Source organism: Ochlerotatus camptorhynchus, unplaced genomic scaffold (genome assembly GCF_037179485.1).
Source record: "Ochlerotatus camptorhynchus isolate MF236.1 unplaced genomic scaffold, CSIRO-AGI_Acam_v1.1 ptg000294l, whole genome shotgun sequence".
NCBI lineage: Eukaryota > Metazoa > Arthropoda > Insecta > Diptera > Culicidae > Ochlerotatus > Ochlerotatus camptorhynchus.
The window spans coordinates 171592-310867 of NW_027040783.1; the positions used below are offsets into that span (position 1 = coordinate 171592).

The 139276-nt window shown below is 39.3% G+C and overlaps 5 protein-coding genes and 2 pseudogenes across 5 annotated transcripts; 5 read left to right on the forward strand and 2 right to left on the reverse strand.

Moving 5' to 3' along the window:
• The first annotated feature begins 3794 nt into the window (after positions 1 to 3794).
• On the forward strand, positions 3795 to 13228 carry LOC135706910 (uncharacterized). The gene is made up of 2 exons (XM_065228595.1): positions 3795 to 4378; positions 12897 to 13228. Exons 1-2 carry the CDS (start codon positions 3829 to 3831, stop codon positions 13103 to 13105), a joined length of 759 nt encoding a protein of 252 aa, XP_065084667.1. The 5' UTR covers positions 3795 to 3828; the 3' UTR covers positions 13106 to 13228.
• LOC135706908 (uncharacterized) lies at positions 11379 to 12392 on the forward strand (annotated as a pseudogene).
• A 230-nt stretch (positions 13229 to 13458) lies between the features above and the next one.
• Positions 13459 to 90349, reverse strand: LOC135706895 (TATA-binding protein-associated factor 172-like). The gene is made up of 6 exons (XM_065228577.1): positions 89873 to 90349; positions 21222 to 21297; positions 16329 to 21140; positions 16128 to 16268; positions 15823 to 16066; positions 13459 to 14200 (listed from the first exon to the last, which is right to left on the reverse strand). The coding sequence occupies exons 2-6, from the start codon at positions 21230 to 21232 to the stop codon at positions 13718 to 13720; spliced, it is 5691 nt and encodes a 1896-aa protein (XP_065084649.1). The 5' UTR covers positions 21233 to 21297; positions 89873 to 90349; the 3' UTR covers positions 13459 to 13717.
• On the forward strand, positions 36396 to 39375 carry LOC135706915 (uncharacterized). Its single transcript, XM_065228600.1, has 2 exons — positions 36396 to 37448; positions 37507 to 39375. Exons 1-2 carry the CDS (start codon positions 37116 to 37118, stop codon positions 37690 to 37692), a joined length of 519 nt encoding a protein of 172 aa, XP_065084672.1. The 5' UTR covers positions 36396 to 37115; the 3' UTR covers positions 37693 to 39375.
• Positions 51767 to 53847, forward strand: LOC135706892 (uncharacterized; annotated as a pseudogene).
• Positions 90350 to 103969: 13620 nt separating the features above from the next.
• Positions 103970 to 105262, reverse strand: LOC135706917 (arrestin domain-containing protein 3-like). The gene is made up of 2 exons (XM_065228601.1): positions 105049 to 105262; positions 103970 to 104987 (listed from the first exon to the last, which is right to left on the reverse strand). Exons 1-2 carry the CDS (start codon positions 105182 to 105184, stop codon positions 103978 to 103980), a joined length of 1146 nt encoding a protein of 381 aa, XP_065084673.1. The 5' UTR covers positions 105185 to 105262; the 3' UTR covers positions 103970 to 103977.
• A 460-nt stretch (positions 105263 to 105722) lies between these two features.
• Positions 105723 to 122373, forward strand: LOC135706903 (arrestin domain-containing protein 17-like). Its single transcript, XM_065228588.1, has 2 exons — positions 105723 to 105890; positions 121319 to 122373. The coding sequence occupies exons 1-2, from the start codon at positions 105752 to 105754 to the stop codon at positions 122371 to 122373; spliced, it is 1194 nt and encodes a 397-aa protein (XP_065084660.1). The 5' UTR covers positions 105723 to 105751.
• The last annotated feature ends 16903 nt before the right edge of the window (positions 122374 to 139276 follow it).

A 139276-nucleotide genomic window follows, 5' to 3' on the forward strand; every position in this document is an offset into this window, starting at 1 on the left:
CCTGCTGGGGTGAGAGGTAATCACGCTTACCACTACACCACCGGCGCCGTTGGCTTATTGAGCTGCTCCCTGAAAGTTTGAACTTATTCAAGTGATGCCAGATTTATTTTTCAAATTAATGACATTTATCAGGGGCTACCAGATTGCATGATTTTACATTGTCCGGTCTATATACAGTATCTATAAAATGAAGTTGCCCCAATATTGCTGAATTTATCTTACGTTCGTTTAATGTTAACAAAGTTCTTTGAACTTCTACATAATGTGCTGAATTTTGCAAAAATCCCTGCTTTCCAATGAAGTTACCTGAAACTCTATGAAGTTCTTTGAAGTTCGTTGAACTTCTATAAGGTTGGGTGCGCTGTTCTTCTACGCAGCTCCCTGAAGTTCTACGAAGTTTTATAATATTCTACGAGCTTTCCTGAAGATCTTACTAATTCTTTCTACAACGATACCATTACTTTTACGAAGTTCTCACAACTTCACGGAACTTCCCTAAACTTCTGAAGATATTCAGCGTTATAAATTTGAAATAATGACCACCCTCTCTACTGCTTGCAAATTTGAAAAGTAGTGGTGAGACATGTGAAGACAATTCGTTGATCTCGTTGAAGATTTTTTTTCTAAATACATCTAGCATGGTGTGTCATTATTATCGAATACACCCTTTGTACATATATTCGTTTGTTTCTTATATCAACAGACAAATTCATACTCACCTCAAATAACAGGAGCTGATTTGCCTAACAGAATTTAATGATATTGATGTTGCTTCTCCCGGCCGTTAGGTAACCGCATCCTGTCATAATTTATTCATTAGTTGAATCCAGAAACGTCTCGTAAAATCCTTTATTTTACGCAGCAGTTCTCAGAAGAACAATTGACACTGCTCAACAAGGGATTAGGATATGCAATCCCCTCAAAACCTGACGTGGAAGAGGCCATCGTTAACATGGAGACTGTAATCACTCACACACTTCCTATTAAATTACACGAGGCTGCCAGGAATATTATTTCAGAAACAATACAAAACGGAAAGGGACATTCACTTAGTAAATCCGAAAAAGAGGAAATTCGAATTCTCAAAGAACTAAAAACAAAGCCGGTATTCTATACAAAAGCGGACAAAGGTAATGCAGTAGTGATTGTGGAGAGGATGACAGAAAAAAATACTAATGGCCCATACAGACAGTTGAGGATTGACCCCCTCCCATCTATGGTTAAACATGTGGATAAAACGTTGAAAGAGTGCAAGGCGTTTATTGGCAACACTACGAATCAATTAAAAGTTTCAAACCCTATTCAACCTAGGATCAAAGGTTAACCAAAGATTCACAAACCAGGAAACGAAATGAGGGAGATTATCTCGGCTGAAGGATTCCCCACTCATAAGCTTGCCAAATGAGTAAAGGAATTTCAAAATATGCCTAAACCCTTTACCACTCGCTCAGTTAACAGCACACAGGAATTCGCAGATCTACTTCAGGCATCAGGATAGATTCGGGCAGATGAAGTCATGGTTTCATTTGATGTCACAGCACTTTTTCCGGGTGTACCAGCTAAGGAAGCCATTAGCCTTTTAGAGGACTGGCTTCTGAAGCAACGTGAGGATTCTACTTGGAAAAACAAACTTCGGTCATATCTCAAGCTTACTCGTCTTTGTATTTTCAGAGGAAATTTTTATAAACAATGTAAAGGTGCTCCTATGGGCAATCCGCTTTTTTTCATTTTTATGTGAATTGTTCATGGCTAACCTAGAAAATACTCTGGAGGATAGGAATTTGTTGCCCAAGTGTTGGTATAGGTACGTGGGTGACATTTTTAGTTGACAATGGGGGAAGATTTATCAAAAACTTTGGAGGCCATAAGCAACGTTCACAAGGACATCAAATTTACTCACGAAGAAGAGAGAGAGAGGCAAACAAAAGAAGGGATTCTTAGATCTTCTCATCGTCAGGAAAACGTCTTCGCTCAATTTTGAAATCTATAGGAAACCAACAAATACAAAGAGAGTAATACCATAGAGGTAACTCTAAGACTAGAAGGTCCCGCAGAAACGTGCTCAACTTTTTGGCACAGCTCTGGTACTTTCTTCGGTCCCAAGCTAATCGATTCACCCCTCGAAACATAGGAAAAACCAATAACCCCTCATTTTATCTGTAAACTTTCATAGCGAATCAAAACAAACATTGCGTAGTACTAGAATTTCGACTAGAATAGGGTACGTTAATCGTTTGCTTGGGACCAATAGGCTACTAAAGTGGTGAGCCAATTTAAAATCGTTAGTTTCGTATTGATTGTTGGTAATACCAAGCACTTCAAACCATTCTCATCAACACAAAATGGCCGCTTTTCATCACATGGTTCACAGGATGCAAACTCTTCCTCTTAGCGATACAGGAAAATTAAAGGAAATAGCTCACATTTTTGAAATCTCTAGACTGAATAGGTATCAAGAAAAAACAATTCAAGCAGTAACCGATTAAAGAACAAGGGATCATTTTAGGCGTATTTCGACAACTCTTACACCAGTAACTGAGGGTTTAAAACGGGTAGTGGTGAATTTCGACAAAAACATCACCAAACCATTTTTTTTCGATGTTTAGAAGTTTTGGCCTAGATTTAGTATTCAACAGCAGGACAAATCAGCTGAAGTCACTGTTAGCATCAACAAAAGATTCAATAAATGTCTTAGGGAAAGCCAAAATCTCTTGTCCAGTTTGCAATAAAATCTACATTGGCTTCCACACCTGGACCCTACCTATCGGTCCATCAAACTCATGGACCGGGGACCAACGGCTTTACTTCCCTTCCGAAGGAAGGCGTGATCAGAGATTTTATGCATCAGAAAATCCCGGCGTCGCCGACTAGGATTGAACCCATGCCGTCTGGGGTGAGAAACAATCATGCTTACCACCACACCACCGGCACCGCTAAAAATGGTTTATAGCGGCAGCATAGGAACAGGAAGCAGCTTAGTCGCGAAAGTATAATCCATACCGTGCCTGTGAGCAATCATCAACTAGCCTGTCACAATAAAGAGCAATAAAGTTTTGTTTATAGTTCTACTTTCAAGTACTTATACAGTCGCGAATCACAGCCATCAATCCGTTAAACCATAACAACTACTTTCGATTGCAAATGCTTACTATCCCGAAGAACAACGCATTCCCCGTGGATACCAACCATAATAATGTAAATGTTGCACTCCATGGCCGCCTTGATTTTATGATTCGATAAACCCTAACCTTGTCTCCATTTCCATCTGAAAAATAAAAACGTACTTCCTCAATAAAACAAACCAAAATGTTCCTATCAAATTGTTTTCTTCATTGTCATAACGACGAAAATATTCCGCACTGTAGCGTAACTGTCCCACAATTGCATATTTTCCTATCCATATGAGACAATTAAGCTTTTATGGACACTGTGTGGCACAGTGATAACAGCACTTTCTCATCTGATTTTGGTAAATCTCTGCGCATAAAGTAAAAAAAAAACCCTGCACGTTTAATCATTTGTTTGCTCAGAAATAAAAATTCGCAAACCGCACGGTACTTCGACGGGCTTAGAAACTCTGTGCAAACAAACCAACCACACACCCCCGAACAAGAACCAACCAACCCGTCGACGACACCCACTTGAGGAGTTGGCGCGCGAAAAGGAAAACAGATGATCCGACCAGCCAAAGCGTGACTCGCCAACTGATAGTGATTCCGACGCGTTCGAGTGTGTCCGTATATAAAACTGTCCTGGCATTATCACTGGCAGTTCCACTCTGGCACCGATTGCCTCTCATACCAGTTAATTTCCCATACCGAGTTCAAGATGTGTCAAATCGTAACCTTATTAGTGCTAAGCATCGCAGCTGCTCTAGTGCCATCAATCCGCGGTCACGGTATGCTACTGGATCCGATAGCACGTGGTTCTCGGTGGCGATGCAATTCGGGCGCACCGGCCAACTACGACGATAATGGTCTTTACTGCGGTGGGTACTTTGTTCAGTGGGAGCAAAATGGAGGAAAGTGTGGCTTCTGTGGGGACAACTATGCCGATGCGCGGCCAAGGATGCACGAAATCGGAGGTCCCTTCGGGCAAGGTGAAATAGTTCGAAACTACTCGAAGGGCGCTGTCATTGAGGTGAAGGCAATGATCACCGCGAACCATATGGGGCACTTGGAGTTCAATGTATGTGACTTGAGCCGGTCTAGTGCTGGCGAAACGGAAGAGTGCTACCAACAGTACAAGTTGTCAGACGTGAAAGGACGAAGAGAGTGGTATCTGAATTCGACGGCAGCCACACAGTACACCGTTATGCTGCAGTTGCCTGCCGATCTCGTGTGCGAACATTGTGTTCTGCAGTGGACGTACGTTGCCGGTGAGTAATGGGCATTTGGTTGGCGTTGGGAAAGTGAACGCAAAATAGGTGGGATGTTGTTCGTGTGAATCAGTTTCCGGTAGGCTTCGATTATCATAATTCAATCAAATGACACAAGCTGTGACAAATAATGAAACACGATGCGATGGACTAGCAAACTATTAGCTCGACAACATGGTGAAGTCAACCACATCTTTCAGAATCTTATTTGGAAACTCTTTATTCAATAGCGTTCTATGGGGCTTGAAACGTTAAAACTATCAAATGACACCAAGTTTGTTTAACCCAGTGCCCTTAAAAACAATCCAATAAAATACAAGGATTTTAATTGTCATTGTAACCATTACATTTACTTTCTGACTTTATACATTTTTGTCGATTGCCATACAACGAGATTCATGGTTCACAACAAATAAAATCATGATATTTGAGAATTGTACAGTAAAAAGAGGGGGTTGTTAAGCATCTTAACACAATCACAATCGAAATATATTTTTTCTCTGGTACAACAATCTAACAATAAATACAATGTACTCGAAATTCAACACTAAAGTTGAATTTTGCGTATTTCCCAATCGTTCTGGCCATACATTCGTAATGCAAAAAAGAATTTCAAGCTGACGTTGTTGCATCATAGAGATACAAGCACCACAGACCGAACTTTGGTCATCACTGGTTTAACCATTTACCGACCGCACAACGGTTTTAGTCATTCCGAACATTGTGTACCTTCTTTGGGCAGGCGAATTTGTGCAAATAAGAGGCAAGGCAGTTAGTGACTCTCAAAAATAGTTTATCCCACCTCTGGTGTCATCGTACAGTCATATCTTTATTTTGATTTGCGCAACCCAACAAACATATTTGCTGCCTAAGAGCACTAAGGCTCTGAACCATTTGGTGGATTATTTTAACTTTTGGTTAAAATTTGACAGACGGAAAGTTATCGATTAACCCTGCTATCCGAGCGTCGTTACTTCTGACAGACAAGAAGTTAAATTTTAACAACCGTGGCTGAGTTCTTCTCGAAAACCGGTCGATCGACAGCACGGGGATTTTCGAACATAGAAAATAACTTTCGGAATGTCACTTTTAACTACGAGATAAATTTAACTCGGCAATTTTTTCACTTAAATTTGATTTTTTCACTTAAATTTGACAGATGGAAAATTTTCAAATAAACCTGCTATTCCAGCAGACTGACAGACAATGAATCAATTTTGACAGACGCTTTCTCGAAAATCGGCCGATCAACAACAGAGGGATTTTCGAACATCTTAATTTATTTTCGAAGTGTCAAATCTAAGTGAAAATTTTCCAAATGCTGTGTTCCATTTGGTGAATTTTCACTTAAATTTGACACTTCGAAAATAAATTATAATGTTCGAAGATCCCTCTATTGTTCACTAATAGAATTCCACACATTTTTATTGACGAATTTTCATGTAAAATTCCACATGATCTTCATGTGACCACACATAAACAGAATCCACCCAGAAGCACACATGAAATTTATGAGTCAAATGAATAGTATGTGTGGTTACAGATGGCTTTTATGTGTACACATATTAAGTATATGTCCGACACATAGATATCATTTGTTGATCACATTGCAAAAATTCATGTGTGGGACACATAAAAACAATCTTTGAAATTTTATCAGTGTTGATCTTCCGATTTTCGAAAAGGTGTTTGTCAAATTTGATTCCTTGTCCTTATCGTCCTTTATCTAAGGCTCGACGCTTGGCTGTTTGGTATTCATTGCTGCTTTAGGATCTGCCGTCGATGGTCGAAGCCGTCTTCGAATACCGAAGCCGGTTAAATTTGAACCAATGCATTCCAGGATGATTATGCTATCCAGGAGACATAAAACTCTACACACTAATCCAGTCAGTAAGGTTTTACTGGGTTTTTGAATTGCGGAACTGTTCGGTAAAAGTTTAAAAATCTGTGTAAAATTCAAGAATTAGAAAATTTATTCCAATCTTGTACAGGCTTAGCTCTGTTAATCTCATTTAATGATAGAAAATAAAATTTGTAGATTTCATTGATTCCTTACGGATAACGGCCTAATGCAATGTTCACCTTTAATTGTATGGCTAGTAAAATGCACTCAAAATAATCTACACGTTGAAGCTAGGTGAAAAATCACGTAAGCTCTCACTTTTTCCTCTCCTCTCAGTTTTACGGCGTTCACGTAGAATGTATGTGATGTTCCTTGAATTTCACAGGGAGTTCCTTTTTAACACACCTACATAATTAATGAAATGTACGTGATTTTCCCATAACACTGAGTGTATGTGCGTTTCACGTAAAGCTTATGTGATTTCCACATCTAAAAAAAGAGTGGTACGTAGGTACACTCAGAGTGTTGTAAATCATGGCGGCATAACGATATAATTTGTTCGATATTTTTGAAAGATAGTGGCAAGATGTAAGTATAAAATTATGGATTATTTTTTTCTCTTTGAAAAAAAACAAACTGACTGTTTCATCGTGCTCAACAGAATGTTATCAAACTGTCCAACAGTTTCTTCCTCTAAGGAAAAAAGAACCTCGGCCCATCCCAATGATTATCCAGATTGTTTGTGCTGCGTATCAAAAATAAAAAATAAAAAATCTGATGTGGTGTATTTTGTATATATGAATAAATTAAAGGAATATTATTACATTTCACTACTATGAATACAGTAAAGATTTTATCTACATAGGGGAAATGACGGCTTCGGCATGACAGACTATTGTCGGCAACCCAAATTGAAACACTATTTTCACTGGATTTTCTTACGAAAACACTTCGCAGAATGCATGCAAACGATTCTTTATGCTTTCAGCTTCAATTTGACTATATTTTTACCACTGAGAAAAAGCAATCTAGCAGGGTTTTCTTGAAATGAAACACACGCACTACAAATTGTAGCTGATTTCGAGTTGCCGATAATAGAACAGCAGATTTACATGCAGTTCAAATGGAACGGTTGCCGAAGAAAAACTGGTTGCCGACAATACTCGCTCTCACTAGAGAAGATTGGAGCTTTGTAAAAGCGTTTCAAAACAGTTTTTGACAATTCTTTCGACTGAAATTGTTAGAGCAGCTGGCAGCAAAAGATTGTAAACAAACCAATACTGCATATGTGTGCGTTCTATAGAGAAAAAGGCTATAGAAAGAAGGTCGCTGCTTAGGTTGCCGAGAATACGTAAATTCCCCTATTAAGGAAATATTTATATATTATTTATTCTATGTATAAAGGAAATATTTGTGTATTATAACAGTGCAAAATATTGATACTAGAATCCTCAAATGAATGTTACCGGCCAAATCACGTAACTTCTATGTGATAATCCTGTGACAGTTAAGTTTCATGAAATTAGTGCCCCTACATGAGAATCACGTAGCTCTTATGTGAAAAGTACTATGGAAAAAATCTACGTATGTTTTCACGTAGCATTGACGTGAAAATTATTCTGAGTGTGATGCTGTATGCCTAGAGAAGTCGAGAATTTTTTCAGGAATCGAACTCAGCCACCTCCAACATGGTCTTGCTTTGTAGCTGCACCTTTACTAACTGAGCTAAGATAGGTTCCATAGCATACGGAGAAGCTTAAATTAGTGCTGACTAATTAATGGTAGATCGACAAACATGAGATCTGCCCATCATAGACGTTAGATGGGCGCAGGCTGTGCGACTGCCTGCCCTTAACTCAGCAACATTCAAGCGTTCGACCTAATGACATTCGTCCAAATCCTCCATAATAAAAAAAAAACGCACTAGTTTGAAACCCGGCTACGCCCTTGCCGCACATAAAAGCACAACTGTCCCATATGAATAGGAAATCAAGCAGGCAAATATGCTTTCATGGGCAGAGAAGTATCGAAAACTTGTGGATCACCTGTACTATTATGTACTGATGGTTTCCTGCTCATATGACTCTTTATTAGATACTAGTTCCATCCAGTGAAAATTGGCTGTCTCCAACCGGCGTGATCCTTTCTGACTGCTTACTCCTGCCGATGCATGTCTTAATTAATTCTTCTTTTCTTGCTTGATCTCAGGTAGTGAATATTAGTACATGAGAGGAAGAAAGAAATAGAACAAGTTAAGTGTGAGCCGCATGCGTTGGTTAGTCGTTTCGGTCATGGTATTGTGTGCCTCTATTTCGCTCTCAGATAGGAACGTTTGACTCGCCCCTACCCCCAAACTATTATGGATGAAAAAGAGAACTCATATTTGGTAACCTCTCGCGAGCCTTAATGTAAAAGATATTAATAACAAACTGAAGCGTGTCCGGAAATAAATTTCGTATCACCACTCGAACGTTATAGGTTTAACAAATCTTTTTCTCAACATTTATTTTCCTCAAGTATGTTCCATTCCATTACACTTTTGCAATAATAAATTTAAGTTTCACCCTCACGCCCAAACTTTCAAACCTTTGACTTGACTCCTACCATCAAGGTTTGGGTCAGCTTCTATCAACCGGTGGAAACTTACGATTTTAAATTGGCTCACTACTTGACTAGCCTATTGCTCCCAAGCAAACGATTAACCTACCCCATTCTATTCAAAATTCTAGTACTACAGTATGTTTGTTTTGATTTACTATGAGAGTTTGACAGATAAAATGAGGGGTTCGTAGATTTTCCTATGTTTCGATAGGGGCATAGATTAGCTGGGGACCGAAGAGAGTACCAGAGCTGAGCCAAAAAGTTGAGCACGTTATTTCGGGACCTTCTAGTCTTAGAGTTACCTCTATGGTAATACCACCAATTTGAAAGTTCATCTCCAGAAGCATCCGCAGAAGGACAAAACGTTACGGTCGCAAAATGTATCCAAGTGTCAGGATCAGGAACAATATTTGGCTCAACCTCCTACTCCCAGTACAAGCAACCGGTGGAAACTAACGATTTCAAATTGGCTCACTACTTGACTAGCCTATTGGTCCCAAGCAAATCGATTAACGTAGCCCATTCTAGTCAATATTCTAGTACTACGCAATGTTTGTTTTGATTTGCTATGAAAATTTGACAGATAAAATGAGGGGTTAGTGGATTTTCCTATGTTTCGAGGGGTGAATCGATTAGCTTGGGACCGAAGATAGTACTAGAGCTGAGCCAAAAAGTTGAGCACGTTTCTTCGGGACCTACTAGTCTTAGAGTTACCTCGGCACATCGGCATCCACAATAGATCTAATGTTTAAAGAAACGCAACTTTGAACGGGTATTTTATGTTATTTTTTTGTTTTAAATTCAGTTTGAGGTTAGAAATTCACTCGTTTTTAAATATTGACTATGGGTAAAGCGAATTTGGAATTATATTATGGAGGTTTCCAGTCAAACTCCGTTCAAAAGCTTCCGCAAAAACTAGATAACTGGTTCCGAAAAGTCCGTTAAACTTCCAAGAAGTTTGTCAAACTATTATTATTATTATTAATAGTCAGTAAAATATTTGAAAGGACCGTAGATCTTCCAACTCCGTAGAATATCCAAGAAGTCGTGTTGTGTATTGTATGGTTTGTTGTAGTAGTTTGACAGATTATTTTCTGATACCAAACATTTTTCCCACTATGCCAGGTTTTTCGGTATGCATGATAATATAAGATGATATGGATGAAACTGGTCTCCAAGAGATATTATACGCCGTTGTTCAGGGGGATAAAAGGGGTGATCGTGTATATGGATAATTTGCTTGTTCATGGTACTACAGGGGAAGAACACGACTCTACGTTGAAGCCCGTCTTACAAATATTCTTGTCTAATAAGTCTTGGATCGCTTTTTCCAGCTCTTAATGGTAATATGCTCCTTCTATATATATGACGCAGAACCAGTTATCAAATAATATATATTATAGCACGATTATTAAGCTCGTGTTATTTTATTAATAATGGGAAATTAATTGTAACATTCTAGATGATGGACTAGAATGGATTCATGATTGTGAAAAATTATCAACCGTTCTCGATTGTGGAAGACGAAGGTTCTGTTAATTTATTGAAAATTCTGGCACCTAAATACAAAATTCCCAACCGTACAACTCATGGCAAAGCTAGTTGACGACAAGTATTCGAAAGTGGTCGAGTGTGTCAAAACAAAAATTCAAGATAAAGACTTGACCATTACCCAGACAACCAGAAGTCGTATAAAAATGTACAGACAGTATCGTAAATTGCTACAGTTTAAGTCAAAATCGCATTTAAGAATGGCATACATCGCATTATGTTTAAGTTAAATCGAATAGAATGCATATTTCCGACTTATATGCGATGACTCATTTTTCCGTCGTACTGTATCACAAATTAAATCAGACTACATCGTAAGACTTTTCAAAATGAATTTGTTATTACATATTAAATCGTATATGATGTTAAATCAATTCGTTTAAAATTAAATTAAAATATGCACGTATATGGCCTCCACTTTTGTACGTATAAGCCATTTCTTTGCATTCTATACGAATTGTTTGTTTGTTTATATGTTTGTATATCCCGAAAACAACTTTGAATATACGTGCATTCTGGTTGTCTGGGTACTGCTAAACACCTGGACCGATAGCCATACTACTAGGAGCTATTTGGGAGTAACTTGTCACTTTTTGAGCCCTCAAATTTCTACAAGTCTCCAAACGATTGACTTGGTCGTTTATATCATGAATGAACGGAACAATAGTGCATACATTTCAACTTGCTTTGAGGAAGTTCTGTTTAATTGGGCAATTCCCAAAGATATGTGGGCATGATATGTTAAAATCTGTTGCGGATACATTCTCTGAAGATGAACATATTGGCTGTGTAGCCCATGCTATCAATCTCGTTGCGAAAAAATCCTTTGTAACTACAAACGCTCTATCAGAACTGATAGATAAAGTAAAGAAAATAGTTGCCTTTTTCCGGAGATCAACAATCGCAACAGATAAACTGCACAAGCTACAGATTGAAGATGATGCCAAAAGAACACCTCTGAAAATTACTTCATTTGTGCCTAGCAGATGGAACTCGGAGTTTATCATGGTTAAACGGTTTCTAGAGCTGTACAACTTCATACAGATCATTATGTCGGACCAAGATCGCTCCTCAGAAATGGTTAATTTGGAGGGAAAAAGAAATCTGGAGGAAGTCGTCAAGCTACTAAACTGCCCTTTTCAGCATAGTTTTGTTATTTTTCGCGACATTTTCTGAACAAAGTATGAATTTTTTCGTGTACATTGTAAAGTGATGGTACTTGACAATCGATTCCAATGTATAACTCATAATCGCCAAAAATGCTAATGGGACTGTTATGCCGCACAGGGCAGTAAAGCCCCTTAACGAAGTAACTGAAGATTTGAGCGGTCAAGATTATGCGACAGTAAGTCGGGTGCTGCCTATCATAAACTGCCTGGCCAATTGCATCACTGCTATGAAGTCAGTATCATCGGTTAGAAGAAACCTCCAAGCATCCTTGTTAAGAGAAATCCAATCCCGATTTGAAAACTACCGAGCCTCGCCTGTTTATGGACCAAGTATGTTTCTGGATCCTCGATTTAAAGATGTTCATTTCAAGAGTGAACGCAACGCTGCTACGGAAATAATCATCCACATGGTCCTACCGCAAGATGAAGGATCTGATGAAGAAGATTTTGTTGACGAGGAGCCGCCGAGGAAGATCCCTACCGATAATGGGATTTGGAGTTACCACGAAGGCATGGTTAAACGTTACAACAAGCGAAGGGTAACAATGCGAACGCCAGACTCCATTCGCAAGGAAATTGACATGTATATGAGGAGTGGAATCGAATCAATGACGTATGACATTTTTCGGTACTGAGAGCAGCAACAGAGCAGATTTCCATTTTTATACCAGGCAGCACTGAAGCTTTTCCCAAGGATTGTAACCTCGGTGCCATCAGAGCGTTTGTTTTCAAAAACAGGGCGAATTTTGATTGAGTCTCGAAGCAGTCTCGATCCTGAAAGAGTTAATCAAATAATTTTTCTCCTTTCTCTCTTTCTTTTGATGCTTCTGGTTTTAAAAATGCAAAATAAACGCCGGAAAGCAACAGAGTACTTTTAAAGTGTATTTTTAATTATTATCGGATATTGGACCCTACACTACACTCTACACTCCAAGTTCCCGTTGTTTCAAATTGATCTGAAATTTCAGACTTTACCCATTATTGATTAATCACAATACAAATTGTGACCGAATGCGGACTTGAGATTACTAGACTACCACCTGTCTAGAAGCGTCTTTTAGAAGCTTCAGAAGATTCTTTCAGATAAGGCCTGAATCGCGTGTTTGAAAGTATTTTGAATATTTATTTTGATTACTGAAAACATTAATTGCCTGTCGAAATCGTCATTTCCCCTAGTTTCAATGGCATTTCTTTCAAATATTAAATAAAAATTTAAAATAATACGAAGTCTCAAATCTCCACACTCATCTCTAACAGATCCCAGTCTCATTTCGAACCATTTAATTATTTGAGCAATTACTCGTAACACAGTAAAATGACCATTTTCTCTTTCCACCTTCTCACCCACCGGCAGGCAACAACTGGGGCTGGTGCGGTGACGGTACAGGCAAAATGGGCTGTGGCCCGCAGGAACACTTCCGCACCTGTTCCGACATCGGAATCTACGAAGTCAACGACGTACGGTTGGCCAGGTCGTACGAATATTGCAACGCCAGTCCACGGTCGCTGGATTGGATCTTCGACAACATCCCGGAAGAAGAGAACCTCATCGATACGGATTGATGATGATAAGCTTGGCGAAACATTATTTTGCAGTTAGTTTTGTTTTCTTTTACTCGTATGTCAAGTGGTAAGGCGAAATGCAGAGTTTGTGTACGTACTAGGTAGTTATCTTTAAATAAACATTGTTGAATGGTATTAATGACGGCTTACTAAAGAAAAGAAAATACTTCGAACACGTGACGATGCGGTCGGTTGATAAAGTCCAAGGGCACTTATCCATATCAATCACATTGCTTCTAATAGAAAGGAGTGGTCATCGCATAAATTTTACCCGAAATGATTTCATTCAAAAGCTGTATTCTAAGATTGTTAACCGTAGTGGATAATTAATTTCAATTATATTTTCGGTAATAATTTATCATGGGAAAGAGCAATACTTGAAAACTACCAAGTTTAAGGGAATAACAGAGAATTGTACGCATCTGGAAGAATTTGAACAGAGATGAAAGGATAGACAATGGATTGAAAGGGGAAAGCTTACATCAATCTTAGTTCAGCGCTACTTAAACGAAAAATCTAAAAACTAAAGTAGAGCTTCAACGCTCCAATTCCAATCGTTCTTACCGACTAAGCAAAAAGCATATCATTTCTCACAACACACTCACTCGGGGACTAGTTTTTCTTCAGTCCTTCCAAGAATTGGGACAGATCGTACTCCTCATGGTACTGGTTGTCGTCCCACAATTCCGGTAAATTTTCCAGTACGTTCTTCATCGTGGACCCGTTGGCACCATTAGCGTCGCTTCCGGCAGCCGCCGTGGAACCAGCGCTCGTGGAACCCTTGTCAACCTTGTCCGCCCTCCGGCCGCCATCGCTCAGCGCAAATAAATCCAGCAGCTGATCCGTGCCCATCGTTTCCATCGAGGCATTTTCGTCGCTCACCACCGTATTGGCCGTTAGAATTTTAAACTTTTGCAGTCCCATGATCTTCTCCTCGAGAGACTTTCGGGTGATGAGACGATAGACATTTACCACCTTCTTCTGACCGATTCGGTGAGCTCGGTCCATGGCCTGGAGATCCTTCATCGGGTTCCAATCGTGCTCGACAAAGATGACCGTATCCGCTCCGGTTAGATTCAACCCCAAACCGCCGACCTGAATGAAGAGAGTACGGCAATTTTAGTTTTGTACTAACTAACTCCATCGTATGATGAGATATCATGGAGGCGCATGGTAGATTTCAAAGAACGAACGAAGCTCAAATTTAAAAAAAAAATCACGTGGTTACGCATGGTGACTGTGACCAGCCAATCTCGACTTGCAATTTCCCGTTTTTTTTTTCGATATACCTACGCGCCACAAAAAAAAAATCTGCTGTGTATATTATAATCCACTTAACCGAGTGATTCTATTTGGCTCAATATATGGCTTCTATGTTTTAACTACCTTGAAAAAGTTCGCTCAGAACTCTTTACATGATTTTTATAAAATGTTCTCAACGTTCCTTTAAAAAAATTTCTTAACAAAACTCTTTTCAGAGTTTCTCTAAAATTAAGTTGAGGTTCTCTCTGCAAGTCCTTTCAAAATGTCTTTATAGCATTTCAGAAAACTAAAAAAAATCGAGTATTTCATCCTAAGATTCGCTTCAAAAGAATTCACTGAAGTTTCTTTCCATACCTCTATTTATAATATATCTGAATTCTCCATAGAATGTCCATGCAATTAACCTCAGAATTGTCTTACAATTCTGCTCATAATTATCTTGGAGCTCTCCTCTAAATTCTTCTGACAATTTTCATGGCATTCTCCTTAGGATTCTCTAGAATTATTATCGGAATTCTCATAAAATTCTTTTCAGAATTACTTTGGAATTGTCCCCTCAAAACTCGATCCCCTTGGTATTTATCGCGAGATTTCCTTGTAATTCACTTGAAATTATCTTTAAATTTTCTAGGAACTCAATACCCTCAGCATTTCATTGGAATTTTCATCACAACCCTCATAAAATTCTTCTCAGAACTTATTTTTAATATTCAATAGAAATGAACCTGGGATCCTCTTCACAACCATCATGAACTTTCCAAAAGAACTACCTATAGATTCTACTCTGATCTCACACAAATCAGTTCTAGTGAAATCTCTCTTAGTCTCTTGGTATTTTTCTCTGAAATACATTGTTGCTATCTTCAGAATTGATTCTAAAATCTCTTCAAAATTCTCTAAACATCAAGTTCATCAAAGCGAATGTATCCTGAAAATCTTGTCCAGTTCAAGAGTCCTAATCCAGTGTTCACTCGGCTGTCGACAAAAGCAGACCACTCTTGATGTGTGCTACGCGATCGGCTATTTTCTCGGCAGCAACCATTGTGTGGTCCTCCTCATTGTTCTTCATCAGCAGTTCTTTCGGTCGATGCGTCGTCGACTTTGGAAAGCAACCGTTTCGTGATGAGTGTGTGAGTGCTGACCACGTTTTGCGTCCATTGCTGCAATGGACGCGCTCTGACCCTCGTTGGCGTACAACAATTTGCCATACAATGAAACTACTGGAAGCGCCTCCAGTTCTGATAGCGGAAGATAAAGTGTTTATTGTGTTGTACCTTTTGACTATATTTTTAAGATGTATTGTATAGTATACCATGAATCCTCGGCTCTGTAAAGTTAATTCGGTTGAGCCTTACCAAATAAATTAATAAACAAAACAAAGAGTCCTAATCCCTGAGTTACGTGATAGCATACACACTTCAATTATATTTTCCTGAAGTCACGAAACAACCTACCTGAGTTGTCAGCAGCAGCACATCGATGCTGGGATCACCGTTGAACTTGGTCACGATTTGGTGACGCGAACTAGGTGGGACACCTCCGTCCAACCGCAGATAGGACACTGCCGGCAGGTGCTTCTTCAGCAGATCGTTCTCGATGATATCCAGCATGGCCTTCAGTTGACAGAAAATCAAAGCCCGGTGCTGATTGACCGACATGTCCTCGTTGGTTCCGATGCCACAGTCGAGCAGCAGTTGCCTGAAAAAAAAAATCATCCGTTGAGCATGTTTGAAATCGATATAAAAATGAGCCCCCTTACTTCAAAGCCGGCAGCTTGGCAGAGTGCTCGATGTCATCCAGCGAGCTTCCGCTACGACTAATTTCCGATGTAATAGTTTGGTACTCGGGATGCGATGCCTGCAGGACTAGTTTTGGATGGTTGCAAACATTTTGCAGATACCTGTAAGAATTGAATATTAGAACCACTCATCTCGTAACCGCACAACACCAAATAACTCACCTCAATGCCTGGAACACGTGCGTCTTCTTGCTCACGATCTGCCCGTCGATATTTTCCAGACACTCCCGTATGTCCGAATTGAGGTGCGTCCGGCTAAAGTCCTCGTACAGCCGTTCCTGCAGTGGACTCAGCTCGCACAGCAAATCCTGTGTAATCTTCGGAGGCAGATCCGTTAGCACATCTTCCTTCACACGCCTCAACAAAAACGGAAGCACCTGCCGATGAAGGGCTTCCATGGCCAGTGCTCCAGCTTCCTGCTCCTTTGGAGAGCTCTTTGGATCGCGACTCGCCAGAATCGGACGGGAAAACCGGGTACTGAATTGCTTCTCCGTTCCCAAGAAACCCGGCATCAGGAAGTCAAACAACGACCACAGTTCCAGCACGTTGTTCTGGATGGGCGTTCCCGACAGGATCAACCGATGGTTCGCAACCAATTGTTTGATAGCTTTGGAACTCTTCGTTCGACCGTTCTTGATTATGTGACCTTCGTCAAGTACGCAATAATTCCAGTGAACGGAACTGAAGAACTCAATGTCCTTGCGAACGATCTCGTAGGACGCAATGATCAGATTGTACGTTCCCAGTTTGTGACGAAGTCGTTCACGATCCACCGGTAAGCCAACATAGTGCAGCGGTCGCAGGAAGCGAGTTGGCAAGAACTTTTCCACCTCGTACACCCAATGACCAGTTAAGGTCGGTGGACAAATCACCAAACTCGGCAGCTTAGCACACTTCGGATCGACACTGCGCTGGTAGTGATCCCCAGCAAGAATGCAGATCGCCTGCAAGGTTTTTCCGAGACCCATATCATCACACAGAATCCCATGTAATTTGTACTTGTTCAAGAACCATAACCAGTTGACTCCCGACTGCTGATAGCTGCGCAGATCGGCATTGATCTTGACCGGTATCTTAAAGTCCGGAATCGTCTTGGGCGTGAAGAGATACTCGAGGAATTCCTTGTCTTTGAGTTTGCGATTCTTGAGATCTTCGGAAAGTCCCCGCACATCGGGAGTGATCCCATCCAGGGGCATCAGCTGAATTAGTGTGGCAAAGCAATGGGTCGATACGAGTCGAACCGATTGATCGGGATCGCTCATACGGCCCAGTAGAGGGACAACCAGTAGCACCACGTACGGAACAATTTCCATCTGTAGCTTGCTGACGATACAGGCTATGGCTTCTGCAGCCCCTTGTCGCTTGATCACGTTCTCGATTGACGAAAGCATGGGCACGATATCGTTGATGACCATGGTCATGACGACCTGGGAATCAACTACGGCAAGCGTACCCAAACACCGACCGACCATATGACGAATCGCCTTCAACGGATGCCGTAGCAGCAGGCAGAGCTTCGGTAGCAACTGGAACAGTTGATCGTGTAGGGCCTGATCAATATGCCGCGAGGCAACTTCGATCAGCTGCAGCGACGTCATGAAGTCATTGGTATCTTCTTGGTTCACGATCTCCCTACTGAGTCGATCGACGTAAACTTCATCTACTTTGGTTATGATCTTCTCCGTCATCAGCTGCCACAGGACGGGAAGTTTTTGTGGCAGGGTTTCCTTGAAGTACGAGCAGATTGTGGTTATGGCATGCGTGGCACCAAGCCGCTGAGTACGGGCGTGCTTGCGACTAGTTTCTTCGTTTTCGTTGAGGATATCTTCGGCCGTTGGAGTATCCGAGGTAACCGAAGCTGGCCTGCCGGGGCCTCGAGAAGCAGTACCGTTGTTACCTTCCTTGGACTTCTGTTGATTCATGAGTGTTATTATTCCATGGTACAAATTGGTGTCAGCCGTATTGGCCGGATCAAAGTGGCGCATTTCCCGCTCCGGAATAACCAACTTCGGTGTGAATTCCAGGTCGCTTTTCAGCAAGGTACAGAGGTTGGAAACAATCTTGCTGTTCGGACAGGGATTGCGAACCGTAATTTGTCCAAGCAGATCGGCCAAATATTTGGCAGACAGTTTCTGCAGGAGTTCACATTCTTCACGTTTGATGGATTCCATCAGTGGTTTAACAACCGGATTCAACTTCTCCGGCAGGCAGTGCAAACTGACTACAGCTCCCGAAAGCGATGCTTGGGTACTGATGTGAAGGGTGTTCTGCTCCAAAGACGTGCTGGCATGTGAGTTGAGCAGTCCCCGTCGCCGTTCCTCCATCATCTCGGCAATCTTCGTCTTCAAGCCGTACTTGTTTTTTGTGTTATCCGACATCACCGTGCAAAGCTGGAAGATCTGATCCAAGCTCAACACCTTTAAATTCTCAAACTCCACGAACTGGATCTTGTGCTGCTTCAGCGTGGCCAGGTAGTCTCGACTTTCCTGCAGCAGTCTGGTGAAAAGAATACCCACTTCATCGTAGTAAACGTACTCATTTAGGCAGACCTTCAATCGGTCCTGGAGCGATACGGGTCCCGGTTTGATGGTGTCATCGCACGAACACCAAAATGCAATCACAAGGCTGGCGATCAAGCGTTGCAGTGCCGAACGGGACTGCAGATAACCGAGCAATACTTTGGTATAACAATCGATGGGACTTTCAATTTCCGAGGTGTACACGACGCCCGGAGCCGGCAGGACCAAATACCGGGACAACAATCCAATCATTTTCGACGCCTTAATACGGGCTCGAATGACGTTCCTCTCTCGATGGTCGATCGGAATGGTTTCCGATCCACCGAGGAACAGTTTCTGACGCGACGGGATACCACTGTCGAAGGAGTCGAACTGACGGCGACGTTCCCGTATCTGGGAGGGTTGAGTCGGTTTAGCGTAAATCAAAGAGGACGGATCGAATGCCAATCGGACCGGTTGCATAGCCAGACAGAGCCAGCTGGCTACGTACGGACAGGAAGCGTGGAGGAGGGCCGACAATTCCGCATTCGTAACGAGGTTGTTCCAGACGTCTTCGGCTGATGATTGAATATCTTCGACGTGCTCCACCAGCACCCGCTGGAAGATATGGCGTAGAGCTTCCTGCAGCAAAGCGGGCGGCCACTCCTGTACTCCGAAGTTCAGAACCAGGTTTTCCGAAGGATCTACCTGAAGAATTGTGTTTGTTTCAGTAGCCGCCTTGGCCAAGGCCTCCGCTGTACTGACAATAACGGACGTGGCTTTGCCGTTCATTCCGTTGCTTCCGGTTGGCGTGGATGGCTCGCTTTGGGCCGCTAGTTTACTATTGGTGAGGGTTTTCAGCGTTTGTAGAGTAGATCTTCGAACGGAAGAAGTGCAGTGGCTGAGAAATGGCCATAAACGTGGCACTAGAATGGACATTGGCTCCATTTGGATCCAGTTGGAGGCATTCGGAAGACAGAGAATAGATGCCAGGAGTCCCATGAAGCTGTTGCACGCGGAAGCCAGTTCGTCTTGATCCAGCAGAAGATCCCACAGAAGTTTGACAATGTGAGAGACTTGTGTTTTAGTAAGCAACTTTGGTAGCCAGGAAGCAATGGGAATGAGAGTAGCTGCCGCTACAGCTCCTACGTCGTCTACGGAGTCGAACAGCCCCGTCAGAACATCGTTGATGATCACCGGTAGGAAGGTTTGAACTAGGTCTTCCCGAACGACTAGCATATACTTGATGCCCAGCAGGCCACCGTGACGAACTTCCCAGTCCTTCTGTTTGATGAATGTTAGGAGAATGTTAACTGTTTTGTGGACATTTATCAAGGGCAGTTGCTTCAAAACCGTACCGAGAACTTGGGCGCATGTTTCCCGCACGGGGGCGACAACCTGATCGGACACAAAGTCTCCAAAACGATCCAAGGCCAACACGCAAAGTAATCGCAGTGTAGCATCCTCCAACCAGAGCTGGTGTTGCTCGTCCATCTGTTTCTTTGTCATGAAAATACTTTTCCCAGCTCCTTGCGAATGGCTTTTGAGTAACTCCCGCAGAGCCGTCGCTGAACCGTGGCGTGTTTCCCATCGCGGGCTAAACAAGTCCATGTAAAGCTTGGAGCAGAATGACTCCAAAGGCCATTCCGTTGCATCCACCCACGCACCAGTTAAATCCGGAACGGGCTCCGAAAATGCAACAAGATCCGGTTTACCATCGGTTTTTACCCGTTTCCGATCCGGTTCGCCATCGCCTCCGGAACCATTGACAACGGTGCCGGAGTTTCCTCCCGTGACGGCATTGATGGGATTGGGAAATGCCTTCTGCTGCTCGCGTGCCTTCCTTCGGGCACGATTCTTCTCCCGACAGCTCAGCTCCTGACTAGACCTATCAGTCTCCAGCTTTAAAATCTCCTGAACTGGCATCAGTCTTTCACCTTCCTGTCTGGCCTGTTGCACCTGTACGCTTCGATTCTGCATATCGTCGATCGATACAATATCATCCAAATTTACACCCGTACTCAAACCCAACTTTTCATTCAAAAGAGCCCTTTGACGGGCCCACTTCTCCCGTGGGTCACCCCCGTCATTATCGTCGATCGCATCGAACTCCGTACCCTCGGAGCCCATCAGCCGGGCTCCCCGGTGCAACACCGCATTCAAGTCGAACTTATCGAACGACAGCCGGGAGCTGCCAGCTCCGGCCTGAGTATTGAATTCACTTCCATCGTCACCTTCCTCTCCTTCCACTCCTTTCGGGCTCCACTGGGGAACATTTTCCAGGATCGCCTGGACGGCCTGGGATGCCGCAATTCGCGTCTCCCAGTTGTTACTGTGCAGGTAGGTCAAAAGCCGACCGAGCAGATTGTGCAGCTCGTGCGGATGCAGCTTCTGCACCTCTCCGATCTGTTTGGCCGCCGCTTTCCGGGTCACGGCTGCCGAACCGGACTCCAGCAGGATGAACAGTCGGTCCAAACTGAAAAAAGGTGGGGACGGCGATTATTGGGATGCCACTATGGGAGCGCTGTAAATGGGGAGATACGATGCGGGTACGTACCGTGAAGTCATTCTTTGGTCTGCGGATGATACTTCTGAGTTGGTCCTACGCGATGACCACGATCACATCCAACGATCTGCAACAATGGGATAGGAGAAATTTGATTAGTGAACTTCTATGTGTTGCTGGGCAATTTGCCAGCTCGATAATTTGACGAATATTGCTTATTACTTAAGTAGGGTAAATGTCGACCTCGTTAATACCTTTACCGTTCATCATCAAATTTATATGGGAGGATATTTTCTATTTTTTCAACGAGGTATCAAACTATCAGCTCATTTGGTTGTATCACGAGCTGGTGCTTTTGGTTCGAAGTTATTATGGGGTTTTAAGTCAAAATGCATGAGAAAATGACAACCGGATGTCTACTCATTAAGCTAAATAAATTTTCAGCTTATGTTTTCCAGGTTTTTTCAGGACTTCAGCGGAATATTGACATGTTATCCATGAAACCTTTATTTAATATGCTATTTGAATATTTCTGTTTGTATTAAATCTTGTTTTTGTCCAGAATAGTGGCGTCTCCCTAACCTCAATGTATCTGTTCAACAAGTCTCGAAACGTTAAAAATAAAAATATATTGCTTTTGGGATCGATTTGAGTAAAGATACGGCTTTATCTTTACATTTTATCTCTTGAAATTCTACTGTCAAGCACCTTGGAGTTCTCCTTACAAATCCCTTAGTTAGAACTCTCTTGGAATTCTCTTTGGAATTACCTTGGAATCCTCTTCAGAATTCTGTTGGAAATTTCCTTTTTCATGGGTTGAAATCATTTCGATTTGCGGGTCAAAGTAGGCAGATACTTGTTCACCCACTTCTTCCAGAAGTTATCGGCGTACAGCTGGGCCATTGTCCACGATCGCTTCAGTACAGTAGGTCTATCGTCGAAGGTGATCGGGGGCCCTTTCCCATTCGAAGACCCTAGCAAGAAGTGGTTTTAGTGGGGTTTAACCATAGAGGTAACTCTAAGACTAGTAGGTCCCGAAGAAACATGCTCAAATTTTTGGCTCAGCTCTGGTACTATCTTCGGTCCCAAGCTAATCGATGCACCCCTCGAAACATAGGAAAATCCACGAACCCCTCATTTGATCTGTCGTTTGACGTTCATAGCAAATCAAAACAAACATTGTGTAGTACTAAAATTTCAACTAGAATGGGGTACGTTAATCGATTTGCTTGGGACCAATAGGCTAGTCAAGTAGTGAGCCAATTTAAAATCGTTAGTTTCCATCGGTTGGTTTAACCAACAATCAATACGAAACTAACGATTTTAAATTGGCTCACTACTTGACCAGCCTATTGGTCCCAAGCAAACGGTTAACGTATCCCATTCTAGTCGAAATTCTAGTACTACGCAATGTTTGTTTTGATTCGCTATGAAAGTTTGACAGATAAAATGAGGGGTTATTGGTTTTTCCTATGTTTCGAGGGGTGAATCGATTAGCTTGGGACCGAAGAGAGTACCAGAGCTGAGCCAAAAAGTTGAGCACGTTATTTCGGGACCTTCTAGTCTTAGAGTTACCTCTATGGTTTAACTTCGTTATCCAGCGGTATGTCAGTGAGCGGTCTTGAGTTCATGATCATTTCGATCTCCATCAGCATGGAGCACAGTATTTCAACAGAGGCCAAGCGTGGGGGGGTCGAAGTCATTCATGTTCTTCTTGACAGATTGGATCAGACGCTCGCAGCATCCACCAAAATGTGTTGGTGTTTGGACTAACGAATTCGAACATTAGTTTGTCTTGGTCGATGTGGTTCAGGGCTTCTCGCTGCTCTCGTGATGCTCCGAGGAAGTTCGTTCATCGGTCGCTAATGATCTCCAACGGCGATCCTTCTTGCAATGAAATTGCGTAAGGCTAGGATGCACGAATCTGTCGTCAGTCAGTCAATTAGTACTGGCATCGGTCCAAAATAGTCGAACCCGGTGTATGAGAACGGTCGCTGAAACACTGCCAACCGGTCAGGTTACATAAAATCCGGCCCACGGAACCAACGACTGTCCGGCTGAAAGTCTGGCAACCTTGTCCACTTCGTCCCGTCGTCGGCCTCGTTCTTTCTGGTCGGTAGCCATCTCCACTCGCCGACTTGTGTTGTATCTAGCAGCTCGCTAATCCTGAATGCCACGAATGGGCTGTAGCGCCGGTGATCAGATCGGAGCCAGCATACAACGTCACGAGAGTCAGCCCAGAAGACGCGACGTGAGATTTGCATTCGGTGTGAGCTAGCGATGCACTTAGCTAGACGTGCTCCTATTACGGCGGCCTGCAATTCAAGGCGCGGAATCGAAAGGAATTTCAAAGGGCCAACTTTTATTTTCCAACCAACCAGTGCGCACTCCGTGTTTCCTCCTCCTTCGAACCTGAAGTAAGCAACGGCAGCCATATCGTTCTCGCTCGCATTTGAAAATATGTAGTTCCACAGTATTCGTTAACTTGGCGGACGTTACGTGGCGGTAAAAACGAGGAACGCTCACTTGTCGGACGTTCGACAATGCCTCTATCCAGGTCATCCACCTTTCAGATGGCTTCCGGTTGATTTCTTGAAGCAGATTTTTCAGGCAAACCAGGCAGTTGAAGATGAGACGGTTGAAGAATTCGACAGTCCGTTACGTATTTCGAACCCTCCCTGTGAGTGAATGGATCGAACTTCGCTTGCCAACTTCACTGCTTCTTCTTCAGTCTCAACGCTAATCAGCATGTCATCTACGTAGTGTTCATGTTTGATCCACTCGACTGCCCTTGGATAACTCTCTATGAATCGGTCTGCATTCTGGTTCGTGACCTAGTGGGCGCAACTCGGAGTTACGGACCAATGCTCCCCTGTTATACAATTCGTAACCCCAGAACCAGTTACTATGAAAACCACAATCACAGCACCTCCCATAGGACAGCATAAACATCTTCAGAATCATACCATCCCAGCATCAGTCATCGTTTGTCCATCTTTATCACCCACAAAACCAAACATTGTTCCCACGGAAGTGCAATGCTAAGCAACAGAATCATAAAACACTCAACCATCATTACTACAACCAATCATCTATGCTACAATGTAACTATCCGCTTAAATCCAAACATTTCATCATGCTGAAGTTGCATTCCTGGTAACCGTTTCTAGAACACATCATCCAACGTCAGTGATCGCCGTTCCCAGGAGATCGCACTGCAGCTTAGAGTAGGAACGTGACATTTAGGTAAATAGATAATTATGAATAATAGGACAGACACCCTGCCACCCCTGTACTTTTTCATTCATGGAATGATTCATTATACTCGATTTAGTTCAGAATTTAAGGGCTTGTAGCTTAAACAATAAGGCTAAGCCAAAATTGAGCGGTGGTAACATTCACACGGCTCAGGGCACAGGACACAGCGAATGGACTACAACAAGCAGCTAATGTCTTCTTTGAAGTGCATAACCAAGCAGTTTATTGCCTTTCTGCTGGATTTCCTTTGCAATCCTACACTTGGTGCGCTCTTTGTGCCGGTGCGGTGGCTACACTTTGCATTTTCGTTATTTCTGGGTGTGTGTGGCTTTCTTCTCTTCTCGACTGCTTTACTCTTACGCAGGAAACTAAAGGCCTCTAAGAGCAACCGTAACGGTACGCTGCTAAACTTATTTTAGCAGCCCTCATCATAGCGCAGCTACCGTATCGGGGGTTGCCATACGAGTAACTAAAATAGCAGTCGGCTTCTCGGTGAGAAGCGCGTTACCAAATTTAGCAGCGCGATAGCAGCGCGGGAGAAAGGTTGCAATTCGTAGAAATGTCGAAATGCTCACTACCGGTACGGACTACAGCGAGTAAATTGATAACCGCGATAGCAGCGACCGATGTGGAGAAGAGTGACTAATAGCGAATTCGTTTATTATCGGGGTTAACACCAGTTCCAACCCAGTGCGAAACCGAACTTTTTGTCAGTGTGAACCTCAACCTGAGCTAGGTTTTAAAAACAAACGAGCAAACTGACGTTTGTCAGAAAACAAGCAGACCCAATCTTGATACAACGACCGTTACGGTTGCTCTAAGGCTGTGAACTATTTGCCGAGTTAAATTTAACTCGTGGTTAAAAGTGACATTTCGAAAGTTATTTCTTATGTTCGAAAATCCCTGTTACCGATCGATCGGTTTTCGAGCAGAACTCAGCCACGGTTGTCAAAATTTAACTTCTTGTCTGTCAGAAGTAACCACGCTCGGATCAATGACGTTTTTATAAGGTCTGGGCCAAAGGGCTCATTGGTGTCAGTGAAATGTGCAAATGTTTAGTGGTGTTCGTATTTCATTGCAATGTTTATCTTTTTACACGAAACAGCTGTTGGCAGTGACGTATTTCTATCTGTTCTCAGTATGTTGGCAGTGACGTATTTCTATCTGTTCGCAGATGTTCAGCAATGTTTACAACATTTTTGCTTCTAACACCAGCAAGCTGCCTGTTGGCCCAGACCTTATATAAATGTCATTGCGCTCGGATAGCAGGGTTTATCGATAACTTTCCATCTGTCAAATTTTAACCAAAAGTTAAAATAATCCACCAAATGGTTCAGAGCCTAAGCAAAAGTATGAACGTCTGTCAAAAGTTGTTAAGGCCCACCCCCATTAGATCCGTTTGCATTGCGTTGACGTAAATTTGACAGTTAGACAATAGATTTAGCTGTCACTTTGCCGTAATGCGTCCGATCCGGATCTAATGTGCGTGGGCCTTTACAATCGAACTGTCAAAATGCGCTGCTTTACTCGATCGGAACCCGGGGCGGATGTTGACAATCGAGCTTCTCACTCTTCTTAATGTTTTTGAAGAATGCCCTTGGGAAAGTTGTGCGTGGTATTTGACGGAGTTGACCAATGATGTCAGGAAGGTAAAATATTTTTTCTATTTTAATTTGGATTTTATTCGGAGTTTCTACCGCAGTTTCGCATCTTGTACATCTTTTTTGCTCAACACAATAAAAACAACCATAAACACACAATATCCATCGCTTAAAACACGCAGATCAATCAATTTTTCAACTTTCCTGTCACAAATATAAACAATTCACAACGCCACTGACGTCAACATTGATTCCGGCATCACTGCTAGCCAGATTGATGCGATCCCTCTGTCCTTTTTGTTCCACGATTGCTACTGTCAAATCGACCAATCAGTAACTGACTCGGATTTGACAGCAAATTGGTTCGAAATCGCTACCCGATTGTCAAGTGCCGTCCCAGATCGGAACATCTTTTTTCAGTTTTGTGGTGACAGTCGTCCATACTTTTACTACAGTGCTTCAACGCGAACCCCACACGAATCAATATATTGACGCGAAGGGGAATTATTGACAATAATATTGATTATGTGAATACAGAATTATTGTCAATACCGATGTATTGACGTCAATATAGAATGTATTGACAATACGATTATTGTCAATAAAAGCAAACGTATAGGGTCCACTTAAGAAAGGCTGACAAGCTTTGTGTTTGACTGTTTTTCGTATTATGGATTCCAGAAAACTCAGCCCTCATTCTGTGATCAAATGACAGCCCTGCTCTCCACTTTCAGTTTGATCCGTTTTATTCTATATAATAGAGTGAAATGTTCTAAAAAAAAGGCACACCGTTAATTTGGGATGCAACTATAAGGGGCTGTTCATAAACTACGTAGACAGTTTAGGGGGGGGGGGGGGGTTGACAATTATCCACGGCCCATACAAATTAAAAAAAATTTGTATGGACAATTGTCTACGCAGGTGGGGGGGGTCAAGAATCCCAAAAAAAAACTGTCTACGTAGTTTATGAACAGGCCCTAAATCAAATTCTGTACGATTTTTTTTTCATGTAGAATACACAAGTTTGAATAACACCGTATTTTAGTTAGATTTTACCAGATTTTTCAAACGCGTTGGTCCAAATTTGTTTGCAATTCGGGGTGACACGATCAAAACTACGTGCGGAATAAACGCATGAAAATTAATGGACTGAAATTTACTTAATTCATCAAGTGAAACTAAGTTCAAGCTACATGAAAATACAATTTCATCAAACGCAGCGTTTCTAACAGCAACCACCTAATATGTTAGTTCAAATATTTACCCAAATGCATCACAAACCATACGTGATAAATTACCGACAATCATCACCAATTTAATATGAAACGGAGATCCCAGAGAATGAAGCGCAATCACGTTCGACCAGAAATTTCCCAAAAAAAAAAAACATTCCCATCACACTTGATACGAACAAGTACCTACCTGATATAATGATTCGTATACAATGTAGGAACAGCGCTCGACAACACTCACATAAATGCTATGCAAACAAATGATACATCCATAATAGACCTGTCCCTGCTGATAAATTATTTATTTATGATATCTCAATGTTCATACCTCTTTGATGCTATTACAGTTTTATCACCAAGTCCGGCATCAATTTTGAACGATTTTTATTGTTTCCATTGTTACATTTATGCGGATTGTACAGCCTGTTGTATATCGAAAGCTAAATGCCGTTAGTTTTATAATTATTTACACTGAATGAAAACAACTAGTGAAATTCGATGCAACAGGTCTATTTAGCACCACTACGCACAAATGATAAAATGTAAATTTTAATCTGTTTTAAAATGTAAATAAGTAGAATACAAACAACGGAAGAATCATTCACAAGTGGACCTTGTGGCATTTTGTAGGCATGATGTATCACATCATTTGTACGCAGCGGTTTGTCTGTTGCCCGTATGTTGGTTATAAAACAAAACATGCGTTCTGAATGACAGATGGTTGAGATATTACAGACGCAAAATGTGTGTGATAGGGTAGAGAACTACTTCGGCATAAGCGCCCATTTTGGGCCTATCAAGCAGAAAATATCAAATAAATCCATGATTTTTGCGTTAACAGGTAAATTATGCTTTTGGTACGATACTTTAGTTCAAATGCTACCGAACGAAGTCGATAAGAACGCATGATATGAATGTTTGCACCGTTGCGTGCGATTGCGTCAACTTTAGTCAAAAGAATGACCGACAAGCTCTAGCAAGCGTTGCCAACCTTCCAGATTTATCTGGATTCTTCCAGTTTTTTAGGCATCATCCAGATATACAGATAAATTTTTGACTGGTCCAGATTTTAGAGAATTTGTCCAGATTTGTCCAGACAATTTGAAAAATTAAACTATTGTAATATTGAATGAACTAAAATACTTCTTAACCGCTTCATATATTATATATAACTGACAACACTGATCCAGTATGTTAAGCTAATAGCGAATTTGTTTTGATCGTTTTGATTCAGTGCCAACCTGGATCGGGTATCAAGATTGGGTCTGCTTGTTATCTGTCAAACGTCAGTGTGAACGTTTGTTTTTGTAACCTGGCTCGGGTTGAGGTTCGCATTGACAATAAGCTCGGGTTCGCACGGGTTGGAACTGGTTCCAACCTGGATAATAAACAAATTCGCTATAAGTATGAAGCATCAAGCATGGGAAAAATCGTTCCATTTTGCATTTACTACTCACACGCACACTACATCAGAAACGAACAGCAGCTTGTACGAGCCGCACTGATTTCGTTCGTATAGACGAGTGCACGGATGGATTTGAGTTCACTCACTCGACAAAAAGTGACACAACAGCGGGGCCGTTTACTAAAAATGAACACATATATGTTCATTTCTAGTAAACAGGACCCCGCTGTTGTGTCACTTTTTGTCGAGTGAGTGAACTCAAATCCATCCGTGCACTCGTCTATTCGCATAGCTTCTATTTTCTTCGATGAACGCAGAATTGATTATTTTAGTGGTCAAGTTTTGAACCCACCACAGCATGCTTTTGGCGCTACTGTATATGGACGATCAAATGTAAAATACTGTGGTAGCCACAGCACAGTTCTGTCAAAACCTCAGCATTTGCATTGATCCATTGAGCAAAACAGACAGCTGAGCGTAACATGAATGATTCTGAGTTTAGTAGTGTGGATGATTCCTCTCAACCTCAAGATTATTATTTTTTCCATGCTGAGCCTTTTTCGATTGCATTTTCTGCTGAGTGAGCTGAATGAGAATTTTGTAGAATCACTTTTTATTTTCTAGCTTTAAACATACATTGACACATTTAAATCGCTATTAATATCGAGAAAACTGTTATACTGTAACACATAAACATAAGCGTCACGCAAATAACATAACACTGCCGTGGCCAATTCAACTGATTTAAATCAGTGAGCCAAAAAGTATCTGACTCGGCTATTTAAATCGTTAGAATTCGGATTTTACGCATTCAATCTGGTTCTCCCTCGCTAGAGAAAATTATTCGGCTGCCTTTCAGTTTATCCTTCTTTCTTCCTACTGCTGTCAGTTCTGAGCCGAGCTGCAGAGCAGAGCTGCCAGGTGGTTTTATAAAAAATCTGTATCCACTCTATTAAAAAATCTGTATTTTCTGTATTGACGATTTTTTTTTAATTAATCATGTTTTGTTGTTTTACAAATACAGTGCATACAAAATAACCATAAAAAGTGCTTAACCACCTATTCGGGCTATCGTACTAACCATACTGGATATAATTGCGCCATTTGTGATATCGTCCGTACATATTTATAAGAGTGATATGAAGCCGTTTGAAAATGTATGGAGATTTTAGTTTCTATTCATTATCTTCCTAATAAGCAGTTTTAAATGCAAAAAAGTGCACGAGTTTATTACTATTTGATATTTTTAATATAGATGAATACAATTAATTACATCATTTGTGTGGTAGTTACACCGAAAAGTCGAGAGATGTCGCCCCGCCAGTGCTGGTAAAATCATTTTTGCAGTATGGAGAATATCAGAAAATCCGCAATTTCTTACGAAATACATTTTCAATGCAAGTAAAATGTTTACGAGTACTTGTATTTGTACCATTTTAATGTGCTCGGGCACTTTTCTTGTATTTAACATACATGCTTATATTGGAAATATTCAATTAATACTGTAAATCCCCATACAATCTCAAATCGTTTACTACCAGCTCCATATGCATCCGAAAGCGGTTGGTCCTCTGGTTGTGAATGCTGTCAAAAACACCATAACATGATTAATTGTCGATGGAAATTTGATAGGTTCCCGAGCAGAGGGTGAGAACAAAATGAAAACAAAAATTATGTTGTTTTCATTATTCCTGATAACTCAAATTGATTTCATTTTGATGGAGTTGATGGCTAACAGAACAAAAATGAGAGCTAAAAGATATCCGAAGAATACCAAAATTATAACATATATTGATATTAGTGAGAGCTGCTTGATAACTTATTTTGATATGGATATTTTATTTAGATTACAAATTTAGTTATCAACATGTTATTGCATGCATGCTGAAAAAACAAAATAAAAATACCTCAAATTTTGATGTCATCATGAGTTATTAAAAGGCAGCTATATAAACGCACAGTGGAATCGATTAAATGTTCCATAAACTTTTTAATTTTTGTTTTATGTTAGAGGAGCATAGCGACGAGTAAGCTTCTTCTAGTCTTTTGAGCCAAATTGGATTTCGTTTTCTTTCATGTTCGCCTTTTTCCTTCTGTGAAGTTATATTTAGTAGAGAGTCGCGAATTTTGTGATATTCTCCATACTGCAAAAACAGTTTTCCAACCACTGGAGGGGCAAAAACTCTCGGATATTTGATAAAACTACCACTCAACCAAATATGGTTTTTAGCACAACAATTAATTTAGGAGAGAAGGGGGTACGCTGATAAAATCGAGCAAGTTATTTTGTTTTTATAAATTTTGAATTTTTTTTTCTCAAGCATTTTATAAAAATCTGTATAAATCTGTATTGTAATTTAAAAATCTGTGATAAATCTGTATTCTGTATCGGGTCTGTATTAAGATTAAAAATCTGTATAATACAGATAAATCTGTATAAATGGCAGCGCTGCTGCAGAGTCACTTGGTTGGAAGAATTTACACTCGTTCGGCAATCTGTTTGTAGGTGAGGATGGCTATTTTGATTCTGTGGTGCTCGCGCGAGTGAATGAATTTTCCCATGCTTGTGAAGCAGTCGAGTCGAAACCAAAACATAGACCTTTTTGTCTTTTAATCGTCTTTCGTAGAGAAAGACATGGCATGAATCCGATCGACTTTGTTCATTTGTCAACTTGTCACTCCCAACATAGTTTACCCATTTTTGGGTAGGTTCAGTTTTGACCGATCTGGGGGGATTCTATCTAATTTTTTGTAGTTTTGAAATAGCGTGTATCAAACATTAGGTTTTGCACCGTCGGGGTTAACCTCAATCTGATGACAGTTCAGTGCTACTGTTTACTTGGACTTAGTCGATTTTTACTCTGGTGGGTGAGAGGTGACTGTTAAATACGAACAATTGTCGCCTACCTCGCATCACTGGTTCCAATCGACAACAAAGCCATAAGCTACGATGGTTTGTTGATATTTGGAACCAAATTCACATATGGCAAATCAATGAGCGTAAACAGGTGGGGCCCAGTAAATTTATCGTCTCTTTCGTAATCCGGCTAATTATATGGATTGGAGTTTGTCGTCACACTCCTTCAACCGTTTAAACAGCGGGAAAACGAAAGAGATGGCAAACTCAATGAGCCTTACACATTTACATCTCATTGATGGATTTTCAGTAGGCCGATTTGACAGCACATCCCGCCCCTGTTTTTTCATGGGTAGATTTTCTCGATAATTTTTCAGACTGCAGTGAGATGTAAACCGCACTTCTGCATTGTCCACGAGCAACATCCTTTCACCATAGAGGTAACTCTAAGACCAGAAGGTCCCGAAGAAACGAGCTCTACTTTTTGGCTCAGCTCTGGTACTATCTTCGGTCCCAAGCTAATCGATTCACCCCTCGAAACATAGGAAAATCCACTAACCCCTCATTTTATCTGTCAAACTTTCATAGCTAAACAAACATAGAGTAGTGCTGGAATTTATACTAGAAGGGGGTACGTTAATCGATTTGCTTGGGACCAATAGGCTAGTCAAGTAGTGAGCCAGTTTGAAATCGTTAGTTTCGTATTGATTGTTGCTTTCAACAACAATTTTCAAGTTAAATTCGGAAATTTTAGAATATTTTTTTTCGAAAAAACGACTAAGTGCTTGTAAACAGTACCACTGAACTGTCGAAAAGGTTCAGCCGATTAACACTGAGTTCATTTGTGACGTCACGCTGCAGTACCTAATTAACCAATGCACGGAATGAATTCACGAAAAAAATTGACGTTTGAGCGGTGCCGTGTTTACTAAAAAAGGACACATGACGTAATGCTCGCATAACTTTATAAAAGGGCCCTCCATCTTTGACATTTTAGCCATACAGACTGTTGAAAGTGACTTAATCCTATTCTTAAAAACTGGTCTACTTATATTAAAATCAAAAACATCACACACATCATTAAACAGTCTGCAACATCTATCGAGAGATTGTTATAACCGTAAGCAGTACGATGTCCGGGAGTCCACAGAAAGTAATAGTTGCGGAGACGGCGAGCTGGAGTGTGGAAATTGATGTTCCCGAGCAAACAACTGCAGTCAATATGATTACTAATCATGTCAAATATGAACATCCTCTGGAGAAAGACTCGGCGATTTGTTAGTGTTTGCAGTCCAATAAGCGCACATCTATGCTCGTACGGAGGTAAGCGATCTGGATTTGTCCATGGCAGACGTCGTAATGCAAACTTTATAAACTGTTTCTGGATTCTCTCAATGCGCAGTACATGAACAGCATGATATGGAGCCCAAATTTGTACTCCATATTCAAGAACACTGCGGACCATAGAGTAGTACAACGCTTTCAGGGCGTACACGTCGTCGAATTGTGCAGTATTGCGGCGCAAAAATCCTAGCATGGAGTTGGCCTTTGCAACTGTCATGGATATGTGCTCGTTAAACCGTAGTTTGCTGTCCAAGATGAGCCCATGATCCTTAATGGCATTAACCCTTTCCAGCGGCGATTGATTCATAGAGTAATCAAAAATGATCGGAGAGTGAGAGCGGGTAAGGGTAATCACTTTGCATTTGGCAGCATTGGCTTGCATTCCATTCATCTGACACCAGGATGACAATCGCTCTATATCAGCTTGTAGTGCGCAACAATCCACGATCGATTTGATCACACATCACACACGCATATAGCAACTTACAGGAACTTAGCTTATCACACACGTCGTTAATAAACAGAACGAAAATGAGAGGTCCTAGGCGACTCCCTTGTGGAACCATCGATGGTATATGGAATACTTCGGATCTGGAACCAAGCAGCCTTCCTGGACGATAAGTATGATTTCAACCAACAAACGATCCACGGTGGAAGATCAAGGTGGTTTAGCTTCATAATGGCTAGGTCGTGAGGGACTTTGTCAAAAGCCTTAGATAAGTCGATATAAACGGAGTCCACTTGCTGACGCTTCTCGATGCTACCTATAAGAGTGTTCGTGTAAGTCATCAAGTTAGAGACTGTCGAGCGCTTTTTCATGACTCCATGCTGAAACTCTGAGATTATGGGTTGAACAGCTGGATACAACTTCTCATGCAGAAGACTTTCGAGAACTTTGGCCAAGCAGTTCGGGATCGAGATAGGTCGGTAATTTTCCACTTTGTGCATGTTACCGGACTTGAAGATTGGTGTAATTGAGGCGAGCTTCCAGGCATCCGGAAAAACGCCATCCTTAAGCGATCGATTGAAAATAGACATAACGGGAGTGGCCAACGATGCTGCACAGTTCTTGACGAAAGACGGTGGAATACGGTCCGGGCCTGGACCTTTTTGATGGATCGACTGAGCAAAGGGCTTTGAGAATAGCGTCTTGACTGAAGATGAGCTGCTGCAGGTGAATGTCGTATCTTGGTAGCTAATCAATGTATTGCTGCGGTGGAGAAGTTTGATCGGGTTCGAAAACACTTCGGAAAAAGTCAGCGAAAAGGTCAGCAGAAGCGGTGTCGGTGGTGGAGCTTCTACTACCGTAGGTGACGTCCACGGGAATACCAGCTGATCTTTTCCGAGAGTTGATAAAAGACCAGAACGACGATGGATTTTCCTTGAAACCCCTCTGGAGGTTGTCGACGTACTCACGAAAGCGAGCTTCCTGCAAACTATTATACTCTGCTTCTACTAGCTGCACCGTATACTTGTTTGCTGCGGTCCGGGAATGAAAGTAACGTTTTCGAGCTTTACGCAGACGGTTACGCAGATTACGCAATTGCGGATTCCACCAAGGTTGTTGGAATTGCAAACAAGATTTTCGTGTCTTCACCGGAACAGTATCTTGGATTACTTTATAGATGTTGCCGTAGAATACGGAGAGGGCGGCATCAATAAAGTAGATAGAAAGAAGATTAATGAAGATTCTTAAGACTTCCTGCAAAAAGATGATGTGCAATGTGAGAAATGAAAGCTAGTGTGTGATTTGTTGAGCATCGAGAATCATAGTTTACCCGGTTTTATATAAATAGCTACTCATAGCAAATAGGAATACTCCAGAAGGCTCCGAGATTGCATCAAATTGACAAATTTTGAATCATATTTTAAATAAATTAGCATACATAAGACAGAAATTTTAAAAGTTTTTAAGTGTATCGGTATTTTGAAATTTATTTTGATTACTTGAAATTTTTTCGAAGGCTGAGTGGGTCATTTGAATTTGGAAATTTATTTAGAAAAAAAAAGATACGTGTCATAGCATTAGAATGTCGGACTGTAAAATTTGTCGAAATCACATAAGAAAATTTAGAGATTTCGAGACTAGGTCAATTTTTCAACTTTTCGATATATTAAAATTTAAAATTTATAACACACCGTAATTGTAAAGATCTCAGATTTCAAATAAATCATCGCTTGGGTAAAATTTTAAGACATTCTAGAGATAATTCTAAAGAAATTCTGAGGAGAAGTTCGAGGTATTTTTCAAATGTATTTCAAGAAATTTGTAAGGAGGAATAAAGGTAAACTCCAAGGTACTTCTGAAGAGGCAGGGATTGTGAGGAGAATTCCAGGGAAATCTAGAACAATTCAAAGAGATTTTTGAGCAAATTTCCAATGAATTCCGAGTAGAATTCCAGGAAGATTCAGACGTATGTTCCAAGAGAATTTTGAGCATAATTCCAAGGGAATCGAATTCTCAGAATAGTTTTAAGGATATTCTAAAAGATTCTATCAAGGGATTTTAAGAAGAGTTTCAAGAGAATTCTGATGTGAATTCCAAGATAATTTAGGGACAATACTTTTGGAAACCTCGGGTGAATTGCATGAGCAGGAGAATCCTGAGAATAGTTCCAAGATAATTATGATAAGAATTTCAAGAAAACTTTTATGGAGTTCTGAGGAGAATTCCGAGGTAAGGAATGGAGAAGTATTCTAGAAGTATTCTGTGGCATTAAAAGATCTCAGGGTTCTAGAAGTTATAAATTTATTTAAACTGTTAAGTTAACCAAAACTTTGGTCTGACATTTGGTATTTTTTTTCAGGATCTGCAATCATTTAGAAAAAAAAAATGACAAGGTTTTTTTCTTGACAAATTTATGAAACTCTGGGACATTTGTTTTGTTTGGGTCTCAGACTTAATGTTTGGTATCTACTAAGAAAAAGTTAAGAATTTCGAGATTGAACGAATATTATATTGGATGAGTGTACCAGTTACGGCCACACGTTACTATTAACTATGGTGTGTTCCAATTATGACCTATGGAATTCCCATTGAACATAATTGGAACACACCAAAAGTCCCAAATTGTGCATAAAAGGTGTATCTACCTCAATATTTAGGAATTCATTGATGAAAAAATCACCTGTCTCTTTAGTGTCTCTTTAGATTAACTTCGTCAAAAGGTGGACATGGGCAGTAAAAGCTAATTTTATAGATCAACAGCGAGATTGATGAAATTTTAGTAAATGAGTTAATTAATGATTAAATCGATGAAGACAACTGACAGAGACAAACAGACGTAACTGTTTGAACCACATTAACTTAACAACACATCGTCACGGAACTTAATAACGACATTGGTTGAGTTCGTCTCATTAATATTAAAGTAGAAAAACTTATCAAGTTCACCCATATTTGTAAAACTTAGATTTACGATGGCGATGATTCAGCATGAAGAGTTACGTGCATCTGTCTGCGGAATAGCACAACACGATAAATCATCTATGGCTTTTATTAAGCACTCTCTGAATTATTAAACAAAACTCAAGCACCAAATTCGTCGAAGAACCTCACATCCCGAACAGTCCATCACGATGCGCTGGTTCAACGCATCCAACTACCTAGACTCGTTCCGTCCGGTTTATCTAGCGACCAAAATTTGTCACATTCACTTCGAGACAATCAACTTTCAACAGCAAACGACCAGCCGTAAACTGCAGGACCAATTCCGATTCGTTTTAACCATATTGCTAGATATTTACCTACTGTACTCCAGTTTTAAAAGCAGTGATGTCTTCTTAGAAGCAACTGATTCCACTCTAATCAATGTTGGCTGGTACTGCACCGTACTTGCGTTACACTTGTTTTCCTTTCAGTTGCCTTTGTGGAATCGCTACAAGTATCGGGAAATGTTTCAAATTTTCGAAAACGTTGTCCACTGTGATCGAGAGCTGCTGAAGTTGGGAGTGTACGTGAATCATCGTAAGCATCACTTCATCAGTACAGTTTACATTTGTACTATACTGTTCTTCGTGTCATGGTTTACAATCGGGTTTGGACTAATACGAATCACCGGTTGCTGTCAATACTATCACGATATAATATCTTATGATCTAATGATCGTAGCTTTGGGACGGACAATGGCCAATATACAAATATTTATCTGCTACAGCAATTTGATGCTACTTTCGATAAGGGAACGATTCGTCAAGCTTCAGGAAGCTATCAGGTAATAATTGAATTCCTTGAATGTTCTGAATATTATGATTAATACGGTTTATCCTGACAGAAGACACCATCGCATGTTTATGCAACCTGCATCGATCAATTCCGAACAAACTTGTGTTATTCGAAAATTTGCCGAAATGCATGATCAACTAAGCGATACAGTTCAGCTGTTCAACTGTTGCTACTCCGATCACATAGCATACATCCTTACCGTGTTATTGGCATTCATAATTGTCGCCATCTTTGGACTGATTCATTCGTTTGCATCCAGCGCAAACCAGGTTACAGTTTTCATGTCGTGGAATAACTTGTTCTACGCCTCGTTGTACTCTCAATTGATTGTGCAAATGATTTTGTTTTCCAGTCGTGTATACAGAGAAGTAAGAGCATATTTAGAATTTAGACTAAACATTCCTTGAGATGAAGTATCCTCGATTAAACTTTCAGAGCAAGCGGACTGCAGTCGAGATTCACAAGGTCAGCTGCTATAAGACGTACGACAGGCGGGTTCTCGAAGAACTACGCTGTTTATCGCAACAGATGTGGCATCGTGATCCCAAAATTTCCTGCAGCTTCTTCGACTTGGATTGGACCCTTCTCTATGCGGTTTGATTTGGAAATTCTGTCATAAACGCATTTGTCAATTGTTTCTTTTTTCCCATAGATGGCTGGATCGTTTACTACATATATCGTTATCCTGCTGCAGTTTGATTTGGTCAACTTCACTTAGCTATATGAATACAAGTAATAAATTATAAGCATTCCCGAGCCTAATAAGTAATTCAAACCACGTAGAAACGGCTCCAGGAAATTATTACTGCAATCAATGAAAATAATGTATGTACATAAACGCACCCCTTCCGTGCCGTAGCTACTCTTTACTCGCCATGCGTTGGTTCAAGGTGCACAGTTATTTCGACTCCATCCGGCCGCTCTATCTAGCGACAAAGCTCCTCCACTTTGACTTTGAATCTATCGATTTCGAGAACCGAATACACCACCGGACCCTTCCCGATCAGTTCCGGTTCATCCTGACGCTTTTAGCAGATGTCTACCTCACTGTCCAAGGTGTCCAAAGCAGTTTGGCTTATCTCCGTCTCACGGATTCAGTGCTCGTTAACGTAGGATGCTACTCGGCAATTGTGTCAACCTACTTCTTCGCTCTGGCCCTGGCTCCGAAGATGCGACTCGCAGCGAAAGCTAAATTCCAGATATTCACGAACATTGAAGAGCTCGATGTCGAACTGCAAACACTGGGTGTGAATGTCAACCATCAAAAGCATCACTTCATATGTACCGTGAACTCGTGTTTATGGATGAACATGGGACTGTTCGTTCTGATTGTAGCATGTACTTGCCGCTCCAGCGATGACTGGCTCGATTTATCCGAGATGTTTCCGGATTGGACGGCGATACTGGTCATGTTCAGGTCATCTACTAGTCTTGGAATGTTTACATGTCTCTACTGTTTGACGTTGCTGTCGGTCAAAAATGTTTTCGATAAGCTGCATGAAGCTACCGAGTGAGTATCATCCGATTAACTTAAATGCCAGAGTTACGATTTCACTACTTCCCAGAAAATGCCTTACAACAACAACTCCAGCTAAACCAGAACACACTTGTCATCTAATTCGGAAGCTCGCCGGTATGCACGATCTTCTGAGCGATACGGTTGACCTGTTCAATCACTGCTACGGCATTCAAGCACTTCACGCTCTGACATCTGCCTTCAGTTTCACAGTGTTCACCTGGTTCAGTTTGATACATGCTTATGCCGGCAATGTGGACGACACTAACCTTCGAATCGCGTGGGCCAACGTAATGTACGATGGGTTCTTCCTCGTCCTCGCTTTGCAGATGATCGTAATGGCCGGCATCGTCAACGATAAGGTATGTAAGGCGTTATTGTCAATCTTTGTGTAAGCATTTAGCTTGAATCTTGGTCAATACAGTGCAAACGGACGTCGACCCTAGTCCACAAGGCAATCTCCTATGGATCTTACCATCGAAGAATAGCGAAGGAATTGAGGATCTTCTCGCTTCAGCTGCGGCATCACACACCGAAGGTCTCGTGTGTTTTGTTCGATCTGGATTGGATTATGCTGTATACGGTTCGAAACTAGAACTGTAGTTCGAGAAACTCTCTAGATAATTTCTGTTTTCCTGTTTCCGCAGATGACCGGGTCGTTTGCTACGTATTTGGTAATGCTGCTCCAGTTTGACCTGGAAAATCTCAGCTACGGGTAGAGCGGTTGTGCAATTGTGGACCTTTATGTTTTTTCCCTTGATTTTGTTTTCCGTGTTGAGCACCAATGCTACCGACGCCACGGCGGCAGCTCCAACACCTAGACCCTACCTATCGACCCATCAATTCATGAACCGGGGACCAACGGCTTTACTTCCCTTCCGAAGGAAGGCGTGATTAGAGATGTTATGTATGTTTTGAAGTTGTTGAGATTGACTATGAAACCGTGCCATACTTATGAAGTATTTCTCACAGTACAAAATAAAGTTTACTAAATATTCGCTTTACCATCTGTAAATTTGTTCATATGACTTATTTCAGCTAAGGCAACCTTAAATAATATGACAACCAAAAATTATTGACCATGAGTATGAGCATTGATGACCAGTGCTGTCATGCAGTCCACGTTTCCCTAATAAAAAATAACCATAAACGAACGATAACCCAAATCATTGAACTATTCCACAAATTGTTTGGATGATACCCAGAACACGTCGTTAAGCAAATTAACCATACAATTTTTATTAGGGTTGGCTTTCAACGTTAGCAGTTCAGCTAGTGCCATGCTCTGTGTGTGTGTGTGTGTGTGTGTGTGTGTGTGTGTGTGTGTGTGTGTGTGTGAGTGTGTGTGAGTGTGTGTGTGTGTGTGTGTGTGTGTGTGTGTGTGTGTGTGTGTGTGTGTGTGTGTGTGTGTGTGTGTGTGTGTGTGTGTGTGTGTGTGTGTGTGTGTGTGTGTGTGTGTGTGTGTGTGTGTGTGTGTGTGTGTGTGTGTGTGTGTGTGTGTGTGTGTGTGTGTGTGTGTGTGTGTGTGTGTGTGTGTGTGTGTGTGTGGTGTGTGGTGTGTGGTGTGTGGTGTGTGGTGTGTGGTGTGTGTGTGTGTGTGTGTGTGTGTGTGTGTGTGTGTGTGTGTGTGTGTGTGTGTGTGTGTGTGTGTGTGTGTGTGTGTGTATTTTTTTTGCCTCTCTTTGCTTGCTGCTTGTTGGCGTTCCGCCTCCCGGCCGAAAGTAGCTTGTCGAATGTTTTCGTCGTCGTGTTTGAGCGTAGATTGTGTTTCAGACATGCAATCGAAGTGTGCCGTGGCCACTATAGAGATTAGTGACGTTAAACGGCCGCACATTAGCGGCTGCATCGCCGTGTAGAGTTGTTTATTATTTTCCTCAGACTAACCTAAAAATATATGAAATTAGATTTGCCAAAATGAGTTTGACAGCGATTTCCTTTTCCTCGGATTTTCACTAACATGCTCTTACATATCGCACCAATACAACCGGACGTGAAAATCTCTATAAGACGCGTTTGTTTTCGGTCGCTGGAGTTGTCGGTTCTGATTTAGGCGTTGGTCGCGGGATGATTCGGCCGGTGAGGGGCTAGCGCTGCGTCTTCCAGACTGTGTACTGGTGAACTGAAGCCGTTGCGTCACGAGTGATTGTTGACGCAAAGTGGTCGCAGTCCTTTTTTCTTTGCTGAGATCCCTCTAGTCGGAGCAGCTAGAGTGTGTTTCGTGGTTGTTGGAGGTTACTGTGTGAGGAAAGCAAGGCGAGAGTGCTGTTTTCAACATTGGTTGAAAAAGTAGCGGCAGCATATCTATGGAAGCTTTTCGAAATCACCGGATCTTTCCTTTATTTTTCTCTTAACTTTCATTGGATTATTATATGAAACATTATATGCTGGGTACGGGAGGGTCCACCAGGGCATCCGATTGAAGCGAAATGGATGGGGAGAGTGGAAATGCCAATTCCATGTCTTTAACATTTCGTGAATTGAGGGTGGGTTCTTCTCCCCACAACTTGTTTTTTGAACGATTGTATGATCCTGATGTTGGAAGAAGATTCTCATTTATCCCGTGGATGAACGTGGGCGATGTTGCCCACGGATTCACCCAAACCGTTTTTGGCCCTTCATACAATGACAGGTTAAGTATAATTAGAGTTTATTAAACTTGATCAAATCGAGGACACTCCATAGTCACTGACAGTTGTCTTGCAACAGTGAGTGGTAGTTGCATATCATCATCAACATCATGATGACCAGTGCTGTCATGGTAAATTTAGAGTTGGTTAGTCACTGATTATGCATATGTGCGCCGCCTTTAAGGAGCGTCCATAATCGTTATTAAGAGAAGAACACACAAAACTAGAGCACGGGTAAAATTTGTCTGGAATCAGTGCGATCAACAAAACTTAAAAAAAAAACTAATATTTTGGGTATTGGATCTTCAGTTTTAACGGTGGATCAAAACGACATGTTTTATACCCGACGTTTCAGTCTTTGGACTTGATCTTCATGGGATATAATACAGTACCATCTTCCGTTCATACCAATCCCTGGATCGAAACCCAAACATAATTAATAATTCTTTTAGAACTTTAAAAGTCTAGACTTTTCAGCAGTTTTCGATGCATCTCTGAAGTTATTGGTACTGCCCTAAAGATCTCTAAACTCCAACGAATTTTTCAAAACTTCCCTGAAGTTTTCGAAACTTAAGGTCAAGCTCAAAATCTCAAAACTTTCCTGACATATCTGGACTAACCTGAAGTGATTCGTTTCTCCATGACAATGCACAATGGTCCCAAAGCCGTATTTAGGAAGATAACAATGTTTGCTCTCAAACCATCACTTTAAGGTATATGGTGTCTTCGGGAAAGTTTCATCATATTTTTTGGCCGATCTGTGAAATCGAAATGCTAGTGAAATTAGGGTGGTCCATAAAATTGATGAATGAATTGAAAATACCAACTTCTTTATTATGAGAGATAGACCAATGCAGTATTCTAAAAAGAGAACAATGGAGAACAATCAATTCGAAGCAACTTTGCTGAAGACACCAAATTTCCATCTCTTATGGTTCATGAGTTATGATTTTTTACACAAGCAGTTTAGGGTGGCCCCTAAAAAACAGTTTTCTTTCAATATTTTTGCATACGTTCATTTATCATAAACACATTATTCTAGACACTTTTAGAACTTTTGATTACGCATATTTTTGCTAAAGCAACCAGCTATCTTTTTTGATTAGAAAGTTAAAGGAAATTATCTTCGAAAAAATTGTCAAATGGAATTAAAAGTAAGAAAATCGGTTTCCTCCATTTAGGGATGGAGGAAACCGATTTTCTTACTTTTAGTTCCATTGGCGCATTTTTGCTGAAGGCATCAAATTTGTACTTCATATGGTTCATGAGTTATGATTATTTTAAACAAGCAGGTTAGGGTGGTCCCTAAGAAATCCGCTTTCTTTAAATATCTTTTTATACGATAATTTGCTCAAGCAACTAAATTGTTATCTCTTTTATTTGAAAATTTCTGGCTAGTTTTTGCTGAGATTTTTGGAATTTTCGGAAATTATTGAAAGTTCTAGTAATTAATTAAAGGAGATGCTTTGAAGATCTCTGAACTTTAAAAAAATAATGAAAGTGCCTAAAAATATAAAAGCTTTTCTGAAGTTCTCAGAACTTCTCTGAAGATCTAACAACGTTGCTTAAAGTTTTTAGAAATTCCCTGAGTTTTTAGTTACGTTAATTCAACTGCATTGAGGATCTCTAATCATCTCAATCCAGAAGTACGTGCAGTTGTCACAAAATTCTACACCTGAAGATTTCCCCTGAAATTTTTTGGACTTGCTTCCAAAATATATATGAAGTTTTCTAAATTGATCAGGAGTTCTCTGGACTTAAGTTTATCGAAATTTTCCTAGAATGCATGGAGCTATACTGTATTTATAGAAATTATACTCTGCGGATCTTTAAAGTTCCCCAAAAGTCTGGAATGCCCCTACGATCTCTGAGCTGTTCTAAAGATCTCAAGAACTAGGTTTTCTTAGGTTCTTGGAATTTCAATTAAGTATCTACAAGTTCTTTGGACCTCTCTGTTTTCTTGACTTTCTTGAAAATATTAGGACTTCTTAAAAGTTTCTGCAGTTTCCATGAAGCTGATGGAACCTCCTGAAAGTTCTCAAAGCTTTCCTGAAGTGCCCAAAATGTTATAGAAGTTTTACCCTATTATCCCGCAGTCTGTACATGAAATTTTCTAAAAATCCCAATTACTTCCTTTCATTCCTCGGATCTCCTTTAAAGTTCCTAAAAAATATGTGGATCACTCTGAAGTTTCAAAAACTGCTATTAAGTTGTTTTAACTTCCCTGAAAATGTTTAATTTTTTGAAATTCTTGTAATTTCTCACAATTTTTCTAACTGCCTTAAAGTTCTCGAAACAGGGGAAATGTCTCTAATGTTGGCCTATGGCTCTAATATTGGGCCCATCGCTAAAAATCTGCTATTTATCAATTTTATCTAGATGAACGCGTTATTAGGACGTTACTAATGGATATATTTGGTTGCTATTGAAAAATTAGTCGATTACTGAATGTATGTATGGGCCCAAATTAGGGACACTTAGGCCGACAATACCTGCATTTCCCCTACATTCGAAGCTCTCAGAACTGAAGTTCCCGCAATTTTCCTGTTATTCAAGTAACTATTTTGAAGTTCTCAGAACAGTCACAAAGTTCACGTTGCTTCCCTTAAAATCTTTAAACTCAATTGAAGTCGTTTAAAATCGTTAAACTTCTGAGCAGCTCCTGCAATTTTCCTGAATGTAATGGAACAGTTATTGAAATTTTCCTGAAATTTTGTGGAACTGCCCTGAGACCATTAGAACCTAATATTAAGGGTCTTAAAACACTTCCCGTAGTTCTGAACGTTTTAGAAGTTCTCTGAGCTATCCTGAAGTTATCAGATGTTCCTTGAAATTCTCGGAATTGTAATGATATTCTCAAAACTATGATTTCCGCACATTTTCTGATGTTAAGAAAAAGCGTAACCACCCAAAAAATTTGATTTTTTCTTAAATTTCCAAAATATATATATATAAGGGAGATTTTTTTGTAGTTTACTCAGTCTAGGGTAATCCAAACAGTCAGTTATGCATTGCACGACGTTTCGGCCGTTTATCGGTGGCCTTTTTCAAGTGTAAGTAGTCAGACATAGTCCTTGAAATTGCGTACAGTATTTGTTTCAAGAAACTACCGCGAAGATCAGCTATCAGGACAATGCATAACTGACCGTTTGGATTACCCTAGACTGAGAAAGCTATGAAAAAGAAATCTTCCTTCCAGTCGAACAACCTAATTTATCACTAAGATGGCTGATCTACACGGTAGCTTCTTAAAAGAAATATTGAACGTAATTTCAAGAACTATGCCAGACTGTTTTACCCGAGGTTTTACCCTTGAACTTTTCAAACATTTTCTAAAGTTTTAGGAATTTCCCAAATTTCTCAAAAATTTATCGAAGCTCGATAAACTTTTTATTTACAGAATCTTCCAGTAAGCTAGATTTCTCAAAGTTCTTGTAAAGTTCTTGAAGTTGATGTTGAAGCAACTGTCATGAAGCTCTCTTCTTAATTAGGCTCATGATTTATTTTTCAAAGTTCATGGAACTGTCCTGAATTTCTCATAACTTACCCTCAAAGGACTTTAAACTTCCCAAAGTGCAAGACTTGCATGTAGTCCTCGGAACTTCCCTGAACATTTCGAAACTTATCTGAATATTTCGGATATCCCCTAAAGCTCTTGGTACATCATGGATCGATATGTTTGCGCCCAGCTAGTTAAAAAGTAACCACCACACAAAAAAACCACCATGACAGACCTGTTGATGACCGCTACTAGAGACCGAGAATACCCCTGCATCTTCACATCTCAGTAGACAAAAACGGCCGCTACTAGGCATTCTTGACGACGTCGAACTGACCGCTCTGGAAGGGTTAAATACGTACCAGACAATGTTAAAAAATGAAAACGATCCGACGAACATCCCGGGATTGCACTCATGATCTTCTGCTCAGTAAGCAAAAACAGCCGCTCTAAGGCCACCGAGCCCCTCGAATATCACATGAAATTACTACAAACGACACATTCTATGATGGTCACCCCAGTACCTAGTCAAGTAGCTTCAAATTACTATTACAAAATAAGAGGAAAGATCTCCCCGTTGCTTTTCTCTCACAGACAAAACCGTCAATCATTACAGATCAAGGATTTATTTCGAATATGAATACATTACCTATTGACGCATATAATGCCAGTTTCCGAAATCGAACTGCAACAGGATAACCAGATACATGGTGAAAGATCCGGCAATCTGCAAAGTAAGACCCATACATTTTACAACCTCTGTCAGCGGAACACCGTACCGTACCATACCGAGTAGAAAAGCGGCCAATCCAAATCAAACAAACCGCAGCTTATCTTCGGCGCATGGTGGTCCAACTGTTGCGAGAACGAACGTAGTTCATTGACGATTCGCCGCTCCAGAGATCCATAGCAAATGGCCTTGTGAATCATGATCGCTACTTGCTTGCACTGCAAATCAAAATGGAATCATTTTTCAGCTAAAACTTGAAAACCCACCGACATACGTCACTGCTGACAAGGCTGGCATACATCACCAGCTGTAAAATCACAGTCAAAAAGAATACATTATACATGATGTTGTTCCACACCACCTGCATAGTGACTTCATCCGCATTCGACGCATAAGCATGGATCAATCCGAAAAAAGCGAAAATCGTAAACAGAGCTAACGGTGTCAGAGATTGTATCAAATGTGCAGAATAGCAGTCGTTGAATAGCTCGACAGTGTCGCTTAGCAGATCGTGTACGCTGGCAATTCGACGAACCGTATCGCAAACGTGACCAGGTCCAGTGTTCCTTCGTGGAACTGCTGCGGTTCCCGTCTCAAGGTGTGTCCTGTAAATGCAACAGAACAGTACCTTAAATGCATTCCAACTACAACAACGGGCCACCGGATACCTACCGCATAGCGTCACGTATCCTGGTGAATCTTTCGTTGATCGCCATAAGCGTTAAACTAGTGTAGCAAGCAAACAAGCTAAAACTGGAGGATGTTCTGAATATGATCAAAATCGTTAGAATATTGGGCAGTACAGTTAAAACTTGCATCCAAGATCCGTTGAAGCGGGTCGAAGTAGTTTTGAGCAAAATCAACATGAAAATGAAAATCCATCCGGACACAAATATCGTACTGAAGATATAATGTTTCCGATGGTCGATGGTGATTCCCAGCGTTTCCAGCTGCCGATCGCAATTGGCAAAATTTTCACAGATTTCGAAGGTACCGTTGGTTTTGTACCGATTCCACAGCGGTAAGGTTGCCGTGAACAAAGTCAACAATACAAGGCTCACGTACCATCCCACGTTGAGTAGAACGGAATCAGTGAGCAGCAGGTAGACACGGTTGACTCGCGTGGCCCGGATAAACAGATATAAATCCAGCAGTACGGTTACGACAAACCGGAACTGGTCCACCAGTGTCCGTCGGATAGTTCGTTGCTTAAAATCGACCGTTTCGAAGTGAATGTGAAAGATCCTGGTAGCCAGGTACACGGGCCGCAACGAGTCGAAAAAGCTGTGCGATTGGAACCAGCGCATCATGACGAATGACATTGAATGTTGACCGGGAAAAGGAAAATGTGGTGGTTTGATGGGGTGAGTTCCATCAGTTGATTGGGTTAATCTATCCAGCCAGATTATTCAGCGATTAGAAGAAGTCTGCTCAGTGGAATTTTTGGTAGGCACTAATATACTGCGGCAATTACCGGTGGAAACTTTCGGCTGCAATCTAATAGTTAAGTGAATATAGAATACTCCATCTGTTCAACTCTACCAAATGATGAATATGTTTGATTGTCTCTTTCGACACAACCCTTCAGGATCTTAGATTCAGGATCTTAGATTCAGGATCTTAGATTTTATATTATGAGACATTCAAGGATATACCATTTAAACAACTGTGCCGAAGATAATAATCATCTTGTGGACGTAGTAGTAGTTCTAAAAATCTGCACACCCGATGGAATAAGTATGGTTGTACTGATTAAGTACGGCTTCCTAATATGTTTACGCCTATTTTGATGAGTTTCAGTAACCAGTTTAGAAAGGATCTACTGTTCATGAGCATAAATCGAGCAGCTCAAGATCAACCGAACTTCCATGTTAAAACAAACAGTACATAACAGCCATTTTACTATGTATTATATGTTTGTGCATCAAATGTGGACTGAAGTGGACGCCATTTTGATGGCTGGGCATTTTCTGGTGGTGTACAACCGAACAGCTGCATTAGTGTTAGTGTGGAGAGGAAGAATGCATACCGTACGAAGTTAAGGTTACCATGCCGACGTGACAAGGATTTTTGCTGAAGGTGGACGCCAGTGTTGCCAGTATTCCAGATTTATCTGGATTTTCCGGATTTTCAGTCGTCTAGCCAGATACACAGACAGATCACGTTTATATTCAGATTTTTTAAATATGTTCCAGATTTTCCCAGATTTTTAAAATGTGTTGCTTTATAAATATCACTACAATTAATCTAAAAATAAAAAAGCCAAACTTTTTACTTTAATTACTGAAGGCCATCAACGTTGGACATTATTGCAGCATCATTCGTGGAATTGTTACAACATGTTTGAAAATTGAGACATTTTCTAAACATTATTGGCCGTAAAAAATCCTCATTTTTTTAAAAATATCGAGCCAGGATTTTTTTGTGTTTTTGTATAGATTTTGATAATTAATTTTTTATTTTTTTTTTTTGTATCGTGGATTTATAAAATTCAATATTTTAATATGGAGCGATTTTTCTAATTTTGGAATTTAGAGAAATCGAAAACTGTTCAGGATTGAAAACAATAAATTGAGCTTTGGAAAATTAGCAAGGCTTTTGAATCTAGACAACCACCAGTACCTTGAAGTATGTTCGTGATATTTTTGAGGATAATTAATTAGATTTTTAAATAGAATTTTAAAGTACCTGTGAATATTGAGGTAGTCTCAAATACTTTAGAATTCTGAATTGCCCTAGATTTCAGAATTTTAAGGTAATTCTGAAAATAGTTTACAGTAAACAACTCTGATGACAATTGCGTGGAGATTTTGTGAAGAAAGGAAATAGTTAGAATTCGGAAGAGAAATCGTAGAAAATTCTTGAGATGAAACTTAAGGAGAATGCTGATATGAATCGTGAGAATAATTTCAATGGGATTCTGTTCAATGTTTCTATGGAGATTAGGTTTTATCAAGTTTTAATAAATATGGCAATTTCTGGGAGACTTTCAAGGCTATTTTTTTTTAAAGTACTTGAGTACTTCGAGTATACTGAAGAGATAAGTCTGAGAAGAATGTGACGGTCATTCTGAAGAGCGTACCAAGGAAATTATTAAGAATATTCTAAGGGGATTTCATAGAGAAAAATTGAGACCAAATTATGCCAATTCGTGAAAATTATTACCAGTTTGAGGGAATTGTGGAATCAGAGAGCGATTTATAAGAGATTACAAGAATAGAATGTTACTGAAAAAGTTTGGATATTATCAAGATTAGTTTAGAGGAATCCAGAATGAAAGTATGATGAAATTCTAGGATGATTAAAATTGAACTCTGTAAATGAAGTACATTCAGACTAACACAAAATTACATGATCTCAGGGCTGGTAGTGCTGATGCGATATAATAGTAGTGACTTTAGTGACTAAAATTACGGCAATAGTGACCAAATAGTGACTTTTAAATAATAAATAAGTACCAATAATGACATTTATATGATGACTCAGAAACTCAAATAAGGTTTAATATTGAAATAAACTGTCATGGAACTTAAAATCACATTCCATGAATTCCTCTAATTATATCGGAACTTCCAACGGAATCTCTCCTATTAAGAGCATTTAAAGTGCAATTTCCGGATTTTCCCAAAGATTTTTGTACTGTTACCAAGGAATCAAAAATATCTCCAAATGACAAGCGATCAACGAACCGAATAATAACGCTATGTCAGAAGTGGAAAACAATAATGATATAATCTTCACCGTTCTTTTTCATGACAAGCAGCTCGTGCGACCCAACTCATTCGGGGCGGTAGAAGGAAACGAGCAAATTGTTGGCAAGCTGCTTCACGAAGTAAAGCCGAAGATGATACACGTGTGTTAATGGGATTTTTTTTTGTTATGTCTTTTCTCGATTCATATCAAGCTTTGTCCTCATCCGTGTATATTGCAACAAAGTAGGCAAGCAATATATTATTATCCTTCTACCACTCGGATCGAGCTATGTTAAAGAACGAGTTTGTCATGGTAGTCGTAGCAACCGTTTTGTCTGTATCGTTGGTTGCTTTATGTGTTTGGATTCGCTGACTGTTACAGGTAGAACGAAATACGTTAAAATTAATGTATTAACCAACAAACCATAATAAACTAGCTTAAATAGGGTTCAATATATCATTACAACGGCAGCATTTTTTTTTTCGAATATCTTGAATTTGATTCTGCCTTTGAAATCTTTAAAATTTTGATATCACTTTGATAATTCTCTAAGCATATTTCATATATTTTTTCGGAATGATCCCAAGAACTTTTTTAGAATTATTCCACTCCTCTTAAACTTGCATCTAAAACAAGCTTAACAAAAATAATATTGCATTATTGAAATTTTTTGCAGAACAATGGACAACATTCTTGGAAATAGATTATTTTCGTAGTTGGAGATGCTGAACGTCAAATATCAGACATTTTAATAAAGTATAGAGTTGATAGTTCCGTTGTACTACAACAGTGTGAAAATTGTATACAGAAAGTAAAAAGCTAGCTTAAAACACTTTTGAGAAATGTACGAATCGGGTATAGCATCCCTTTTACCAAATTCATCCGTTGATGACGGATAGTGAGGGGTGTTTCACATTGGCAAAAGGGATAATTGCCAATTTGCTCATGTGCCTCCGATGTGCGGAAACAGATATATCAATTGTTTCACACTCAAATCGCAATCTGACGTAAGCATCTACCTGATTCGTACCTTCCTAAAAAATGTCCTTTGCTCGCTTTCTACTTCTACTTTCTATATACAATTGTCACACTACCGTACTACAACGGAACTATCAACTCTATACTTTCATCTCCTCATCTATCGTATAAATGTTCAAGTCTGATATTTGACGTTAAGTATCTCCAACTATGTAAATCGATAACTTCACGCATGAATTAATAAATTATAATTAGTTAAAGTAGACTATATTTGATTTTTTAATTATTCTTTCAGGATTTCCATGAAGGTTCTTCCCATAAATTTACTTGAATTCTCCTTAGAATTTCCATGAAATTAACATTAGAAATATCATAAATTTAAGCTTAGAATAATCTTGGACTTCTCCCCTGAATAAAATTGGAAATTCAATTCGTATTCTTCTCAGAATTTCCATGGTATCATCTCGGAATTCTCAAAACAAAAATCCATCTCAGAATACCTTTGAAATTCTTCGAAGAATTCCTTTGAGATTGAACCGTCAAAAGCCGATTCCATTGGAATTCTTCTCGGAATTTATTACGAACTCTTTAGAGTTTTCTTGGAAGTATCCTCAGAAATCATCCCAGAATTCCTTATATAACTTCCTTAGTGCCAAGTACTTAATTTAAAAATGTTGTTGATATTTTTCCATTTCACTCTATTTTAATTGTGAAAAAGTGACTTTAGTGACTATTTTTTGTGAAATACTGACTTTAGTGACTTTTTGGTGAGAAAAGTGACTTTTTTAGAGACTGACTTCAAAATAGAGACAAAGTCACTAAAAAGTGACCTGCTACCAGCCCTGTGATCTTTATTATTCTTTGGCAGAAAATTATTTGTAATGGTCATGTGGAGTAGCCCCTAGTTTAGGTAAACTGTGCGTGAGTACCACGATGTTAGGCTTTGATTCTCACTTCAGCCAGGAGAATTTTAGTTTGAAATAAAATTGCCTTCTGGTCTACCGAGTTGTGAGTTGAATGATGTCAGGATGAAATTGGAAGTCTGATCAATCTCAGAGTGATATTAGAACTAATAAAATCTTTAAGACATATTCTAACAAGTTTGCTTTATAGATTTTTTTTAAACATGGGTTTCATGAACATTCTGGTAGACTTTGAATAAATTTTGAGATGATAATACTGACCGATTTTTACAGGAGATTGACACATCACTTTGATTTCAATAGCATTATGTTAAAAACAGGATTCTTTGGAGCATTCCAGATTTTTCCAGATTTTATATTTTGACTGGCCCAGATTTTTCTCAAAATGACCTGGCAACGCTGGACTGGACGCAGCAGTGCCAGCGAGAAAGAAAAGAAGAACAAGTTTTTCTGGGTGGGTGGCTATACGAGCGTAGCAAGCATACCATGTGACTATCGTTGTATTGTGTGCAGCGAATCCAAACACATAAAGCAACAAACGATACAGACAAAACGGTTGCTACGACTACCATGACAAACTCGCTCTGTAACATAGCTCGATCCGAGCTTTGTTGCAATATACACGGATGAGAACATAGCTTGATATGAATCGAGAAAAGACATAACAAAAAAAATTCCCATCAGCACACGTGTATCATCTTCGGCTTTATTTCGTGAAGCAGCTTGCCAACAATTTGCTCGTTTACTTCTACCGCCCCGAGTGAGTTGTGTCGCACGGGCTGCTTTTCATGAAAAAGAACGAAAAAGATTATATCATTATTGCTTTCCACTTCGGACATAGCGTTATTATTCGGTTCGTTGATCGCTTATCATTTTGTCATTTGGCGATATTTTTGATTCCTTGATTGTGTAAGAGTAGGTGGGGGGGTTGAGTAAGCCTACAGCTGACCAAACTTAAAAAAATACTTTTATTTCAAAATCATTCTACTTTCAAACGTTATTTGAATCTTTATCAAAGCTGTGCAAAACCAATCTTAAAAGTGTTGTTTAAGATTATTCACTTAAAATAAAGTTTAGGAATAAACATAAGTTCAAACATGTTCCGAGCCAATTTTCTCAAAAACAAAATTTTTACATACGGCCTGTTGAAAAATCTCCCCAGAAATGTGTTTCACCTTACATTATTTACATAGTGAACTCATTTTGAATCTGAGTTAGTCGCCAGGAACGGCTTCTGTTATTCTCGCACATACTCATTAGTAACTGATTCTCAATTTTCTTAGAAATCCTTCTACTTACCCGGTCCAACTCTACATTCATCGTGATGTGCTAGATCCACCTAGCTACAATGATCAAGTCGAACCGCTCGACATCAACCAACAAATCATTCACCCTCTTTTCAATTATTCAACTCCACGACCGTGATCAACAAGATTGATGGACCTAATCAGCTAATGGAATTCCTTGCACCTAGCGCTGTCCTTTGCCGGTCCCTCCCTACCATTCATCGTAATGCGCTGGTTCCAGGCGTACAACTTTTTCGACTCGATTCGCCCGGTTTACCTGGCTACCAAGATCTTTCATATTCACTTCGAAACGCTCGATTTCAACCAACGATCCATTCACCGAACGCTACTGGATCAGTTTCGGTTCGTGCTGACCGTACTGGTGGATTTCTATCTGTTCTACAGGGCGCTCATAACTAGCCTTCCGTACCTGCAGCTCACCGATTCCGTTCTGCTCAACGTAGGGAGCTACGCGAGTCTCGTTTTGATTGTTCTATTCTCGTCAACCTTAGTACTGTGGAATCGATGCAAAACCGACGGAGTCATCGAAATCTACAGAAATGTTGCCAACTGCGACCAGCAACTGCAATCGCTGGGAATCATCATCGACCACCGCAAGTATTATCTCGTCAATACACTTTATATGGCCGCTGCGATGTCGATTTCAGTGATTATTTTGATCGGAGCTATCGTGGTCCGATACGACGAGACTTGGATCCAAATTTTTTCTACACTACCCGATTGTATAACCATTTTGAACATATACAGAACAGCCATCAGCTTTAGTATGTCTATTTGCTACAGCAATCTAATGCTACTGGTACTCAAGGAACGGTTCAATAGAGTACAGGAAGCTATGATGTAGGTGATATTTGGCCAACATTTTGGTTGTCATGCATTTCAGCTATTTCTGTTGAATTTACAGAAGACACATTAAAACCGAAACGGAAGCAGTTCCAAGAAGAAGCGATGAAGTTTGCGATTCGATTCGTCGTATAGCCAGCGTGCATGATCAGCTAAGCGACACGATACAGCTATTCAATAACTGCTACTCCACTAGCGCAATGCTTGTTCTGGGAACGTCAGCCTTCTTCGCGGTCTTTGTTGTCTTCGGATTGATCCATGCTTATGCATCCAATGCAGATGAAGGTACTATAAAGGTAGCGTGGACCAACGTCCTGTTTGATGTATTCTATGTGTTGCCGGTCATTTCGCTGGTGGTGTACGCCAGCCATGTCAGCAGTGCTGTAGGTTATAGAGGATCCAGGTTATGTTTGTAAATAAATCATTACTAAATTCCAGTGCAAGCAAGCATCGATCCTAGTTCACAAGGCAATTTGCTATGGATCTCTTGAGCGGCGAATCGTCAAAGAACTCGGCTCCTTCTCGCAACAGTTATACCATCATGCGCCGGAGATCAGTTGCGGTTTGTTTGATTTCAATTGGACTCTGTTCTACTCGGTATGATACGAAAAGCACAGAGAAGCAGACATAACTCGTTGAATAATTTTCACTGTAAAACATTACCGCCATCTGTTGAGTACACTGAAGTGGGCAATACGCTGAACAGATGGCAGTAGTGTGTAGCCGTCAAACGCAAGGAAATTATTATAAGCGCCACAGGTGGCGGCACTACCAACTACGATACTTTTAAATTGTCCGTTAAATGCTTGTTCGATGAACAACTTGCGAGCGAGATATGTCTGTTTGTCTGTGAGATTATGTTTCAATAGAGAGGTTAAAACAGAATTTTTCTTTTTTACAGATTGTCGGAACATTTGTCACCTATTTGGTAATCCTATTGCAGTTCGATTTCGAAAACATGAACTAAGATCGTAAATCATGATTGTGAGAAGCATGCGGAGCTCTTCCAGAACTTGAATAAAATTTAAAACAAGACGTAATTAGCTTTCAATCTGGTCTTGCTATTCGGACTAACTGTAATGACTAAGCGTTGTTGTGATTACTTGGCACCAACATACGAATAATTTGATTCCAACGACATATGGGACGCCGAATTCCCACGGCTTGATAAAATCCCCACCCTGTTAATATCGAATGATGATAAGCCCCATACGCCGGAGTCTATATCGGTCGTCCGCGCCACTGCCACTGAAGCAGTATTTCATCATCACGTAATAACAGCGATGTACTCTGTGGGATGTGCAATAATGCTGTGCGATTAGGCCAAAGTTCACGTGGAGTATCCGCTGCCAGTGCGTGTATAATTATAATGCTTTCGATGGATAACTCGAGTTCAGATATTAAATGGAAAATCAATAATTCAAACAAATGTGACGCATGGAAGTTTATTTATGGCAGCAGGGTAATTAGTAGCTAGTATGTGTCCGTTTCATAACGTTTTCGTTTTGCATCTCTAGTTGTCGACCGTTTAATCTGGTATTTGGAACACTTTCGGTTTTCTTTCCAAAATCAAATGTACGCCCATTTTAATTTGAGTCACAGTTTCGTCGGAAAAGAATCTAAATAGGGTAGAGAACTACTTCAGCCTAATCGCCCATTTTGGGCCTATCGAACAAAAAACTTCAAATAAATCCATGATTTCAGAGTTAACAAGTCAATTATGCGTTTGGTACGATACTTTAGTTAATAAGCTACCGAACGAAGTCAATGAGAACGCGTGATATGAAAGTTTGCACCCATTATTCCCAAAAACAAAAGAAGCGCTCCGAACGAATCAATTTTATCTTTATCCGATAGGCTGAAGTGAATCCATTGGCCTTTCAATGGCGTTTCAATGCGTTAGGCCGAGTTTAGAATCCGTAGGCCGAGTTTGGCGTCAAGAAGCAGTGTTCGATTTTTGACAATATCTCAACGATTGGATTCTCTTTAGCAAATCTTACGGTACTTACGGAAAGGTAAATAAATTTGGAAGCCATCAGTAATAATAACATTTCGTTTGGTGCTAAACTGCGCTAGATTAAGAAAGACTAAGCTAATACGCCGGAAATGGGGTAGTTAACCCTAAGGTACACCGGGGCAAGTTGGATAACATAATATAAACATAAACATGAAAGTGTCTTACCCCAAGGGGCAAGTTGAAACGCATATATTACAGCAACTTTTCGATAACACATTTATTTTCTCCTAAAACATGTACACTGAAGTCTTATTTTACACCGTTTTTTTTACGCGGTTTTTTACACGGTTTTTTTGCGATTTACACAGTACGTTTTTAACGATTTCTCGACAACGATACTTGATTCCAATCACATAATCCGATTCAAGCTATAGGTAATCGAATCGAATGGCATACTTTAAAAAAAATCACAATTTTTGGTGTAAATACAGAACTTTTTTAAATATGTCTATATGGACCATAGCATGCTATAATTACGTATGGCATAAAAATCCGATTTTTTTAAAACATTTAAGCATGTGAAAAATCAAAATCTCGGTAGGTTTTTTTTTACACGGTACATATTAAAAAATACCTGAGTGTAAATTTATGTATAAAATAGCCTTTCGTGGACTTCAACCCATTGCAGATACACAGGTATCCCTCGAATAATGCGGTAGATAGTGCAGTCCATTCAGAAAAAAACAACAACCATGAAATCACAATGAAGTGACTATAAAATACAATAAATTCTATTGTTGAAAATTGACCCTGTTATATTTTTTGATTGTTCAAATGATCATCATCCCCTCTCAAAACCTCTCAAAATCGGCAAGCATAGGAAAAATCGTTTCATTTTCCATTTACTACTCACTCACACGCATGCAACATCAGAAACGAGCAGTAGCTTGTGCATTCTCATTGCTTCTATTTTCTTCGATGAACGCAGAACTGAGCAAAACAGACCGCTGAGCATTTGTTCTTCAACAGCAGTTCTTTTGGTCGATGCCTCGTCGACTTTGGAAAGCAACCGTTTCGTGATGAGTGTATGAGTGAAGACCACGTTTTGCATTCATTACTGCAATGGATGCGCTTTGCCCCTCGTTGGCAATACTGCCATACAAAGGAACTACTGGAAGGGGCTCCTATTCTGATGAAGGAGGCTTTTTGGATAGCGGAAGATAAAGTGTTTATTGTGTTGTACCTTTTGACGATAGTTTTAAGATGTTTTGTAAATTGAACAAGAATCCTCGGCTCTGTAAAGTTAATTCGATTGAGCAAAAAAAAAAGACCGCTGAGCGTAGCGTGAATGATTTTGAGTGTAGTAGTGCGAATGATTCCTCACTTATTATTTTTTGAATGCTGAACCATTTTACGATTGCATTCTGCTGAGTGAGCTGAGTGAGAATTTTGAAGAAAGAATCACTTTTTATTTTCTAGCTTTAAATATACATTGGCACATTTAAAGTGGTATTAAAATGGGGAAAATTATTATATTGTAACACATAAACGTAAGCGTCACGGAAATACTTTGATCACTGAGCCAAAAAATATATCTCGCTCGGCTATTTACATCGTTAGCGTTCAGTTTTTACCTCGGTAGAGAAAATTGTTCGGCTGCCTTTCAGTTTATCCTTCATTCCTTCTACAGCTGTCAGTTCCGAGTCTACCTGCAGAGTCACTTGATTGGAAGAATTTACAATCGTTCGGCAATCTGTGTGTAGATGAGGATGGATATTTTGTTTCTGTGGTGCTCGCGCGAGTGAATGAATTTCCCCATGCTTTAAAATCGATCTACGTAGTTTATGGAGTTCTAATCAGATACATTCCAAGGAATTTCAGGGGGAGAATAAAGGAAGTTCTGAATTGAATTCCTAGGTAATTCTTAGTAAGATTGAACTTAGAAATTGTTTTAGAAAACAATAAGATCAACGGAATGACATTTCAGATCTTGGATTAAGAATTTTTTGAAGATAATGTATTATGGCTGTGCCTGTTTTTTGCATTATTGAACTTTTCAAGATTTAAGACTGATTTCAAAAAAATTAATCTTGGATTTAGATAACATTTGAGGATTTTAACACTATTATCTAGCATTGGCCAGAAGATTTTTGTGAGAGAGTCAAATTCCGTTTGAAGAGAATTTCAGGAGATTAATTGGTTAGTTGGTTGGTTGTCTTTATTATGAAGATTTTCAGCCAGACCGGTTCATCTCCCAGGAGAATAATTCTAAGGGGATTTTACGGAGAATTCCAAAGGCATTTTGAGAAGAAGTTATTTCAAGAAAATTTCAAGGAGAATGTTTACGTTTTTTGCTCTTTACTGCACATCAAGATTTGTATAACAGTTTGTTACTCTGTCATAGTATTGCTACCAAACTACTTGGATCTGTATGAGATAGTGAGGACATTGCAGAATGCATAAGATTGAAAATACAAGTATACACACTTAGAAAAATTTATGTAAATTTAGGTGCTCTGAGACTGACATATACGAGCGTTAATTTTGACATAAAGTTGAATCATAATAAACGCAAAATTCAGCTCAATCAAACGTAATTTCGAACTTTCCAGTCTGGGAGCACTTAATTTTACACATTTAGATTATGTCAGTGGAGTCACGTAACCTCACTTTTTACCTGTGCACCAACTTGCAAAACCAGATTTATTGCCATATTCATACTCGAATCGGTTGAAAAATACTCTTAATCTTCTAGTTTACTCGAAATCTATCCATTGGAAGCAATATTTTGTTAATTGTGTATGTTTTGAGAGTAGGTGCACAGGTATATTAAGGTTAAGGCGATGCCACTGGATTATGTCGTACGTGGAGTCACTGAACAGTTGATACTAAGGATATTGAAGTATTTCTTGCATTGAGATAATCGTCATTCCATATCCAACCACCTAACTATCAGACATTCAATTACCTCTCAGTTCGATTTTAATCTGTAGTATTGTAGAATACATGTATAGTCTGTAGAGTGAATAATTGTGTTAATGTAGAGTGTTATAAATGTATTGTCAGCGAAATAAACTGTTTTAAAGTACAAGTCATTGAATTCATACGAAGTGCCTGGAAAATACATATTTACATTCCGGAACATTAACATACCTACTGGGTATCCTATAGACCACTGAAACTTCTCAACCTACCAGAAACAGCAATACGATCACCGTAATCTCTGGTGGTATACTTGGTAAAGGTCACACCAGAGGACTTATGGCGAAATCCAGAATTCCAAGAGCAAACAAGAAGGAATTTGTGGGGCGACCCTGGCGTAGTGGTTAGCATCCATACCTCTCACGCCAAAGTCACGAGTTCAAATCTCATCCCGAACAAGTCACGAATAACCCAAGAGTGTTAAAGGGACTATAATAAAAAAAAAGGAATTTCAGCGATCGAAGGGAATACGGAGAAGTGAACCTACGACAAATTTAACGATGGCATGCCTACAATCTTGACACCAAGCCTAAAGGGTAGGCCCAAATAAGTGACGCATGAATTAAGGATCGGATCTCCCAAGGAAAGACAAATGGTTTTAATGGTTCTCTTCTATTTTCATTATTACATTTTATAGTTTAAATTTACATATTTACTTTTCGATTCTATCGCCTATTGCTTTAACTATTGCCCTTAGTCGCTTCGGAAAGGCATTACAAGCGCCACGCACCTGATTTTCGGTAATTTCATCCCATATCTTCTGTATAGTAGCCTTGAATTTTTCTATACCCATTGGCTTAAGATCCCGAAAATGTGCTTCCATGATTCCCCATATAGAGAAATCCAGAGGGTTTGCATCTGGCGAGAAGCAGGCCATAACTCCTTAGGAATGAAATCTTGCAAATTTGCGGTGCACCATGCTTGGGTAATCTTTGCTCCATGGGACGGGGCAGAATCCTGCTGGAATACCCATTTGTGGTTACCGAACATCGTTGAAACATGCTTCTTCAAATGGTATTCCAGAACCTCTCTTACATACTAAGCCGCGTTGATTTTCACTCCTTTGTCAATAAAAAGCAGTGGTAGACTACCTTCTGCATTAATCGCTCCCCACACCATGACAGAAGTATGATTTTGGAATCGTTGAACTCCGCGAATTGCAGAAGGGATATCCTGAATCGTCGTTTTGAGCGTTGAAAGTTTGCTGCAATACGAAGTTTTTGTCGTCCGAAAACACGATCAAGGCGAAGCAGTTCACGACAGCGAAAATTCGGTTCTTCTTGTTAGCTTCTGAAAGTCCATGAATTCTTCTTTTCTTGTACAGCACCAATCCCAAATCGTCTTTGAGAACTGATCTGATAATTTTCCTGGAAACCGACAGATCCTGAGCGAGTTTATATGAAGATCGACAAGGATTTCGTCGAATTCGTTCTCGTACTACCCGTACAAGCTGTTTAGTGTGTACGCTGCACGGACGACCAGGTTTTAACTTCGGAACGATGGTCTCCTCCGTCCTCCATCTTCTCAACGTCCGGTCGATTAATGTGCGACATATTCCTTCTTTCCTGGTCTCAGCTAATATCTGGTTAGGGTGCTTACCCTCCAAATGCAACTACAAAATCCTTTTTCTTTTGAAATCCATCTCTAACTGTGGCACTTCCTGTTAATGTAATATAGCGCACAGTAGTTTGTTTACTTTTTTATCAGTCACTCTTTCATGTGTTAGTGTTAGATAGCTCTCGCATAATCCAGAAGAACTTTACACTGAAGCAAAAAAGTGCGTCAGTTATTTGGGCCTACCCTGTAAAATGACCTGCGGCTGACAGTATTTTAAATGCTAATAAATCAATCGATCAGTCAAATATTTCAAAGAGAAAAAATCTGAGGAGAGCTTCCGCATCGATAAAAACTACAAAGGAATCTTATTCTGAATATTGCTATATAGGGGGAATGGATGTAATGTCGGCCTAAATGCCCCTAATTTGGGCCCATACATAAATTCAGACTAAATTTTCAATAGCGACCAAAAATATCCATAAGTACCGTCCCACCCAAGTAACATTTTAAGTTTTATGAAATACTACAAAGCAACTATAAAACAACATTCATAAAACCCTGGTCAAGGCTAAACAACAATAAAAACCCTTTCCGAGCCATTTCCCCTAGCCGCATGCTGAATCCACTAGGAAAGCATCAATCAAGATAGAAAAGGATTTATGAATCCGATCTTATCAAAATAATTAAAATAGAAACTGATGATATAACAATCTTGTTGAATATCCAAATTTATTACAATAATTCTCATTAAGTGGCCTAGTTTTAAGTGCCATATTAAATTTTATGTGAACTGTACGTGAAAACATCGAAAAAATTAAGTCCACCCTCGTTAAACGTCGATTTGACTAATTATTCAACATTAAAAAAAATATATATATTCTTCAGATCGAGCTTGGCCGAGATTTTTTTTTTATTATTTTCGCATTTAAATGTTTGCTCATTGCTAAATTTACCAAAATATAGTTATATCTAGGGAAATATTGATTGAAAATCGAAGATTTTAAAAAACAAGCAAACTAATTGTAACATGGCGGTGGCATAAAAGTTGATTTTCATGGGCCATTTGTGAAAAAGTTGTTTTGCTTTCAAGAATTCCTTAACAAATTAATACGGGTTTAAAATGGCTTTTATGAAGAAAACTTGCAGGCTGAATTGTATTTATCTAAAGCCATTTTGCTTGATCCTAGCCCGTTCAGATTTATGACAGCATTTATGGAAGCAAAGCTGCCTGCAAAAAGTTAAACGTCAAAGTTTGTTTATCTTTCGATAGTTGCGCTGTGAGATCCAGTATTCTTCCAGGCGATTTTCTCCCGATGGATTGGGAGCAGTTACTCAGATAGTTTGCGAAACTGTTTTACAACATTTCGCATTTCGAACAGCTGGAAGCGCAATCGTTCCCGAAAAAGATCCCCTTCTTCCGGATGCAGGGCTGTACGCTTGAATTATATTTTCGAAGAGTCTTTCGCCGAATAAAATCGCTGCTATGGATCGGAAACCAGTTTCAGTGGTTTGCTGTCGGTTGTTATTTCGGGGGTTTATAAGATCTGGAAAAGGCTGGTATGTTTTTTAACTTTAGACAATGTTTTATGAGTTCGAGGGCCCCGCTCACTTTACTCTTCTCCGACAGATGGTCAGTCGTTGGTGGTGTGCTGGTTCTTCTAAAGAAGTAAATTTATCTGAAATTGACTTGATTTTTTCATCCTACTTCGTCTATCCTTCGAGATTTCTTTGTCATAAATTTGGCATTTATTAACTATGAGGAACCATCTTTTAAGCTCAATTTGTAAACAGAGTAATTGGGGAGTTAATGATCCACTTTAAAAAGGCTACAATAAATGCTTTTTTCTCTAATGCAAAACCTTATTGTTTTATGGTTGCTTTTATAATGATAGAACACGTTTATAAAGTATTTCATCATGACATTAATAAACAATTGCTAATGACGTTTATGTTTGAATTACAGAACAGTTTTAAGGAGGAATTGAGAACTGTTTTAAATTTATTTTTAAAACAAACAGTTTTTGACTTTCTTGCCAGACTATAAAAGGTTTTTAAAACAGCAAAAAGCTTAATTACTAAGCAGGAATGTTTTACACCTTAAAATGCTGTATTTAAACTAAATGGATTGTTCGTTGCCGTTATAAAACCATCATAAATCAGAGTGGATGCTAAATGGTTACTGAATTGTTACTTGGGCAATGACGCGTTCATCTAGATAAAATTGATAAATAGCATATTTTTAGCGATGGGCCCAATCTTAGATCCATAGGCCAACATTAGAGCCATTTTCCCTAGTTGCAAAGTTTCAAGCTAGTTTAAACCTAATCCCAAAGAGCTTTCATAGAATTTTAAAGAGAGTTTCCGAAAGCGCTTCAAATAGTTGAATACACAGGGAATTTTGAGCATACCATAAGTGGGGGTGACAATGTGCCAAAAAATCAAAAAAATTTGTTCACTATCTTACAACATTCACATTTTAGCAACGAAAACACTTTTAAGCATGCCAATATATTCATCAATGTTATATTTACGACTGTCATGGAAACGGTTGATTGAAAATCATTTTACTAAAATAAAATAAAAAAAATAGATCAATGTAAAATTGTATGTGGGGTGACAATGCAATGTCAAACACTACATAAGCCCAATGCATTGGGCCAAAACATTAATTTTATTGAAATATCTTACCTTAGACATTTTTAAAAACGTATTTTTGCTACAATTTATGACACTTACCTTTACAGCACTATTTAAAAAAAATACTGGTTAATGTTATCTACACTTTACTCCAGAAGTTCAAGGAACATATCATCATTTTCTGTATATTCAAGATATTTGCATCAGTATAAAAAAAAATCAATTTTGGCCCAATGTCACCCTGTCTTACGGTATTTTCAACAATATTCGCAGTATCGAACCAGGATATTTTGAAAAAGTTTCCAAGGGTATTCAAAGGCTTTAGTTTCAAGTGTATTCCAAGAAAATTTCAAGAGATTCTCTTAAAGAAATTTTGAGATGATTTTCAAAGAAATCCTCTTGGCTAAACTTCTACTAGACATAGAGATAAATGAATTTTGTAACAAACAATGAACAATGAATTATCAGCTCCGTAAAGCTCATCCGATTGAGCCTTCCAAATAAACGAACTAGATAAAAAAAAAGGAATCCTCAGAAAAGTTCCCTTGCAATTCTGAAGTTAATTCTGGGTGAATGCTTTCTAAATTCAAAAGGGCATGGGCAAACCAAGAGATTTCTGAAGAATATTTCAAATTAATTTCAAACATAATTATGGAGAGATATTGAAGCAGATTCCCACTAAAGTCAATTGTAGAGTGAATTTCACGCGTTTGCTGGAGGAAATCAGGGAAATCCTGAAAGTTACTCTGAAGACATTTTGGAATGATACCCTGGAGAAAATTTCAAAAATTTTCAGAGAAAAATTCCGAAGAAATAGTGACGTTAATCCAAAAATTATAAATTTTCCAAGGAAACTGTGGGACTAGACATTTCTGAAAAGTGTAACAGTGAGATAGAGCAAAGTATAACAATGAGATGTGTGAGTTCTCAATTTCTGAAAAATCTTCTAAAAAAAACATCCATGGAGGAATTTGGAAGATTCTGTGACAGACATGAAAAGTATTCAAGGTTCTAAAATTAACAAACATATTCAAAATGCCGGACAGTGGACATTTTAAAACTTTCAAGATTGCAAATTTAAAAAGTTGTCTGAGGCTTAGAAATTGTTTATGATTCTCACTGGTATCATTTTGCACAATTGTCATGTTCTTAAATTTGAATTTTATCGTAAATTCTGGGACATTGCTGATATTTTGAGACCTCACACTTACTTTTTAGTATCCCATAGTATGAAAAAGTAAAGAATTTGGAGCTGGAAGATATATTCAAAATTCTAAATGAAATATTTGAGCAACATTCGGACATCTCCTGGAACTCTTCAGGTTCGTTTGAAATTTTCTTCAAACTTTCTCCTTAGAAGTTTCCTCTTTTGACTCTGCTGGGATATTTTTGTAACTTTCACCCAAAAATCCTTCTAAATTTGAAATTGGAACAGATACCTGGGAATCGGGAAAAGTGAATTTCAGTACCCGGGATGTCACTAATAACATAGGAAACACTAATCGGACTTATAATTTATATTCATAGAATTCGATTTTTTAGGTATACAAAAAAAGAATGATTCCAATCAAATTGCTGGATTTTCCCGGATGCTTACAATTCCCAGTTAATTCCCGGAACTCCCGATTTTTGCGGTTCAGTTGCCACCCTGATTTAGGAAATACTGAAGAGAATTGATTTATATAATGGATAATTCTGGCTTAAAAAACAAAACAGTTTTGGGATGATTTCTAAGGCATCTCTGAGAAGAATGCTAAGGTGATTCTGGAGAGTGAACCAAGCAAATTCTTTAAAGAATACCAAAAGCATTACGTGAATTGTTGGTAACAGTTTGAGGGAATGATAATATTTTAAAGTGATTTCTTAGAGTTTTATAAAGGGAATGTTTTGATTCGTGTGCAATGTTACTGTTACAATTAAGATATACATAATTTTACAAGATTTCGAACACAAATAAGAATTTCAAATCCTGGGACTCAAATAAACTTGACAATTAATTTGTAAATTTTACAAAAAAAAAGCATTTTTCAAAAGATTTTCAATGAAAAGGAACATTACGTGTTGTTTAAAAAACTTATTACTATTTTTACCATGCATTAGATAAACTCCATTGTTTCCGTACAACTTTGTCTTTAACGATATTTGGAAAGTTTATTAGATGATTTATTGATACACATTGAACAGTAAGTTTGAAATGTTTAGCAAAATTATTAATGGCAGAATGTTTGCACAAATGTGAGAGATTGTCCAAAACAAACAATTATGCAAACTTCTTGTTAATCGGAGAAGGTCTAATCGCATTCAGCTGCTCAGCAGTCAAAAATTTAAATATTTGCGAAAAGTAATGGAATTGCTTTTGGTAACGTGACCTAAAGCCAGTGAGAAACGTCGCTAGAACTATTCCACAGCCGCAGACACTATATGAGCAAGTCAAACGGGCGCTCTTTAGCGTGTGGATTTGAGGAAATACATTGGACCTATCATGTGAGCTAGATAAAGGAGTCTGCATTTGATTAGTATTGTCGCATTAATGGCCCTTCGCTCAATTTCAACTTCTGTTCAATTTTCACACTGTCGTTCTCTAGCGGAGCTATTAATCTATCATCTGCAGGAAATTATCTAGCTAATGAATTATCGCACATGAAGCTTCACAAGTTAAAGCAAGTAATTATAAGTCAAATCGTATACTCGCCGGGCCTGGTGTGAGAATCTATAACTGTACTATAACTATACAATAGGTCGTGTTGACAGCAACCTTCTATATAGTCGAGATATCGACTTAAGGGGAAGTTCACCGCTTCGAAAAAAATAATTACGTTTTGATTTTTCTAAAAATATTGAAAAAAAGTATCAAAAATCTAAAAAAATCACATTTTTTCTAATTTTTTAAAGAAAGTTCACGTGCAAAAACATGTTTTATAAGTCATTATGGCATAAAGTTGGACTCAAAAAACCACAAAACATCAACTTTTCGGTTTTTCTGAGAGTCCAATTTTTTTTCATGATGGGATAGAAATTTTTTTTTGCATGTAATTTTTGACAAAAATCTAAGGAAGAAACTGATTTTCTTCTTCTGAAAAATCTCCCAGATATCGCTAAAAGACGCTTGCTAGATTTATTCAATTCCTTGCTAGAAAACAACATTGTACCGCCTGAATGGAGACAGGTCAAAGTAATAGCCATTAAAAAACCTGGCAAATCAGCGTCTGACCATAACTCATACCGTCCGATTGCTATGCTTTCGTGCATTAGGAAATTGTTGGAGAAAATGATCCTTCGGAGACTCGATCACTGGGTCGAATCAAATAACTTGCTATCAAATACACAGTTTGGGTTCCGCAAGAGCAAAGGAACAAACGATTGTCTAGCGCTGCTTTCCACAGATATTCAACTGGCCTTTGCGCACAAGGAGCAATTGGCTTCAGTATTCTTGGACATTAAGGGGGCTTTTGATTCAGTTTCCATTGAAATTCTGTCAGACAATCTGCACAGATGTGGACTTTCTGGAATTTTAAATAATTTCTTGTACAATTTGTTGTCAGAAAAGCAAATGAACTTTTCTCTTGGAAAACTGACAACTTCCAGAATTAGTTACATGGGCCTGCCCCAAGGCTCATGTCTCAGCCCTCTTCTTTATAACTTTTATGTCAAAGATATCGACAACTGTTTGGCAGAACAATGCACGCTAAGACAACTTGCCGATGACGGTGTGGTTTCCGTAAGAGGTCCACATGCCGTGGACTTGCAAGGACCATTGCAAAATTCCTTAGATAACTTGTCTTCTTGGGCTATGAATCTAGGGATCGAATTCTCGCCGCAGAAAACTGAACTGGTAGTGTTTACTCGAAAGCGGTACCCAGCCCAAATGCATCTTAATCTTTTGGGCAGAAACATTACTCAATCATTGTCTTTCAAGTACCTTGGGGTCTGGTTTGATTCAAAGTGCACTTGGAATGCCCATATTACGTATTTGAAGCAAAAATGTCAGCAGAGGATCAACTTTCTCCGTTCAATTTGCGGCACATGGTGGGGTGCCCATCCGGGAGACCTCATAACGCTTTATAAAACAACTATTCTCTCTGTTCTAGAGTACGGCTCTTTCTGCTTTCTCTCGGCAAGAAAAAGTCACCTAATAAAATTGGAACGAATTCAATATCGTTGTCTGCGTATTGCTCTAGGCTGTATGCACTCAACGCATAACACGAGTCTCGAGGTTCTGGCAGGAGTAACACCCCTCCAGAACCGTTTCTGGGAGCTCTCTCTCAGAATACTAATCAAATGCGGAGTGACGAACACACTTATAATTGCTAATTTTGAAGAAATTCTTGGGTTGAACACACAATCTCGATTTATGAGAATCTACCACCACTACATATCATCAGATATGTGTCTTCCTTGTTATACTCCAGACCGTGTTCACTTCACCAATCGCAGTTCCTCAATTGAATATGATCTGACCATGAAACAAGCAACTCATGGGATTCCCGATCAACTTCGACCTATTATTATCCCACGTATTTTTACTGAAAAGTACCAACAAGTCAATTGCATGAAAAGATATTTTACAGACGGGTCCCGTCTCAATGGATCCACTGGCTTCGGTGTCTTCAATGAAAACTCTAGCGCCTTCCGCAAACTTCAGGAACCTTGTTCCGTTTTTGTTGCTGAGCTGGCAGCAATCAACTTCGCATTGGGGATGATTTCCAATATGTCCACAGACCATTACTTCATCTTCTCGGATAGTCTCAGTTCGATTGAGGCTATTCGGTCGATGAAACAAGGTAGGCACTCATCTTATTTCCTTTCAAAGGTAAGGGAGCAGATGTGTGTGCTGGTCGAAAGATCATATATGATTACCTTTGTATGGGTCCCCTCACATTGCTCAATCCCAGGCAATGAGAAGGCGGACTCTCTCGCAAAGGTGGGCGCGCAGGAAGGCGAATTGTATGACAGGCAAATTTCACACGATGAATTTTACCATTTAGTGCGTCAGAGTACCTTTTCGAGTTGGCAAACCGATTGGGACACTGGAAATCTTGGACGGTGGTTACATTCAATTATTCCTAATGTTTCTTCGAGAGCGTGGTTTAAAGGCTTGGGCTTAAGTCGTGACTTCATTCGCGTGATGAGTAGACTTATGTCCAACCACTACTCGCTAGATGCTCATCTCAATAGAATAAACCTCGTGGACAGCAACATCTGTCGGTGTGGAAACGGTTACGATGACATCGAACACGCAGTTTGGCAATGTACGGATAATGACGCCGCCAGAGAGCGACTTTTGAATACCCTCGAGGCCCAAGGAAGACAACCCTATGTTCCTATCAGAGACGTGTTGGCAACCCGTGATCTCTGCTATATGCAGTCCGTTTATGTTTTTCTTCAAATGTCTAGTATAAGAATTTAATTCCTTTTGTCTTTTGTCTCTCTTTATTAGTTTTTGTTTGTCTTGTCCCCCCGTCTCGATGAGTCTCATCGTCGCCCACTGGTCACCCACCATAGCCGGTCGAACTCCGGACGAAGCTAGAACAGCACTACCGTTCATACTGGCGACAACGCTCTGATGAGACAACGAAACCCTACCCCAAGCTCCTCCCCTGATCCTATCCTTCGAAAATGTACCCTTCTAACCTCGAGTAAGCCGCGAGTAATCGGCCCAACTCCTACTAGACATAGAATTAAGTGAATTTTGTTACACACAGTGAACAATGAATTATCGGCTCCGTAAAGCTAACGCGATTGAGCCTTCCAAATAAACGAACTAGATAAAAAAAAACTGATTTTCTTGGATTTTTGATAATTTTTCCCAATATTTTTAGAAAAATAAAAACGTACCGAAAATATTTTTTTTTTTTTTTGGGCCGGTGAGCTTCCCCTTAAGCAAGCCCTTAGTATTAAATGGCATTAGTGGTTAGTTATTTTTTAGAGTGAGATACGATAGGTCTTGTTATTCAGAACCAGTGATGGTATAATCCTCATTCAAATGATTTTTTTTTGCTCTCAAGGGCTCCCAATATCACGCGTGATATTGAAATAAAATAACAAGCACGATATTGATTTTACAGGCTTCTTTGATATTGCGAGACTATCCACAACATGTAAAATTGTAGCTACGAGTTGACTCGACACAAAAATGATTCCGTCGTACGTCGTTTTCTTAGAAAGAGATAGCATAGTTTGCTATCTCTCTTTACTCTTCACAGTTGGCAGACACGAAGTTATTGCTGCCAGCAGTGATGGAAGTTTCATGTTCAGCAAAAATTTTGAAGCTCAAACTCACCACAGTTTGGTGAGAATCGCAGCTGGTGAGTTTTGTTAGCATGATACCAGAGCTACGGTATCACCAAAGATGAATGCTAAGATGAAACTGTCGGAAGAAAAACTTTCTATTTTAGTGTCTTCTTTCACGGTCCCTTTCATCCAATGAGAACCCCCCGTATTCAAGGTAATTTTGTGATTTTTCTGCCCCCTCGGAAGAGATGAAATTTTGCGCTTATTTTTATCAAAACAATCACACCAAAATCAGAGGTGTCCCATTTTTTAATTATTCGATTAACAACTAATCGATTATTTTTTGTTCGCTGTGCTGCCATTTTTCCACCAATGAGAGTGCAGGACATGTTTGAAACGATCGGTGATGATCCTGTGGAGATGTTAATGCTTATATCGGCATGATCTAACCGATTATAAATAGTTTACTTTTCGGTTCGTTAATCGATTAAACGATTATTCGAATGAAAATCGGACATCACTAGATGAATGTGAAACGTCATTTCAAATATAAGGCCATTCATAAATAATGATACAATTTGAAAGGGACCGGGGCTAATCACAAATTATGTCTCCATGGTAACTGAAATAAACACGAGTGTTCACCGGTTGGTATCACAGTCTGGAATATCATCTGCTGTTGTTTGCTGGTTGATTTTTGTTTACGATAATCAAATGAGATTATGCTCATAGGCGAGATTTGATCTTTTGATATTTTCCAAACGCTGATCATAGCGGAAGACAGCAAATTTCTATCTAGTCGTAATGTCCAGTTAAGCAAGCAATAAGATGTAAAATTGCATACTAGCGCACATCATCCAATAGGTATTATTCGTCAGAACAACTTTCTCCAAGATCGCTACCTTCTATCTTGTCGAAGTCGCAAGTTAAAGCAAAAAGAAATTAAATGGTCTACTAGCAATAAGATGCTAAAAAGTATACTATTGTGAAGTATACCATCCAATAAGTCTCTTTCACTTGAAAAACTTTCCAAAGACATAAACCTTCTATCTAGCCAAGATGTCAACTTAAGCAAATAAGTTATAAATGCCACCTGGAAGACGCAATCTGAACTCCACTGTTCACCTTCCAATAGACCTTATGCATCTCAACAGCTTTAATAAAGACCGCAATCCAGTGATGTCATGGTAAATTTGGAACTGGTTACGCATTTAGAATTACCAACCGGTGGAAACTAAGGATTTTAAATTGACTTACTACTTGACTAGCCTATTGGTCCCAATTAACGCAGTGGCGTCGCCCTAACCTCAATCTACCTGTTCAACAACTCCTAAAACGTAAACAAACAAAACAATATTGGTTCCAATGGATAAAAATCAGTGAAACTACAAGACCCCATGCCTTTTGAAACTGAATTGAATGTAAACATGACCCTGAATAACGCTTTCAAAGTTGTTGAACAGGTAAAAAGTGAGGTTACGCGATGCCACTGAATTAACGTACCCCATTCTAGTCGAAATTCTAGTACTACAAAATGTTTGTTTTGATTCGCTATGAAAGTTTGACAGAAGAAATGAGGGGTTCGTTGATTTTCCTTTGTTTCGAGTTGTGCATCGATTAGCTTGGAACAGAAGATAGTACCAGAGCTGAGCCAAAAAGTTGAGCACGTTTCTTCGGGACCTTCTGGTCTTAGAGTTACCTCTATGGAATTACCCTTTGCGCCCTTGTAGGAAAATAGGTAAATATATTATTTTTTTTTCAATAACTGGTCGTCTCTCTCTGTTCTCTCGATAGCCATAGCAAGTGAGCACGTGATTGGATGATTGCGGCCTAAAAGTTTGATCGATTTACAATAGTTTACTAATGATAAATTACTATACTCTTGATACGAAACAAATCTTACATCAATCCTAAATCAAGGGGTGTGAAAAGAATGTAAAACCATCAATAAATGGCCATGTTATAAGCGTTTAAAACCTAACACTATTTTGTTATACAATTGCTTGATTTGCACCTAGTATGGTCCACAAAGACGTAGTGCTACGTCGAAAAAGATAGATGGCTACACTGGACCTTTTTTCGAGAGATTGGAAGACCAATCTAATTGCAATAGTATTATTTTAAAACAAGATTTCCACGTGAAAATAATATTGAAAAAAATCGTTTGTATTCTTTATAATTGAAATTGGTGTTTGTTTGGTTATTTCAGAGTATTCGAAATTTTCCCAGATTTTTTTATTTCAACTAAACCAAATTTCCCGGAAACTGGCCTGGCAGCGCTGCTTTACCAAGAGAGTCTGTTCATAACTTGGAACAGATCAATCGTTCCCGAAAAGTTTCCCTTTCTCTCAGATGATGCGATGAAGTTTATGTGCGCTTGCTTGGAATGTTTGGAAGAGTTAACCGTTTAACTAAATTTGCGTAGTAGATGATAAATTATTGTAAATGGTTTGATTTTGGAAACAATACTGTTGATTTTTGACGCTCTATAACATTCCAGCACCAGAAATTAGCCACCAGTCTATAGTTAGAGCCAACTGTTGGGAATGTTGAGTCTACGGGGAGCAATATGCATGATTTAGGGAAGGAAGACTATATGACACAACGATGGTAGGCATTTTTCCCAAGAATATACCACTGCGGGTACAATTTCAGAAAATTATGTCTGTCCACTCCGTTTTCTAATGACTCATATGAACCTGAAGAATATCATCAAATCCCTTGAATTTTGAAATTATGCAAGCCATTCATCGCTTCGTTTATTAAATCAATCCCTCTTCATATTCTACATTTCTACTGCCTGTTAGCAAAAATAACGAACAAGCTAAACAACCAAACATATACAACTGCTATTGCTGCTGCTGCTGCTGCTACTACACTGCAAGTTCACATACATATAGCAGCTGCCATGTTCTTTCTTCTTTGCCCTCAACACGATGCGATGTTAGTCTTTTTTAGTTTTCAATTTTATTAATATAGAAGCTTCCCATTCGTTCGTTCTATTTCGTTCTTTTGCTTGCTTTATGAGAGACCCCCATTCAAGAGAAACAAAAACCTCTGCAAGTGAATGTATTGTAACATTCAGTGGATTTGATATACCAAGGACCGGGAGCGAAGGCGGTGCGCGGCGCGTAGTTTGGCTAGAGCAAAGACCGCGTGAATTTTTTGGGAAATACCCCAATATATGTAATATAAATGGGGCCAGCAGTGCACTGTGTTGCAATTTAGAACAAAAGCTGACCAACATCTTAGGATATCTCTTACGTAAAATCACAGTACGTTTATTTCCATCAAATCTTTGCTTAAGCAAATTTTGATTTAAGTAACGAGAATCATGATGAAACTAAAAAATCCAAATGAATAAATCAACAGCACTGTTTTCGAGGTTTTGGCCACCCATGACCCGCTGTGCAGTGCAGTGTATTATGTCTTATCGGACGTCTAATTTATATGTATTCGTGTTATTTGATCGAATCATTCCAAGCAAAGCAGATCCAGGTGGTGCTCTTTTCAACAACCTAATTTCAACGTTAATCCGGAAGCTTTGCCCAACCATCACCACCGGAACATAATTTCAGATGTTTCTAACAGTACGTACTCGCTGCGATCAGCAGTCATTGAAGCAATCTAAAAACAATACGGCTTCATGTCAACTAACAACAAGGTTACCCGTCCGTGTATTGCCACTGAGGTACACATTACCGGCATGTAAAGAGATGCTATCATGTACCTTTCAACGATTGCAGCATAGGTATACATACGTACTAGGGTGGTTCAAATTATTTAAATCAGATCCTGATCATCAATTTCGTTGTCTAAGGACCCTCACCAAAGTTGTAGCTGTGAAAATTGCCTTAACGTCCAACGTTCTAATAAACGGGCTGAAAACGTTGAAGAAACAGAAGAAGCCGAAACGGAGTCAGAAACAATCCGCATCCGTCAAACCGAGGGCTCGGAAGCCTGCTGTGTGGAAAATTGGCATGTGTTATAATGGACGATCAAACATACGTCAAATTTGACTACAAGACAGTCCGTGATGGTCAGACGATGCCGATAAGTCAAATTTTATTGAAAAATATGGTAAGAAGGCCATGGTTTGGCAAGCGATATGTGAGTGTGGCAAGTTGTCAAAGCCATTTGTGACGAAGGAGACAATGAACACTGAAATTTACGTTCGGGAGTGTTTGAATCGGCGTCTGCGCCCCATGATCCGTCAACATGATGGCCCAGTACTATTTTGGTCCGATTTGGTGTCAATGCACGACTCGAAAGACACGGTAGCAAAGAATGTGCAATACGTGCCAAAAGAGATGAATCCTCCGAATTGTCCAGAGGCCCGGCCAATCGTAGCTTGTTGGACCCGTTCCAAGGGATATCTACGAAAACACTTTAAGGCAGCGAATCCAATCAAAGAATTTGAAAAAGACTGGACAAAAGTGGCCAACATTATCGCCAAGGAATCTGTGCTGAAGCTCATGAGCAGCGTTCAAAAGTTCGTTCCTTGGTATACGATTAAAGGAACTGCGGATTATTTTCATCCAATTGAAAGAGAATACTATAGAGAACGTACATATGAAATAAAAATTTAAGTTCATTAACATGACTTTCTGGGACACTTTATAGCAATCTATCTTTTCTTAGAGATATATGGCGAAAGGCTTCCAGGTGAACAATAAGTTCACTTTCTCATAGTAATTCCCATATAAACCTCAAAGGACCCGTGTATTTTGAGATCGCAACCAAATTATGGAAGAATTATCAGGACTTGATTTGGAATCGATTGAGCTGTTTGGACCACCCTAACGCGTACTGTCACACGCAATCACCAACAAATGTACGACATGGTACTACTGATAACAATTGAGAAAGAGTATTTATGCACACTCCATTTGGTTGTCACGACTCCAGCGGCGATGATTGCGACGACTGCGAGTTCATGTTTTGCATACTTTTAATTATCATCGATTCGTTTGCTGTGGCTTCCGTGTGGTATATCGATCGGTTATTTAATTGAATGGCATTTTCAAATCACATGATGAGCAGTTTTTGCTATTTTGACAACGTTATATGTGGAATATAAAAGGTGAAATTGAGTGTAAAACAAAGCTGTTACAAAACAGTTTAGTTGATTCCCAGAACTTATAGAAAAGTTCTTCTTCATCAAGTTATTCATTGAGAGCTTTTGATGCCTGTTCCATTTTTGCATTACTATAATTGTGTGGCAAAGAAATTTTCCATCATCCTCAAAATTTTCATTGAATTCTTTTATAATTCCTTTTGGGTTGCCCTTCTTTTCATTGAATTCACATTTAATTCTCTTTACAAATCCCTTAAAAAGACTTATCATAATTACTTTGCAGTTTTAGTCAGAACTCTCTTTGAATTCTCGTCGGAATTGCTTTGGAATGCTCCTCAGCGTTCTCTTGTAAATTTACTTTGAATCCTACTCAGGATCAGGATCCTTTGGAAATCTCCTTACGTTTCACCTGGAGTCCAGAGTTGCTCAGAACTAATTTGACAGGAATCCTCAGATTTCACTTTTCTAAAAAAAACATGCTCTGATATTTTCCTCTGAATTCCCTTTATTATGTAGTAAGCAGCTAACAGGAGATTTGAATATACTAAACTAATAAGACAATCTTAACGATTCTGGAACAGAAGATATTTTCAACTTTCAAATTGTCGACAAAACGTAGGAATGAAAATATTAAAACTTTGAAACGTAGGATTTCTAAAAGTAACAGAAATCTTCGAAATGCCAGAGATAAAACAAATCAAATGTCTGAAATCTCGATTCTGATACTTTGAAAATTTACCAGATTTTGAACTCAAATAAATTTTTGAAAATTTTAGAGATGTGAGATTTAAAATGATTAACGATGAAACAATGAAATTGGGTTGAGTGGAATTTTGACATCCATGTCAGATACGTATTTCGACTGCAAGGTGCAGCTTTCATCAGAGTAATTCCCAATCAAGACTTATCAAAATCTAACCCTCTTAAGTACTCCTCCCCCATGTCAAAATCACAGGTATAAAAATTAAACTACAACATGCAGAATCGGAACCTACCTTGACCTGTTCCGTCTAATACGGACAAAGTTGATCAAGAGTTCAAGGGCTGCTGTGAGGTGAACAGATCAATTCGGAATTCTCCCAGTAGGCGGCGCCAGGCATGGAAAATCATTTGCATTCATTTCGTGCATTCATTTACATTCATTTGCCCCTAACTTTTTTCATCAATATAATTCCGCAAAATGATGTATGGAGCTTTTGTAGGTTTTGTTATTAACTATAAGTTTTGTAAATTTAGCTACAACTTTTATTCATAACTCAAATCCGTATCTCTTATGCATGACGAACCAGAGTGAACAGAAGCCACTACTGTTTTTCAGTGAATGTATTTTACATTCACTGAAAAACAGTAACAAGTTCTGCGCGCTCTAATTCGTGATGCATAAGAGATACGGATTTGAGTTATGAATAAAAGTTGTAGCTAATAACAAAACCTACTAAAGCTCTATACATCATTTTGCGGAATGCTGTTGATGAAAAAAGTTAGGGGCAAATGAATGTAAATGAATGCATGAAATGAATGTAAATGATTGTCCATGCCTGGGCGGCGCTATTCAGTATGCAAGTCAATGGTATATGAGTGAATTGAATCTTCTTATTTATTTACCGGTTGTAAAGTCATTCCGACCCTACCGCATGCCATGATCATCAGATCAACCGGGAGCTTGACAAAAAGAAGAAAATACAAATTATATCATGAACAAAATTCCACTTACTCATTTTCAATTTCTGTTCAAACTTCACAATGCCCAACGGAACTATTAATTCTTAACTTTAATCCCTTTCACTATCACCAGTTAGTTGTTACTCTACGTTCGATTTTGACCATAAAGCATATCAGCTTAAAAAATGATGAACATTGACCTTGATGATCGAAGATGGACAAAAATTATGGTCACTGTATGTATTCCATATCAATCAAGGTTTTGTTTCTAGTGATCAACTGTAGTGTGGTCCATAGACAATTACTGACTACAAAACTATATGTTTCAATATTTATCAACTCCTGAACATCTAGCAGAAATAGGCTAATTATGTTTGCGTGCTCAATAGTGCCACCTGGCAGTAGAATTCTAAAACGATCTGTTCACCGGTCTGGGTGGTGGATCAACTTTGTCGAAAGCATCACCCTTCTAAATAATCAAGATATTGAGATACAGCAGCACATAATATTTGCATGTGGGATGCTCACAAGCACAACCTTGTGAGAGATCTGTCAACTACCACGCAGCCCTGATCAACTTTGTTTATTTGTTTATTTGTTTATTTGGTTCTACATCAACAGGCTGGGTTTAGTCCTAATGATGGATTAAGTAATACTAGGAAATACAATATAGTCAAGAAGTAACAAGTTGCAAAGGCCGTGAAGTCCAAATAAGGAAGCAAGACGATTGAAAACCCTTTGTAGACCATTGATAGCACCATACGAATTATAGTTTGTACGACGAAAAGGTATCCTCAGCATTGCGTTGTTACGGAGTGCTCGTGGTTGAACGTTAACGTCGATTTGTTGTAGAATAGAAGGACAATCGATTCTGCCCTGTAGAATGTCTGCCACAAACAGGGCCCTTGTCGTATCTCTTCGACTCCACAAAGGATCCAGGTGAATTAACTGGCACCGACTTTCGTAGCTTGGAAGGCGATGAGGATCCCTCCAAGGCAATCGTCGAAGGGCAAACCAGATGAATCGTCGTTGAATAGACTCTATTCTTTGTACACTGTTTTAGTAATTGGGATTCCATACAGGGCAGCAGTATTCTAACGCTGACCGGACGAAGGAGCAGTAAAGCGACTTCAAACAGTAGATGTCCGTGAAACTTTTAGCTATCCTGAAAATGAAGCCGAGCGATCTGGATACCTTGCCAATCACGTACGAGATATGCTGGCTGTATGTGAGTTGACAATCTAAAATGACTCCCAGATCCTTAATGTGATTCACACGATGTACGTAAACGCCTTCTAGGATATAACTGAATGAAATTGGATGTTTCTTCCGTGAGAACGTGATTACTGAACATTTTGTTGGATTTACAACCATGCGGTTCAGTTGGCACCAATTGGCAAAAGCGTTGAGTTGGAGTTGGAGAAGGTGGCAGTCAGCGATGGCTCGGATTTCGAGATAGATTTTCATGTCGTCTGCGAACGACAGTCGTGGACCGTCGATTACGAAATTCACGTCTTTGAAATACACAAGAAATATCAACGGACCGAGGTGGCTACCTTGCGGAATATCCGAAGTGGCAGGGAACGAAGGATATCGGCAGTCGTCGATTGCAACTTCCAACTGACGATCAGATAGATAGGATGCGAACCATCGTAGGAGACTGCCGTTTATACCGAGCCTATTTGCCGAAGACATCACCCTTCTATATGATCAGAATCTGGACATACAGAACAGTTAATTTGTATGCTCACTAGCGCCACCTACCAGGAGAATATTTTTACCACTCAACAGCCCTTGACTTCCTGATGATCATTGCCGAAGACATCACCGGTCTAAATAATCAGGATCTTGAGATATAGTAGAATAGGGGCATCTGAGATTCTCACTACCGCCGCCTAGTGGCAGAATTCAGAACTGACAAGTCCACCTCGCATCAGCCCTTGACTACTCTTTGCCTGAAAAATCACCCTTCTATATAAACATTTGCATGCTCACTAGCACCGCCTAGTGGCATAATTTTGGATTGTCCACCTCTCAGCAGTCTTTGGGCTTCGAATCATCTTTGCCGAATACATCACACGTCTAAATAATCAGGGTCTTCAGATACAGCAGTACACAATATTTGCATGTGAGATGCTCACTAGCGCCACCATGTGGCATAATTTCGAATTGATCTGTCCACTTTCCAGCAGCCCTTGACGTCCTGATAAACTTTGCCGAAGACATTATATATAATCTGGATCTGAAGATACAGCAGAATACAATATTTGTATGCTCAGAAGCACCACCTAGCGGCAGAATTCCTAGTTGATCTGTTCATCTACCAGCAGTCTTTGGCCTCCTGATCAACTTTGCCCAAGACGTCATCCGTCGAAATAATCACGATTTTGAGATACAGTAGTTCAGAATATATGGCTCAGTAGCGCTGCCTAGCGACATAATTCCGAATTTATCTGTCGACCACCCAACAGCCCTTGATCCTCTGATCATGGATTCATGGGTTTCGCAAATGGAACATGATTTAAGGTTATCATTCCAGGGTTAAACCAAATATATTATATTAACATATGATCCACTCTTTCGCTTAGCTGGCGAACTGAATTTTTAGCGATGAAAGCGTCTCTGTGGCCAAAAAGGCTACCAATATATTTGTTTATCTTTACGAGGAATAAACCAAATGAAATTTTTTATAATATTTTAAATGTATGGATTTTAACATATATAATTTGATGACAACATTGACACGTTAGACAAATTTTGATGTAATATGCTAAATGTAATTATTGAAAATAATTTGACTTTTATGTTTGTAATAAGTAGGGTAGGTGTTCCAGTAATAGTGGTGTACCTATGGAGGTTGTGCCGGAATAGCTAATTTTCCTTAAGATTTTCAGTCCTTTGCACCTATAGTTGTGGTAGTGTTCCTATAATAGTGGAACCCATAAGAAACAAACGCATTCCACTATTATAGGAACCAAAGTTAGCAACTAGCACAACTACTGGAACAGTGTTCCTATAAATGGAGAACGATCTTTCTAAAATGTTATGCAATTTTATTACAATGTAATATTTTTCTATCAAAATAGAGGTTGAAAGCTATAGATTGACGTATAACAATTGTGTGTACATCGTATATTTATTTTTTAATTGATAAATTGGCTTAGTACCTCCACTACTGGCTCACCCACCCTACTATATTCGCGCCCCTCCATTGTAATTGGATGATTGCCGCTGACCTTTTTCAACGGTAGATGGTGCGTGAAGCAGTATGTTTCGGGTCACCATTGCAATGTGTGGAAAAGGCATGAATGTATCATATTTTTAATATGAAATATTTGGTTAAACTCATCATCTAAAATTATATGAGAATTCAAAAAGATCACCATAGGTGATTACATTAAGTGCCCAGGACGACATTGGGCACATCCAGATATGTTCCGGATACCCCAAAGGAAGTGACCAGCACCTAACTTGAACCAAAACCCATCATGCTACACCTCAAACTGCATAAGAATTCAAAAACAAGAGCAATGGTGGTTATAACAAGTGCCCAGGACCACACTGGACACATTTGGACATGTTCCGGTACCACAGGAAAAATGATCTGTTTCTGATTTGGATATGATAATTTAAAAACAAGTGCAACGGTGATTATGTCAAACACCCAAGATCCCATTTGTACATGTACCGGGTGCACCTTCGGTAGTTTCCAGTTTCATATAAGGGCCAAAATCGATCATACGATACATGAAATCATTACGTAAGAAGGGTCAGATCTCACCATAAGTGGATTAATTTTGATTTTTTTTAATGATTCTGAAACCATGAAATGATTTTCAAAGCTGATTTATCTTCCTTTGAATTATCATCACTTCATTCGAGGTTTCACCCCACTATCTATTTTGAAACGTGGTTACACCCTTGATAATTGCCATAATTCATAATTTCAAGAAACTTTGCTACATGTCAAGACAAAGCATCACAAGCCGAAAGTACACTCAAATCTATTTCAATTTTCAAATGTTTTCATCTCTTCCAAGATCTTACCAAAACATGGGTAATGTTTTGGTCAAATCTTCAAATGTCTGCTGAAAACATGTCTTCAAAATGGAGGCATGTATTCAAATCTGAAATCACTCGTTGCCAGAATCTTGTAAATATTCTAATCTATCTAAATATCTGTACTATATTGCAAAGCTTTCAAGTCCAAAACAAAATATTCGGCGTTCGGTCTAGTGTCATTCGACCTAGTCTTTGACATAATAAACCTACACCACTCAATGCCGGGTGGTGTCGGTTCCAATTTTCGATCTGGTCGACGAAACTTATGGATCGGAAAATTTCTCGCCTTCCCTGCGCATAGATTATCATTGTGCTTGCCTCACAATCCACAAATGCAATAGTGGGACATGCTTTGCAAGCATGGGCAAATCTATTTACTCTCGCATACATCACAGAAACAAAACAGCTATCCTCAGTTGCTAAAAGGAATGTAATTTTTTCAAGCAAGCGAAGACTAAGAACTGACAGCATCAGCAGAACGAAACTAGCAAGAAACTGAGAGAAAGTGAAAATCGTTTTCTGTGCAGTGCAAACCCGAATGAATGGGTAAACTAAACGGTAATGCTGGATTTAAACTAGGTAAGTCAAATGATCAACTCAGTTGAATTCAATTGGCTTGAAAAGTTGAGCCTGGTTCAACTTTTTTTCAATTCCAGTGAGTTGATCAAGTCAGTTGAATGGCATGGTTTACACGTTCAATTAGCTTTCAAGTCAGTTGAACTCATCTGAATTGATCAATTGACTTGCCCTGTCTAAACCCAGCTTAAAGCTTCAGAAACAATGAGCGAGTCGTTTTTGGCAAAAGGCTGGCAACCCCATATCAATCCTATACATTTGACAGTAGGCACAAGCACGGGCTTTATTTCAATACGATCCGCCTGACGTATCCATGGTGGAAACCCTAATAAAAATAACCATAAAAGAGAGCTTAACGACGTGTTCGGGGTATCATCCAAACCATGTGTGGGATAGTTTACCCATCCGGGATGCAGTTCGTTTAAGGTATTTGTTTATTAGGGAAAGGACGGAAAATCGTGTCAGGCCCCTGGTTTTTGGCTCGTTGATAGACTTTGTGGGATTAATAGATGACGATTCTATGTATTATTTCCTGTAAACTTTATGCAGATAAATATTATACAATTTGTAATTCAATCAGTATAAAAAAAACTCTATCGGCTCAGATCTCTTCCCGCAGTTTAGAGGGCCACTACAGTCGAGAACAAAAATATGGCCCACAAAAGCAGTGTTTACAAGACACATAGTACACCGCCTATACTGGCATGGCACTCCTCTATCATCATTGCTCTATCATCACTACTACCAAGCAAGTTAATAGAAACACACAATTTGTCTCTGTGTCAGCAAACCTTCTGATGTACCCTACAGCCAAGAACGAGCTCGCTCGTTCACTCACTTACTCCGTGGTTGGTCTCTATGCGGGTCGGAGTGCCGATGCTTCCACAATGCCTCCCACTGTCTACCGACAGCATTGTGCTGCCCGTTGACCGAGCTATAGGCGCTTAAAAGTGGGCCCCTCGCGGCCATCTTGAAAAAAACGCTTGACGATGCAGTTTTCTAAATTTTGAACGGTGAGGTATGAGATTGAAATTTTAAAATTCAATTTCTCTAATTAGGCTTTTATTCAATTTTTCGATGATTCTACAGGGGAGCTTGGATTAATGGGGCTGTTAATGAATCACGTTGACAAATTAGAGGGGGGTTGGCGAGTATCCACGGTCCATTCAAATTAAAAGAAAATGGTATGGACGATTGTCTGTGTTGGAGAGGGAGGAGGATCTAAAACCGCCCAAAATCTGTCTACGTAGATTATGAGTAGCCCCCCCCCCCCCTTATATCTAATATTTAATTTAACTAATAAGTAATTCGATAATTTTAAGCGTTTTTAAACTTCTATCCCATACCTCGCCGTGCTAAATTTATAAATCTGCATCAGCAAGCCTTTTTTTTAAGATGGCCGCGAGAGGCCCAGTCTTAAGCGCCTATATAGATATAACACGGCGTAGTTATGACGAAAACTCTTATTTAATAAACTCAGTTATAAAAAGAAAACAGGATTCATACCGCTCGATACTACGCTGCTGAATGTCTGACAGTCTGGGTCAGTTGGTTTGGTTGGCACAGTGGTTCAGAAATGAAAATTAGGAGACAAAAGTATGTCAAAAAATAGTGTCGTCTGTGAAGTTGTTGCTAACAATAAGGCCTCTAATAAAAATGTTATGGTTAAATTTGCTTAACGACGTGTTCGAGGTATCATCCAAACCATTTGTGGAATAGTTCACTCATTTGGGTTATCGTTAGATTATGGTAATTTTTCAATAGGATTTATTTTAATGAAAGTTGCAAATAGGGTGTTCCAAAAATTTATAAAATTTAAAATAAAACTTTTTCAATTCTGATTATTTAAATGATGAAACCATCTACAAAGATGTAGATAACGTAATTTAAAGAAACTTTACTGAATAAACTATAATAGTGGTTAATCTTGTGATTATTTTTTCTATGATTTAGGATAGGGTTGCAATGTTTGGGTCTAAATACTTTTCCCCCTAATTTTCGTTTCTGGACCACTGTGCAATGTGAGTGAGCACCACATGTTACACGATTCTATGCTCTCTCTCTCTCTTTCTCTGGTAGATACGAATGTACTCCGAGCTCATACACCAGTGTTTATCGAGGGGATATTTTAAATAGCGCAGCTAACAGAGCTAGATTATTATTGTCGAGGGGAGAATTGCGTGGACATGCTTAATTCAGATATGGCCCTACTCGGACATACAGGCAGCGCAGCACAGAGCAAAGAGCATTGTTGGAAAAATTCTTTCTACTTTGTTAGCTGGCTGGCTGGTCATTCGCGCTACTGGTGGGGCCGGGGGGGGTAGCTTAAACATTTCAGTCAACTGCCGGGGAAAACACGTCAAACTAGTGAAATGACTTCAGTCGAACAAATCGATTTCTCTGTGTCCGTAATGTCAATAGCCTCCGATAGAGGACTCTTGTTTTCAGTTTCGATGACGACGGTCACATTAATAAACGGTTTATTGGTCTATCGACGAATGCGTTGAAACGAAATTATGATCCCCACCGCAGACCCCGCCTCACGTCCCGTCGTCGCTGGCTATTTGCGGACGATTCTTATCATGCAGTCTAATCGCAGTGAAACGTGTTCCAGCGAAAAACAACGATAAGAATGATTGTCATTCGGAGTGGGATGAGTGTCAAAACACATTGAGCTGCATACGTAGCATTAGCGATTGTACAGATGGGTTCTATATTGTGGTGTGAAAACTTTACTGTAAATTCACAATCTTTGTGATAGACTTATCTTACCAGATTTTCCACTACGAAATATTCCCCCTTCGGATAGATCCGATTCTACTTGTATATGCAAATTCCTTCAACGCTTATGAAACTGGTTTTATTTGGGAAATAAAGGGTGTGCTTGAAAACAAAATATTATGTCTATTTGGAAAGTACATTCAAGTTGTTTTATGTTCGTATAAAACAACTTGAATGTACTAAATTTCCAAAATAGACATCCTAAAAATCATATTGGCGGGGTAAATTAGAAGGGCTAAGACAAACAAAATCGAGCAAACAATCAGACGTAATTCAGAAACGAGTTTTCAGCTTTAAAAGTTCCGGGAAATCCAACGGCGCCAACCCTTTCCCGAAAAAATGGAGGAAATATCCAAAATTGTTAATTGCCTATTTCACCGTTTCCAATTCCCGGGATTTTCACCACATTTTCCGGGAAATTTAAGTTATCGCTCTAATAATCGAGCACCATACATGAACGATAACACAAATCGTTCTAGAATACCATATATTGTTGGGATGATAACCCGAATAGGTTATGATTAATTTCTATAATCGGATTAAACAGACTCTTCTTCAAATATTGATTCAAACTAGACAGGTTCTACTGTCTGCCCTGTCATTATCGTTTGTTGGTGTATTCATTGTCACTGGGAATATTTAATTTCAAAACCTAATGAATACTCGAAGTTATTTGAGGATCGTAAGTTTTGCAGATTTCTTCTACAGTCACCTACAATTATAAGCCACTTCTATTTGATTAATTCGCAGAACTGACTGATCCATAATAGTGACTAGCTGGCCCATAAACTGGGGTGACTGTAGTAAGAGAAAAAAATCATTCGTTGTTTATTTTAGGCTAAAATGTCAGTAGTTTAGAAGCATTTTACCAAACATTCGGCAGACACGGCATTGTGTTCTCGTTGTTCGAAGGTGCTGGATTGCAAGGGATGCAGTACATCCGGACTGATTCGACATCTCGAATCAGCTCATAACATAAGCTTGAAACGACCAGCCGAGCTCTTCGAAAGGCTTGAAAACAGCAAAACAATCAAGTTTGTCAGGCTACATAAAACGCAAAGAACAATCTGAGATAGTTGCGAGGCTCGCTGCGCTTGATGGATTCTCGATCGAGAAAAGTACTTTCATCCGCCGAAGCGATTGGCGGAGGATTTTCTTTGCCCATTGGTGAATCTGATTCCGAACTTCCATGAAGATGTCAAAAAGCATGTTTTGATCTGAAAACAGTTATCGAGCAGATTCAAACTCGCCATGTTCAGTTATCGAGCAGATTCAAACTCGCCATGTTCAGTTCAGTCTCACTCTAGACGAGTGTACTAATCTCAAAAACAGGAGATATCTGAATGTTAACTTACACTGTGCAGATGGAACGACTTTCAATCTTGGATTGATTTGAATAGAAGGGACTTGTACTTCTGAACATATGGTTGATTTTATTCAGGAGAAATCGCCAGAATTCGATTTGACCAGCGCAGATGTCATTGGTTCAACCACAGATGGTACGAAGGTGATGCTCAAGTTTGGTTCTCTAACAGATGACCTGCATCAAACTTGCTACAACCATGACCCCTACTTTTGGCTGTTCCCGACGTCCATTATAAGGACTCAGCTGAAGTCGATCGTGTTGTACAATATACTGATTATAGTTCTGATTGAAGTTCTAATGAATCAGACTCTAAATCCTATAGTGTATGTATCTATACCTGCCATGTAGCCCAAGTCAAATCGATCTTGTTGCGTATCAGACGTATAGTGAAGCTTTCTAAACGTTCTCCTTTGAAAATTGGACTTCTTCAAGCAAATATTTCGAAAGCTCTTGGAAAGAAATTGGAATTTTTATTGGATGCAAAGACCAGATGGAACAGTGTGGAAACTATGATTGAAAGGTTTTTGCTAGTACACTCATGTGTCAAAGAAACTCTCGGTGAACTAAATCTCAAACACCTCTCGGTCTAAGAGGATGACATAGAAGCAGTACAATCACTGCTAGATTGCTCGCAACCTGTTCGTCTCGTTTCTGAAGCTAAATCAAGCCTCAACGCAGATCTCCTCCAAACAGAAGGAACCCTATATTTCCTCATCAGTACTCTCAAGAACCAAACAAACCACAACGAAAAACGGCTTTTCCAAGCGGTGGTCACGCGAATCTGACTTTCAACTGCCAACTTATTTAAGTTAACTCAAATTCATTTTATCTGCTGCCTGTGCTCAATTAAAAATCTATAAAATAGCAAACGTTGTAATTGAATAAATGGAAGAAAGCACATCAATTTTCAACATCGACAAAGCTCATCCCACACCTGCCCAATATCATCCGGTCGCAGTGCCTGCCAGAATGTTCAGCACAACGGCAGAGAGAGATGGATAAAATGCACCTTTGCTCCTGCTCAGGGGTTGAAACAGTTGACGTTTTTTACTACACTCGCTTCGTTGTCGTGCGCGACAGTCTGTTTGTATTTGAACACTCATGCTCTACCGTCGTCTCTCTCACACAACACGAGCGGTAGAATAACATTCGAGCTAAAAGAAAATTATCAAAATAGCTATCATATAACATGTGTGATTTCGTTGTAATTCCTCAATTTGGTGTAAATCAAACCATTTCTGATCAGAAATATTATTACTAGGACATCATTGCTTGCTATTTTCAGAATTCACACAAGCACACCATCAGCAGCTCTTATTATGAGAAAAACTAAAATACATACATTCGTGACGGTCTTCGGCGACAGTGTCGTATGACAGAGCCTGTCATACGACATTTTAGTTTGGTACTGTACTATGATAGCTTGCTTTGCAAGTGTCGGAGGTAAAGGCAGTCAATTATCACAGAAAATGTGTCGACTACCGTGACCGCTTACAAGACTGCTCCTGCTTGCTGCTTGCCACGCCATCCGAAGCGGAAATGAGCAGAGCCACATCAGCAGCGCTGTTATATAACTTTTCAGGTTCAAGCAGAACGATGTGCAACCAAGTGGGTACTCGATTATGGCGACTGGTTTTGGGGAAAACGATTATTTCATGAAAACAGTGATAAAATTAACATTTGTATATTTTTCAATAGTTTTTGAAGAGATTTTTTTTTTATTTATTTCAGCTGATTCTTAGAGTTATTTCCTATCGATTGGCGTATTTGGATTTTAAGTTCATCTATAAATGACAAAGTTACAAGCTTTCAAAACCTAACACTATTTCGCCACACATTTTTTTTTATTTGCACCCCAGTATAGTCCACAAGTCTACGTCAAAAAAGGCTGTAGAAGGTAAACGATTATATGCGAATACTTCTAGGAACCTGAGAACATGATGGATTTATTTATTATTAATTTTTTTTTTTAAATGCTGAATTCTACTCAAAGAAATCTAGATCAAAAGAAACTTATGCAAAATTGCTGGTTAATCTGAAAATTTCGATAATAGCGCAAAAATCACGGAGAGTAAAGTGGGGCAAGAAAACGCAAGCGGAAAAAGGTTTGAAATGCAGTTAAACAAAATGATGGACTAATGATTATGAGTGGGATTCAAACCTCTGCTGAATACAAGCTTACTAGAAAAATATTGTTTATTTTTAATAATCCATCTAAAAGTTATCACGAGAAGTATGGACATTTTCCGATTTTTGCATTTTGATATAAAATTTAAAAAAAATTGAAGTGCTATTATGATATCATGGATGACGATTATAACCTAAGTATTTCAGTATTATGATTGGTCTATATGATAAGAATTTTATGGTAGGTATTAGCAGACGCTATTGGAAAAACGTAATTTATGGGAGTCCTTTTTCATTATTGATTTCGAGTGGGGCAAGAGCACGAATGGCTTCGAATGGTAGTCAAATTAGGTCGCTTTTGAAAAATGCTGATAGAACCTGTTTTCAATCTTTTATACTTATAAAATATTGAAAACAGGTTCTATTAGCATTTCTCAAAATCGACCCAATTTGCTATAATGCAATAATATTACCAAATATGTTAATTACATCAGAGTTGTACGATTGTTAATTTCCACAGCTAAAAAACTTCCAACTTTCAACACTTGAAAAAATACAGATGAGTGTACACTGGAGTCGCTTTTTACGCGGGTGATACGTCCCGCGTAAAAAAAAACCGCGTAAAAAAAAACCGCGTAAATTCCGGAATCCGCGTAAAAAAAAACCGCGTAAATTCCGAAATCCGCGTAAAAAAAAACCGAGTAAAAAAAGACCGTGTAAGAAAAAAACGCGTAAAAAGCGATATACCGCGTAAATTCTGAAATCTGCGTAAAAAAAAACCAAAATCCGCGTAAAAAAAAACCGCGTAAATTCCGGAATCCGCGTAAAAAAAAACCGCGTAAATTCCGAAATCCGCGTAAAAAAAAACCGCGTAAAAAAAAACCGTGTAAAAAAAAACCGCGTAAAAAGCGACTCCAGTGTATACAAATACTATGTGATGAAAAACTAAGGTCAAATTTTTGATTTGTTTTTGACTTAAAAAACAATAATTAAATTAAAATAAACGTTTCTGAAATATTTTATAAAATGCACACTCTTGCCCACCTGTGGGGCAAAAGTACGCACTCGGAACAGTTTTACTTAATCAACATTTTAAGAAAAATATAATAATTTTTCAAATAGCTACCCATGAGAAATTGTTGCCAAATAGTAATGGAATCGACTCACGCTTATAAACTAAAATTTTAGGTTACGGTAAAAAAGATACCTGAATTTTAAAAAGAAGTACGTACTCTTGCCCCACTTTACTCTACTGTAGTCCTCCGAAAAGCGCGAGTGGTAAAAAGTTCAACCCACCGCTATTATTCGGCTGTGTTCTAATCAATGGATCAAAGTTTTTGCAGTTCATTAGTTCAGGGTTGATTCTAATCACATACAACAAATCAGCACGATTGTGGGTAGAGCTTATCAAAAGCCACATGTAAAAAGGACTTACAAGCTTTTTGTAAACAAACCTTTGTAGGCCCTCTTCTCGCCAACCGAGGGTCGCCCTCGCAAACTAACAAAATCATCGGGAAGGGGAGACCTTCCCCTATCCGGCGATGTTGATGGTTTGCGTTGGTGTCATATGGGTGGCGAGAAAAGGGCATAAGAATGTTTGTTTACAAAAAGCTTGTATGCCCTTTTCACATGTTGTTCTTGTTATCACCTACCGCGCACTTCAGAGGACTACTGCATTATCAAAAACGGAAAGGCACTATTAACTCCGAAACGACGAATCAAGCACACCGATAATTAACGAGAAAACAAATTGTATTATTGATCTTGAATCGACCTTGGTTGTTAGGATAATGAAATTTTTTGTTGTAGTCTTACTCACGGCTTACTAGTTTCCAACACATATAATCAAGTTAAATAATGTCAAGTACGGTGATGCTATGGCCATCTCATCCGACGAGGCTGATAACCTTTTTTCATGCTTCAAAGCGTGTTTAATACAGGTTCGCCCCAACCCCATCCAGGTTGTTTTCAACACGTGTCATCTCATGATATCCGTCTTCCGTTCTTCAATTTCTCTCGTGATGATGTGTTGGAAGCACTTGCTAAACTAGATGGGTTGAAAGGAGCTGGAGTTGATGGATTAGCTCCTATTCTACTGAAGAATTGCGCTAAGTCTTTAGCCGCACCAATGAAGATACTGTTTAGATGAAAAAACATTCCCGAGTTTATGCAAAAATGATTCCTGTCTAGAAGTCAGGTAGATATCGATTCTCTGTTGCCTAGGAAAGCTCCTTCAATCTTTGACCAACGAGCTCTTACTGTCTGCTGCAACAACCAATGTATTATGCTATACTAACGTGTTGTTCCGAGAGATGGAAGGCCGGAATCAAGTAGACTCTGCATCGATTTTTCGAAATCGTTTGACACTGTTCCGCACATCTTTGCGGTGAAGAAGCGACGTATGGGTTTTCCTGATTAGATATCCGATTGGCTAATGTCATACTGGACCAGTAGGAAAGCAGTCGTTCAGGTGGACTCTGGACGTTCGAGGAAATTCGACATTCCATCTGGAGTTCCACAGAGAAGTGTGTTATGTCCATTGATCTTTGTCCTTGTGCTTACAAATATCATCTGGGAAATTGATTTTTGCCAACGACCTCAAAATCTTCCGAGTCATTAAGTATTGATTTGCAGGCAGACATCGATGTCCTTTCACGATAGTGCAAAGAAAACGGAATATGCGTGAACATTATTAAATGCAAAATGATCACTTTTAACCACCGCTACGATTTTTTTTTAATCGTTTAAAAAAAATTAATAAAACATGATCAGTACAATTTCAATTTCCGAACATACATACATTTCAATTTAATATAAACATCGAAAATAAAACGTTATCTTAATCAACGATCGCCCCTGTGTTATTTAATTCAGTTGAATTTCAAGGTTACCGCTTGAACAAGGTTATGAGCGTTTACTTGTGTACCGCCAGAGACATCCAAAGGAATGCATTAAAACAAACGCAATCAACGCACTTGAGTCGAACGCATGTGTCACTGTTTACAAACACCTCCCAGATAGAACCAAACAAAAAAGGAAGCATCACGAGCCGCTCTGCTGCCGATTCAAATGTTGCCGGCGTGCGCCTCTAGCCATACCGCTGCGCTAGTGTGCGTTATAAATAATACCGCCGACATCGACACCGACACGATAGACCGTAAATTGACGTTTGCAGTGTGATGTTGGAGGTTTTTCTCCTTGGCTCTCCATTCATTTGGCAAATGATGTATGGAAAATCAGAACCGATTTTTCTGGCCAAAATTCACACCCACAAGCCCAGTGCAGGCGCCGTTTCCAAACGAAATGGAAAATCGAGCTGCCCCCACTGTCACAGAAGCATATTTCCCACTCAATGTCTTACGATACTACAACACAGAGTTCTAAATTTAACCCACTCGAGAGTGTCGAAACACCAGAGAGGAGTGCTAAGGTAAATATCCCTCTCCAACAGTCCGAGGCGAAGTTTTTTTTTTCATCGTAGGTATGCCTCTATCAAATAAAATGCTATTGGATGTAGAAGAAGAATGGGGCAAAAAAGACGTAGACTGAAAATGCACACGCACTCACAAACGTCGTCATCACTGTAGCAGAGCAGCAGCAGACATGGACGACGATCAGTTCGATGGAAGCAGCGAAAAAAAAAACCTACCTTTTCAAAGTCCTTTTGCAGCTGCTCGTCTTGTTTGTTCCTTCGGTTGATGCACTTTCGGTGTTCGCACGGCATCATGTCGTTCTAGGGTGCATCAGTTTTCTCCATTTTCCACAAGAATCCACAAGGAAAAACTCACTCCACCACCGTATAATTGTAGAGGACCGAACAGGCAATTCTGGTAACAAAACACACTTGGAACACTGCCGTTCTTGGCCCACTTCCGGTGGTATCTTCTTCAGTTTCACTCTCGGTTTTCCACGGTTCACTATCGATCTAGTAGTACCACTACTACACACCTCTGCATGAGGGCACTTGGTGATAAGAGGAGACGGCAGCAGATTCACAAAACCATTCACTAGAAAATCACACAACACTGTCACTATCACCGGACAACCTAGAGGGAAAATTGATTTTTCAGAGAAATCCTGCATCGTCGAAGTTCAAATTTATACTGTTCGCCATTCCACAACTGCAAGTTAATTTCTTTCATTTTTTGCCTCTGTGGTGGTGTGCCACGGCGCTGGTAGTGGTGAACTGTCAAACGAGGCGGCTGACAGCGCAGCGGCTCGTATGTGGGTTTGTTTACACAGTTCAACGCCGATTTTTCCGGGTTTAAATGATGACTATACCTGAACTAATAATTTTAGCGATTATGCCTAATAACATTGCATCATATTATATGTTTAAAACTATGATCAACGTAAAACTTCAAGCAAAAACAGGATGAAATTAGTGGAGCGTTTTCAAAACAGCTGATCGCTAATTTGAGCCGCAATGACAGATCGAGCTTTGACAACCAGTTGTCACTGTCAGTTTTGACAGCTCTCAACGATTGAATGTGGGCAGGGTGGCCAGACCTACCGATTTATCGGTAGTCCTACCGATTTTCGGGGTGCCTACCGATTCACAGACGAAAGGTTCAAAACTACCGATTTTTCACTTTTCCTACCGAGAATCACAGATTTTTAGATTATAAATAGAAAAATTGATTTCGACACGTTTAAAGTAGAAGATCTGAAGGACAGTGTATTGTTCTGGAGCACCAAGTCATCTCCCCCCCCCCCCCCCCCGCTCACAAAAGTTTCAAGTATCGGAAAAGCCTACTTAAGTCGACCTACCGATAACTACCGATAAAAGTTTTGAGAAGCTACCGATAATGAAAAAAATAATCTGGCCACTCTGAATGTGGGGGACCGAGTGGTTAATGTTCACCATAATTAACCCTTAGTATCCGGAGTGTTATAAATATTTAAGCAAATATGATCCACTATTGCGCGTAGCTGGCGAACAGAATTTTTTGTATTTACGGTCGTTCATTTTAATTGGATGATTGTAACTTGACTTTTTTCAACACTAGATGATGCGAGAAGCAATATTTTTCGTGTCGCCATTGCAATGTACCTAAAAGGCAAGAATAGATTATATTAAAAAGATTATATTGTTGATTGATATAATATATTTGATTTAAGGTTCAAGATACCTAACGTTTTCTCGTGAATAATCACTTGTTTCTGCCAGGGTGCAGCCCTACACAGTTCGAAAAGTAGTGTAAATTTCTGTTTAATATGGTGCACATAAATGGAGCGTCATATATCATATAAGTTTACATTATATATCATGTAAAGTTCTGGCACATTTCATGAAATGTAGCAAATATTGTGTTTAAAGCCCATCTTTGTAAACAACATTGTTTACAAGCTGCTCGGTTGTGTGAAATTAAATTTAAGTTTACGTGAATGAATGTTTACATCACAATTAAAATTCAGAATTTTTATCTGTGTACGTTGTAATTCGTTTACGGAGGAGATCGGAAAACTCGATTGTTGGACGTTCCGGAGCATTGAATAAAAATACCATTATTTCCTAAATGGTAAGTAAGTTAAGTATTTATTACCTGCTCGGAGGATGTACGCATCTTTTAAAATAACAATAATTTGAGCATTTGCAGCAAATTTCAGCTTTTTTGGTGAGAATTCATACTGCGCTGTGGTTTATATGGAAATTACTATAGGAAAAGCGAACTTTTTATTCTCAACATCCTAGCACATAATAATTTACGGATAAGCTTGCTATCTACCCTTATGTGCAATTTTATCAGCAACAACTTTTCTAAAGACCACTTTTTGATTCGATGTCGATAACTTTCTGTTATGAACAATCAACTGCATTCAGGGCAACACTGTATCATGCACATAGTATGTGCCCTGCAAAAGCAACTCCATTTTCCGCTGCAGATCTACAACCATAGCCTCCAACGCTTTTTCTCGTTCGCTAACTTTTCCTTCTGCGTCATTACTCTGTAACTGTGTCTTCGGTATCGCTCCTTTCTCTGTCTGGGAACCATTTGTGGTAGTTTCATCTTGATCCTCATGTCCTGGATTCTGCTCTAACCTGATATCGAAGCTACTCAACTCCTCACGAATCTCATCTGTTAATTCTTTCCACATTCGCTCTGACTCCACTCTTGCGTAGCAATTGGGTTCTTTAATTTTGAAAAATGTATCGTTTTTTATACATCATCTGAAAGAGCTTCGTTGTCGGAGCATAGCGATTTTTTTTTCGAACCCACACACTTTTATCTCGATTTTTAAATCAAGATTTAAAGCAAAATAATAACTTCACTGTTTGACACTAAACTAACAAACTGACAGCTCGCTCCCATACAAAGTGACACCGAGGGGCGCTAATAAGGTTATTTTTGCAAATGTAATCGTACTTATTTAAAATAGTTCCAGTGTACCAAAATTGATGAAATTTTGGTTTTGGGTTCCATTTTTAATGCAGATTACGAATATGCATTTACCTCAATACCATTAAAGAACCCAATTCGTCGAACTTTCCACCAATAGTGCTTCAATCGAGAAATAGCCTTGTCGTCTTTACCTTTGGCCAACTTTCTTCGCAAACCTCCGATCTTAGAGCAAATATGATCATACTCTTCGTGTATGGATATTTATAATCTTTCCCGTCTTTCGCATCACTCAAGAAAAAAATCCTCAACAAACGATATTTTGCCTGAAAATCATCATATGTCTCCTCTATTTTCCCTCGTATCCTGAGCTCGTAATCTACCTCTTCCGGTGTTAAATGATCCGCATGTGGAAATTTGCAAGCCATTGCAAGGAAATTTAGAATTTTAATCGAATAAATTATAAAGTAATAAAGAAAAATAAATAATAAAGAAAAAACTAAATAATGTAATGCAAGTTATACTAAAGCTTACTTTAGTATTTTTCGACGAAATTATCCAACACTAACAATGTCACCAAAGCTCAATAACTTTCCATAAACACATCACATCAAAATTACTGCAACATAATTATGAAATTTCTATACATATCTAAAATTACTCATAATTCAAAAACTAAATTCCGACAACCTGCAGTTGGGTGCCAATTTGAGCTAGCCCGGACGATCCCGCTTAAATACGCATGGCTTAAGCGCCACTCCACCAGGGAGACCACACGTCCAAGTTTAATTTGCTCGGATGAGACTCTCCTAAGGGCGAGTCCATTAATTCCTAGAAAGGATTTACGGATCGTTCCAGACAGCTTCCAACTGAACGACCAAACGGGAATTCCTTATTATCCTCATGAATTCACACTCAAGAAAGTCACTCAGAGAAACGGTAGAGCTCACGCATACCCTAAAACTCTACGAGAGAGAACTTCTCATCATCGGCCAGTCCCTTCACCTGCCGCTAGACGTCTCCCTAATCTAGTAGTGGAATGTACTTCCCACCATTCAAACTCAACAAGAGGACGGGCAACGAAAACTAACACGAACGCGGAGTGATGTCAAACACATTCAAATAATTCGACAGTGAGCATTCATAAGGGCGTATACGCGATGATCGATTCTCTTAATCGATTTTCTCTTTTGTTAATAACTCGCTAGATTTAACGTTTGTCGGTGCGTTTGCTGTTGCTTTTGATAGCCAATGCAACCTGTTACAACTCTACATTGAATAAATTCTACAAAATTGTTTCGCTTAGCTGTAGCAATGCAAAGAGAAAATCGATTAAGAGAATCGATCATCGAGTATAGGCCCTTATGCATGCTCACTGTCGAATTAAAGCTAGAGAGATTTGGAACAGGGAAACAACATTTCGACAGTGAGCATGCATAAGGGCCAATACGCCATGATCGATTCTCTTTATCAATTTTCTCTTTGCATTGCTACAGCTAAGCGAAACAATTTTCTAGAATTTGTTCAATGCAGAGTAGTAACAGGTTGTATTGGCTATCAAAAGCAACAGCAAACGCTCCGAGAAACGTTAAATCTAGCGAGTTATTAACAAAAGAGAAAATCGACGAAGAGAATCGATCATCGCGTATAGGCCCTTATGCATGCTCACTGTCGATTTATTTATAACATGAACGACGATATATTGAGTGCCTCTTACTGATTATTTACATTTGTACAAATTTCGTTTTATTTCTGTTTGTGTGTGTGTGTTCCTATTCGCTCTCCTACTGTGTGCGGTTTTTCTCTTTCCCTGAGCATACTCTCATTCTCGTTTCTGTCTCTCATGGACTCATGTGCTCGGTGTTATGTGTTGTTGGGTGTCGTCACAAATCGGTAGCTCAGCTCTACCAAGGCATGTGCTCCTGGTGACAATTGTTGGCAGCGTCGAATTACGCGCGCATGCTTTTAGCGGAATCGACGAGTCACGAGTTTCGGCAAGTCGTCACGAAACTCGACTCAAATTACATCAGCCTTAGGACTGGCAAATAACTACTCTGTGGCGCCCTCACCGGACGCCACACTCCACAAAAAAGGTAAAGGTTGGTTGACTCACCAGATGATGGCTTGTAGTATCTTACGTGGGTTTCTGTCAACGGTCAAGGTCGGGTTCGACGCACTCGGTGTCACGTTCAATGACCGCGTAGAAAGCGTCACCCCTTTGATGACGCACAGTGGGGCAGCGAAGCCATTCGCGTGGCCAAAACCTCTAGTGCCGTTGGTTTGCTTTCTACAGTGATACAATGTTCTACAAAGTTGCTCAATATTAAAAGCGCCATCTTTTGAAAGTTTCATATTAGTTCATTTTTACGCCGCATAGGTGGCGCTCGAGTCTATCTTTTGAACGGAGCATCCTAGCCGAATGGTTTTTCCTGCAAAGTTGTGTAATTTGAAGTGTTGAGAAATGTTGTTGAAGATATTGAAACTCTATGACTCACATTAAGCGAGAAATCCGGCAATTAGGAAACTAACCTCTAAAATTGAGTTTTTTCCCATTTTTTCACCTATATACGTCAAATGTATAAGTTTTATACTCTCCTAATTATCAAAATGGTTTGACTCATCCAATAAAAAACAATTATTTTATATATAATGCTTTATTATAAAGTTATAAACATAAATGTCTAAAAAAAGTGATGCATAAAAATGTCGATTACTCAAAATATAGCAAAAAGTAGCAGCCAATTTTTTTTACAGTGATTAGTGTAGACCTTTTTGCGTAAAATAACGACCATAAATCAACAGGCAACTGCAGGCATTTTTATATAACATCATTTGAATATTACATATTGTAAATTCTTTCAAATTTGTAGAAATTTTGCTTTGTGTGTAAAACATGATAAGATGTTATTGATCTGAATAGATTACACACAATCAGAAACACAAATTATAATTCTTATTATGATTTTTAATCCAACTGTGGTTCTCACTGAGCATTTTGTCTACTTTCAAATTATTACGTTGTACATGAGTTATGCAATATGACTTCTTGCATGGATGAGTTTGCGTTCTTAATTTTTTCCGTGCATTGAATCAAATAGAGTTCTCCAGATGTACAAAAGTGTGCGTGAGACCTCGTGATACCTTTTTAAGTAGTTGTGATATCGCCATACGTTTTTGTTTCTTCTTCATTTTTATAAATGGATGTTGGATTTTAGTGTTCGTGAGATTGCGCTTGGAGATCTCTATAACTTCGCCAGTTGCCAACTGTACCGCGACTAGCACTGCCAACATAACAAAAAAAAAGTTTCAAATGTCAAAAATGTATCAGCTTACGCGTGTGCAAATTTTTGAGTTGCTTAAACAGAAAAAAAAAACATGCCCGTGGGACGTTCGCGAAAAAACGTTTTTAAAAATATTAGGAAAGCGATAAAAATTGACAAAAATGATACTTGTGTGCTTCGTAGAAAACATTTAATACCGTTAATAATCGATTTAAAATGAATAGTGCAGTTTACAGTCCATAATTTACCTCGAACAAATATAAATCGGAGCTTATCAAACAATCTATCACCTATAGCAAAATTTCTACAAATTTGAAAGAATTAAAAATATGCAATATTCAAACAATGTTATATGAAAATGCCTACAGTTGCCTGTTGATTTGTGATCGTTATATAATCCCACAAGGTCTACACTAATCACTGGAAAAAAATTTGGCTGCTACGTTTTGCTATATTTTGAGTAATCGACATTTTTATGCATCACTTTTTTGAGACATTTATGTTAATAACATTATAATAAAGCATGATATATAAAATAATGGGTATTTATTGGATGAGTCAAACCATTTTGATAATTAGCAGAGTATAAAACTTTTACATTTGACGTATATAGGTGAAAAAATGGGAAAAAGTCAATTTTAGAGGTTAGTTTTCCTAATTGCCTGATATCTCGCTTAATGTGAGTCATAGAGTTTCAATGTTTTCGACAACATTTCTCAACACTTCAAATTACACAACTTTGGACGAAAAACCATTCGACTAGGATGCTCCGTTCAAAAGATAGACTCGAGCACCACCTATGCGGCGTAAAAATGAACTAATATGAAACTTTCAAAAGATGGCGCTTTTAATATTGAGCAACTTTGTAGAACATTGTATCGCTGTAGAAAGCAAACCAACGGCGCTAGAGGTTTTGGCCACGTGAATGGCTTCGCTGCCCCACTGTGTGACGGTGGCAAATGGCGGTTCGGCGTTTCACACGCCGATACGATGGCGGTTACTATGCCGTGCCGTTTTTGATGACGAGCCGGCGTGTGGATCCTGTCCACGTGGAGGTCCCTCGAGCCTCCTCGAACCGATGTGATTGCGGATCTGTCCGCTTGGTAATTGCCGGGAAATTCCGTCCGACGGGGAGAAGTATCGCGCTTGGGTGCGCAATTGGTTGCTGCGGAATGAAGGTACAACACTACTACACAACGGCGCCGGTGGTGTAGTGTTAAGCGTGATTACCTCTCACCCCAGCAGGCCTGGGTTCAATCCCAGTCGGCGCCACCGGGATGTTCTGAGGCATAACATCTCTGATCACGCCTTCCTTCGGATGGGAAGTAAAGCCGTTGGTCCCCGGTTCATGAGTTGATGGGTCGATAGGTAGGGTCCAGGAGTGGGAGCTGCCTTCCTGGCACGTCGGTAGCATTGGTGCTCAGCACGGAAAACAAGATCGACGGAAAAAACAAACCAAAGGAAAAAAAAACACTACTACTGAAAGTTGAACACAAGCACGAGCGCGGACAAAACAGCACATTTCGAGCACACCAAATTACCTTTTTCATTAGCAACTCTCTCCTACCGCACACAACTAATTAACGTACACTTTAGTTTCTAACTAAAATCTAGAACAACCAGCAAAACTTTAATTAAATTGAACAATTGACATCACTTTATATTAGCATACTTTTCGCTATACTAACGGACACGAACAAACGCGCACACTTCTAAATTGGTGGAAAGTCACGGACGAAATGATCGAGCCTGTGAATCCTCAGATTAAGGAAATGTAAGACTCGGACGGACCGGAAGTCCATCTTTTCCCAAAACCCATCGTGTACTTTCGTGAGCCCAAAGACACGAAAGATAACTTGGCCGATAGAAGTGCCGTTGTCCCTTTCCTACCTTATCCCTAAATTAAATGGACCCGTTTTAGGAAAGATTTCAGCAAACAAATGCTTGTGTTTTCTTACTGCCTACCCTAAGGAATTTAATTCAAATAATTTAAACCTATTAAATTATATACAAATTTTTACAAAATTCCTGATCGTTACACCTGGATGTTTTGCCCAATTCTTCGCGCCAAGCTCACCAATGGTGCTTGCTGAGCAGTTTATGCAGTATGTCAGAAGAATTTCAGCTTCCTAATTAATTTATCCTGAAGTTCAATTAAAATTTACAGCAAAGTTGTGCTTGGAAAATTTCACATTAGTACAAATAGCAAACTTTTCCATAGATCATTACAGCGAAGGGAGGAAACGATGTGAACAAAAAGTTCACTTTTCCCATAGTAATTCCCATATAAACTTCAAAGGGCCAGTACAGTATGAGTTCGAATCCAAATGAGCTCAAAATTTGGGATAATTACCAGGACCTGATTTAAAATCGATTGAGCTTGTTCGGGAAAAATTGATATGCACTCAAGTAGTCCTCCGAAAGATCTGGAACTATTGCAAACAGTAGTCAATTAGTAAAAAAGTTCCTAGAGCCTTGAAAGATTGTTCCATATTTCCCAGAGATTTGCTTCCAATGTTCTTCAGAAGGTCGCATTGTTTTATTTGTATAATTAAGAACCACGAAATACATTTGAAAGTGGCCAAAAACTATCAACATTAAAAAAAATCTACTTGCAAACCGCTGCATCTTGAAAATAGTGCGACTTACCCATATATTTTGTTTTCAAAAATCATAACTTTTTTTATGAAGAGCTTTGAGTGTGTTGGTTTATTTCCTTTAAATTCCATTATAATTGCTTATATTTTGACAGATACGCGTATTTCGTCTACTACTTGCAGACTTCATCAGTACTCAACACCAGTGTTGTTGAGTGGTATTGAGTACTTGGCACTGATGAAGTCTGCAAGTAGTAGACGAAATACGCGTATCTGTCAAAAGATGGGCAATTATAACGGAATTTAAAGGAAATGAACCAACACACTCAAAGCTCTTCATAAAGGGATTCTGTTAAGAGGTTCGACAAATTTTTAAGATAACTTTTTTGTCCATTTTTTCTCCATCTTGGAAAAAACGATTTTTATTTTTTTTTTTAAATAAAAAAAGAGTGCATTTTTTTATTTTTCAAATGGTTTTAGACGGTCCTTACAACATTGCCGAAGGTACCAAACCGATTGGACAAACATTTTTCGAGTAACAGTTTTCTGAAAATAAGCTTATAAGCCGAAAAATGCCCTATTCAAAATAAAGGCTTTATTTAAAATGGTGATCTTCAAATGCAAAATTGCATTTTTGGTCATGAGGAACGTTTTTGAAAATTTTCATTAAAAAAAAATACGAAAATTATTGGATTTGCTAATTTGCGTATCTACTTTAATCATCAATATCAAGGCATACTAAAGAATAGCAACCAATTGTACGGATGTTCCGCATCTTCCGGTGGCCACTAGGAGTCAATGACCAGCTAATATATCAACAAACACAATTTTCCCACATTTCATATAAATTCAGAGAAAAAATCAAGGCATACTTTGATCAAATTTACGCAGCAATCAATTTGATGACCACTAGATGACATTGACCAGCAAATATAAAGGGTGTCCCACATAAAATTGCATCACGGAAAAAAAACGCTGTAGAAAATTATCCATTGGCTAATTTCTCTTGAAAATTTGGGTAGAAGTAGTTTAGAGTGTATTGTTTACACTGTATTTTTATCGCTGTGGATTTTGCGCAAGCACCTGGAAAATCCTTAAAGGGCCACCCACATTAGATCCGTTTGCGTTGCGTTGACGTTAATTTGACAGTTAGACAATAGCTGTCATTTTACCGCAACGCGTTCGATCCAAATCTAATGTGCGTGGGCCTTAACTCTCTCATCGGGACATCGGAAAACAACTCGGAATCGTGCAGTCAACGGTGAGTCGTGTGATTAAACGTTACTACAAAACTCTGAGTATCGAACGGAAGGAGAAATGCGGTCAGAATGGATGTTCTATTAGTGATCAGGATCACAAGCGAGTCGTGAAAGTGTTTAAGCGGAATCCCAATGTTGAATCTGTCCAAGTCTTTCCTTCAGAGAGCCAAGGACCGGAAGGGACTGCATGCATACAAAGTGCAGAAGGCTCCAAATCGTGACGAACGGCAAAATACGGTGGAAAAGTCACGGGCCCAGAAACTTTACACCCAGATGCTGACGACGCCTCATTGTCTCATCATGGATGATGAGACTTACGTCAAGGCGGACTTCCGGCAGCTTCCGGGGCTACTGTTCTTCACCGTCCAGCACAAGGTTGATATTCCGGAGGAAGTAAGGAAGCAGAAACTTTCAAAGTTTGCCAAGAAATACATGATTTGGTAAGCGATCTGCTCATGTGGCAAACGGAGTGTGCCGTTCGTGACTGCCGGGAGAGTAAACGCGGAGATCTACCTCAAGGACTGTCTATAGAAGCGTCTGCTTCCTCTGTTGAAGCAACACGAGGGCCCTACGATCTTCTGGCCGGATCTAACTTCGTGCCACTATTCAAATGTTGTCCTGGAGTGGTACTGAAACCAACGGGGTCACTTTCGTATGTGCCTGTTGCTGCGGATTTCCAGCATCACCTAGTTCTAGACGACTGATACCATTTCTCCCTCGATGGCCTCTCGGAGACCCGGAACAAAACCGGAACCACTTAGCCAAACTGATCCAATTTTAAGAACACCGCACAAAGCGCGTTAGGCCCTCACCAAAAGTAAGGCAGTTGATGTTCATTTGAAACGCTAATAACTTTTCGGAGTTAACCCGGATTCATATCAAGATGTTCCCAATATTTCTACATTTTATACACGAAGAAAATCGACCAACTACAGCGCAACCTCGAGCCGCGAATGTGAAAGGGGCTCGTTCCCCCATACATTTTGTCAATTTTTCCTATACAATCTTTAAGCCCTTTGAGCGAGGTGTTCCCGTGAACCAAAGGACTTCAAATTTTGGCAGGGCACTTTATTGTATTCATGTATTTCAGTTTTTTCTTCACAGGAAGTTAGTAATCACATCTGTGAAGGTTTTAACATATTTCATCTTGGATTTTTTGAGAAAAAGTGTTTTGAAGATTACTTAGCTGTTTACAAAGGCGTATACGGATCGAAACAAATACAACTGAAAATGATTCAAAAGGGAATTAAAGTTGTCAAAATACTAAGTTTTAATGAAGCAGTAAGATTCCCTCTTCAGCACCGTCAGATATGGCAACAATGTCATGATCTCAGAATGTTTAAATTAATAAAATAATTAAACAATGTACTTTGACTATATGTTTAGTATTACTTCTGCGTGAAGTCAACGATTTACATAGTTGAAGATGCTTATTTCAAATAACAGACTAAAGTGGTAATGTTTATGAGGAGGAGATGAAAGTATAGAATTGATAGTTCCGTTTAGAGTACGGCAGTGTGAAAATTGCATATAGAGAGTAGACAGCGAGCTAGGACAACTTTTTAGGAAGGTACAAATTGGTTTTATCATCTCTTTTTACCAAATTCCCCCTTCGGAGAGGGGTGGTGAGTGGTGTCTATTCTGTGAAAGGAATCGAGTTCAAATGAACCGTGGAGGCACCATATTCGAAGCAGTTGCTAAATCGAAGCATTCCATGACGTTCGACTATTTTAAATAATTATTTTTGAAATGTTACTTTTGCAAATATTAGTTTCAGTGCTCTAGGGGGATGATGGTGTTACAAGGTTTAAAAAAATATCTTGTCAAAATAGACGAGTGCGTCATCATAAGGAACGCGTCAAATATGGTGCTGGCATGGTATATCTAAACAGCGATGCATTTCGTGAATCTTCAGGAGTGGAAGGATGCGTGGATATTAGACTGATGCAAAATTTGACTTTTTCGCTCCACAGTACTCAAATGGTTTCAAATTGGGTCCTGATTAGCCTCCTAAAGTTACAACTCATTTGGTTAGAAACAGACTTCGCACAAGCCATTTGAAGTTTGCATGTAAATTACTATGGGAAATCTCAACTTTTTGTTCATTGCCTTCTAGTCTTTTTTCCATAATGAGCTGCGAAACAGTTTGATAGCCATTCTTATAGATAATTTTCTCAGCTACAACTTTGCTGAAGATCGTTTCTATGTAAAACGAGGCAGGAAAAAGTTATTGATTATTTAAGAGATTGGTAAACTTATGACATGATCAAGCAGCTGCTCTGTAGGCAACACTGTATTTTGCAGTGTGACATATTAGCCATGATTTTTGTGTCCTATTCAACGCCCCAGAAACACCAATGTTGCCTGCTGAGCAGTTGATTGAGCATGATCATAAGACATCAGTGCATTGAACCATTGATAACTTTCGATCCTTGTATTTAATCAAAAAGTGGTCTTGAACAAAGTTGTAGCTGGGAAAATTTCCTACCAGTACAGTTGAAAGCTTTTGAAGTAGACCGATATGGTGAATTATTAGATAAACATGAACAAAAATCTTGGTTTTACCATAGTAATTCCCATACAAACTTCTAATGGTTTGTGTCATCTCAGTTTCTCACCAAATGGGGATTTGAAATCGTTTAAGTATTGTGGAGCGAAAATTTCAAATTTTGCATCACTCTAGTGGACATACCGTACCAAACGCTCCGAGCTAGGTTATGGTGGCGACCCAGAACCGGGCAATCGAATCCAGGTCCATCTATGGTAGTTGTTGACCGGATCAGCACCCAAGTATAAATATAACTTAGGTCACAGGCAAGCTATCACAAATAAATTATTAATTTTAAATTTTTCCAAATATTCAAACGTGACAAAGAAAACAAACGTCAAAATTTGGTGATAATCGGATAATAACTCGAATTTTGAGAATGAATTTTGTGTGTGCGGATTTTAAACGGTACACCCTTTACGCCTTTGTTATCTTCAAAACACTTTTTTCTCAAAAAACCCAAGATGAAATATTTTAAAACCATCACAGATTTGATGGTTAGGTAAATACTAACATCCTGTCAAGGAAAATCTGAGGTACATGAATGTTACAAAAAAATTGCCTTGAGACATAGCGTGCAGGGTGTTTCTAACACCCCAAACTACCATTCTAATGTGCATCCCTAGAAAACTAAGTATGAGAGAGAATCTCTCCCGCCGGACCTCTCTTGATGCCTATATACACACAGCTGACGATCGATCGCAAACAACAATTCTCAATTACTTTTTCGAAGGGACGTATCAGCTTTTGTAAACAATGCATTCGAGAGTCGTTTTGGCGTAACTGGTAGTTAGCCCACGCATACTAACATTGCTATAATGTAGGGGTAAATTTCCCCTATCTGATGGTAGTGTTAGCATGCGTGGACGAGTTACCAGTTACGCCAAAACGACTATCAAATGCATTGTTTACAAAAGCTGATACGTCCCTTGGAAAAAGTAGTTGAAAATTATCAGAGTTGGGAGGAAATGCAGGTCTGTGGATTTGAGGACATACCTCAAATTTCCTCATCCATCAATGTATGATCTAGGTAAAGGAGCGTGCGTTTGATTAGAATTGTCGCATTAATGGCCCTTCGCTCAATTTCAACTTCCATTCATTTTTTACACTGCCATACTCTAGCGGAACTATCAATCCATCCGCTTCAGAGCTTGCTCTAGCTAATACATTCTTGCACTAAAGCTCCTCCCAAGTCTGAAAATTGTGAAATTTACGAAAATCGAAGTAACAACACACCGTCGCGGAAGTCGCGTTCCATCCTTTACCGTAATGAATGTAATTTAGTGTTCGTGTAATAAAGTGTATTTTTGGTGTGCAAATACGTTCTTTTTCTCGTATGTCCGAAAGATTTACCACGGGCTTGAGCAGTAAGCATGTTTTTTCGATATCCTTAGAGTCAACCTCACTTAAGGAAAATTCCTGCGTGATATTTTGTTTCAGTTTAGAAGAGACGCATTCATGCATGTTGTGACAATATTATGGTTGCTCACTTTCACCCCTACTTTACATAAAACTGGCAATACATTTTAATTAAAAGCATTATGAATCATAAAAGATAAATCAATATAAATTAAACTTATTTTAGTTCTAAATTTTAGGAACTGAAACTGTATTTTTAACGTTTTTTACATTATATTTATCAGAAATTTCAAATCCAATACACAGGTTAAATAATTTTGCAATAATTATGTATCAAATAATAAAAAAGTCACTTATATATCACCGCTCTCAGTCGTCCCTGCTGCTTTCCCGTTCATAGGCCTTCTGCAAAGAATCCAACGGGTACAAACTCGGCTCATTTTCAGCATACGGTGGCGGTGGAGCGGATGGTTCATCTCGATTTAAGCCCTCCGCCAACTTGGCGACCCCCGAGGATCTGGCAATTTCCAGCACTTCCTCCGTCTTCAATCCAACGGATCCGACCACAATCGGAATGGTGAGGCGTATCCTCTGGGTCGATAGTTTAGGCTTTACCAGTATGTCTATCTCGTAGCCGATTTTGATGATCTTGCTATGTCGGTCTTCGGTCGGCGTGATCGGGCCCACCAGGAAGTGCTTCTGGAAAGTTTCGTTAGCTAGCCTGGCCACCGGAAGTGTTTTCTGAATTTCGAGCGTCTCATTTCTGACCAGTTTGCTTTCGGCAAACAGCTGCGTACTTTCGATCACCTGGACTTGGCTCATGAACTTGATCACTTTATGAAACTTTACTATGATTTCGGAAACGTCCTCCTTGCTAAGATTGTTCACTTCCAGTTGTACTTCAATTGATTCACCAGGAACGTACAGGGACTTGGGAACCGATGCCTTCACCATTAACGGTGCAGATTTGCAAATCCAACAGTAAAATCTTAGCTGGTCTTCCCTTTTCACCGGATTCTTAAGGTTTGGATTGCTTTCGTCGAAATCCGTTTTAGCCAGCACAGTGAACGGCATTTGGAAGTTCTGGTCATACTTCCAAGGTCGTTCAAGAGTGACCTTCACCAAATACCTTACATGACCGTACTTTCCTTCCAACGAGGTGGGAGCCGTTGATGGAACCTTGAACCGGAAGTAGTAATGCGTAGTACCCGTGACAAGGTCAATCGGGCTTCCAGTTTCCGATCCAACCAAATAGGACTTTTGCGTTATGAAATCCTCATGGCCTTTGAAGTGAGCCTTAGTTTTCTTGTTTTTGGGGCCATGCGGAACCTTATCGTCCCAGAAGGTTTCAGCAAACCCAGTTATAAATAAGCATATTCCTGAAAAACAAACCGTACAACGCAATAGAAAATCGAACGACTTTGAGTCATCTGCACATACCTTTAACCTTCTTCACTTGAGTCAACGTCAGACTAATCGATCCAGACGCCGAGTCTCCGGCTTTGAAAATTCCATTGGGATTGTCGTCGAAACGGATGTCGCAGTTGATTCGCTTGGAAGCTTTCTCTTTAGGCATGATTGATTTAGAATAGGAACATATTGTTGGGAGGAAAGTTGTGAAAGAACTAAATTCTTTTCTGGAAAAATCATTGGCGACCGATTTTATCGAAATATGGCACAGCTTTGCTTATCACAAAATGATCGAAAACGGGATTAGACGGAACCCGTTATCAAGCTTCTGTTTTGGATATCAAATGAACGCTGATAGCGCCCGTTGTGAGACAGCAGGTGATTCATAGAGGAAACAACCGATATTTGCCCAGACTGATACGGTTGAACCCATACCAAAGGAATTTTCTAAATTTCCGATTCGTCCAGTCCCTATTATTTTCAATACAACGACCTTCAGTAATCAATTTGAGAGTATAGTTAGCTTACATACAGTGCGATGTCAGCTATCTATCTACCTTCCGAAAAAAAGCAGAGCCCACGTTCACTGATAACGCACTAGACTTATCACTAGATAAGCATAAACAAATTTAGTCCATCCGTTATGAATAGACAAGCAACTGGCCGAAAAATTGTCAGTCCAGTATTGTACTAAAGCCCGAACCGTTCGGACGCCCCTTATAATCGCACCGGAATGACTGCCAAAACGAAGGACTCCAAACACGTCAAGTGCAATATCCGATTCGATAACAATGTTTCGGGAGTGTATCGGCCGGGAGATACCGTCAGCGGAACGATTACAATAACTTTGGATAAGAATAAAAAATTTAGAGGTGAGTGTGATTTTGCTTTTTTTTTGCTGGTTTGAAGTTGACAAATTTATCAATTTTGGAAACCGAAATGTATGGAGTTGAAAGAGATACTTTCCACCCAACGCTTTCTTAAGCGGCCTTATCTTCCTTTTTTCGATGTTCAAATAAAACCAAGCTTGTTGTAACTAGTGCAAAATATCAGAAAAAAATCTGGGTAAAATGGAAAAATCGCCATTTGACTTACGGTGAAATTCTAGAAAAAGTGATGAAAGTACAGAATTGATAGTTCCGTTAGGACACGGTGGTTTGAAAATTTGTATAAAAGTTGGAAACGAACGAGCATTTCCATTTCCGAGCTACCGTTAAATCGTACATGGCGAAAAAATACTACCCAAAATTTGAGTTATTTTTACTTAATATTGAGTTCAGCCTCTCACTTACACTCGTTATTGTTGTCAAAAAAGTTCAGCCCAATTAGTTACTTTTGAGTAAATTGCATATTCTCAAATTTACGTGAATTAAACTTAATATAGGGTAGAATATACTTAAGAGTAAGTTTTTTTTTGCTGGTGTTAAATGGAAACTACTATATGCGATTTACTTAAATTTGGGTTATTGGGCTGAACCCCAGAATCTAGGGAAAAGTACTTAATTTTGAGTAGTTTTTCATCTCCGTGTCCCGAGTCCCAAACGAGCAAAGTAAATAAACATGATTGTTTCCAGAGTCGACGGACTGAAGTGCACTGACTAGAGCTTTCATCTCGGGATGTCTCGGGATGAAAATCCCGGGATTGTTACATTTCCCGGGATTCCCGAATCCCGGGAAATTAATTTAAAAATCCTTTTACCACTTTAAATCTTTCTTGGAATATCTGTAGCAGAATTTGAATCCAGAACTTTCACATCTTATGGAATATATATCTTCTCCCTTCGTTTGCCATTCATTCTGATTTTTCGAAAGAATTGCACACAGACATCACTTTTTGTATATGATCGTTGTACAAGAAGCACTCGTGAAAAATAGGATCTAGCAGTGAAACAAACCGTGAACATTTTGATTCAATCAGGTTGAGTGTCGTGAGTTGTCCATCATTCATAGTTGATCGAAAACCATTGAAATGCATTGTTAAGATGGTTGAAAGTACGTAGTACTAGTCTCAACTGATGAAAAGACTCAGTATTTGCAGTTTTTAGAGTCCTTTCTTAGATTAGCGAGCGGAAGCTTGTAAAATGCTTACTCCTTCTGGACGAACTTCTATATGTCTCCGACTTCTATGTTGGCTATGTTACGTTGAAAGGTATGCATTACTAGACTGTCCCACATTTATATGGGGGAAATTTTTTAACATTTTTTTCAACGGGTCAACCCCTAGATTTGTGCCATTAGGTGAGAAAACCACTATCTGAAAATTTCAGCTCATTCGGATGCAACACGAGCTGGCGCTTTTGATTTAAAATTTATATGGGGATATTGGTTGAAATGTATGGAGAAATAACATTTCTCCACTCTTTCGTGCATAGCAGCATTTGGTTCAGCAAATTCGATTAAGCTCAGAATTTCAGCACACGTAGCTTAAACTATAAGAAACAACTTTCCTGAAGACAGTATCATGATTCAAGTAAGTATTATCGATATATTCATTCTTGAATTTATATGTGCATTTTGTTCGTATATTGTGACAAAATACAGGCAGCTTATAAAACGTATCAACTAGATTACAACTAAAACAATAAAAGTTAATATTGTCAACAGGCCAACATCCTGACTCGTGTCAGTAGGTGAGATAACCACACTCTGAATGTTTCAGCTCTTTTTGACGTTACACGGACTGGGGCTTTTGGTTTAGTGTTCATATAGGAGTTTTGGTTGAAATTTTCATATACAAAATGCTCATATACATTCAATAAAACTAACTGGATTAGTGATGTAATCTTCAGCAAGGTTGTTACTCATTGTTTGAACTACAAGTTTTGAAAATCTGAATCAAATTGAGAACAAGCAAACTTTTTTATGATCGATAGAGTGTAGGAGAGTCATTTTTCCATGTATTTTAACCAAATTCCCCATACAAAATTCAAACTAAAAGCGCCAGCTAATCTTAAAACCAAATGTGCTGATACTTTCCGATAATGGTTTTCTCGCCCAAAGGCACAAATCTAGAGGTTGGCCCGTGGAAAATTAGAACTTTTATTTTTGTGGGCCAGTCTAATGCATTACCTTTACCCTTTAGTATGTAATCTATGTAATCCTAAAGTACGGCAAAAATGTTTTACAAATACATTCATGAGAGAAATTATCCACCATAATCATCATGATCTGCACGGACTATTGTGAAATTTGGCTGACAAACATAATATCACGTGCCATTAGGGAACTTCTTAGACGCCAAGAGACATTTATTTGATTTCAGAAAACTTCATAGAAGTTCGTGGAACTTCGTAAAAGTTCAGGGACCATCATCGATTTTCAGGATACTTCGTAGAATGTTAAACAATTTCGTGGACGATGATTACGGAACATTGCATGAATTATTTGAAATTCTTTCAAGTTCAGCAAGCTGGGCAAACAGTTAGTTGTACCTATCGAAAAATTAAAAAAAATGTAAGCTATGGAAAAACCTTTGAAGTACTAGGAACTTCGAAGAAGTTGACGAAAAATTCCAGGATTTCGCAGAATATTCTACATATTCAGGGAACTTTATAAAGGCTTTGAGTACATGGAACTGAGTTTAAGTTCAAGAAACTTATTGAAAGTACACGAATCTTCGTATAACTGATATTCACGGATTTGTGATGATATCTCAGGATAGTATTCAAGACTTTTGAACTTAATCAAGTAATTTTCTGAAGATATGCAAGTGTTCAAAAATTCAAAAGACGTCTTTTAGACATCCTTCCCAGACGGAAGTTGATTAGAGAGTATTTAAAGGACATACAGCTGGTCGGAGATTTAAAGACCTCTGGATATTTTTCAAGACTTCAGGTTGATCAATTATTATTCTTAAGATTTTCAACTGTTCGTAAAATTCAAATAACGTTTCTAGATAGTCTCTCAAGATTACTGGTTGGTCAAATATTAGTAAATTCAGATTGATCAGAAAATCTGAAGATCTTAAACTGGTCAAACATTCAATTGGCTCTCTCAAGATGGCAGATCGGTTAGGCAGTACATAAAAGATCTCCAGCTGATCGAAGATTTCAATAAAGTCCTCTGGATATTTTTCAAGGCTTCAGGTTGATCAAGTATTATTGTGAAGATATTCTCCCAAAACTGAACGTTGATCAGGAAGTATTCAAAAGATCCCCAGCTAATCGAATATTTCCGTAAAGTCCTGTGAATATTCAATTGGATCAAGTTTTATTCTGAAATATCCGATTTTGGCTACATTATTCATATTCAACATATTCAGGAAGAAGCTTAAAATATGAAATCAAAACTTCATTTATTTAACAAAAATCATCATATGCCAGCTTACAATTTAAAAAAAAATCCATCGGAAGTCTGCTTCAGCTTCCGCATGTCTTGAAACAACTTCACGTACCATGAAATGTCTTCAAAATGTCTGCTTGAAAAAATACCTTCACAGGATTTTAAATGTCTTTAAAATGAAGATATGTCGTTAAATCTGGTGTCCCTAGTATTGAAAAAACCTCCTTTTTTAATCATTCTTCTAAAGAGATGAACATACATTTCAGAACATCGTTAAAAGAAATTAGAAACATACGAATATTAAAACAATTTACTATATTTATTGACTTCCCGGGATCCCGGGATTTCCCGGGATATCAAATAAATATTTTCCGAATCCCGGGATGGTGGAAGCCACCGGGAAATGGAAGCTCTAACTGACACATTTGAAATAGCAATTTGTTGATTTTTTTTCGAAAAACGAATACTAGAAACTTCACTACCGAATCAAAGTCACTCGATGCTAATGTAAAAAAAAAATGGATGCCGCTTACACTGATAAAAAAATCATCCAAAAACCGTGTTGCTTGTTTGAAACATTTTCGCTATGCGGGACTCTTATTGACATCGACTCTGATGGCCCAAAGTCTAGCGTGAAGACTCCACTACCGGGTCAAAATAAAAGGCACTTGATTTGCTTATGTATCGTTTATATACATGATGGTGATAAATGATGATATGGATCTACCACTCACTGCAGCAAGACAACTGTCAGTGACTATGGAATGTCCTCGAATTGATCAAGTTTAATAAACTCTAATTATACCCTGCCATTGTATGAAGGACCAAAAATGATTTGGATGAATATGTGGGCAACAATGCTCACGTGCATCCACGGGATAAATGAGAATCTCCTTCCAACAACAGGATCATTCAACCGGTCAAAAACAGACAATCCAACAGGATGATGCCCCAATGAGTGGGGAGAAGAACCCACCTTCTATTCATGAAATGTCAAAGGCAGGAAATTGACATTTCCACTTTCCCCATCCATTTCGCTTCAATCGGATGCCCTGGAGGGTCCACCCGTACTCAGCATTTAATTATTCATGTAATAATGAAATGAAAGTTAAGAAAAAAATAATGGAAAGATCTCTCCCGATATGTGGCAAAGGAACCCATGTCATCACGATGATTTCCAAGGACTCCCACAAACGACGAACGCGTCTAATAGAGATTTTCACGTTTGGTTGTATTGGTGCGATATGTGAGAGCATGTTAGTGAAAACCCGAGGGAAATACATAACAAATCGCTCTCGGACTAATTTTGACAGATCTAGTTCATACATGTTTTAAGTTAGTTTCTGAGATTCGTGCCATCATATATTCTTAGTGCCAACCTAAAATAACCATAAAGGCGACCATTTGTGGATTCTATCAACTTCCATCTTTAAGGATTGGGAAAATTTGAGAGTTAATCTCTGACAACATCTCAACCTCAACATCTGACTTAAGGTAAATTTGTTTAGCTTGAGAAAGTGGATGTAAGTTAAAAATGGATAGTTAATTACAACTGTCCTTACTTTCTCTAGGTAAAAAATTTCTCCTTTAGTCAGATGTTCAATTTAATAAAGTATTTGCTTCAAATTTGCACCTTTCACACATCATATAATAAAAATTTGAATAGAATGAAAAATGTATAGCTTGAGCAAATGTAGCAAATTACTTAAACATGAATTCATATTTGAGACTTTTAACTTTGACATTTTCAAACAAAACAAAAAACCCTTATCAGATTTATGTTAGGGTTTTTGATCTAATTTCCGTCCTACTAAGCACAACCCACGCTTTACCTTTCTTTTCTGAACGAGTTTAACAAAAAATAGAATATTTCTGTCAAAGATGACTTCAAGAGCAAATTTTCATTATGTCGTAAGTAACATTCGCACCGATCCGAGAAAAATAAAGTTTTGTTTTAATGACCACAAAGTTATTCCTATTTCCAATTAAACACATATAATCTCATAGTGATAGCAATGTTTAACATATTTAGCCGGGTTTTAATCATACAAAGGCAAATCGCTAGCTTTCATGCTAAGAAATACTGGTTTTTGAGTCAAAAGTTATTATACGTCGTTTGGTGGCCCCTATTGTTACTTAAGTCAAAGTGTATTTGCCAGGATATTCGGGAGAATTATCAATTACGTATCCTTACGTGCAACCCATTCATCATTTTAGGACCACCGAAATCATCTTAGCAAAAAATGGGATGTGATCCTATATTCGGACAGTATATAGTGTAATAGCAGGAGCATCGATTGACACTGATAGCTCGACTTTGTTTACCTTTGTTACATTCGACGTAATTAAAATTTGCTCTTGACTTGCAACTTTATTCACCTTTCCATACGTACCGTTTGATTTGATAAAGCGTCACAAGCGTTGTTGAGATATTGTCTAAAATCTAACACTGCTTCTTGATTCTAAATTCGTTCTACGAGTTTCAATTCCGTCCTAACGCATTGAAACGCCATTAGATTTTCTTATTCCTACGGATAAACGTAGAAAAAGGGGATTCGCTAGGAGCGCTTCTTTTGTTTTGAGAACAATGAGCGTAAATATTCATACAATGTGCTCTAACAGGATTTATGTTGTAGCTAATGAACTAACGCATCGGAACAAACCTATTATTGATTTGTGCACGGTGAAATCATTGATATTATTGATCTTTTCTGATAGATAGAACGGAAATGGGCGATTACGACGAAGTGAAGTTGACGATTGCAAAATTTTATAATACTTGCTTTCAAGTTTGAGAGAAATAACTTCTTTATTCTTCGACGTTTGGGAATGACAGTGGTGTCTCGAGTGAAAAAAAACAACAGTACCTAACAAACTAGCCTGCTTAGATTGTATAACGGTTGTAACGGGTTACTCCGTCTTCACCCCTTCTCAATCGTTTTGTCCGAGGTCACGTCGCAGCTCTTGGAAACGGGATGTATCTAACGCCTTGGTGAACAGATCCGCAAGTTGGTCCTGGGTGCTCACGGGCTCGATTTTCAATTTTGTCCTGCTGCCACATGGTCACGGATAAATTAATGTTTTATATCGATATATCTTGGCCATACAACCACGATGCAGCCACGGTTGTCCTCGCAGATAATGACGGGTTTCACGGTTATCTTCTGGTCCTCGAGGATGTCAGTCAACCAAATCGCTTCTGATGCTGCTGCGTTTAGGGCAACTTATTAGACCTCGCTTGCTCGACCATGACACGGTTGCTCCGAAGACCACAGGATTGAACAAGAAGCCGCTAACGAATTTTCGGTCCTCGGTATCCGCTGCCCAGCCTGCGTCTGCCAAACCCATCAGCGGTTCTGCAGCTTCGTCTCGACTGTGCTGCAAGCTGAGCCCCTGCGTCCCTTACAGGTAGCGTCTGCCAGTGCTGATCGACCGGATTAGGCTAGAAACGTCTCAAGTTGCTTACCGGATAGAAAATGTCCAGCTGCACACACAACATTGTGTATATCATGCTTCCCAACAGCTCTCTGTACGGTTCCTTCGTCGCTGGTCCGTCACACTTCACTTGGAGCCCTTATTCCATTGGAGTTTTGCACGGGTTGCAGTTGACTTTTCTGAATCGCTGCAGGATCTTCATTACTTCATTCCTTCCTCTCGGTTGTACATCAGCTTCAGGAAGTAGTTCACCTCGCCGCAGTCAGTCATCTTGAACATGGCAGAGATCAGTAGGTCATCGACGTAAATGATGATGTTCAGCTCGTCCCTTGGTGTGTATCTCGTATACAAGCAGTAGTCGTGGCTTGACCGGATGAATCCTATCTTGAGCAACTGTCCGTTCAGGTGCTCATTCCAGCAACGGGGAGACTGCTTTAATCCGTACAGGGACTTCTGTAGCTTGCACACCATACTTTGAATAAGCTTCTACGCCGTCCGGTACTACCAAATAGATGTCTTTTTTATGGTTACCATGAAGGAACGCCGTCTTGACGTCCATCTGGTGGAACAGGAATCGATGGTGCACGCGACGACCTTTCACCACCAAACGAGCCTTGTAGCGCACCTCCTCGCCGATGCCATTCTGCTTCACACGAAACACCCATTTCGACTGGAGCGGCTTGACACTCTGTGGGCAACGTTGTAGCTTCCATACTCGGTTCGTCACCATCGAATCCAGTTCCTCTCGAATGCCCTTAAGCCAATCGGTACCGTCATCTCGGCCCTCGATATTGGTGTAGCAGTTGGAGACATGTGTAATGCATGGACCGGCAGAAACAGCTCCGTAACCAGTACAGAAATTGAGAAAATTACCGGGGAGCTTGCGCCCCCGTTCGCTACGCCTCAGCAACGTTTGACCCTCATCCTTGGATTCATGCTATTCTGGTTGCGAAGGGAGCGGCCCGGTTTTGGTGGTGTCTACAGCAGGGGTTGAAACAGTTGACGTTGTTTACTACACTCGCTTCGTTGTCGTGCGCGACAGTCTGTTTGTATTCGAACACTCATGCTCTACCGTCGTCTCTCTCACACAACACGAGCGGTAGAATAACATTCGAGCTAAAAGAAAATTATCAAAATAGCTATCATATGACATGTGTGATTTCGTTGTAATTCCTCAATTTGGTGTAAATCAAACCATTTCACACACCATCAGCAGCTCTGATTATGAGAGAAACTAAAATAAATACATTCGTGACGGTCTTCGGCGACAGTGTCGTATGACAGAGCCTGTCATACGACATTTTAGTTTGGTACTGTACTATGATAGCTTGTTTTGCAAGTGTCGGAGGCAAAGGCAGTCAATTATCACAGAAAATGTGTCGACTAACGTGACCGCTTACAAGACTGGTCTACAGTCTCGTCAGTTGGGTCGTGATCTTGATCCGCAACCGGTTAGATTTCCTCCGGACGGTTGGGTGTACCATCCTTAGCGTCGTGATCACTTTCCCCCTCTTGCTCTTGAGGGAAATACACAACCAGTGGGGAATCCTTCTTCTTGGGACACTTCTGGTACGGAAAACAGGATTCGTCACACTTCACGTCACGAGTAATGATAATCTTCCTGGCGGCACGATCCCACAGTCGGTAGCCATTTGGAGCATAGCCAACCAACACAGCCTCCTGGCTCCTCGCGTCAAGCTTCTTGCGCTGCTGATCGAGTATCCAAGCGTAGGCACACGGGTTTCTTCAAGCACTGAACACACGGGTTTCTTCAAGCACTGTTTACTCCTATATCAGGCCTCAGCACGGATTACTGTCTTGGAAAGGGCTGCTGTCGAGCTCCGATTGACGCGATAAACGGCGGTAAGGTAGGCTTCGGGCCAAATTACCTTGGGGACGCTTGAATCGATCAGCATAGTGGGGACCTTTTCAACCACACCCAAGAAACAAATCTAGAGCTACTTGGTTTTATTTGAATTTTATAAGTGTTTTATTATAGCAACAACAATTTCCAATAGTTTTATGAAGGTCATACTAATTGTCATAAAAATTAACTAATATCAAATACTATAAGCTATCTACAAAACCCTAATAAATCATATTATAGAACCAACTGATGCTAATGCTATTTAGCTTTATGAAAGTTTCTATAGTTGCTTTCTAGTGCCTAATAAAGCCAATTTGAATTGCTGTCATTAAACCCAACAACCAATCCCACTGTTGATTTATAAGCAGTAGCAATAAAACTAGTTGGCTATGAAACATCCGTTATAAAACAGTGATAAGTACTCAATTCGAACTTGTCCAAATTGGAAACAACCGGCGCCACTAAAAACTTTTTCCACCATGGATTTATGAAAAAGAATCAAGGTTTCTGAAATGCACAGAAGAATAATAAAGTGCTTCCGCCGGAACCTTCCGCAAATAGCTCCAGCTAAGAAACAAGTTCCCCTGTGTCTTTTATGACTGTCACGGAGGCAGCTCCAGCGAGTCTACCACCTCACCGTTTTGATCCATCTGCATACATCCGTTTTGATCAGCTGGAGCTGCCTTCGCAATGCTGCCCTGACGATGAGAAAGATTCAGCATTTCCCAAACTGCGCCTCTAAATAGTCCTGGCTGAATTTAAGAACATCAACAAGCTTATTTATGGCAGTTGCTGTCAAGATATAAAAAATTAAATTGGATTTATGGCTGATTGGCAGCAGAGCACAGTAAAACTGCATGAATTAAATAAAGGTATACCTCCATATCACGTAACTGTCACTTTTACTCTTGTAGAGTACGGAGATTATGTACTTAATTGTTATTCTAAAGCATGCTTTAAAAACCTTATCAAGAGTGGTCCACTTAGCTGGAAGACAATCTTATAGCGGTTATCAGGAGATTGTGGTGGAGCTCTTAGTTTTATTAGCAGTTTTAATTAATTGATCTTAAAAACCACTTATAGACTACAATAAAACTAAAAACGTTACTTGGGTGGTCTCATAGATCTTTTTGAATATTTTTTGGAATTGACATAGACATACGTCCTGAAATGAATAAAACCCATCATGTGACGCATGAAATGACGTGAGAATTCAAAAACCAGTTCAATGGTAGTAATAATCTGAGCACAGAACTATAGTGGTCACATCCGGCCATGTCCCGGTCTCAGTTTCTAGCTATTTAGGTCACATGAGAATTTATCTATCTTTTCTCATCGTATGAGCACTTTAGTCGGAATTTCAATTAGTAAGAAGGGTCATAATTTATCATCGGACGATTAATTTAGGTTTTAACTATGTTCTCTATAAAATCATGGCTTGGACAAAGCTGTGATTGTCCCACCCTGGTATTTTTATACGTAGGACATGTCCCACCTGTCCCACCCACTCCTCGCGCCTCTGCCATAAGAAAGGGACGGCCCTAAGCTTCCGTTTCGTGGGCGTTTCAGCGATACTGATTTTTTGACGCAGAGCACGTCTTACGGGAAGGTGCAGAGGGTGAATCGAAAATCTGAAATTGCAACCGTCGCAAAAAGATGTTAGTTTTGGAACGCTTATAACTTTGTCATTTATAGATGAAATTGAAATCCAAATACACCAATCGATAAGAAATAACTGGTACCGAAGCACATTTTCGCATCGGACAATGTTGTTAACTGATCGCATGAACAAATATCAGCAGCAGCATCTTCAACAGTAGAAGGTGGAGCCTTTTGGCTCGGATCGAACAATCAGCCCTTTTTTTTCCTTGATTTGTTTTCCGTCGATCTTGTTTTCCGTGATAAGCACCAATGCTACCGACGCCAGGGATGCAGCTCCCACCCACGCCTGAACCCTACCTATCGACCCATCAACTCATGAACCGGGGACCAACGGCTTTACTTCCCTTCCGACGGAAGGCGTGATCAGAGATGTTATACCTCATAACTGACCCCACGCCTGCTGGGGTGAGAGATAATCACGCTTGAGATAATCACGCTTACCACTACACCACCAGCGCCGCTATGCCATTATAGTGCAGTTGTTTGGATGTAATATTCAACAATTTCACTCAAATTAACTGAAAATCAAGGCAACCTGAAATGATAAACCAAGTAGGGGCTGTTCATTAACTACGTAGACAATTTTTTTTTTGGATTCTGGACCCTCCCCCTGCGTAGACAATTGTCCATACAAATGTTTTTAAATTTGTATGGGCCGTGGATAATTTGGATGTTTTGGAGATATTTGAAATTCTGAAAAACACATTTTTCCCATTTAAGACATTTCATGTTTTGTGACATGTTGAAATGGAGAAAGACTTCCGAAGACTTTTTGAATTTTAAGTAGACATCTGAAGATTTTTACTATAAAAATGATGATTTTGACTTATGCTTCTTGAACATATACTGTATAATACTTGATCAAACTGAATAACCAGATGACTTTATTGAAATCTTCCATCGCCTGTGGATCTTTTAAATAATTCCTGACCAACCTGCAATCTTGGGAAAATATCTGAGAGCCGCCATTTGAATTATTTAACAATTGAATATCTTTATGTTAATGAAGTCTTGAAAAATTATCCATTGAAAAATGAATATTGAAATCTATGACCAGCTGGTGATCAATTAAATAATGCACACGACAATTTCTGATTAACCAGCAACCTTTGGATGATATCTTCAGGGGCTGCTATGATATACTTTGAATGCGTGGAATGATTTGGTAGTCTTACAAAATAAGCTAACGAACCGATTTCTTCTACCCAACGCTTAGATCCTGGATTAGAATCTTCCTCAGAGATATATGGGTGGATTTTTATTGAAGAATTACATCCTATTTTAAACCTAACTCTACTTACAAAGAAGATATCATCTTTGTACTGAAACTTTTAGCTTGTAGTGTTGTTTTGGTGGTTTTATATGCTGGAGTGTTGGGATGAACTGTTGTGGATAATTGTGTAGGAGAAAAACGCTTCGTTAGCTTATTTTGTAAGGCTGCCGCCATTCCACGCATTTAGATAATATCTGGAGAAGACAGTTGAATTTTGAAAAAAATGGAACTTGGATGCCATAATTATTCATTCCAAGCTCTCTTAATTTGAGCTTTTCTCAGAACATCCATGAACTTCCCTAAACTTCCGGGATGAGACTAAACACTTTCCACGAATTTTCCTAAACATTTGGTCGGAATGAAGTTCCCAAAACATCAAGGAAGTTCATTGAGATTTTTTTTAAATAGGTTCTCTGACAAACTGCTACGATGTTTCCTTAACTGATTCGAATATCAAAGGGGAGTCGGTGGTGCAGTGGTAAGCGTGATTGCATCTCACTCCAAAAGGCCTGGGTTAAATCCTAGTCGGCGCCCCCAAATAAAGCCGTTGGTCCCCGGTTCATGAATTGATGGGTCGATAAGTAGGGCCCAGGTGTGGGAGCTGCCTCTTTGGCGTCGGTAGCATTGGTACTCATTATGGTTTTGTTTCTTTCATGCAACGAGTGAATTTCATAATTTCTTTAACGCATAGCTATCAGCACGAAACGAAAGTGAAAAAGAAGCACGCGTAGAACGAAAGGCTGACAGTGACATTCTCGTCGTTGCTTTGCTCATCCCTTTCAATGAAAGTAACGTCGATTTTCGAGTTGAAACGAAGCCTCATGGCTTTCTATCCCTTTCACCGACACTGCACAGTGGTCCAGAATGCAGACTTAGGTGGAATGATATGTTTTGAGCCTGAAATTTATACTTTAGACTAAAAGTCTCTTGTACAAAGTTGTTCCTTATAGTTAGGCCCTCATTTTTATGACAATGAATTCTAGGGTGGTTCATATTATCATTCAAATCAAAAAAACTGTTTTGTTTGAATAAATTAAGGAATACATTCTTCGACAAAGTTATAGCTGAGCAATCTCTTTTAATCGCATTTTCCAGAATATACGTCATGAAACCTCGGTAGGTGTATTTCATGAAAGACGAAACTATCAAAGTTGAGCGCTTTTTCACTCGTCCGCTTCACCGAAGCCCGAAAGAAAGACAAATGCGACGCGAGAAAGAGAGACAAACGATTGAAATTTTGTCTGTAGACGCCGGCTGCGAAGCTGCTCGATTTCAACAGAAAAGGAAAGCTCTTCGTCGCATAGATTTTGTCGAATGAAGCTGATATTGTGACGCCCAACTAGTTTCTGGCAAAAAATCAGAGCGATTGGTTGAAAACCCGCCCAGAAACAGTGGTCGGTATAACTCAGTGGGTAGCCATTTCTGACAAAGCCTGATCGATTGTCATTTTGTCATTTTGAGATATTGTCGATTTCCTGATCATGACACTATAAAATGTACATTGAGGCCTAATATTGATCGGATAATTGTGGACAAATTGACAAATTGATCGGAGTTTGGAAAACTGATAGTATCGCCTTGACACTGGGACATTCTGAAACCGGACAGCACCAAATATTTCAATAAAATCCGATTGGTAAGTTATTTGAGCAATTCCAGGTCAAATAGAAAAAAAAAATAATAATTGCAAACTCGACTTTCTCCGATTAACATGAAACTTTGCATGTCATGATCAATCATTTACATTTTTTTTCTGAAATTGGGTTATATTGAATCCCTCAAAAACTTCAAAATGGTGTATTCGAGATTTTCCAATCGTATTAACGTCTGAGACAAAGTTGTACGAAAAAAAATTGCCTTTCAAGCATAATATACAAGGTAATCAACTTCAAGAAATTCAGGGATCTTCAATATTTTTGACGCTGCCTTTTTTGTTTGGCTGTTTGGCCTGGAAATTCTCTTTAGTAGATTTGTAGGGACTGAACTGAGCGTTATTTCAAATACCTTGGAGGTAATTTATAACTATGGCATGCCCCGGTCATTTGTTATTCACTGCGATTTTGAATTCGGTGTGGGATCGGTTCAATCAATAATCCTCATATTAAATGACGGTCGAATGCAATTAGAATCGATAAATTATCGTACCGATTTGCGTCGAATGAATTACCATTTTATTTTTCACAAAAGCCCATTAGTACAGTTTTGAGCGCCTACGGGCAGCGCCTAACCCAGACGCTTATCAAAATTAGTTTATCGCTATTGGTTGCATGCCATTAGCAAAATATATCACAAGCGCTACACGTGATCCAATGTCGTCAAAGTGGACTGGACAGTGATAAATCTAAAATGAAAACGCTTTTCTACAGGCGGTATTCTTATATCCTCCAACTGATAAGGGGGCATATTCAAATGACGATGCATGTTTTGGACTTGTTCTGGAACGTCCCTCATCCTCGCCGTTGCGAGTTTTCTAATACATAATAGTTTTGTTTAATGAGAACTCGAAACAGATCGTAACAATTTGCGAGCTCATTTTTTGGCGATCATGGAGCCGATCCGAGCTAGTCCAAGTTGCGGGCAGCTCCGAGTAGGTAGAAACAGTTCAAGAGTTTTAGTCCTATCAAGTTCTACCAGCTCGAACTGACTCGATATGTTGACATATGACAAGGAGGATTTCAGAAAAGATGTGTTGGACCTTCTCTATCACATCACTGCTTCGTAAGATTAGCATAGTGGTAGGGCGCCCGTCTAGCGTACTGGGAGGTGTGGTTTTGATTCCCAGTTGTAGACATTGGTTTTTTCATCATTTTCGCAACATATCTCACAACCCAAAACACATGTTCTTGCCTTCAAGTATCGTATCAAAAAGTAGAAAAGATCGTCTCTACTTCCAAACTGTTATATAAGTGTGTTTTTCGGAAATGAAAAAAATGCAATAGCGCCTCAGTCGGAGACTCATTGAGACAAGCAGCTCAAACCAGCTTTTGAAGTAGGTTGACTGCTAAGTATTTTTGACAAAAAAATGACTAGTATGTGCGAGAAACTTCCAGAGAGAATTTCAGCTATGTCATTGAAAACATTGATTGTTTATTATATAGGGACATTCTGTCTCAGGCTGGTTCGTCTCTTGGCCGGTCACTAATTTTTCAGACCTCCACACCCCTCTAAAATGCTACGTCATTCCCACGCGCACATCAACGCGTGATTACTTCTCACCCCAGCAGGCCTGGGCTCAATCCCAGTCGGCGCCGCCAGGATGTCCTGAGGCATAACATGTCTGATCACGCCTTCCGGGAAGTAAAGCCGTTGGTCCCCGGTTCATGAGTTGATGGGTCGATAGGTAGGGTCCAGGTGTGGGAGCCTGGCGTCGGTAGCATTGGTGCTCAGCGACGGAAAACAAATCAAGGAAAAAAAACAACTCTACAACTTTCCACGTTCGAAAACAATCAACGCAACCATCCTTACCTCCCTCCCCCCTATCCCACCTCCCACTAGATACCTAAACCAATCAAACACAAAGGGGATTCCTCACCTCTATCTCTTATCGCGAACACGCGTTTGACAAGTGAATCTGAATCATAGCTTAACCGCTGGTTTATTGTCAAACAATTTTCCAACACCGAGCTGTCGTCAATGGTCGAAAAACAACGTAAGCCTCCCGTAATTGATTCTGACTTATTCATCATCATCCACCTGTCGCCCACAAGCCCCTAATTTTACGATAAGAAACCACAGCCACCAGAACCCCTCATTGATATCTCAAATTCCTTCAAATTTTGCAGGTATCTGCCTACGCATCAACGGCTTCGCTGCAAGTTTCTGGGATGCCAAGGTCAAAACCGACTCCAGCAACAAAACCCGCAAAACCAACTTCAAAGGACGCGAGGACTACTTTAGCACCATCAACTACTTTGTCGGCTCGGACGTGGGAAACCCACTGGAGGTGGTTGCTGGTACCTACAGCTATCCATTTTCCTGTCAGATCCCATCGAATGCTCCCGCTTCGATGGAAGGTAGATACGGTCACATCCGATACCTGGTAAAGGTATCCTTCGAACGCCCATGGAAGCACGATATCGTCTACGAGCAAGCCATCACCGTCAGGGGAGAATCGAATCTGAACCGTTTCGCCGACACGCTCTCGAAACCAACTAAGGCAGAAGCTATGACTTCGTTCTACTTTGGCCTCACGGAACCACTTATTGTGACCGCCAGTACTCCACGATTCGGCTACGTCCCAGGGGACATCATAGAACTTACCATTCACGTCAACAACCAAAGCAGCGTAGATGTAAAAACAATCGCAATCAAACTTCAAAGAATCGACACCTTCGTCAGCCAGGTGCCAAAGGTCGAACAGTTGCAGGAATTCACGGTACTAGAGGAACGGACGACGGGAAAGGTACCCAAGAGGCAAGAAGCCAACATCGAGGAGAACATCTTGATAGGACCGGGCGTTCCCAGTGACGACAATCACTGTCGGATAATTCAGTCAAAGTACGAAATCGACATAGTGGTACAACCGATCCGATCGCGCAAGAAGCTAGCGATGAAAATACCGATCGTTCTCGGAACGACCGCCATCAACAGCAATGGGCTGCTACCGGATCGATCATTGGAGAAGCAGAAGGAAGCATTGTTGGGATACTGCAGCCCATCTGCTCCGGTTGACATCGGGGATCAGGCTGCACCGCCGTCATACTTGGACCTCCAGACAATGGTTACGAGTACTTCCTGTTCGTATTCCGTTGGATCCGACGCTACCGAGGATGGAGCCACCGCCGAGGAGCTGGACGGAGGGAAAAGGTCAGGACCGTATGAACCGAGGGAATTTTAGCGTTAAACATATAGATGAAATACACTGGTGTTTTAGTATCTGCTGGTCAGAGATAAATATACGTCAGAGGCATTTTAGATACATCGCAAATAACTGATATTTTTCATATAAAATATAAGGATAATTAAATCTAGTTTCGAATTAAAATAAAATTTAAGCTAATTTGTTGATACATTTTAGATTTGTTACGAAAGCCCACCAACGAACTCTTATCATCGAGGATCCTTATCCAGATAATCAAGGTTTATCAAGGCCGGAGGACATATACGTTTAAATTTCAACATACATTAGTAATGCTTTCCCAAACAACATCACAAGTTTTATTGAGGTTTTATTCAAACCAACACAGCAAAAAAATAACATCCATTAACGGATGTCATCATATAACATGTGTGGAACTTCGAACTTGATGATTGACAAAAAAGGAAGTCATTTTACTCTCCTTCCTATGCTATAACTGGAATCACTGCACATCAAAATGTCAAAAATTCATAAACTACTGAACTAAAATCAAATTCATTGAACTGAAAATTTAAAACAGTTTGGTTGTCTAAAGAAAATGTTGCTGAAAGCTGAAATGCACAGAAGACGTTAGAGAACGATTAATATTGCTTTATTATTGATTGAACAACATGATTTGTCGATCAGTTGTGCTAGGAATGTAGAAATGAACCAAATCATTACCTTACTCAAAGACACGCAAGAGGTTTTGCAATACTTCTGAATTAATTTTACTGTAGCTCTTCATTCCTTTTCGGGCAGTAACTTCATGAATCATGAATATTGGATTTTAGAGAGACTGAAAGTAACAAATTATTTTTGCTTGTTGCCTTTGGAAAAAATCATCAAATTCTAACGTAGGGTATATGTCCCTAACCTCGGTCTAATATGAAGCCTTCAATTACGTTTTATGCCATATTCTTATTATTTGGATACTAACTAGGCACGACTGAAAGTTGTAGAACTCACATTTTTAACATGAAAACTTTACAGGTACGTGAATGTAATGTCGGTCTACTCTACTCAAATTGGGTCTATAAATGGATGCAACTTCGTCCTATCGAAGATGAAACTCAGCAGGCTTGGGTTCAATCCCAGTCGGCGCCGCCGGGATGTTCTGAGGCACAACATCTCTGATCACGCCTTCCTTCGGAAGGGAAGTAAAGCCGTTGGTTCCCGGTTCATAAGTTAATGGGTCGATAAATAAGGGAGGGTGTGGGAGCTACATCCCTGGCGTCGGTAGCATTGGTGCTCAGCACGGAAGACAAGATCGACGGAAAATAAAATCAAGGAAAAAAAAGAAGATGAAACTCGATCTACTAAGGTTCGGTATGTGAAATCGCACTTCTTTTTCACTCTTTATCATTCATACCCAACCACATTGTTGACGTCACTTTCACTTCTTGCGTAAAAAATGATAAGGAAGAAAGAGACAGTGCTTTCTTTCCGGTTGATCCAGATAACATAAAAATCACAGTTGAAGATGCTAATTTCAAATAACAGACTGTAGTGGTAATTTTTATACGATAGATGGAGTAGATGAAAGCATAGCGTTGATAGTTCCGTTAGAGTACGGCAGTGTGAAGATTGTATATAGATATTAGAATAGCGAACTAGGACAACTTTTATGGAAGGTACAAATCGGTTCTTTCATCTCCCAATTTCCAAACCTACGACTGGATGCCTTCCTTCAAAATAACAATTGAAGTGCGGTAAAAATCGGTAGAACTGTTTCAAACACACAGTTGGTACTTGAACGGGTCGGTTTTCATCTCTTTTTGCCAGTGGTGGCGGGGGGGGGACACCCCTCACCATCCCTCTCCAAAGGGGGAGTTTGGTAAAGAGAGATGAAAAAACCGATTTGTACCTTCCATAAAAGTTGTCCTAGTTCGCTATTCTAATATCTATATACAATCTTCACACTGCCGTACTCTAACGGAACTATCAACGCTATGCTTTCATCTACTCCATCTATCGTATAAAAATTACCACTACAGTCTGTTATTTGAAATTAGCATCTTCAACTATGTAAATCGTTGACTTCACGTAGAAGTAATACTAAAAACATATAGTCAAAGTATAAAAATCACGATGCTTTGAGAATCAAAATAAAAGCCAAATAGATCATCTCACGACCACACGTATAACGAACTCAGCTGAACATTGCATTAGGTCCCTAAGTAACATTGACAGATTCTCTTCGTCGATTTTCTCTTTGCATCCTCACGGCCATGTTAAAGCATTCCCAGCTATTTTCAGGAGATCGATGAAAAAAAGCTTTTATCTATATTCTTATACGACAAACATGACAAGAAACGGTTCTATACCCCAAGTTATTAACGAAAGAGAAAGTCGATAAAGAGAATCGATCAATGTTACTTAGGACCTAATCCAATATTCAGCTTGAGCTGTCAAGTCTAATGATTGCAAGCTGCATTAGCTCATAAGTAACATTGACAGATTATCTTTGTAGATTTTCTCTTTGCATCCCCATGGTCATGCATATACACTTCCAGCTATTTTCAACACTTAGTTCGATAAAATAAGCTATTATTTAGTATCATATACTATATCATATTAACGAAAGAGAAAGTCGACGAAGAGAATTGATCAATGTTACTTAGGACGTAATGCATTGTTCGACTTGTTAGATTTTTTTTTTAATTTGCACGGCAAATGAATATAACTCATTGTTGGGGCAGGTTCGTGATTTCCGTTAAAAATTTAACCGGCGGGAAAATCAAATGTGCACTGTAACTAGGCTGAGTGGGGGTGTGAGCATCGGCTAACACTTCAGTTGATTCTTGCACTGAACTTTTAGGTTTGCGACTAACCGCCACTAGGAGTCACTTCTTCTTTTGAAAGGAAACACTTTGCAACCTTGGATTCGGATTTATTAGCTTAGCTTAGCTTAGCTTAGTCTGACTGCACGTATCGATAGTTGCACTCCGTGATTGATCTGAACCAGTGAAATTGTACAAAGAATCAACTGAATGGGGCTTGGGAGTAACCTGCCATTCTCAGTGTACATGTTCCAGTGACTCCTACCTTTAAAGATCAATAACGTCACCGGCCACGTCCTTGCAATCAGGTGGGAGAGGGAAGGAATGTTAGTGTGTGACTTTTGTTGTTTTGGGACCGTGTTTACCTCTGCATCCCACAAAAGTCACAGGAAGGAGGTTTTGTTAGTGGGTTAGGTTCGTTGGATCAGGATTCACCTTGATAAGTGATGCGATCTTTTGTTTTGTGTAGTTATTTATAAGTGTTTTCGATTTATGCTCTAAACAGCCGGCTGTCTAGAGATGTAGATCATTATTAGATGTGTGTATACCGATTTAAACCAACAATAAGGATACTGTTAGGGCCACTCACAAAGTGTGATGATGGTTTATTTTATTTTATCAATGACCAAAATAATTAATTATAAGCGGTTTGAACCGATTTAAACCAACAGCAAGGATGCTGTTGGGGCCACTCACAAAGTGTGATGGTGGTTTACTTGATTGAATATAAAATAATTATTAGAACCGATTTGACCCGATTTAGACCAACAGCAAGGATACTGTTGGGGCCACTCACAAAGTGTGATGGTGGTTTATTTAGTTCGGAAGAAAATGAATATGTATACTTCTTTTTTTATATATAATAGAACGAATTTGTACTGATTCAAACCAAAAGCAAGGGTTCTATTGGGGCAACTAACGAAGTGCGATGGTGGTTTATACTATAAGGGCATAAAACAAAATCAAGAGCCATTTCGGTTTCCATAGCTTCCTAGACACTCGGCCGCAAAATAATCTTATCCGACGGAAACGTCTCGATCATCGCGCGATTTACCGTATTGATTCAAATTCCGAACAGTGCGTTAAAATCATCCTTTGAAAAAAACCATTTTTTACCTAAAATATTGCTGATCCGCTCAGAATGTATTTAAACTCACGACTTATCGTAATATGGACATCCTAAAAGAAAATTTTTCAAAATCCGTCCCATACAAAAACACAAGTGCTCAGAATTTGAGCGTGTTCGTAATATGAATCAGAACGGTTACAAACTGTAAAAATACCATTATACAATACATACTGGTATCACGTATGCCCCATTCACATTCACTCATGCATTTTGCAACCTTGGATTCGGATTTATTAGGTTTTAACTTGGGATACACTTTAGGTCTGGTTTTTTGGATAGCTCAATTTGGAATATTTTATTACTAATAATTCAATTAACTCTAAACCTAATTTGCTACTACTACTAACGTATTTAATTTTTATTCTACTTATTTCCAGTACTACTACATTTGTATAGCACTCATTTGTAGCACCAGAATGATGGGTTCGGTGCGAATCTATAAAATAGATTTGGAAACTGGTTGAGAACAAACACTCATATTTGAATCCCGTTCACTCCAATTCGAAAAAAATGTAGGCCACTCATAGAATGAGTAAATTTCCAAGTATGAGTGACATTTAATCATATTTGCAGAGTTGATAATAGAAGAGTTATGCAGAGTGAAGCTTGCAACACTGATGTCGATCAATGGACATTTTTTTTGGCAACCTTTGTTTTTGTTTACACCTCGGATGACTTCATCTGGGTTGTGAAAGTTTCACCTAGTTTCGATAACAATACTTCCCACGCAACAGAGCCAGTTTGTCTACTATGCTCGATAGGTAGACGGTTTGACAGTTCGATAGGTAGATTTTGGTTTAAGTCTGCGTAACTCTTCTGTTATCAACTCTCAATTTTTTGATTAAAAAAATTCATTTGCCGTGAAGTTTGTTTTGACGGCAGGATTGATTGCACGGCCGATTTGACAGCCCAAATTTGAGTAGGAACTACTCATATCCTTAAAAAGTTGGGCTACCCTAAATTGAGTTAACAAAGTTGGAACTGACAAGATGATACCGTTCGGATTCAGGTCGATGTTGTCCATTTATCTCTTGTCAGTCCCAATTTTGTTTACTCAATTTTGGGTAGCTCTATTTTTGACGGGTATGAATAGATCCTTAAATTTGGGTTGTTTAGAATTAGAGTGTGTACGGTTTCGACCCGTCCGTCATAAAGAGGCTAATAGAAACGATCCGTTATTTTTCACGAAACATAAACGGGGTTTTCCTATAGGAGTAAAGAGTTGCAGAGTCGTCGTCAACGCGAATGGTTTCACGTTGCCAGATAGACCGATTAATCGGTATTTATAACGATTTTCGAACTTGATACCGATATACAGATAAGGTTTCTCAGAATACTGATTTTTGAGATTTTATACCGATTTCTTTTGATAATCAAAATTATTATTGCCAGCCCGTGCTGAACTGTAAGCAGAAACTATTGTGACAATTTCTTTCTTTTTGAATATCTCAAATTTGTTTAGCCTCAAAATGCTCAAAAAACTATCAATCTTTAAAGATGTCTTATGCTTGATACTTTTTAGACTAATGTTTTCATTTCGTTGCCGTTTTTGGCTACCCAGGAATCGGGAAATACTTTTATTCAGTTAACAAGCAGGACCATCGATATGGTTTTTTTTAATTCCAAATATTGATTTGGAATCATCCCTTGGAAGATTCATTCAACATTTCCCCTTACGCCGTAAGTTATTTTCCAATACCTCCCGGACAGTTCTTTAGACTTCTTCTGGCTTCACTCGAAATGTTTCAACTTCCCCGAAGCATAAGCTCCTCCCCTGATCCTATCCTTCGACTGTGTACCCCTCTAACCTCCGGTAAACCGCGAGTATTTGGCCCAATTCCGACTAGACATAGAGTTAAGTGAATTTTGTTACAAACAATGAACAATGAATTATCGGCTCCGTAAAGCTAGCGCGATTGAGCCTTCCAAAAAACGAACTAGATAAAAACAACTTTTCCGGAGCTCCAGCGTTTTATTGCGGTTTCATTAGCTTCAGGAAAACTGCTTCATGATGATGCATGATAGTGGTTTACCACCCATTGTAGCACGGAAACTAAGTCCGACAGCAGTGGACTCTCTTCTCTGTTTGTCTTGATCAAGCTTAATAATCTCTGATTGTCCTCAACATGTCGCTGTAAGAAGGGCCAAAAACGGATTGGGTAGATCGATAGGCAAAGTCGCCTATACGCATCTACGGAACAAGAGAATCTCCTTCCAGCAACTTGATCAGCCAATTGGTCAAAAAGACAAGCCCCCAAACAGGAAGATGCCCCAATGAGTGGGGAGAAGAGCCCGCCCTTTATCCACGAAATGTTATCAGCAGGGAGTTGGCATTCCCACTCTCCCCGTCCAAATCGCTTCAATCGGGTGCCCTGAGCTTGAGCTTGAGCTTGAGCTTGATTGACCGCCCACGGTTGCTACTCTGTTACTGCCAGATCAGCTGTAATTACACAGAGAACCAATAGACGATGCTTGGGACTAGCAATCATCCTCAATGTGTAAAAACTGGTGATCTTAAATTAGGCAATACCAGCGCCGGCCGCGCCCGAACACAGGTCAAGAAAGGAATGGGAAGGATTGTGTTGACATGACACTCGCTTTGATGGAAGCCGAGAACACCTCTGCACGTCCACGAGGAATCACTGGGATGTTGGATAAGAGGGTTGGGTTTGCAGCAGGGTTCGTTTTGGTAAACGATAAGCTGAATTGATGTCCTAACGATCATATAACCAAGGTTGCAAACTCTCACCTCAGCCAAAACAATGTTTTTTTAAACTATGAAATAATTAGATGCCATGACCATACTTTGAATTGGTAGGATACAAGAAGAGGTTGCAAAGAATGCGTCTGACACACTAAACCTGTTTACTTCACTTCATGAGAGTCACAATCAGCGATTTTTCACACACTCACTCACTCACTCACTCACTCACTCAGCGATCAGCAAATCACTGATTGTGACTCATAGAAAGCTAAATTTACAGGTTCCATGTTTCAAACGCACACCCTGCAACCTCCTCCCGTAAGTCACAACTAAAACATGCCATCATACCATCTTTTGGTTTTATTATTCCGAAACTATTTTAGCTGAAATGAGTATCTGCAACCTTGCACATAACGCGAAGGAGCTTGGGACTAAACCCACGGTCTTCTGCTCAGTAAGCAAAAATGTTTGCCACCGAGTTGCTGTTATTACCATGTAGTCATATTAACAAATAAAACGATTGACGAATCTTGAATGTGGATGGGCCTGAGATTAGACTCATGATTTTCTGCTCAGTAAAGGGTGTCCACGATGAAACAGCCACACACAAAATTGATTCGCAAAATTCGAGTTTTCAGCAGATTGCCATAAAATTTTCAGGGATTGAGAAATAACTATTAAACTTCATTTTACTATTTTACTCGTATTTTATTTACAGTCCATACGCAAATGCCCGCACCTTGGCCTTAACCCCGGCCATAAGATTCTACACAACCTGTGAATCAACCGTTTTTTGCATGTAAACCCATACTTTCTTCAGTTCCTCGACTGTCTTCACTACCTTAGGTCGTTTAAGAAGGTGCTGCTTCATAATCGCCCAGTACTTCTCGATGGGGCGGAGCTCCGGAGTGTTGGGAGGGTTGAACATTTTCGGCACGAAATTGACCTTATTGTCCGCATACCACTTCAGCACGTCCTTGGAGTAGTGGCATGAGGCCAAATTCGGTCAGAAGATTGTTGGGACGTTGTGGGTCTTCAGGAGAGGAAGCAGCCGCTTCTAGAGGCACTCTTTTATGTACACCTGTCCGTTCATCGTGTCCTGGGTCACGAAAGGTGCACTCCGCTTCCCGCACGTGCAGATGGCTTGCCAAACCAGGAATTTCTTCGCAAATTTGGACATCTTCTGAGTGCGGGCATGCTCCGGAACGCTGAACTTATCCTTGGCCGTGAAAAACAGGTTGCCGGGGATCTGTTTGAAGTCGGCCTTCACATATGTTTCGTCGTCCATGATGCAGCATTCAACTTTCGTCAGCATGTTGAGGTACAACTTCCTGGCACGGGTTTTGGCGGACTTGTTCTGCTTCTCGTCGCGATTAGGGGCCTTTTGTACCTTGAACGTTCGAAGCCCAGCCTTAGTTTTGGCCTTCTGGACAAAACTTCGGCTTAGGTGCAGCTTCTTAGCCACATCCCTAACGGAGGCGTTCGGATTTCGGTTGAAGGCCCCAACTACGCGGTTGTGATTTTTGGTGTTGTACGGAATACTTTTTCCTTCACTTCTGGGCTTCCGATCGGTAGTCAACCGTTCCTCGAACCGCTTAATCACTCGCGACACCGTGGAATTCGCGATTCCCAACGTTTTAGCGATGGAACGATGCGAGAGATCCTTGTTCTCGTGATGAATGCGCAAGATTTTATCACGCACGAGCTGTTCTTTCGACTCCATTTCCGCGAGTTTTGATCACAGGACTTTAAAACTTGCAGGATGTAAATAATGCACTATGAACTAAATCCACCCAAATTTTCATTAAATTCTACCCAACGGTTAAAAAGTTAGAGCAATTTCATAGTGTGGCAATTTCATCGTGGACACCCTTTAAGCAAAAACGCACATAATACCGTTGCTCAAATTTGTGTATCCATTCAAACCCGGAACCAACGACAACAACGAGTTTCGCAAAATACACGATACACAAGCGATTTTACCATAAATCTCTTTGATATGTAAGGACCTGGGACAGCGTTTTTCTGCTCAGTAAGCAGGCCACTGTAACCGACGATCTTTCAAATCCGAAAACTAAAAACTACGAAAAAGTACTTAGGCCTTCATTAAGTTCCACTTTCACGCGACGTTCAATGACAGGGTCCTATCCAGGATTACATCTGAAAAATCCAAATCTGGCCAACGCCCACCCTAAACCTAAACCTGTTCTAATCCACCTGAAATGACTAACGAATGGAAGACTTTGACTACCCAGCCATGCAATAGTCTCATTCCGTGCCTTATGGAAACTTGATGATTCTATTGCGCTCATCTTTTGCTTAGAGAAATAATTATAATAGAGAGCTCATTTCGAAGGAAACCTCGCATCACTGAAACAGCGCCTCGTTTAATTATGACAGCCAACGGGTGAACTAATTAACAGCAAGCGTGCGCATTTTACATGTACGATGAACTACCAGCTGTCAACTTATCAAACAAGTTATTATTTATTGACACACGCAAGATTGAAAGGCAGGAGTAAACTTGTGAAAATTATACATTCGACGAAAATCAGATATCGAATTTACATTGGACTACCGGATAGACATGCAGCTAAATAAAGCACGAAGCGTGTCTGAAACGGGCACAGTGACGAAGAATTCCAAAATCCGTTCGAAGCTGGTTCAATGACAGTACCGGGAAGGAATGACAGTACCGGGATATAATTTGATAATATTAATTTTAGAAATGCAAAAAATGCATTTCAACGCGCTTTTTCCCGTAGAAGCAAAGATCTTTTTGTATCAATAATTACCACATAATTCTCGATGAACACCTCAAATGGTCCTATCTGCTTTGATCGATTCTCTTCATCGATTTCAAATACAACAAGGAAAAGTTTTGCAGCTGAGTTATTACAAAAGAGGAAGTCGATGAAGAGAATCGATCAATGCAGATAGCACCCTTTGAAATGTTTATCTAGAATTATTCAAAAATGAGGAAAGCATCAAAAATTGAGGTTGTTGTGGTATAGACCTTTTTGTATGGACCTAGATTGATTTTAGAATAGGTCCTATCTCCATTTTTCGATCAAAGAATCGAATAAATTTATTCGGTTTCAACCGCAACCGCGATGGATTTGCAACATTGACTCACGCAATCAAAAGCTCAAACCTTGAACTGTTGATTGCATGTATAAGTACTGCAAATCCATCGCTCAGATCGCGGTAGAAAGCGAATAAAGTAAATCGATTATTTGATCGACAAATGAAGACCTATTCTAAAATCAATCGAGTTTAACTTTCAGCTGATCAAGTTGTCGTCATCTCGGTTTTCATTGTCAAAGAAAATGCGCCGGTAATTAATACGCATGCGCACGGTACGAACAAAAAATGCACAAGGCAGGAACAAAAAGCTTCACCCGTTTATCAATAGATTGCGCTCATGACAGTGTTGAAATTATTTTATTCGGGAAATGATTAAGTGAGCTCTCTATTATAATTATTTCTCTAAGTCTTTTGGCACCACCCAGGGGAGACTTGGTCCTGTACCCAATGCATAACTTATCTCCATTCCACTCAGCTACTCGCAATTCTTGTGATATAGTGGGCGGAATATTATTATATGAGACAATTCAATGCAGACGTCTTTCCAAATTTGGCAGATCGACAGCTAATCGGTGAGTTACCACGATAGTTGCTATTCAACAACTCGACAACGTCCCATCGTCAACGCCTGCTATGAGAATTTCCCATTGCATACGTCAACGAAATGACGTCATCGAGCTATCGATCAACTACCCTTGTTATCGCCTGGTACCTTATAGCACGATGCTAGGAGGCGAACCGGAAGAATCGATGAGCTACCTCTCCCCCGCTTCAATCGGGTGCCCTGAGCTTCAGGAAAACTGCTTCAGTTCTGAAACTATTGGATAAGTTCCAAGATCTGTCAAGGTAAGTTCCGATAAATAAAAGAAAGTTTCATTACGTTCTATTGAAATTCGAGAACCCGTGAGTTTCAGGATGTTCGAGAGCTCCAGTGCATTTAAGGAAACAACATAAATATTTCGAAACTTCACATGTCCAAAGAACTTTAGGGAAATTTTATGGTTTTTTTGCGAGGGGGACGACTCTATCTACGATGCAGGAAAGATTGTGTTTTGCTGTAACTAGCTGCGTGCACGCTGAGTAGATAGAAAGAAGATTGATGACGATTCTGAAGATTTCCTGCAAAATATTATGCCCGATGCAAGAAGATGCGAGAAATGAGAGAAGATTTTTCGAAGATTAATTAGCTGACGTGAGATTTTTTGAGCATCTAGAAATGAGATTTAGATGTGTCGTCCCCCTCGGTTTTTTGGACAATTCCAATTGTTGAGAACATCAAGACTAGAGTTTCAAAGTTCAGAAAGCTAATAAATTGAATTCATGACAGTTATTCATCAGAATGTTCATTTTCTAACTTCTTCTAGTTTAACCACCTGAATTTAAAACTTTTACTTCCACTAGAAAATGTTTGCAAGAGACTCTCGATTGTTCCCCCAACTTCTTTTGGCCCAGAAGATAATTCCAAATTCTCCAAGAAATCTCTTTCAACTACCCTAGAAATTATCATCTGATTCATCCAAAAGTCATCCTGGCTTCCACGGCAGCTTCTTTTGACTTCCGGAGAGAAGTTCATCCAACTTATTCGGCAAGTTTCTTAAACATTTCATTGGAATTTTCTGTTCAACCGTTTTTAACTGCCCCTGAGGTTTTTTTTTTACATCCTGTAAGTTTCATCCCATTTCCTTGATAAGTCTTTTTGGCTTCGCATGGAAATGTCTTCTGATTCCCCCAGTAGTTTTTCCTGGAATCCTCCGGAAATTTCCTCTGGCTTCTCCTGGATCATTCTTCCGATTTCCCTTAGAAGATCTTCAGACTTTCTCTGGAAGTTTCTTCAAGCTTTCTCCGTAGACTCCTCTGGGAAATTTCTTGCAACTTTTATCAAAAAATCCTTCTTAAATTCATTTCCGGGAATTTGGAACAGACTCTAGGAAATCGGGAAACGTTAATTTTGGTTAATTTCCCGAGATGTCCCGGGTAGGAACCGCTAAGCGGGACAGATCCATTAATTTCAAGAAAATTGCTGAAATTTAGAAGGAGTTCCTAGAAACTCAAGGGCCACCCATAATGGCTACGTTGCGTTAGCGTGAATTTGACAGTTAACCAATTAAAACTTACGTCAACGGAACATTTTGCAAACGTAAGGGAAGTTGCATGAACATCAGAAAATTATGAGAACATTTTAAGGGATGTTCCGTGCTTTATAATGGCAGTTTGAAAATTTCAATGCTAATATTCCATTAATTTCAATAAAATCATGTGAGCACTTAAGAAGTTCTGAAATCTTCAAGAATGTCCAGGGACCTTGAAATAAGATAAGAGATTTTCCGGTAGCTTCATTCTAATCAGGGAAGTTCCGAGTACTTCAAGGAAGATGAGAGAACTTCAAAACAGCCCCATCAACTTCAGGAAAATTGCAAGAACTTTCAACGAGTTCCGAAGTGCATTTCAGGAATGTTTCGAAAACTTCAGGGACATTCTGGAATCTTCAGGGTTGTTTTTAAGAATATCAGGAAAATTGCAGGACCATTAGAACATGTTAGAAACTTCAGGGAATATTTTGCTAACATTCTCCAGAAATATCTTTCGTCCGGATTTTTACCAAATTCTCCTTGAAGCTTTTTTGGACAGTTCCGTATGCTCTCTGAATTCTAAGATTCTCCAGAAACTTCTTCCAATGTACCTCAGGAAATTTCTTCCATGTGCGTCTTCAGGAAGTTCCTTTAAAGTTCTACCGGAAGTATCAGTCGAATTCTCCTATGAATATCTTTCGTCTTCCTCTGGAAGTTTCTCCATGAACTTCTTCTGGAGCTTGTTTTCCGGCTTCCGGCTATTGGAAGATTTTTCTGAGCTTCCCGTGGATTCTATTGGGTTTGCTTCTCCTGGAATTTGCTTGCCAATTCCAAAACTTTTTTGGCATCCTTTGGATGTGTCATCCGAGCAGGGTTGCTTCCACTCACTTGCTATAAAAAAATGATTTTCTGAATTTTGAAATCATTAGATGTTATAATGATATTTTGTGCTTGTTAGATACAATAAGAGGATGAAAGGCAAGTGTTTGACTCATAAAACCTGTCAATTTTGCTACCAGAGTGTTACAATAAGCGACTTTATGATTCGTGAGCGTTCACTCAGAGTGAGCGCTCGCGAGTCGTAAAATCTCTAATTGTGACTATCTGAAAGCGAATTTGACAGGTTTCATGTGTCAAACACTTGCATTTCAACCTCTTTTTGTATCTAACAAGTACAAAATATCATTATAACATCTAATGATTTCAAAATTCAGAAAATCATGTTTTTATAGCAAGTGAGTGGAAGCAAGCCTGCATCCGAGTTTCACGAAAGTTTCTTCAAATTTTTGCCAGAAGATTCTTATTATAGGGGAAATAGCTCTAATGTTGGCCTATGGATCTAAGATTGGGCCCATCTATAAAAATCTGCTATTTATCATATAATGAGAGAGAGAAGGATTAGTATTTTCCATTTAATTCCACTACTTTATTTGCTTATCCTTGACAGATACGCGTAGTGGAATTAAATGGAAAATGCTAATCCTTATCTCTCTCATTATACAGGTATTCCACTAAGACGCCCACATTCATCAGGATGCTATTTATCAATTTTATCTAGATAAATGTGTCATTGGCACGGTACTAATGGATGTTTTTGGTCGCTATTGAAAATTTAGCCGATTGCTGAATTTATTGATGGGCCCAAATTAGGGGCATTTAGGCCGACATTACATCCATTTCCCCTATATTTTTTTTAAGTTCTCCGGATGTTTTCCGAAATTTTCTAAGAATTTTCTTCAATATTCCTTTATTCTTTCTCTAGCAGTTATTTCGGCATCATTCAGTTCAGAAGCTAATTCAAACAAACCCCGGAAATTTCTTACAACTTCTCCTGGAAAGGAAATGTTTCATTCTTAGTCCAATGGTTTGAATTGTCACCTTAAAAATCTTCATATATATTCCAAATTGGGTCTTGATTAGTCTCCCAAAATGAAACAGTTATTTTATAACAATTATAAGCATTCAGTTGCAAATTGTCAGAAATGTAAATAGGCGGTTTATTTTTACAACATAGAAAAGAATCAAAACTTTCCGGAGCGCAAAGAAAATCAACAAAATTGTTAGCATGAGCATGAAAACATTTCGTGTACCGTGCCGATTCAAATTTCGGACACTTAAACTCGAATTTCGGACACTTTTAAAAGTTGATTATCTCGGTCGAATATGATCCACATGTCTTGTAAATTTTAATTTTTTTTTGACTAGTGCCCTCCACGATCATCTAACATTATTACTTTGTTTCTAACTGGATGTAATATTTAATTAAAAATGAAAGTGTCCGAAATTTTAATCGGAACGGTATACGTATACGCGACGTAGTGTGCGTAAGAAAAACGTCAGCAATCTCTATAATTCTTCCGTTCTCGCTCGCATATACATGGGGTGACATTGTCGAAAGGTTGAAATCACGCATAACTTTTCATAAAGGTTAATGTACCATTAAAAACTTTTCCAAATGTTTGTAAAATTCATCGGTTGCACTCGTAGAATAGGAATATACATTTGCCTTCAAATAAAAAAAATGAATTCAAGCTGAACATTGCATTAGGTCCTAAGTAACATTGAGAAATTCTCTTCGTCGACTTTCTCTTTGCATCCCCACGGTCATGTAAAGATATTCCCAGGTATTTTCAGCCCATAAATCGATAAAAGAAGCTTTTATCTAGCATCCAATACGACAGACACATCAAGAAACGGTTCTGTGAATAAGTTATTAACGAAAGAGAAAGTCGACAAATAGAATCGATCAATGTTACTTAGGACCTAATGCAAAGTTCAGCTTGAATTGCTCTTGTAAAAAGAAAATAGTTCTCGTAATAAAATCATGCATTATCCTTTTCTGTTCTGCTTTCATCCTATGCACACTGGGCCAGGAATGCAACCTAGCGGAGCAAAATTAATAACTCCGAAACGAAGCATTTCCGCGACTTGGTGTCTTCGGCAAAACAAATAGTTCAAAACTCTTCCGCAAAGATGGTGCCACAATCTAACTTCTTTCTCTGACGTTTTGGAAACTTGATGTCTTCGGCAAAGTTGTTTATCTTGACAAAATGAACAGCTCTTTCAAAGACGTTAAATTTCCACAGTCAGTAGTAGTAGGCTGTGAAGTTTTAACGTATTAAGAAGAGTTGTTTATTTTATCAAGATAAACAACTTTGCCAAAGTCGTGAAGTCTTCGAAACACAAGTTCAATGCATTAAAAAAAGTTATAGAAAAAAATCATGTTGAAGAAATCTAAAAAAAAACACCAAAATATACCCCTCTCAAATTTTGATATTTTGTTTATCGAGTATTGCTTAATTTTTGCTGAAAATGTCAGGTTGCTATTTTTTTGCGCTTTGGGAGATATTAAAGTTCAAAAATTGTGTTTTTTTTTTCGTTTTTTCAACAATATCTTTGAAATTTGAAGCTTAATCCAGTATGTTTCTTCACAAAAGCTATTTATTTAATGTATTTGCATAAGAGAAAAATATAACATTATATAGTTGTAAGCAAAAAAACCGAAACAGAAAGAAAAAAACATATTTTCGACATCTTTTTCTTTAACTCCATATAACTTGGAACCAGTAGACTGTGGAAATTTAACGTCTTTGAAAGAGCTGTTCATTTTGTCAAGATAAACAACTTTGCCCAAGACATCAAGTCTCCAAAACGTCAGAGATAGAAGTTAGATTGTGTTATCTTTGCGGAAGAGTTTTGAACTATTTGTTTATGTCAATAGATGGTCCTTATTATGACGAGAAATTTTGCCGAAGACACCAAGTCGCGGAAATGCTTCGTTTCGGAGTTATTAATTTTACTCCGCTAGGTTGCATTCCTGACCCAGTGTGCAATGTAAGCATTAGACATTTTAAGAAATTGCGCTTGGTGTTTTTCTTGCCTGCTGTCCTCTGTCGCCATATTGTCATTATGAAAATGCCATTAGCCTTGGAATAAAATCCAAGAAATTTCAATAAAATAATGGCTAAATAAGAGCTCCGAAATGATTTCCAGTGTGCATTGGTATGAATTTATGTATTGAGATCTATTTTGTGTAAATTTAAGGCGATTCCATCAAATTCATTTGATTTCTGAAACAATCTTTTTTGTTTACTTGAATTATTTTGGAGGCGCATTTATTTAACGCTCATATTATCCCAATATACACGATAACATTTCAAGCGCATATATTTTGGAACTTCTGAAAAGTCATATATTTTCTTTAAGATTTTCACTAATGTCACCATGAAACAAAATTGATTGCATGGTGATCTTGACACCAACACTCAAACCTATTTTTACCGCTAAAGATTTCCATTTGAAAAAAAAGTTTCAGCAGAACAGAACAACAACAAGCTAATTTATGGCGGTTGCTTTAAAAGCAAAGAAAAATTAAATTGGATTTATAACTGATTTTCACCAAAGCGTAATAAAACTGCTTGAATACAATATTGCTCTTAAAGAGGCTATGAGAACCTTTTGTAGAGTATGGGGCTTTCTGATAAAAGGTTTTAAGACAGCTTTCTTGTGATTCTCAAACATGCTTTATAAACCTTATCAAGAGTGGTCCACTAAGCTGGAAGACGATCTTATAGCGGTTATCAAGAGGTTGTGCTGGGGCTATTAATTTTATTGACGGTTTTATAAAATTGATCTCAATAACCACTAATAGAGTGCAATAAAACAAGAAATGCTACTTGGGTATCCATCTAATACTGTAATAGGTTTTTCGATAGTAATTTCCACATAAACTTGAAATGGTTTGTGCCAAAAGAGTTCAAATTTTAGGAGACTAATCAAGACCCAATTTGGAACCGTTTGAGCACTGTGGAACGAAAATGTCAAATTTTTCATCAGTCTAATATATATGTTTAAGCTTTATTAACGAGATTTTTAGGTCGTTCGCTAGTTTTTTTTTTTTTCCTTTGGTTTGTTTTTTCCGTCGATCTTGTTTTCCGTGCTGAGCACCAATGCTACCGACGTGCCAGGAAGGCAGCTCCCACACCTGGACCCTACCTATCGACCCATCAACTCATGAACCGGGGACCAACGGCTTTACTTCCCATCCGAAGGAAGGCGTGATCAGAGATGTTATGCCTCAGAACATCCCGGCGGCGCCGACTGGGATTGAACCCAGGCCTGCTGGGGTGAG

What these genes read in the sequence shown, in the direction of transcription:
- LOC135706903 (XM_065228588.1), top strand. Translation starts at nt 105,752, where the DNA reads ATGACTGCCAAAACGAAGGACTCCAAACACGTCAAGTGCAATATCCGA. An exon ending in TAAGAATAAAAAATTTAGAG is followed by an intron (nt 105,891 to 121,318) that starts GTGAGTGTGATT and finishes CAAATTTTGCAG; the next exon opens with GTATCTGCCTACGCATCAAC.
- LOC135706895 (XM_065228577.1), bottom strand. An exon ending in CACGTGTTCCAGGCATTGAG is followed by an intron (nt 16,269 to 16,328) that starts GTGAGTTATTTG and finishes CAATTCTTACAG; the next exon opens with GTATCTGCAAAATGTTTGCA. An exon ending in TGCTGCTGCTGACAACTCAG is followed by an intron (nt 14,201 to 15,822) that starts GTAGGTTGTTTC and finishes CTCTTCATTCAG; the next exon opens with GTCGGCGGTTTGGGGTTGAA.
- LOC135706917 (XM_065228601.1), bottom strand. Translation starts at nt 105,184, where the DNA reads ATGCCTAAAGAGAAAGCTTCCAAGCGAATCAACTGCGACATCCGTTTC. An exon ending in TCAAGTGAAGAAGGTTAAAG is followed by an intron (nt 104,988 to 105,048) that starts GTATGTGCAGAT and finishes TTTGTTTTTCAG; the next exon opens with GAATATGCTTATTTATAACT.
- LOC135706910 (XM_065228595.1), top strand. Translation starts at nt 3,829, where the DNA reads ATGTGTCAAATCGTAACCTTATTAGTGCTAAGCATCGCAGCTGCTCTA. An exon ending in GCAGTGGACGTACGTTGCCG is followed by an intron (nt 4,379 to 12,896) that starts GTGAGTAATGGG and finishes ACCCACCGGCAG; the next exon opens with GCAACAACTGGGGCTGGTGC.
- LOC135706915 (XM_065228600.1), top strand. Translation starts at nt 37,116, where the DNA reads ATGATTAATACGGTTTATCCTGACAGAAGACACCATCGCATGTTTATG. An exon ending in TGATTTTGTTTTCCAGTCGT is followed by an intron (nt 37,449 to 37,506) that starts GTATACAGAGAA and finishes CTTGAGATGAAG; the next exon opens with TATCCTCGATTAAACTTTCA.